The following is a 144,179-nucleotide window of genomic DNA, read 5'->3' as shown; positions in this document are numbered from 1 at the left end:
GAGTCGTATAGGGGCTTCATGAGGGCTGCAGCTCTGGGGATGAACCTGTTGTAGAAGTTCACCATCCCAAGGAACTCCTGGAGGCCCTTGATGGTTGTGGGGCGGGGGAACTGCTGGACGGCCTGCACCTTGTTGGGCAGGGGGACGGCCCCAGCAGGGGTGATGTGGTGACCGAGAAAATCGATCTCGGTTAGGCTGAATTGGCACTTCGCCGGGCTGAGGATGAGCCCGTGTTGGGCTAGGCGCCCGAACAGGATGCGAAGGTGTTCGAGGTGTTCCTGTTTGGAGGAGCTGGCCACGAGAATGTCGTCTAGATAGATGAATAGGAAGTTCAGGTCCCGCAGGACCGAGTCCATAAGGCGCTGGAAAGCCTGGGCTGCATTCTTGAGGCCGAAGGGCATCCTCAGGAACTCGAACAGGCCGAATGGGGTGATGACGGCCGTTTTGGGGATGTCCGCGGGGTGTACGGGGACTTGGTGGTAACCGCGCACCAGGTCGACTTTGGAAAAGACGGTTCGTCCGGCCAGTCGGGCCGAGAAGTCCTGGATGTGAGGCACCGGGTATCGGTCGGGGGTGGTGGTGTGCTGGGCCCCTGTGTCGCACAGAAATCGGCGGTTGGTTCTGTCGTCAGTGACGTACAGTAGAGGCCCCTTTTGCCCCACGGCCATCACGGGGGCCGGTGCGGGGGGGGAATTGAAGGTACACGGTGGCGTGCAGCGTTGGGCCTTAGTGCCAAAACGGGTGTGGTAGTAACAGTGGCCCGGAGTGGTAGGGCGGGCGGGCCTGGTGGGCCGGGGAGACCGCATGGTCGTTGCCGCGAGGTCGGGCGTGACGTCGCGCGCGGACTGTGCAGAGAGCAGCCGGTTGGCCTTTTCTGCTATGTCATTCAGGTCCGTGGAGCCGGACTCCACAATGAGCGGGCGGATGCTGGCGGGAAGCTGCCGAATGAAAAGCGTGCGAAAGAGGGCGCCGGGGGGCTTGTCGTCCACGAGGGACAGCATGTGGGAAAGCAGGTCTGATGGTGAAGCGTCACCGAGACCGGGGAGGTCAAGGAGTTGGCAGTGGCGCTGGTAAGAGGACGTTTGAAATTTTTTAAGGAGCGCAGCCTTCAGATGTTCGTACTTGCCAGTCTGTGGTGGGTCCTGCAGCGCTGCCCAAACTTTGGGGACGGTAGTGTACGTGAGCGAGGAGACGAGGTAGTCGTACTTCGTGGTGTCGCCTGTGATGCCTTTCAGCCGGAATCTGGACTCGGCTTGAACGAACCAGGCTTCGGCCAAGTTTTCCCAAAAGTCTGGTAATTTAACCGTGACTGCGTTTGTATCTGCCATGCTAGCTTAGGATTCGTCCTGAGCGTCGGGGTCACCAGTGTTGAGATACCACGGCAAACGTGGGAGTTGAGACCAGAGCTAGTAAACAGAACAGCTTTTTATTTCAGCCTCATGGCAAAACAGGAACTGGAAGAGCCCGCGCCTGACTTAAATACTCCCCAGACAGGAAGTGCTCCCGGCAGCCTGTCCCTGTGGGAAACAAGTTGCTGGAGGAAAGGGCCCCCGGTTGGGGGCGTCTGCTTAAACTGTCCGTACCGCCGTGAGCGGATTGTGTCCAGTGGTGGCGTGTCGCCACAACCCGACACTATCACGGGTCTATGATTTAACGGTGAAGGGATGGCCAGCACATGGCGAACCACTGCTGCCAGCATTCTCGCCGAGAAGAGAACAGCTGTCAGTGTGCAGAGGAACCTTGATGTGTGGATCCAGAGTAGTAATTCCACCTAAGTTGACAGATAGAGTACTCAATGAGCTTCATGAGGGTCATCTGGGTGGGGTAGAAATGAAGAACTTAGCCAGAGCGTTTGTGTGGTGGCCGGGAATCGATAGAGAAATCGAAGAGATGACCAAGAGCTGTGCAGGATGCCAGAAGGTCCAAAACGCCCCACCACAAGCTCCTCTGCATCCATGGGCGTGGCCCTCATCTCCATGGCAACGGGTGCACATTGATTTTGCTGGTCCCTTCATGGACTCGATGTTTTTAATTGTGGTGGATGCACATTCAAAGTGGCCAGAGGTAATAAAAATGTCCTCAACCACCACGGAAAAAACTATCACAGTTTTGCGAACCATATTCGCCAGGAATGGGCTGCCTGAACAGATTTGCTCTGACAATGGACCACAGTTTGTGTCTGAAGAGTTCCAGAGGTTCTTAAAGAACAATGGCGTTAAGCATTACACATCTGCCCCATATCATCCAGCCACTAATGGATTGGCCGAGAGGTTTGTCCAAACATTCAAGAAGGCTATCAAGGCAATGTGTAATGAAGATATACCCCTACAACACAAGGTGGACAACTTCTTGTTTGCCTACCGGAATGCGACACATGCGGTTACCAACCAAACCCCAGCCATGATGTTCTTCAATCGAAGACTACGATGTCGCTTGGATTTGGTTAAGCCAAACGTCCGAAGAGATGTGGAGAACAGGCAGTTTCAGAATATGAATGAAAGGCCGACCAGGAGTTTTAAGATAGGTCAACCAGTTTTGGCCCGGGACTACCGCACTGAGAAATGGCAGCCAGGAATGATTTGTACACGGCAAGGACCTCTCATGTATACTGTGGACATTGGAGAGAGCATTGTAAGATGCCATGCTGACCAGATTCTAGAGTCAATGGAAAACGTCAACTCCACACCATGATCTGATACACCTGGCAATGAAATCGACGTACCAATTGCAGCTACCACAGAATCAGTGATATTGGAAGCAGATGAACCAAACAACGACATTGATCTTGACTCGACATTGCCAGAAGAACCTGATACCCCCAAGAGGCGTTATCCAGACAGAATCAGGAAGCCTCCTCAAAGACTGAACTTATAATTGCTTAAACTTAACCAATGTATCTAGCAACCGTGATTGTGATTGTAATTAGTTATCATTTAGTTGTTAAATGAATGTTATGTACTGTTTATCTAAAAGGGGAGGAATTGTTGTGTATGTACCTTTAAGAGAATAACTGGTCTCAGACTGCAGTACCGGCAGTGGCCACCCCTGTATAAAAGGTGCTAGAGAGCCGCTGTTTGTTAGTTTCGCTATTGACTTCCACCAGTAAAGACTTGTTTGAGACACGGACCAGCAGGAGTGAAAACAATCATTCACGGACTTAACAAGATGAAGTAGGGGTGGGAGGAGGCTGGTGTGGAGCATAAACACCGGCACGGACCAGTTGGGCCAAATGGCCTGTTTCTGTGCTGTAAATTCTATGCAATTCTACGTAAAAAAAAGCTTCCGCCTCCCACATAGCCCGAGATAACTACGGCACGTAACATGTTGTAAGTGGTGCCTTCGTAATGGAATTCAATGGTAATGGCGAATGGTTGGCACCATTTGCCCGCGATCAGGTATAAGTGGCGGGGAATCATGTTGGCGGTGTAGAGGGGTTGCTGTTCTGAGAATTTATGGGTTGAGGTTGTCAGAGCAGTGTAGCAGAAGCTGTGATCTGCCGCTTAATCCACACTGTACCTGAGCTGCCACTAGCTGTAAAAAGGAAGAATATTCCATCCCTCAGTACTTTCACCCTTCACCCGCTTTACCGCAACATCTCCTTCCCCAAACCCCCGCCCAAATAAATGTTCTCAACTTCTTGATTAAGAGACAAAGGGAACTGAGAGCCACATATTAGGACAACTCCTACGGGTCCTTCTCCACTGCCCTACTGACACAGTTTGCGAAAGTGAAATGGGAGAATGCATACATCACGAAGCCGTGAACTGCCACACATGGAGCAGCCTCTTGCGTCAGTCAGACCCTCACTACCCTACCGTGGGCAAGTTAATAAGAAAAGGTGACAAATGGTGGCAACGTGAAACAAAATGAGACAATGCTGGAGGTAGACAGCAGAACCAGCAGCATTCAGAAAAAGGAGAAGTTAACACTTTTGATGCAGACTTTCATCAGCTCTGAAATAGGGGCCTAGAAATGAGTCCCGGGTGGTGGCACAAAACAGCCGGTATCGGATCGGCCGCCCGTTATACGCAACGTCTGATATTCGGTACCATTGACTGCGATGGAACCGAATATCAGGCACTGCGTAGAACGGGCGCCCGATCCAATACTGGCCATTTGGCACCACCGCCCGGGACGAATTTCTAGGCCTGGGTCTCTGTCTAAAACGTTAATCTGTCCTTTTTCTTTTTGGATGCTAATTGACCTGCTCTGTACTTCTATCACGTTCTGTTTTTCATTTCAATAAATTCAGCAACTTATTCTAAAAATTAATCACTTTTTTTGCTGCTATTTTTTGTCACATTTATTTCATTATTTTGCTTACTTCCTGCTTTAAGTGAATAGTGTAGCTCGTAAAAGGATAAATTGAGCTCAGTTCCACTCGTGGGGCAGAGCTTCGGTGGTGGTTGGGGGGTGAGGGGATAGGGCTGTAATTCTACGGCTTGATCTGCGACCTGGGCTCCAACCTAGCAAGGATCCACACCAAGAACCTCATACGAACATACGGACAATGGCCGACAGAAAAAGACCCACTGACCCATGCAGCCAACCCCACACAACTGCGATAGCTTGTGCATCACAATATATACACTCCGCACCCCACCCGGAAAAAAAGAAAGACTTGCATTTATATAGCGCCTTTCGCGACCACCGGATGTCCCAAAGCGCTTTACAACCAATGAAGTACATTTGAAGTGTAGTCACTGTTGTAATGTAGGAAACGCGGCAGCCAATTTGCGCACAGCAAGCTCCCAAAAACAGCAATGTGATAATAACCAGATAAACTGTTTTTGTGATGTTGATTGAGGGATAAATATTGGCCCAGGACACCGGGGAGAACTCCGCTGCTCTTCTTCGAAATAGTGCTATGGGATCGTTTACGTCCACCTGAGAGAGCAGACAGGGCCTCAGTTTAACATCTCATCTGAAACACAGCACCTCTGACAGTGCAGCACTCCCTCAGCACTGCACTGGAGTGTCAACCTAGATGTATATGCTCAAGTCCTTGGAGTGGGACTTGAACCCACAACCTTCTGACTCAGAGGCAAGCATGCTACCAACTGAGCCACAGCTGACACTGACCCTGACAACTGACACAGGAAGCCGCGTGATCTCCCGGGGAAGGCGAAAAACCAGGTTAAGAACCCCGGCCAATTCTGAGGGAAAAAAAAATCTGGGAATGTCCTCCCCTTAGGCGATCGAGACTAGGCCAGGAGATCGCTCTGGCCCTGATTAACGTGATACACACTGAAACATTTCTTCTGAAACATTTGCACAGTGGTAGGAGAAGAGGCCTGTTTGTGTTATATGGTATAATCCTAAAAAGTAAATTCAGAAGACATCAGGAAAACTTTTTTTAATCAACCAGTGCTAACTATTTGGAATAATTTACCAAGCAAAGCAATAGATGCAAAAAACATTGGTGTTATTCAAAGTGCAGTTGAATGCTGTGATTGGAGAGTTACTGGAGCAGGGGTGTCCAACCTTTAATCTTCGTGGACCACATATGCGCGAACCATTGAGCCTCGAGGCCCCCATATACAGTTTAAATTCATGTTCCCATTGAGATGTATATATCCCACATAGCTGCTACTAATACTTGGTGTTCCAATTTGGGCACCAGAGTTAAAAAAGGTAGCCCATTCCAAACTCCCAGAGCCACAAAGCCAAACTGGACAAAAACCAGCAAAAAAAAAAGGAAATATAAGTCCAAATATTACTGAGTTTCCCGGGTTTCAGGCCTACCTCCCACAGTTTGGACACTCTTGTACTCCTATCAGCCTTTCCTTGTGTCCTTTATCATTATTATAAGGGATTCGTTACTTTTAAATGGACAACTTTAACAGGAAAATTCGGAAACTTTGCCTTTTGCATTGAGGAGCCAGGAAAGTCAGAGGAACCGTGCTTCATTTTCACCACATCGCCTCGCGGGAAAGTGGCACAAAGGTGCACATTTATAATGAAAATAATAACACGTCACTTAGAAAACAAAGTTGACCACAGCTGCTAACCATAGGAAACATCCATCGTTAGTGCTGCGTACTTGAAATAATGGGATTAGTTCCATCGGAGCAGGGAAGGCTAAGGGGAGATTTATTGGGTGTTCTTAAAATTATGAAGGGTTATGATAGGGTGACGAGGGAGAGGCTATTGCCTCTGGTTGGTGAATCAGTAGTGAGGAGTCAGCAATTTCGGATTGTCGCTCAGAGAGTGAGGAGAGAGATTAGGAGAAGTTCCTTTACGCAGAGGATTGTTGGACTATGGAATGCTTTGCCATGGGGAAGTGGTTGAGGCGGGGACTATTTAATCTTTTAAGGGAAAAGCAGTTACAGATTCAAAGCAGATGAAGTTACGGGGCTATGGGGAGAGAGCAGGGATCTTCATGCAATCAAAGTTTCCATAGATCTATGTTTGTGGGAGTGGCTTCATCCATAATGTCTGCTGACAGCCTCATCTTTCGCCTGTTGAATGCCATTAAGTTGCCAACTGATTGCTCCCTCATTGCTCACGCTCTGACTTCAATCGGCAATATTTTCTGTAGCATGTCACATGTCAACAACATACGGGAAAAAAGGATTTGTCGGACACTTTTCTAATGAAGGCCATGCCTCTTTAATGGACCACAGAATGTAGTTAAAAAGCAGCCCCTTTCTTCCTTTCACAGTTGCCTCATTTTCAGAGCTGATACCCTATCTGTGCGCAGCTTAATTGATTTTACTCAGCTTGATCTCAGGTGTCCTTTTCCCCAAATAGATAGAATGCTATAAATACAAACAAGACCCTGGGACTGACAGAGGAACAGAACAAGCCCTAACATAATAATTACTGTGACTAATGAAGGCAGGCTGATCCGTCCAATTCCCAATCCTTTCAACCCTGCCGATATATTACATTTTATTTCTCAGGTGCATTTATTTTAATTTCGTTACATCTTTACACCTCTTCCAGTCACCTTTTCGTTTGATCAGCAGACGGGGCGTCGCCGTGGGTTAGCACGCTCACTGGAATAAAAATCTAGTATCGATAATAATGACCATGAAACTATCTGATTGTTGTAAAAACCCATCTGGTTCACTAATGTCCTTTAGGGAAGGAAATCTGCCGTCCTTACCTGGTCTGGCCTATATGTGACTCCAGACCCACAGCAATGTGGTTGACTCTTAACTGCCCTCTGAAATGACCTAGCAAGTTACTCAGTTGTAACTAACCGCTACGCAACAAAATAATAAGAATGAAACCGTACGGACCACCCGGCATCGACCTCGGCACCGGCAACGGCACACCCAGCCCAGTCAACCCTGCAATGTCCTCCTCACCAACATCTGGGGACTTGTGCCAAAATTGGGAGAGCTGTCCCACAGACTAGTCAAGCAACAGCCTGACATCGTCATACTGACAGAATCATACCTTTCAGCCAATATCCCAGACTCCTCCATCACCATCCATGGGTATGTCCTGTCCCACCGGCAGGACAGACCCACCAGGGTGGCGGCACAGTGGTATACAGTCGGGAAGGAGTGGCCCTGGGAGTCCTCAACATTGACTCCGGACCCCATGAAGTCTCATGGCTTCAGGTCAAACATGGGCAAGGAAACCTCCTGCTGATTACCACCTACCACCCTCCCTCAGCTGATGAATCAGTACTCCACATGGAAGAAGCACTGAGAGTAGCAACGGCACCAAATGTCCATCACCAAGAGTGGCTCGGTAGCACCACTACTGATAGGGCTGGCCGAGTCCTGAAGGACATAACTGACAGTCTGGGCCTGCGACAGGTGGTGAGTGAACCAACACGAGGGAAAAACCTACTTGACCTCGTCCTCACCAATCTACCTGCTGCAGATACATCTGTCCATGACAGTATTGGTAGCAGTGACCACTGCACAGTCATTGTGGAGACGAAGTCCAGTACTTCACACTGAGAACATCCTCCATCGTGTTGTGTGGCACTACCACCGTGCTAAGTGGGATAGATTCAGAACAGATCTAGCAGCTCAAAACTGGGCATCCATGAGGCGCTGTGGGCCATCAGCAGCAGCAGAATTGTATTCCACCACAATCTGTAAACTCATGGTCCGGCATATCCCTCACTCTACCATTATCACCAACCCTGGTTTAATAAGGAGTGTAGAAGAGCATGCCAGGAGCAGCACCAGGCGTACCTAAAAATGAGGTGCCAACCTGGGGAAGCTGCAACACAGGACTACATGTATGCTAAAAAGCAGAAGCAGCTTAGACAGGGCTAAGCGATCCCACAATCAACAGATCAGATCAAAACTCTGCAGTCCTGCCACATCCAGTCGTGAATGGTGGTGGACCATTAAACAACTAACGGGAGGAGGAGGCTCCATGAATACCCCCATCTTCAATGATGGTAGATCCCAGCACGTGAGTGCAAAAGACAAGGCTGAAGCGTTTGCAACCAACTTCAGCCAGAAGTGCCGAGTGGATGATCCATATCGGCCTACTCCCGAGGTCCCCACCATCACAGAAGCCAGTCTTCAGTCAATTCGATTCACTCCACGTGATATCAAGAAATGGCTGAGCGCACTGGATACAGCAAAGGCTATGGGCCCCGCCAACATCCCGACTGTCGTGCTGAAGACTTGTGCTCCAGAACTAGCTGCGCCTCTAGCCAAGCTGTTCCAGCACAGCTACAACACTGGCATCTATCCAATAATGTGGAAAAACTGCCCAGGTATGCCCTGTCCACAAAAAGCAGGACACATCCAACCCGGCCAATTACTGCCCCATCAGTCTACTCTCAATCATCAGCAAAGTGATGGAAGGTGTCATCGACAGTGCTATCAAGCGGCACCTGCTCACTGATGCCCAGTTTGGGTTCCACCAACACCACTCGGCTCCTGACGTCATTACAGCCTTGGTCCAAGCATGGACAAAGGAGCTGAATTCCAGAGGTGAGGTGAGAGTGACTGCCCTTGGCATCAAGGCAGCATTTGACCGAGTCTGGCATCAAGGAGCCCTAGTAAAACTGAAGTCAATGGGAATCAGGGGGAAAGCGCTCCACTGGCTGGAGTCATACCTAGCACAAAGGAAGATGACTGTGGTGGTTGAAGGTCAATCACCACAGCCCCAGGACATCACTGCAGTAATTCCTCAGGGCAGTGTCCTAGGCCCAACCATCTTCAGCTGCTTCATCCATGACCTTCCCTCCATCATAAGGTCAGAAATGGGGATGTTCGCTGATGACTGCACAGTGTTCAGCGCCATTCACAACTTCACAGATAATGAAGCAGTCCATGCCCACATGCAACAAGACCTGGACAACATTTAGGCTTGGGCTGATAAGTGGCAGGTAACATTCGCGCCACAGAACTGCCAGGCAATGACTATCTCCAACAAGCGAGAGTCTAACCACCTCCCCTTGACATTCAATGACATTACCATCGCCGAATCCCCCTCTATCAACATCCTGGGGGTCACCATTAACCAGAAACTTAACTGGACCAGCCACATAAATACTGTGGCAACAAGAGCAGGTCAGAGGCTAGGTATTCTGCGGCGAGTGTCTCACCTTCTGACTCCCCAAAGCCTTTCCACCAACTACAAGGCACAAGTAAGGAGTGTGATGGAATACTCTCCACTTGCCTGGATGAGTGCAGCTCCAACAACACTCAAGAAGCTCAACACCATCCAGGACAAAGCAGCCCGCTTGATTGGCATCCCATCCATCACCTTAAACATACACTCCCTCCACCACTGGCGTACTGTGGCTGCAGTGTGTACCATCTACAAGATGCACCGCAGCAACTCGCCAAGGCTTCTTCGGCAGCACCTCCCAAACCCGCGACCTCTACCACCTAGAAGGACAAGGGCAGCAGGCGCATGGGAACACCACCACCTCCAAGTTCCCCTCCAAGTCACACACCATCCTGACTTAGAAGTATATCGCCGATCCTTCATCGTCGCTGGGTCAAAATCCTGGAACTCCCTCCCTAACAGCACTGTGGGAGTACCTTCACTACACGGACTGCAGCAGTTCAAGAAGGCGGCTCACCACCACCTTCTCAAGGGCAACTAGGGATGGGCAATAAATGCTGGCATTGCCAGCGATGCCCTGATCCCATAAATGAATTTTTAAAATAATCACCGCACAATGTTTTATAGGGCACAGAATCTGGACATAACTGATTTGGCATTTATAGCTGCAGTCAGATTCACCTGGCCCTGGGGTGAAACTACTGCAATATATTTTTTTGTGCTGTTTTCTTCTGCTACGCTGTCAGTGTTCAATGTCATCTGGGCTTTATCTGAATTTGGGAAAGAGGAGATTTCAAGGAGAACTTATTGAAGTGTTCAAGATTATGAGGGGAATCGACAAAGATCTGTTAACTTCCCCTTCTTACTAACTTGTGATTGCGTTGTATTTGAAGCAACAACAACAACAACTTGCATTTATATCGCACCTTTAACGTAGTAAAACGTCCCAAGGCGCTTCACAGGAGCATTTTCAAAACAAAATTTGACACCGAGTCACATCAGGAGATATTAGGGTAGGTGACCAAAAGCTTGGTCAAAGAAGTAGGTTTTAAGGAACGTCTTGAAGAAAGAGAGAGATGTAGAGAGGAGGAGAGGTTGTGGGAGGGAATTCCAGAGCCTAGGGCCTTGGCAGCTGAGAGCACAGCCGGCACTGGTTGAACGATTATAATTAGGGATGTGCAAGAGGCCAGAATTGGAGGAGCGCAGAGATCTGAGGGTTGTAGGGCTGGAAAGCACATGGAGCCTAGCCGGCGTCATCTCACATCCTGAAAACAAATCAAAACAAACTGCCCTGCCTTCAGGAGAGGAAAGGGGAGAAGATTAACTTCTTGTGCTGCGGGCAAGGGTGGAACTGGAGAAGCTCACGTAGCCCACCTTTACTCATCTATCTGGAAAAGATGACAGTCTCCTCCCTCAGAGGCTCTAACTGTTCCTCAAACAGTTCCTGGGCTTTGTACTCCTCTACACTGGAAGTCCGTTCTATGTGTTACCAACTCTTTGAGTAAAGGTGAGCTTCCTGGTGTCAGTCCAAACGTTGTATTTTCCTAGTCTGAACCAGTTCATAACCCCTTGTTTTCAAATCCCTCCATGGCCTCGCCCCTCCTTACCGCTGTAATCTCCTCCAGCCCTATAATCCCCCTGAAATCTCAGGCCTTTTGAACATCTCCAATTCAAATGCTACACCAGTGCCGGCCGTGACTTCAGCTGCCTAGGCCCTTAGCTCTGGAATTCCCTCCCTAAACCGCTCCACCTCTCTTTCCTCCTTTAAGACGCTCCTTAAAACCTACATCTTTGACCGAGCTTTTGGTCATCTGCCCTAACATCTCCTTATATGGCTCAGTGTCAAAATGTTGTTCTTTTGATAACGCTCCTGTGAAGCGCCTTGGGACATTTTATTATGTTAAAGGCGCTATGTAAATGTAAGTAGTTGTTGTTGTTGTCCTATTGTTATGGTTGACCAATCCATCCTTCTCCAACGCCTCTCCACCGTCGTCCAGCTGGGTGGGACTGCACTCGCCTGGTTCGATTCTTATCTATCTAATCGTAACTGGAGAATCACCTGCAATGGCTTCTCTTCCTGCTCCTGCATCGTTACCTCTGGTGTCCCCCAAGGATCTATCCTTGACCCCCTCCTATTCCTCATCTACATGTTGCCCCTTGGCGACATCATCCGAAAACACAGTACAGTTTCCACATGTACGCTGACAACACCCAGCTCTACCTCACTACCTCTTCTCTCAACCCCTCCACGGTGTCTAAATTGTCAGACTGCTTGTCCGACATACAGTTCTGGATGAGCAAAAATTTTCTCCAATTAAATATTGGGAAGACAGAAGCCTTTGTTTTTGGTCCCCGCCACAAACTCCGTTCCCGAGCCACTGACTCCATTCTTCTCCCTAACATCTGTTTGAGGCTGAACCACACTGTTTGCAACCTTGGTGTCATATTTGACCCTGAAATGAGCTTACGACCACCTGTCCGCAGCATAACTAAGACCGCCTACCTCCACCTCCATAACATTGCCTGTCTCCGCCCTTGCCTCAGCTCATCAGCTGCTGAAACCCTCATCCCTGCCTTTGTTACCTCTAGACTTGACTATTCCAACGCACTCCTGGCTGGCCTCCCACATTCCACCCTACGTAAACTTGAGGTCATCCAAAACTCGGCTGCCCGTGTCCTAGCTCGCACCAAGTCCCGTTCATCCATCACCCTCTGTGCTCGCTGACCTACATTGGCTCCCGGTTAAGCAGCGCCTCGATTTCAAAATTCTCATCCTTGTTTTCAAATCCCTCCATGGCTTCGCCCCATCCTATCTCTGTAATCTCCTTCAGCCCCACAACCCCCTGAGATATCTGCGCTCCTCTAATTCTGCCCTCTTGAGCATCCCTGATTATAATCGCTCAACCTTTGGTGGCCCTGCCTGCTGTTGCCTAGGCCCTAAACGCTGGAATTCCCTGCCTAAACCTCTCCGCCTCGCTACCTCTCTTTCCTCCTTTAAGACGCTCCTTAAAACCTACCTCTTTGACCAAGCTTTTGGTCACCTGCCCTAATTTCTCCTTATGTGGCTCAGTGTCAAATTTTTTTTGTCCTAAAATACTCCTGTGCAGCGCCTTGGGACGTTTTATTACGTTAAAAGGTGCTATATAAATGCAAGTTGTTGTTGTATAGTGTTTGGCATTTTAGCTTTTCTGTACCGTTTACCTCTTTGCGGGCCCCTCGTCAGTTAACGCCTGTTGTGGCAGATTTGGAAAACTGTAAAACTACACGCACCAGAGAGAAGGAACTAGACTTAACTAGGGAGAACCTGATTGGTTGCTTGCCCTAGAATGCCATTAGGTTGTTTTCCTTTACAAACATGACGCTGGATTAGGTGGACCACTGCCTTACTAACTGAGGGGCAAGTACAGGCCCTTGTAGCTTGACCAGACCTGTCAAAAGATATAAAAATCTAATTACTACGGCTCGCAGTTAATTGGTCTTTTCTTTAATATTTGCATCTATCCAAGACGAGACTTGTCCCCTCCAGTAGCCTCACAATATTTAGACAGAATGGATCTCCCCGAGGTCTCTGGTTCTGACAGCACTGGATTAAAAGGCCTATTACAGCAGCTGAGTTGAAGAAAGCAATTACTGACATGCAGAGTGTGAAGACCCCAGGCAATGATGGTGAACCAGTCATGAATATTTAAAAATAAACTGGCTTTGCAAATACTGTAGATGGGTAGGGAAGGCAGGTGGGGACACGGATAGAGAGATCGATTAGTCTTTTAAGTCTAGGGCTTTCTTCCTTTCACGTTTCTTCATTTTTAAAACATTTTTGTCAGCGTCTTTCCCGCTGAGTGGAACGGGCATAGAGGAGTGACAGTGAGATAGGGACTGGGAAAGATAGGGGGACGATGAGCAGGAAGCACAGGGACAGAGGGGAAACGGTGTGAAGGACCAAAGACGCAGATTGATGGGGACACTGGGACAGAGGCAGGAAGGAGTGGAACAAGGAGCCAACACCTGCTACGAGAAACAGGAGGCGATGTAGAGTTCAGGAGGGGCAGGGAGCGGAACAAATAAGACGGGAAGCAGCAAGGTAGGGAATCCGGGAGAGGACGCGGACACATGTTGAGTGGGCAGGAGGGAGCAAATGAGACAAGGCTGCGACATGAGAGAGCACGAGAAGCAGGAGGAAAATAAACATGGAGGTAAATGGGGGACGGGGGAAGGGGGGAGAAAAGGATCCATATTTTCTTCATGAAACAACAGCAGTGAGTGCAGCACAGACTGAGGTTTACAGCAGAATAAATCCAAAATTGTAGATCTGTGTTTGGGCTCACAGTAATCAAGTTCAGTCGCACAAATTTAAATTGTCATTAATTATCAGTTAATGGTGATATAACAGTTATCATGCACTAGTAATTACAGTTGCTAATGTTAGCAAACACTTAATGCTTTCATACGAAATTGCTGTGATAAAAATGCTGTATTTTTATCCGTGGCCTGTACTAGTTTCTTAGCTTAATTTTTTTTTTAAGAAAGATGTTACCATTAAAATGGCTTCTGCAAACCTCATGCTAGGAACATTCAGCTACGTGGAGAGACGAGAGATGCTGAGCTTGTTCTCCTTGGAGCAGAGAAGGTTACGGGGAGATTTAACAAAATCATGAAGGGTTTTGACAGGGCAAATAAGGAGAAAATTTTTCCAATGACAGGAGGGTCGGTAACCAGAGGACACAGATTTAAAGTAATTGGCAAAAGAACCTGAGGTGAGGAGAATCTTTTTTACACAGCGAGTTGTTGTGATCTGGAACGCGCTGCCTGAAAGGGCGGTGGTGGAGATTCAATAGTAACTTTCAAAAGGGAATTGGATATAGACTTGAAGGGAAACAAGTTGCAGGGCTGTGGGGAAAGGGCAGGGTAGTGGGACTAATTGTTTCGCTCTTTCAAAGAGCTGGCACAGGCACGATGGGCCGAATGGCCTCCTTCTGTGCTGTATGATTCTATGATTCTCTAATGGCTTCTATTCTTTTAGCTGTGCAGGAAGCATATAAGAAAAGATCCAGCTAAATCAAGACAGTTGATTACTAACAGACTGGGTAAATGGTCGCCAAGTGCGTACAACTGCCAGAAACTATTAACGTCTATCAGTGATTATTAATCAATTACATAATCTGATCAGGGCAGCTCTAATATTGACAGCACTTGACAATCACCATCATGCTTTTTGTTTTTGTTTTGTTGACCATTTTTTTCAGGTAAGGTGCCTTTGTCTCAAAGACCAGAGACATGAGAAAAGGTTGGGATTCATTACGCTGGATAAGGGAAGTCTCAGGAGAGATATTATTCAAGTATTCAAGATCTTTAAAGCGACAGAAGCCAGTAGACTCGAGGCTCGTCCCAAATTGGGCCTTGGCCCTCATCACCATAACTCCAGTGAGCTGCGGAGGCCAATCGGGCGTCCAGAGGCAGCTAGCCGGAGCGCTCCAGGCCAGTTTGGGACCGTTGCAAGGCCAGCAACAGGCCTCAGGCAGGTCCTGGGAAGAGAGGGGAGGCGAATGGGAGGGGTGAACCCTGGGCCATCAGCGGCTCACAGTGTTGCCGTGGGGCAAGGAGGAGAACGCCTGCTCCATTGGCTCCACATTAAGGTAACTTACCGCTTTGTTGGCGGCCTCCAGAGGTCCCTTTAAGAACCGGCGCAAACTCCACGTGGTGCTGCCGAATTTCGGAGCAGGGCCGTGAAACAGGCGTTCGGCCCTGATTATTGGTGCTTCTTTGCACCCAGTAAACATGCTGAGGCTGACAATCAGTCACGAGTTTTATGTAATACGTAAGTTTCTGATACTCGTGTAAGATGAGCAGGTATAAATGTGCATCCAAATTGAATGTAACGGCAACATTTTTTTAACAGCAATCATAAAAATGAGATACATTACAAACAAAAGTGAGGTTAATTGTATAAAATTCTTAAGGAGCTTGACAGGGTAGATAGCAAAATACTGCGGATGCTGGAAATCCGAAATAACAACAAAAGATGCTGGAAAAACTCAGCAGACCAAGCAACATCCGTGTCTCCACGGATGTTGCCTGGCCTGCTGAGTTTTTCCAGCATTTTCTGTTGACAGGGTAGATGCTGGGAGGTTGTTTCCCCTGGCTGGAGAGTCTAGAACCAGGGGTCACAGTCTAAGAATAAGGGGTCGGCCATTTAGGACTGAGATGAGGAGAAATCTCTTCATTCAGAGGGTGGTGAATCTTTGGAATTCTCTACCCCCAGAGGGCTGTGAAGCTCAGTCGTTGAGTATATTCAAGACAGAGAGCGATAGATTTTTGGATACTAAGAGACTCAAGGGATATGGGGATCAGGCGGGAAGGTGGAGATGAGGTAGAAGATCAGCCATGATCTTATTGAATGGCGGAGCAGGCTCGAAGGGGCCGAATGGTCTACTCCTGCTCCTAATTGTTATGTTCTTAATCAAAAGTCAAGACAATGAAGTCTATAAACCTCTTCAGTTTTGCTCTCGTGGTTTACGGTGTCATTTTAAACCATTTGTGTATGTACCCTTCCTTTATTCTGTATGTGCAGTTGCAAAGTATCAGCCACCTCTACCCATTTCATCGATCATGTTTTAAGATTATGTAAGATCCCCTTGTGAAGTGAAAGGGGAGAGTGGATGGGGGAATGCGGTGATCATTCTGATTAATTAAAAATGCATGTTATCATTATCTTTCTAATGAGCTGGCCTATAATTCCCATAGGAATGACATGACACCCCGCTGGGATTTGTCAATATTATGGAAAAGCACAGTTAGCCAGTTAGAAAATGTGCTGATTCCACCAAACAGCAGCATCTCATCAACACCAGCATGTCCTTCTAGTTAAGACTTCAATCGGATGGCCATTTTATAGATGACGCACCTCAGTGGCCTCTGATGAAGGAATTGCTTCCATTTGTGCAGGTTGTGTAAGGAATCTCAAGACGCAAACCTGGCAACACCGAGTCACGACTTCTTGATATATCTCGTCTTCTCTCCTACTTCTTTCAACCTTGGTGGTGCCCTGCACTATGAGGCCTTGGCCCTTCACCTAGGCTTCTCAAGCTGAAGAGTTCTGTTGAAGGTCTCCGCCCAACACATTAACCTATCATAGATACATAGAAGATAGGAGCAGGAGTAGGCCATTCGGCCCTTCGAGCCTGCTCCGCCATTCAATGAGATCATGGCTGATCATCCAAATTCAGTACCCAGTCCCTGCCTTCTCCCCATATCCCTTGATCCCTTTAGCCTTAAGAAATATATCCAACTCTTTCTTGAATATACTTAATGAACTGGCCTCCACCGCCCTCTGTGGCAGAGAATTCCACAGGTTCACCACTCTCTGGGTGAAGAAATTCCTCCTCATTTCAGTCCTAAATGGCTTACCCCTTATCCTTAGACTATGACCCCTGGTTCTGGACTCCCCGGCCATCAGAAACATCCTTCCTGCATCTAGTCTGTCCAGGCCTGACAGAATTTTATAGGTTTCGATGAGATCCCCTCTCAATCTTCTAAACTCCAGTGAGTATAAGCCCAATCGACACAATCTCTCCTCATACGTCATTCCTGCCACCCCAGGTATCAGCCTGGTGAATCTTCGCTGCACTCCTTCCATGGCAAGAACGTCCTTCCTCAGGTAAGGCGACCAAAACTGCACACAATACTCAAGGTGTGGTCTCACCAAGGCCCTGTACAACTGCAGCAAGACATCCTTGTTCTTGTACTCGAACCCTCTTGCTACGAAGGCCAACATACCATTTGCCTTCTTAACCGCCTGCTGCACCTGCATGCTTACCTTCAGCGACTGGTGTACAAGAACACCCAGGTCTCTTTGCACTTCCCCTTCTCCCAATCTATTACCATTCCAATAATAATTTGCCTTCCTGTTTTTGCCACCAAAGTGGATAACCTCACATTTATCCACATTATAGTGCATTTGCCATGTTTCTGCCCAATCACCCAACCTGTCCAAATCATGCTGGAGTTTCACGACATCCTCCTCACAGCATACCCTCCCCCCCAGCTTTGTGTCATCTGCAAATTTGGAGATATTACATCCAATTCCCTCGTCCAGATCATTAATATATATTGTGAACAGCTGGGGTCCTAGGACCGATCCTTGCGGTACCCCACTAGTCACTGCCTGCCACTCGGAAAACGACCCATTTATTCCAACTCTTTGCTTTCTGTCCGCCAACCAGTTCTCTATCCAAGTCAATACCTTGCCCCCAATCCCATGTGCCTTAATTTTGCACGCTAATCTCTTATGCGGGACCTTATCGAAAGCCTTCTGAAAGTCCAAATACACCACATCCACTGGTTCTCCCTTATCTATTTTACCAGTTACATCCTCAAAAAATTCCAGTAGATTAGTCAAGCATGATTTACCTTTTGTAAATCCATGTTGACTTTGTCTGATCCAGTCACTGCTTTCCAAGTGCTCTGCTATTACATCTTTTATAATGGACTCTAGCATTTTCCTCACTACCGATGTCAAGCTTACCGGTCTATAATTCCCCGCCTTTTCTCTACCACCTTTTTTGAATAGTGGGGTAACATTAGCTACCCGCCAATCCATGGGTACCGTTCCAGAGTCTATCGAGTTCTGGAAGATGACCAGCAATGCATCTACTATTTCTAGGGCCACTTCCTTAAGTACCCTGGGATGTAGATTATCAGGCCCTGGGGATTTATCGGCCTTCAGTCCCATCAATTTTCCTAACACCATTTCTCTACAAATACTGATTTCTTTCAGTTCCACCCTTTCATCAGACCCTATGTTCCCCGGCATCTCTGGGAGGTTATTTGTGTCCTCCTTTGTGAAGACAGAACCAAAATATGTATTTAGTTGGTCTGCCATTTCTTTGTTCCCCATTATAAATTCCCCCAATTCTGACTGCAAGGGACCTACGCTTGACTTTACCAATCTTTTTCTCTTCACATATCTATAAAAGCTTTTACAGTCAGTTTTTATGTTCTCTGCAAGCTTACTCTCATATTCTATTTTCCCTTTCTTAATTAATCCCTTTGTCCTCCTTTGTTGAATCCTAAACTGCTCCCAATCCTCAGGATTATTGCTTTTTCTGGCCAATTTAAATGCCCTCTCCTTGGACCTTATGCTATCCCTAATTTCCCTTGTTAACCACGGTTGGGTCACCTTTTTTGTTTTATTTTTATGCCAAACTGGGATGAACAAATTCTGTAGTTCATCCATTCGGTCTTTGAATGTTTGCCATTGCTTATCCACCGTCAACCCTTTGAGTGCCATTCCCCAATCAATCCTACCCAACTCGCTCCTCAGACCATCATAGTTTCCTTTATTTAAATTGAGGACCCTAGTCTCCGAGTCAACTACTTCATTCTCCATCTTAATGAAGAATTCGATCATATTATGATCACTCCGACCCAAGGGGCCTCTTACAACAAGATTGCTAATTAATCCTTTCTTGTTACATAATACCCAGTCTAAGATGGCCTGATCTCTGGTTGGTTCCTCGACATATTGGTCCAGGAAACCATCCCGTAAACACTCCAGGAATTCCTCCTCCACAGTATTGTTACTCATTTGGTTGGCCCAATCTATATGTAGATTAAAGTCACCCATGATGACTGCTGTGCCCTTATTGCACGCTACTTTAATTTCTCTTTTAATGCCATCCCCAACCTCCGCCTTACTGTTTGGAGGTCTATAAACCACTCCCACTAACGTTTTTTCCCCCTTAGTATTTCTCAATTCTATCCATATAGATTCCACCTCATCAGAGCTAATATCCTTCATTACAATTGTGTTAATCCCTCCTTTAACCAGTAATGCTACCCCACCTCCCTTTCCTTTTTGCCTATCTTTCCTGAATATCGAATACCCCTGGATGTTGAGTTCCCAGTCCTGGCCTTCCTTGAGCCACGTTTCCGTAATCCCAACCAAATCATATTTGTTTACTTCTATTTGCGCAGCCAATTCATCCACCTTATTACAAATGCTCCTCGCATTAAGACACAAAGCCTTCAGGCTTGTTTTTTTAACGCTCTTAGACCTATTAGAATGATTATTTACTGTTGCCATGTTTGATTTAAACCGTTGATTTCTCTGACTGCCACTTTTGTTTTTCTCCTTCCTATCTTTTGCTTTTATCCTTGTTTCCCTTTCCTCTGTCTCCCTGCTCAGGTTCCCAACCCCCTGCCATTTTAGTTTAAACCCTCCCCCACAGCACTAGCAAACACTCCCCCTAGGACATTGGTTCCAGCCCTGCCCAGATGCAAACCGTCCGGTTTGAACTGGTCCCACCTCCCCCAGAACCGGTTCCAATGTCCGAGGAACTTGAATCCCTCCCCCTGGCACCATTCCTCTAGCCACGTATTCATCTGAAGTATCCTTCTATTTCTACTCTGACTAGCACGTGGCACTGGTAGCAATCCTGAGATTACTACCTTTGAGGTCCTTTTTTAAAATTTATCTCCTAACTCCCTATACTCCGCTTTTAGGACCTCATCCCACTTTTTACCTATATCGTTGGTGCCTATATGCACCACGACAACTGGCTCTTCACCCTCCCCTTCCAAGATGTTCTGGAGTCGCTCGGAGACATCCTTGACCCTTGCACCAGGGAGGCAACACACCATCCTGGAGTCTCGTTTGCGGCCGCAGAAACGCCTATCTATTCCCCTTACAATTGAATCCCCTATTACTATAGCTCTACCCCTCTTTTTCCTCCCATTCTGTGCAGCAGAGCCACCCCTGCTGCCAGGAAGTTGGCTGCTGCTGCCTTCCTCTGATAAGCCATCCCCCCCAACAGTACTCAAAGTGGTGTATCTGTTGGAGAGGGGGATGGCCACAGGGGACCCTTGCACTACCTGCCTGCACCTAGTACTCTGCCTGTTGGTCACCCATTCCCTTTCTTCCTGTCCAACCTCTCTCTACCTGCGGTGTGTCCAACTCCGTAAATGTGCTATTCACATTGTCCTGAGCATCGTGAACGCTCCAGTATGTGTCCAATCGCAGCTCCAGCGCCGCAATGCGGTCTGTCAGTAGCTGCAGCTGGATGCACTTCCTGCACATGTAGTTGTCAGGGACACAGGAAGTGTCCCTGAGTTCCCACATATCGCAGGAGGAGCAGATCACGGGGCCTGGCTGTCCTGCCATGACTTACCCTTTAATTAATTGAATTTAAATTAAATCAATCAATCCCACTAATTACACTACAGTTAACTGGTTTACCAACAGTCCCTGCTACACCAGAGAGACCTTAGAAACTATAAACCAGAGTTAAAGTTTAAAAAAAAAGAGAAATACTCACCAACCAAATATTCACCAACCAATCACTTACCTGCTTCCTGGTGACATCACACTTTGATTACTTTTTACCTCTCTCCCCTGCTGTTGAACTGGTTGGGCTGCTCCTGACTCACTGCCGCCGGTGTAACTGCCGCCGATGCTCTGTTCCCACACAGGCCCGCTCTGGTGCTCTTTCATTGTATATTTCCAACATTTTCTGCCATTAGTTCAGAATTCCCCCAGCTGTGTCTCAGTGGGTACCGCTCTTGCCTCTGAGTCAGAAGGTTGCTGTAATGATATCAGCAAATAGTGATGGTATTTGCCTGTTTGATTATGATGCCTTACCAGCATATTTGCCTGATAGATTGCTTGTGCCTGACCAGCAGAGGGCATGTGACAGAGACAAGCAGTTTAGTTTTAGTTTCGCTTTTAGATGGATCACTAGCATGGTGTCTCCTGTAATGCTGTTAAAAAGAGTTGAACAGACTTTAGATTAAAAGACATTCTCTTTCATAAATGTCTCATCATTGAACCCACATACAAATCAATACATGGTGTCAGAAGTGATTGAAAGAGATGAAGAGGAAAAATCTGAAGTTAAATCAGCTCTCCACATATTAGCAAGCCAAAAGAGAACATCGTTACTTACCATTAGAGAATAGCTAACGAAGTGAAAAATGGAAGGTTTACACCCACCGGCGAAGCTTCAGTTGACAGGTAATGTGGCTGAAAATTGGAGGAGGTTCAAACAATGTTTGGAGTTGTATTTAGCGGCAATCGGAGCTGACGAGAAAAGTGATAAAAAGAAATCGTCAGTGTTCTTACATGTCGTGGGTGATGAAGCGCTGGAGGTGTATAATAACTTCACATTTGCTGCTGATGGAGACAAAATGAAGCTAGATAAAATAATGGAACAGTTTGAGGCCTACTGCATACCTAAACATAACGTGACGTTTGAGAGGCACAGATTTTTCACATGTGTACAGAAAACGGGTGAGACTATTGATCAGTATGTGACTGAACTGAGAAACCGAAGCAAAACATGTGAATTTGGGGGACTGACAGACTCGCTGATAAAAGACAGACTGGTGTGTGGTATTCCAGATAATGGTCTAAGGGAAAGACTGCTAAGAGAGCAAGATCTAGACCTGGAAAAAGCCATAGCACTGTGTAGGGCTACAGAGATTGTGAAGTCGCAGGCAAAAGAGCTGTTCAGTGACAGTAGCTGCAACGTGGATGCAGTGAGAATGAACGGACACAAACCGTTTAACAAAAAGAGCGCCAATGTGAAAAAAGAGGCGTGGCCAGTGAACAAAAATGAAAGGGACAATCGAAAGCCATGTAGTCGATGCGGTACACAGCGTCCACCAAAAAAGTGTCCAGCATATGGTAAAAAATGCAATAGTTGCAACAAAAACAACCATTATGCCCGTTGCTGCAAGAACCAAGCGCAACAAAGCAAGGTCCATACAGTAGATGAAAGCGAGATAGAGGAGTTCAATGTCGATGTTGTGTCTGAAAACAAAAAAGAAAAAAGAGACTGGATGTTGACACTAAAAGTGAATGACATACATATTCCATTTAAATTGGATACTGGAGCACAAGTTAATGTGATATCAGAGACTGATTTTATGAAAATTAGACCCAGACCAAAGGTACATGGAATAAAAGTGAAAGTGACAGGATACTCAGGTACTGATATGCCAGCGAAAGGAAGATGCATTGTCAAAGTAACACACAAGGACAGAGAGCACACGCTAGCATTAATCGTGGTGCCAAAGGATGTGCAAGCCATACTAGGTTTAATAGCCTGTGAGAGATGAACCTGGTAAAGAGAGTCCTCGTTGTGGAAAGCGAAGGAGAGACAGTCTATGATGAACTCATGAAAGAGTACAACGACCTATTTCAGGGTCTAGGCTGCATTCCAGGAGAACACATGATCAGAGTAGATAAAAGTATGCCAACGGTCACACATCCATGCAGAAAAGTTCCGTTTGCTCTTCAAAAGCAACTGAAGGCAGAGTTGGACAGGATGGAAAGCCTGAACGTGATTCAGAAGATAGATGAGCCAACTGAGTGGGTGAGTTCCCTCGTCGTTGTGGACAAAAAGAATGGAAAGCTCAGAATTTGCCTGGATCCAAGAGATCTAAACAGAGCAATAAAGAGAGAGCACTTCAAGCTTCCTACACGTGAGGAAATCATGTCACAGTTTGCAAATGCAAAGTATTTCAGCAAGTTAGATGCATCATCAGGATTTTGGCAGATGAAGCTGGACGAGGCAAGTTCAAGACTGTGCACGTTCAACAGTCCATTTGGCAGATACAGATTCCTAAGGTTACCATTTGGCATTGCCTCAGCTCCTGAAGTGTATCACAAAACTATCCATATGATCTATGAGCACCTGGAGGGAGTTGATACATCAATGGATGACATCATAGTATGGGGAACCACGAGAACTGAGCATGACGAGAGACTGAAAAAAGTGCTGGAAGCAACAAGGAAAACAAACCTGAAGCTGAATAGAGAGAAATGCCAGCTCGGGGTGACAGAACTGACATTCGTGGGAGATATCCTTAGCAGTGAGGGCATCAGACCAGATCCCAGAAAGGTGTCCGCCATTGAGAATATGCCAAAGCCACAATGCAAAAAGGACGTGCAGAGGTTTAATGGAATGATCAACTACATGGGTAAATTCATATCCAACCTCTCAGAAAAGATGGCGCCACTGAGAAGACTAACTGAAAAGAACATAGAATGGGAATGGAATCATGAGCATGAGAAGTCATGGAGCGATCTAAAGAAACTGCTCACAGAGGAACCAGTTCTGAGGTTTTATGACCCAGCGAGACCCATCAAGATATCATCAGATGCATCATAGAGTGGGCTCGGTGCTGTTCTTCTGCAAAAATATGACTACTGGCAACCTATTGCATATGCATCACGCTCAATGACAGACGCGGAGACGCGATATGCTCAAATAGAAAAGGAGCTGCTCAGCATCACATACGCCTGTGAAAGATTTCACCAGTTTGTGGCAGGACAAGCAATCAGTGTAGAGACTGACCATAAGCCCTTGATTGCATTGTTCCAAAAGCCACAAAATAGTTGTCCACTTAGAATACAAAGAATGATGATCAGGCTGCAACGCTATACACTGAATGTTGCATACACACCGGGTAAGCTGATGTATACAGCAGACACGTTGTCCAGAGCTGTTGACCCAAGTGAGCCCGCAAACACCAAAATGGATGAAAAAGTGAACGCCTACGTGGACATGATCACAAGAGCACTGCCCATAGCAGATGCAAAAATGGAGCTCATAAAGACTGAGACAAACAAAGATGAAACAATGAGACGACTGAGGAAAAGCATCTTGGATGGATGGCCCAACATGAAGCAAGACTGCTCACCTGACATGGCAGAGTACTGGAACTGCAGGGCGGAACTATCAGTGGTCGAAGACATCATCTACAAAGGAAGTAAAATAGTTATCCCAAAGAGTCTGAGAAAAGAGATGCTAAAAAGGATCCATGGAGGACATCTGGGAATCGAAAAGTGTAAGAAAAGAGCACGAGAGGTGATGTACTGGCCACGAATCAACCAAGATGTGACAAATGAGGTGTCAAACTGCACAATATGCCTGAAATATCGAGCAAGCAATCCGGTAGAACCACTAAAGCCACACCCAGCACCAGACAGACCTTACCAGAAGGTAGGCGCTGACCTATTCGTATGTCAAGGGAAGGACTATCTTGTAGTCACAGACTATTACTCCCTGTATCCAGAGGTTTGTAGACTGTACACCACCACTGCAGATGCTGTGATAACATGTATGAAAGCCATATTCTCCAGACATGGCGTGGCAAGCGAGGTCTTCACAGACAACGGACCCCAGTTTTACAATGCAAGTTTCCGACACTTTGCCAAAGAGTGGGACTTTGTCCACACAACGTCAAGTCCTCACTTTCCACAGTCCAATGGACTAGTGGAAAAATCGGTCCAGACAGTGAAAAGACTGATGTACAAGGCAGAAGACAGTGGAACTGACTTCTACCAGAGCATGCTTGTATACCGCACAACGCCGCTCAAGTGTGGTATGTCACCAGCCCAACTCCTTATGGGACGTCGGCTAAGGTCAAACCTACCCATCCCGGAGAACCTCCTGAAAACGAAAGAGGGGGAGAAAGTGAGGAAGTTCAAAGAACAACAGAAAGAAAAGCAAAAGTACTACTATGACAGAGGAACACAAAACCTACCTGAACTCCACACTGGTGACCAAGTAAGGTTCAAAGACAAAACAAACATATGGACTCAGAAGGGAACTGCCCTGAGTGAAGTTCAACCAAGATCATACACCATTCAGACAGATGAGGATGCTGTTCTGCGAAGAAATCGTCGAGATCTTCTCATGGGACCAGCCACAGCAAGTCAAAAGACTGATACTGTTGAACAACCTGATCACACAGCTGAGAAATCATCATCGGAGGCAACAACTCAGATTCAAGGACAATCAATCAGAAAATCCTCAAGACACGTGAAGCCTCCTGAGAGACTCATTGAGCAAATTTAAGGACTATTGTTATAGAAGGAAGTAATGTTATCTTATTCTTTCTTCAAGTTCTAGTGTATTTACATATTTCATGTGAACACACAAAGCAAGGTTAAAAAACCTTGATAATGATAATGTTAGTGTAAGTTCATTAAGTGTTACAGTTAAAATGCAGATTAATACAAAGAAAACATGTTGTTAGTTAAAAGTAAAATACTTTTGTTTTAAGAAAGGGAGATGTAATGATATCAGCAAATAGTGATGGTATTTGCCTGTTTGGTTATGATGCCTTACCAGCATATTTGCCTGATAGATTGCTTGTGCCTGACCAGCAGAGGGCATGTGACAGAGACAAGCAGTTTAGTTTTAGTTTCGCTTTTAGATGGATCACTAGCATGGTGTCTCCTGTAATGCTGTTAAAAAGAGTTGAATAGACTTTAGATTAAAAGACATTCTCTTTCATAAATGTCTCGTCATTGTACCCACATACAAATCAATACAGTTGCGGGTTCAAGTCCCACTCCAAAGACTTGAGCACAAAAATCTAGGCTGATGCTCCAGTGTCGTACTGAGGGAGCGCTGCACTGTCGGAGGTGCCGTTTTTCGGAAGAGACGTCAAACTGAGGCCCCGTCTGCCCTCTCAGGTGGACGTAAAAGATCCCAGGGCACTATTTTGAAGAAGAGCAGGGAAGTTCTCCCCGGTGTCCTGGCCAATATTTATCCCTCAATCAACATCACTGAAACAGATAATCTGGTCATTATCACATTGCTGTTTGTGGGAGCTTGCTGTGTGCAAATTGGCTGCCGTGTTTCCTACATTACGACAGCGATTACACTTCAAAAGTACTTTATTTTTTCTTTCTTTTACAATTTGTCTTCACTTTCTACTGAAGCGTCTGTAGCTAGCTGTAAACTTGGCTCAGTGGGTAGCACTCTCACCTCTATGTCAGAAGGTAATGGGTTCGAAGTCCCACTCCAGGGCTTGAGCGCGTAATCTAGACTGACAATGTGTTACGATGTTGCACTGTCCGCCTATTCTGCTGGGTGACAAAGATCCTGTGGCACCATCCATGGGGAGAGATCCTGGCCCGCATTCCTCCCTCAAGCAGCGTCACCAAAAACAGACTTACTGGCCATTCATCTCTTGTGGGATCTTGCTGTGTGTCAAATAATTCACATTAATCCTTGCCAGAGTTGGTTGAAGTGATTTCTTCTTTGTATAAGGCCCTAGAATGAATCAGACAACATTTCAACTACATCTGACTTTTGGGAGTAGAATGGAAGAAAAAAATATGTTTGAAGTGACACTGGCTTCTAAAAGTAGAAGATTGGAGGTCACCCAGTATCTTGCTGATCAAAAAATTCACCCCTTTTAAGATGTAAATCAGGTATGTAGGGGCCAGACTACCATCATAGGACACGGTTGGAGTGTCCACCGTGCACACTCCAACCAGTTTTGCCGAAATTTCTACCAAAGAGGTCCCAGAGAGTTAAGTTTTAGATTATTTTTTTGAGACCAGGAGGAGGTCCTTCTGCCCCCACAAAAATAATTTAAAACCTACCTTTCAGGGGCCTCTTTGCCTGCCTCCTCCAGCTCACCCCCCAGCTCTGTGCCTCCCCCAGGCTCTACCTTGCTGTTGCAGGCCGCCCGATATTTAAATCTTAGCCCACTGCCCTATTTACCATTTTTGGAAGGGCTGGTGCTTCTTCAGTTTAGGTGAAGGCCATTCTGTCTGTGCAGCCTCCCAGGATCCAAAAGAGGGTGCCAGTGTCCCATGAATTTCAAACCCTCCCTTCTACACCATCCTTCCAGCCACGCGTTGACAACCATAATCTTTCTCTCCCTGTCTGGTCCAGCGCCTGTCACTGGGAGTAATCCAGAGACTAAGGCCGGAATTTTGCCAGCGCTCAGGGGGCGGGTTTGGAGGCGGGACATCCGGCAAAATCGCAAAGATTGACAGCGGGTCAGAAACCCGCTGTCAACCCGCCTCCAAACAATCTTCCCAGGTGTTGGGTCCCCAACTTGCGCAGGGACCCGACACCTAGCGATGGGAAGATGATTATAGGCACTTAACTGCTTGTTAACAGGTTGTTAACAGCCAGTTAAGAGGCTTTTTGCAATTTTGACAGGTCTACTGCGGGCTTCCCGACGTCCGGACACCACGCCAGGTAAGTGTGGCATGCTGTGGGTCTGCTGTAATGTGTCTGCATTGCTGACAGCTGCAGAAGTGGTGTGAAGGATCCAATGGTGCACTGGTGAGTTTCAGAGGTAAGAAAATGTTGGGAAAATCATTTTTAATGCATTTACACGTTTCTGTAGGGGACAAGTTTTGGATTGTATGTGTAGTCCCACCTCATTGGGAGAACCTCTCTCACCAGTGACAGATCGCTTCTGTAACCTCACCTGCAGCTGCCATCTGTTCTAGCCTAAGGAGGGAGTCACTGGAGAGTCTGGATGCAAGGGCTCACCTTTGTACAGTGATTGTCAGTGTTTGCAGGACCTCAATGCTGTCAAACACTGAGAAATCAGCTGTCAAAGAAAATTGTGTGTGGCCCCTTTAAGAAAACTGGCCGATGACACATCATCAAATGATGTCATCTGACCGGCTTCCTCTTAATTGGCCAGCAAGCCTGCAGGGCGAGCTTAACAAGGCCAGTTGACGCAAAATCGGGTCTGTGCGTCTGATGTCATTGGGGGCGGGACTGGAACCCGGAAGACAGCTGTCCCGCTCCCAAGCCACGTCAGTCCAAAAAATCGCAGCCTAAGGTTTTGCTCCTTAATATAGAACTTAATTCCTTGAAATCCCTTTGCAGAACCTCAAACGTACGCCTGTCTATGGAGAGGCTCAGATGGGGGACTGAAGGCATAGTCAAAGAGGGGGTTTTTGAAAGCAGGGAAGGAGGTGGGAAAGTAGAGAGTTCCAGAGGCAGGAACATCATGGCTGAATGAATGGCCATCAAAACAGGAGCAGAGGGAACAAAGGACGAGGAGAAGTCTACAGACAGAGGTGCAAAGTGTGCATGCTGTAATGTGTGGCCGGAGGAGGGTAGGGTGGACAAGGCCATGGACAGATTTGTAAACAAGCACAATAAATTTGAAATCAACATTCTTGGACACAGGGAGATAGTGGAGTTCGGAGCGGATGGAGGGATGGGTATCTGGGACTTTGTACTGGTGAGGACATGAGCTGTGGTATTTTAAATGAGGTGAACTTGTGAGGGTTAATGTGAGGAAGCCAGTTATAAGGGCATTAGAGGTGTCAAGACCTGAGATGATGAAGTCTGGATGAAGTCAATGGAGCTTAAAATCCGGCGTAGTGTAAATCGGGCATCGGACCCGATCCCACCCCATTCTCACAGGGCTCACAGAAACTTATAAAATTGTAACAGGACTAGACAGACTAGATGCAGGAAGGATGTTCCCGATGGCCGGGGAGTCCAGAACCAGCGGTCACAGTCTAAGGATAAGGGGTAAGCCATTTAGGACAGAAATGAGGAGGAATTTCTTCACCCAGAGAATGGTGAACCTGTGGAACTCTCTACCACAGAAGGCAGTGGAGGCCAATTCATTAAATATATTCAAGAAGAAGTTAGATATATTTCTTAAGGCTAAAGGGATCAAGGGATATGGGGAGAAGGCAGGGACAGGGTACTGAGTTTGGATGATCAGCCATAATCTCATTGAATGGCGGAGCAGGCTTGAGGGGCCGAATGGCCTACTCCTGCTCCTATCTTCTATGTTTCTATGTTTCACAGGTGGTTTGGGTTAAAATTGGGTCTTTGGAATAGGGCTTTAATGGCAGAAAGGAAGAAATCTGGACAGAGGCAGGCAATTTTACGGAGGTGAGAGAAAGCAGTTTTTGTTAAGCGAGCGGATGTGTGGAAACCAGCTACATGAGGGCGAACGATGATGCCAATGTTCCTGACCTAGCTTGAGAGGGCAGTTCAGGAAGGTTGCTGGACTTGAGACTACAGATTCGGAAGTGCTGACAGGAACCAAAGATAACACCCAGCTGGAGGAGGTTCTGATTTATCCTGGCCTAGATATCAGACACGCCATTTGAGAGTGTGGCAGCAACTTTGGGTCAGTGGAGGAGGTAATAGGGTTGAACTGGGTATTGTCAGTTTACATGTGAAATCTAATACCATGCTTCTATCTTGTTAATGTTGCCAAGGGTATTGTGTAGATAATGAGGGGGATTTGCTAAGGATGAACTCCTGGGCTACACCAAAGGTAACCAGGTGAGCAGAGAAGGAGTAGCCATTGGCAGAAATGTAGCGCCTGCTTTGCGTCATGTAAGAGCAGTGCCCCAGAGGTGCAGTGGTTAACATAGGAACATAGGGACAGAGGTAGGCAATTCAGCCCCTCGAGCCACTTCCGCCATTCATTGAGATCATGGCTGATCCGACAGTGTTGAACACAGCAGCGAGGTTGAGGGGGATCGGGAAAGATTGGGAACCACAGTCACAGTTGCACAGGATGTCATGTGTGGCTTTGACCAGTGCAGTCCTGGTGTAGAAAGTGGCCGGAAGCCAGATTAGAGGGACTTGGATAAGGAGTGGCAAGAAGTGAGAATGTAGTGTCAAGGCAACAGGGCATGGCAGGACTTTGGAGAAGCAGGGAAAGTTCAGACAGGGCAGTAGTTGGAGACAGTGGAGGGGTTTAAGATAGGTTCCTTAAGGAGGGGAGTAGTGATGGCGGTTTTGAAAGAAGTGGAGGCAGTGCCAGATGAGAGAGACAGGTTGATCATGTTGACAAGCATAGGAAGTGAAATGTGGTGGTCAGGAGGGGATTGAGGAAGCAGGTGGTAGCCTTCATGGAAAAAGTAAGTGAGCCGAGGGAGAGGTGGGGAGAAAACTGTAAAGGATGGGAAGGGTGAGGACATGTTTAGATGGAGGTCAGATGTGGGAGCTGGGAGTTTGGGAAAGTTGCGGTGTGGGGGTGGGGGGGGTGGGAGGTTAGAGGAGGTAGTGTCTCCAATATCCCCCCAAAAAGTGCACGGCACTGGAAAGGCAACAGGAACCCTGTTTACATGAGTAAATGGGGTTTCCGCGTACTTCTGGCAAGGTTGCAGCAGGAGTAAGAGCGGCTCCAAGGAAACTCGCCACCTCCAGAGGGTTCCACAGTGAGAATTTGGGGGTAATATTTCATACAGGGGAAGAAAATTACAATAAAGGGGTTGGGATGGGCAGGTGGATGTTTAGGAGAATGGAGATAATGAAGTGGTCAGCAAGAGATTAGACAGCAATAGAGGCCATGGGGACATGAAGACTGTGTCACATGATGAGGTAGGGTGAAGACATGCTGTAGATGGAGGTCAGATAGGGGAGCTGGGAGCTGGCACTCCTGGCTGGCCTCCCATGTTCTACCCTTCGTAAACTTGAGGTTATCCAAAACTCGGCTGCCTAACGTGTCCTAACTCGCACCGAGTCCCGTTCGCCCATCACCCCTGTGCTCGCTGACCTACATTGGCTCCCAGTTAAGCAACTCCTCGATTTCAAAATTCTCATCCTTGTTATCAAATCCCTCCATAGCCTCACCCCTCCCTATCTCTGCAATCTCCTTCAGCCCTACAACCCCCCAAGATATCTGCGCTCCTCTAATTCTGCCCTCTTGAGCATCCCTGATTATAATCGCTCAACCATTGGTGGCCGTGCCTTCTGTTGCCTCGGCCCTAAGCTCTGGAATTCCCTCCCTAAACCTCTCCACCTCGCTACCTCTCTTTCCTCCTTTAAGACGCTCCTTAAAACCTACCTCTTTGACCAAGCTTTTGGTCATCTGCCCTAATTTCTCCTTCTGTGGCTCGGTGTCAAATTTTTTGTCTCAAAATACTCCTGTGCAGCGCCTTGGGATGTTTCACCACGTTAAAGGCACTATATAAATACAAGTTGTTAAAGGCGCTATATAAATACAAGTTGTTGTTGTTAATGGTGCTATATAAATACAAGTTGTTGTTGTTAAAGGCACTATATAAATGCAAGTTGTTGTTGCTGATATCGTAGAGATGACCATGACTACGGGTGAGGGAGCTGATGTGGGTAAGAGTGAGGTTGAGAAAGGTGAGCAGGGCAAGGAAGTCAGTCGGGGAAGATGAAGACAAGTTTAAATGGAAATGTAAATTATGGAGAATGGGGAGTCGCGCGATGGAAAGGCAGAGGTAGGATTTGAAACAGAGTCTGTGCTGAAACACGGTCACTGGTAGTAAATCAATATTGTGACTGCATTAGTGCATGAATGTAGATTTTTTTTCACTTAACATTTCCACTTTATTATTTGGCTGTGTTGCAATTCGTTTTAGTAAGCTCTCCGTGTTTATGTAATGCACTTTTGGAGCATGTATACAGCATTGCTTTAAATGAATAATCCATTTTTATGCCACTGCCGTGGTACGACAGGGCAATGTGTGTGTGTCTATGCCAGAGTCTTTGTTAAGCTATTTCTGTTGGTCCTGAAGGTAGAGAAAAAAATCTAATTATTTTGCTATAACACAGAGGCGTTGAGAAAGAGAGTGTGAAATTTCTCCTATTGAACCAGATAAAGAGAGCTGTGAGGAATTCTTTATCAGCACCACAATTACAGATAGTCAAACTGAAGCCTTTGTTGATTTAGTGATTGCCTATCCAGCGCCAGCTTTAAGAACTCACAGCTGTGAATCTTGAAGAGAAACTGATGATTAGAAGCAAAGATTGTTGTTCGATAATTGCCAGAGCAGTTAATTACATTATTTATAAATCAAGAGTTGATTTGAAGCCAATGGCATTCTTCAGTGGATGGGATGAGATGCTCTGCCATCTATGCATTAACTATCAGAGATAATCAGAGCCAGTCTCCCATCTTGCGCCCTCGTAAAACCACAACTCGCACAAACTCGCTCATATTCTGTCCTGCACTGAGTCCCAGTTGCTCATCACCTCCTCCGCACTGAACTCATTGGCTGCGAATTTAATAGAGGAGGTGGGTTGGAGTCGGGTTTCCTGGTGGGCGGGTTCCACTCCCGCTTCTGGTTTCAGCCGCTCCCGATTTCCGATTTTAGTTTAATAGCCCTAATTAGTCCCGTCGTGCACGCTGGCCGGTCCAATGAGTGGGAGCGTGTCTGCTGCTCTCCACTGATGACGTCATTGCTGCAGTTGTTTTTAAGGGGCCCATGTAGCCTCAGCCTCTCATTTCTCCTTTCTGCTGCTGTTTGAGTGGTGCCTTTACATCTGCTGAAGCCACAGGGGAAGCATCATGTAGAAGCATGTGTAAGAGGAAGTTAACACACAAACAGTCACAAGGGTAGTCACTTGGGCATTTTGTTCTGTTGTAAAGTATCGATTGTCATCCTTTTGTGATGTGATTAAACAAAAGTGATGGCAAAGAGTTGAAGTTCTGGCCTATGCGTTCTGGGAAATGGAAGTTGCACATTGAAGGCTCAGGGTAACTTGCATTTGCAATGATGGTGCTGTGAGTGATAGGAAAGCACTGTTTATTGGAGAGATGATGTATGGCATGTTAAGAAGGTTGTCCACACATACAAAGCCATATGCCAGCCACCTGTGGTTGAAACGTGAGCTTACGCAAATCTGGCATGGATGACTGCATCCCTTGCGTGACGGCCAGCAATGTGGTCGAGTGCTGCTGCAATGGCCACATCCGGCCCGCAAGGCGTGCCTCCTCCACCTCGTCCTCATCCTCCTCCTCCTCCTCCTTGGCCTCCTCCTCATCCTCTTCCTCCTCCTCGTCCTCCTCCTCTTCTTCCGAGGAGGCTGTGCGCTGAGCCACTTGTTCCTCAGGCAGCGCTATGCCACGCTGCTGTGCGATGTTGTGCAGGGCACAGCAGACCACGATGATTCTGGACACCCTGGCTGGTGAGTACTGCAGGGCTCCACCAGATCTGTCCAGGCATCAGAATCGCATTTTGAGCAAGCCGATGGTTTGCTCTATGATGCTTCTGGTGGAAATGTGGCTCACATTGTACCGCTCCTCAGCCTCGTTTGATGGCCTCCTCATCGGTGTCATGAACCACTTTTTCAGGGGATAGCCCTTGTTGCAAAGTAGCCATCCGGAAAGTTGAGTTGGCAGATTGAAGAGCTGAGGCACAGTAGACTGCTGCAGGATGAAGGAGTCATGGCAACTGCCAGGGTACTTTGCGCAAACATGCATAATGATCTTCCTGTGGTTACACACCAGCTGGATCTTAAGGGAGTGGAAGCCCTTGCGGTTGACAAATACAGCTGGGTTGTGATGGGGTGCCCTAATGGCCACACGTGTGCAGTCTATGACGCCCTGCACCCTTGGGAAGCCTGCCATATTTGCAAAGCCAACCGCATGCGCGGCTACACTTGCTTCATCCGTGGAGAAGTGGATGTAATTGTGCGACTTTGCAAAGAGGGCATCGGTACCTGCGTGATGCAGGTGTGTGTGGCCGACTGGGAGATGCCTCTGATGTCTGCTGTTGATCCCTGGAAGGAGCCCGAAGCAAAGAAGTTGAGTGCGGTGGTGACTTTGACAACCACTGATAAGGAGTGTCCACCCGCTCCTCTGGGCTCCAGGTGTTGGTGCAACATTGCGCAGATGTCTGCGACTACCTCTCGCGAAAGTCTCAGCCTCCTTTGGCACTGCTGCTCACTCATGTTGAGGAAGCTCATCCTCTGCCTGTGTTGGGGGTATCTCCTGCGGCGTGGTGCAGCCCTGCGCTGAGGCCCTCCGCCCTGTGCAGCATCAGGTGGCTGAGGAGAAGGTTGGCGCTCCTGCTGTTGGTGCTGCTGCTGTGCCTGGTTGCGCTGCTGCCGCGGCTGCTCTTCCTCCGAGTCTGACGACCAGGATGAGAGGATATAAATGGTTCCCATTCCGCTGGTATATATCTCAGTCGAGGAATGGAGGTTCAAAATAACAACAGAAAATGCTGGAAAAACTCAGCAGGCCAGGCAACATCCGTGGAGAGAAATTAGAGTCGACGTTTCGGGTCTAACCCTTTTTGAAAAAGGGTTAGACCCGAAACGCCGACTCTAATTTCTCTCCACGGATGTTGCCTGGCCTGCTGAGTTTTTCCAACATTTTCTGCTGTTATTTCGGATTTCCAGCATCTGCAGTATTTTGCTATCGAGGAATGGAGGTTGTTTGCGCTCAGACAAAGTGGCCAGAGGTTATTCCAAGGAGGTTACACTGCAGATGGATTTCAGCATGAACACACACAAGATTAGTAGAGCTGCAGAAAGTGCCCCAAACCTCAAAGCACTAAGTTGTGGCATCTGAAACTATGAGAGATTGCAGGGCCGCTTTTAATCTGATCGAGCAGCTGCCAACAATTCAGGTCCTCGCTAAACCCAGCTCAATGCAGCGGGCGTGTTTTTATGAAGGCGGGCAGCACGCAGAAAAAGCTGCAAAATCCGATCAGGCAGTTAAAATAAGATTATCCAGTTGGATAAAGTTGGAGTTACTTCTGTCAAAGCACAGAAGGGCATGTGCAACACAGAGCCACATAACTGAGGCCGCTTTCTCTTTCAACAGTTTCATAACAGTTCCAGTCAGTAAAATGGTCGAGAAGCCATACCTTTCGGGATCTGCTCTTGCAGAGAGCACAAGACCCTGGTTAGCAATTACCTTAATTGCAGTAATCTATCTATTGGGTCTTATGTAAGATAAAGAATGACTTGCATTTATATGGTGCCTTTTACGACCAGCGGACGTCCCAAAGTGAATGAGGTACTTTGAAATGTAGTCAGTGTTGAGCGTAGATTTGTACTATGTTTTAAATTACCTTGAATGTCAAAATAGAGAAAAGCTTCGACAAATAAGCAAAGTATTTACAGTAGGATCATTTTAATCCACGCCTGGCTATCCCTGTTTTTCAAGGTTAATCGCTACACTTCTGTTTCCAAATCTAAATTGAATGAAATGAATACCAAACATAATAGAATCATAGAAGTTTATGGCATAGATGGAGGCCATTCGGCCCACTGTGTCTGTGCCGGGACCAGTAATGTTCTTGACTTTAACGTGGAAGCCAATTAACATTTTCCATCGATACGATAGCAAAATACTGCGGATGCTGGAAATCCAAAATAACAACAGAAAAACGCTGGAAAAACTCAGCAGGCCAGGGCAGCATCCGTGGAGAGAGAAACAGAGTTAACGTTTCAGGTCGATGACCTTTCGTCAGAACTGGAAAAAAAGCAGGAAAAGGAATAGATTGTGAAGCAAGTTAGAGGCTGGGAAAAGGGGGAGGGGATGAAAGAACAAAAGGGAAGGTCAGTGATAGGATAGAAAGTAGGAGAGATTAAGAGATATTCAAGGCAAGAGGAGGTGGTAATAGGACAGATTAAGGAACAAAGGATGGCTCTAGATGAGGTGTGAATTGCGCTGGCAGAATGAAGGACAGCTGCCATTTTCCATCTGTGGCCTCACCCAGCATTGAGTGATAGTTAGCCAAACTGGTGGCTTTCTGTGTACATTGTCCACAATGTGTTGCTCAGCCAGCTCTCATGTGCTGCTCAGCTGCCAGTGTATTTTTAAATGAACACTAACAATCTGTTTAGCACGTTGTACGGTATTTGCAAATTGGAGAATATGATGAAGCGTCAGAAGTATGTATTAGAAGGGGCACAACGATCAATCACAAATGTCCTTCGCAAAGCGCACACGTGATTGATTACTGGTGAATCTTCCGATGAAGAAATGAAGATGAACTCAGTTTTGCTGCACGAAGTGTCTTCGAGGAATAATGTCACCAAAGGCTCCTTATTCTCTAGCACACTTTCAGAGATGAACTCTCTCTTCACTAGCCAAAAAAAATAGCCTTCTTGTCCATTATTCTCCTTTTGATGTTAAAATTTCAGCCAGGCTCCAATGAGATCAACATCCATAATCACAATTAGCAATAAGGTTAGGTGATCAGGTGATGCGGTTACATCCTGACAACAATTAACAATGTTTGATCATATCCTTCAAACAAGCCAAGTTCCCCACTGTATTCCCACATTTAATTTAAGGACATTAGTGAACCAGTTGGGTTGTTACAACAATCTAGCAGCTCCCTGTGGTCATTTGTCTGGTGACAGTCTAGATGTATTGAATTTGATTTTACAATTTGCCATGGTGGGATTTGAAGCCACAATCTTTGGATCATTAGTACCATAGCCGCCAGGCTACTGAGAGAAAGCAATATCGATTGTATTTCGTTATTTCTTAATGTTTAACCTTGTATCACAATCAAAACTCTGCAGTCCTGCCACATCCAGTCGTGAATGGCGGTGGACCATTAAACAACTAATGGGAGGGGGAGGCTCCATGAATATCCCCATCCTCAATGATGGTGGAGCCCAGCACGTGGGTGCAATAGACAAGGCTGAAGTGTTTGCAACCATCTTTAGCCAGAAGTGCCGAGTGGATGATCCATGTCGGCCTTCTCCTGAGGTCTCCACCATCACAGAAGCCAGTCTTCAGCCACTTCGATTCACTCCTCGTGATATCAAGAAATGGCTGAGCGCACTGGATGCAGCAAAGGCTATGGGCCATGACAACATCCCAGCTATTGTGCTGAAGACTTGTGCTCCAGAACTAGCCGCGCCTCTAGCCAAGCTGTTCCAGTACAGCTACAACACTGGCATCAATCCGACAATGTGGAAAACTGCCCAGGTATGTCCTGTCCACAAAAAGCAGGACAAATTCAATCTAGCCAATTACCGCCCCATCAGTCTACTCTCAATCACCAGTAAAGTGATGGAAGGTGTCATCGACAGTGCTATCAAGCGACACTTACTCACCAATAACCTGCTTACTGATGCCCAGTTTGGGTTCCGCCAAGACCACTCGGTTCCCAGCCTCATTACAGCCTTGGTCCAAACATGGACAAAGGATCTGAATTCCAGAGGTGAGGTGAGAGTGACTGCTATTGACATCAAGGCAGCATTTGACCGAGTGTGGCATCAAGGAGCCCTAGTAAAACTGAAGTCGATGGTAATCGGGGGCGGGGGGGGGGAACTCTTCACTGGCTGGAGTAATACCTAGCGCAAAGGAAGATGGTTGTGGTGGTTGAATGTCAATCATCACAGCCCCAGGACATCGCTGCAGGAGTTCCTCAGGGTAGTGTCCTAGGCCCAACCATCTTCAGCTGCTTCATCAATGACCTTCCCTCCAACATAAGGTCAGAAATGGGGATGTTCGTGATGACTGCACAGTGTTCAGTGCCATTCACAACTCCTCAGATAATGAAGCAGTCCATGCCCGCATGCAACAAGACCTGGACTACATTCAGGCCTGGGCTGATAAGTGGCAGGTAACATTCGCACCACAGAAGTGCCAGGCAATGACTATCTCCAACAAGTGAGAGGTTAACCACCGCTCCTTGACATTCAATGGGATTACCATCGCTGAATCCCCCACTATCAACATCCTTGGGGTCACCATTGACCAGAAACTTAACTGGACCAGCCACATAAATACTGTGGCAACAAGAGCAGGTCAGAGGCTAGGTATTCTGCGGCGAGTGTCTCACCTCCTGACTCACAAAGCCTTTCCATCATCTACAAGGCACAAGTAAGGAGTGTGATGGAATACTCACCACTTGCCTGGATGAGTGCAGCTCCAACAACACTCAAGAAGCTCGACACCATCCAGGACAAAGCAGCCCGCTTGATTGGCACCCCATCCAACACCTTAAACATTCAGTCCCTCCACCACCGGCGCACCGTGGCTGCAGTGTGTACCATCTACAAGATGCACTGCAGCAACTCACCAAGGCTTCTTCGGCAGCACCTCCCAAACCCGCGACCTCTTCCACCTAGAAGGACAAGGGCAGCAGGCGCATGGGAACACCACCACCTCCAAGTTCCCCTCCAAGTCACACACCATCCTGACTTGGAAATATATCGCCGTTCCTTCATCGTCGCTGGGTCAAAATCCTGGAACTCCCTCCCTAACAGCACTGCAGGAGTACCTTCACCACACGGACTGCAGTGGTTCAAGAAGGTGGCTCACCACCACCTTCTCAAGGGCAATTAGGGATGGGCAATAAACGGGGTCAATATCCTTGCGGGTGACGCCCACATCCCATAAACAAATTTTAAAAAATTACTTCCCAATTTATGTTCCATCAATTATCTGTGGTGTTGTTGAGACCAACCCCTGGGATTTCTGGAGGAGAGGGATATGATTTTGCGAGGGACGTCCCGCCATAACTTCGACGGGAAACTCTAGAGAAACAGCCATTGACACTGCTTCTCTGGGTTTACCGCCAATTTTCGGCCAAAAGCTAAGGAAATTGTGTCCACAAGTGTAATCTTCCGCGACTCCATTCGGGGAAGAGTGCAATTACAGTCTGATAGCCAGTTTCGATTATCAATGTGGACATAGGATTTCTGATAGGAAAGTTGACAGGATGTGCAAACAGATGTGAGATTGTTACATAGAACTACAGAGAATTCACAGAAACAAGCCACAGAAACACACTATGCAGGTGTTTATTCTCCACACGATCCTGCTCCCACCCATCTCCCCCTATCAACATATCCTTCTATTCCTTTCTCCTTCGTGTACTTATTTAACTTCCCCTTAACTGCATCTATCCTCTCCGTGTGGCAGCGAGTTCCACCTTCTCACCACTCTCTGAGTAGAGAAGTTTCTCCTGAATTCCCTATTGGATCTATTGATGACTATTTATATTTATGCCCCCTAGTTTTGAACTGTCCCACAAGTGTAAAATTCTGACAGGGCTAGACAGACTGGATGCAGGGAGGATGTTTCCCCTGGCTGGGGGGTCTAGAACGAGGGGTCACAGTCTCAGAATACGGGGTAGGATATTTAAGACTGAGATGAGGAGAAATTTCTTCACTCAGAGGGTGGTGAACATGTGGAATTCTCTGCCACAGAAGGCTGTGGAGGCCAAGTCACTGAATATATTTAAGAAGGAGATAGATAGATTTCTAGACACAAAAGGCATCAAGGGGTATGGGGAGAGAGCGGGAATATGGTATTGAGATAGAGGATCAGCCATGATCATATTGAATGGCGGAGCAGGCTCGAAGGACCGAATGGCTGACTCCTGTTCCTATTTTTCTATGTTTCTATGTCTAAGTGGAAACATCTTTTCTACGCCTACTCTATCAAACCCCTTCATAATTTTAAAGACCTCTATCAGGTCACCCATCAGTCTTCTCTTTTCTAGAGAAAAGAGCCCCAGCCTCTTCAGTCTTAGATATATTATAGATAGTTACTTACTAGCCTTTTGTATCTGATATGATTTTGAGTGCCGATGTTCTTTGTCCTCAATTAGTGCTGTTTTGTGAAATAAAAAAATGCTTATATGCATTTTCTAAAAAGAACCCTCAAGTTCTCCAATTCTGCTGCCTCTTAAAAAAAAGTTATACTTAGTTATTTCAATTTCTGGTTGTTTCAATTAGATTAGGACGATAGGTAATGCAAGATTTGTGTTTAGGGTTTCCTTCCCCTCCTGGGACCCTACTACAACAACAACAAGAACAACAGCTTGCCCCCTCTGGGGGAAAATTCTGGTTTGGTCCCTGGGTCCATTTGTTAAGAATTATTCTTTCCCCTCGGTCAGAAACTGAACATTTTTTTTCCCCAGTGAATTTAGTTATCATGGTTACAATACTCCTTTGCTGGGTTTATCTGTGTCCCTCAGTTTGTTTTGGAGAAAGATGTCATAATTACGTCATGAGTATCCCCGCGGCTGCTCCATTCATAGAAACATAGAAACATAGAGGATAGGAGCAGGAGTAGGCCATTCGGCCCCTCGAGCCTGCTCCACCATTCAATGAGATCATGGCTGATCATCCAAATTCAGTACCCGGTCCCTGCTTTCTCCCCATATCCCTTGATCCCTTTAGCCTTAAGAAATATATCCAACTCCTTCTTGAATATATTTAATGAATTGGCCTCTACTGCCTTCTGTGGTAGAGAATTCCACAGGTTCACCACTGTCTGGGTGAAGAAATTCCTCCTGATCTCATTCCTAAATGGCTTACCCCTTATCCTTAGACTGTGACCCCTGGTTCTCGACTCCCCGACCATCGGGAACATCCTTCCTGCATCTAGTCTGTCCAGTCCTGTCAGAATTTTATAAGTTTCAATGAGATCCCTTCTCATTCTTCTAAACTCCAGCGAGTACAAGCCCAATCGTCCCAATCTCTCCTCATACGTCATTCCTGCCATCCCAGGTATCAGCCTGGTGAATCTTCGCTGGACTCCTTCCATGGCAAGAACATCCTTCCTCAGATAAGGTGACCAAAACTGCACACAATACTCAAGATGTAGCCTCACCAAGGCCCTGTACAACTGCAGCAAGACATCCTTGTTCCTGTACTCAAACCCTCTTGCTACGAAGGCCAACATACCATTTGCCTTCTTAACCGCCTGCTGCACCTGCATGCTTACCTTCAGCGACTGGTGCACAAGGACACCCAGGTCTCGTTGCACTTCCCCTTCTCCCAATCTATTGCCATTCAGATAATAATCTGCCTTCCTGTTTTTGCTACCAAAGTGGATAACCTCACATTTATCCACGTTATATTGCATCTGCCATGCTTCTGCCCAATCACCCAACCTGTCCAAATCATCCTGGAGTTTCTTGGCATCCTCCTCACAGCACACACGGCCACCCAGCTTTGTGTCATCTGCAAATTTGGAGATATTACATCTAGTTCCCTTGTCTAGATCATTAATATATATTGTGAATAGCTGGGGTCCAAGGACCGATCCCTGCGGTACCCCACTAGTCATTGCCTGCCACTCGGAAAAAGACCCTTTTATTCCAGAACCGGGGTCACAGTCTAAGGATAAGGGGTAAGCCATTTAGGACTGAGATGAGGAGGAATTTCTTCACCCAGAGAGTGGTGAACCTGTGGAATTCTCTGCCAAAGAAGGCAGTAGAGGTCAATTCATTAAATATATTCAAGAAGGATGTGGATATATTTCTTAAGGCTAAAGGGATCAAGGGATATGGAGAGAAGGCAGGAACAGGGTACTGAATTTGGATGATCAGCCATGATCTCATTGAATGGCAGAGCAGGCTCGAGGGGCCGAATGGCCTACTCCTACTCCTATCTTCTGTTTCTATGTTTATATTCCAACTCTTTGCTTTCTGTCTGCCAACCAGTTCTCTATCCAAGTCAATACCTGAAATAAAGAATAGATTTGCCTTCCAAAGCTAGGCTTTATTAACTTTAAAATCAGCAGCATATCTTTCCACATCCAGTCCCAACTAAGCTAGAAAAGGACTGAATTTAAGGTAGCCACAACACATCATGTGATCATCAACTACCAATGAGATTACAACACATATCCCAAGGCAGTTAACAAACAACGAATCACAATACTTTTACTAATCAAGGAATAATCACCACAATACCTTGCCCCCAATCCCATGTGCCTTAACTTTACATGCTAATCTCTTATGCAGGACCTTATCGAAAGCCTTTTGAAAGTCCAAATACACCACATCCACTGGTTCTCCCTTATCTATTTTACCAGTTACATCCTCAAAAAATTCCAGTAGATTAGTCAAGCACGATTTACCTTTTGTAAATCCATGTTGACTTTGTCCGATCCTGTCACTGTTTTCCAAGTGCTCTGCTATTACATCTTTTATAATAATGGACTCTAGCATTTCCCCCACTACCGATGTCAGGCTTACCGGTCTGTAATTCCCTGTTTTCTCTCTACCACCTTTTTTGAACAGTGGGGTAACATTAGCTACCCTCCAATCCATGGGTACTGTTCCAGATTCCATCAAATGTTGGAAGATGATCAGCAATGCATCTACTATTTCTAGGGCCACTTCCTTAAGTACCCTCGGATGTAGATTATCAGGCCCTGGGGATTTATCGGCCTTCAATCCCATCAATTTCCCTAACACCATTTCCCTACAAATACTGATTTGTTTCAGTCCCTCCCTTTCATCATGTTGACTGAATGGCGTTGTACAGTTTACTTCTGTTTTTTTGGCAATAAAAAGGCGTTACGCTGATGCCAATGATTTCTGTCCCATACAGTTGCAGTAAATTAGTATCAGATAAAGAATGGCTTAATATAAATGTGGTTTGGGTATTGATTTATCACAGCTGTATAAACATCACACATCGCATGTTGTACGTATACTTATTTCCCGTTTAGATATTGTTCGTTATTAGAATATAGTGGTGTCGTTATTATGTAGTGACCAAGATGTAATAAGTTCAAGTTACAAAGTATTTTGTGGGCCAATACTAGATAAATGACCATGAACGTCACTGGGTTGTTGTAAAAACCCAACGAGTTCACTAATATCCTTCAGGAAAGGGAACCTACTACTCCTATCAACAACAACAACAACTTGGATTGTTATAGTGCCTTTAATGTAGTAAAACGTCCCGAGGCGCTTCACAGGAGATTATCAAATTAAATTTGACACCGAGCCACATAAGGAGATATTAGGATAGGTGAAGTGGGTTTTAAGGAGCGCCTTAAAAGGAGGAGCGAGAGAGACAGAGGCCGGAATTTTCACATCGGAGAGCGTGCGAGTTTGGGAGTGGGTCGGTGGTTAAAAGCACTGAAATTGACAGTGTGTCGGGAACCCGCCGTCATCCCATTGACTTCTGCCTTTCACTGGGGCGCATTTCGAGACGTGCCACGGACCCGCTCCGAGGAGGTCGGTAACTGCTCGTTTACAACAACAACAACTTGTATTTATATAGCACCTTTAATGTAGTAACGATGTGAGTTCAGGGCTAGGGCAGGGGGAAACCTTAGAGGAAGTTTGGCCCGATGGGCTAGGGGAAGGAAGGGAAGTGGCAGAGGCAGCTGAACAGATGGTCTCAATCTTAGAGACAAAGAAGTCCATGAGCTCCTCACACTTGTTGGAGGTGAGGGTGGAGGAGACAGGGGAGAGGGGTTTAAGAAGATGGTTAGCAGTAGCGAATAGGAGCCGGGGTTTATCTTTGCATTCCAGAATGATTCTGGAATAGTGAGCAATTTTGGCAGACGAGAACAGGACCCGATAATGCTTTATGTGGTCCAGTCAGATCTGGCGGTGAATGGCTAAACCAGTTGTCCGCCATATCCGTTCAAGTCTGCGTCCCTTCGACTTAAGGGAGCGGAGATGAGGGCTGTACCAGGGGGAGTGGCCAGGGTGAGAGTGAATAATTCTTTTAATAGGGACCAGAGGATCAAAGGTGGTGGTGAGGGTGTGGTTGAGCAGATCGGTAGCTGCAGAAATGTCATGGTGAATGGAGGGCCAGAGGCTGGACAGTTGGGATTTCATAAGTGCAGTTGTAAGAGAGATGGGAGAGAGTTTTTTCTGAGGGCGGACACAGAAGGAAGTAGGGTTGGGGGGATTGGAAGGGGGATGTGGGTGGAGAGCGATACGAGGAAGTGGTCATTGATGGCCTTATCTGCGATTGACACGATGGGAGTAGTGAGGCCATGAGAGATGGCAAGATCGAGGGGGTGGCCGTGAATATGGGTTGGGGACTTTACATGGAGGGAGAGATTAAGGTAGGATAGGAGGCTAGTGAACTCAGAGGAGAGAGAACATGATGAATTGAGATGGAGGTTGAAATCACCGAGGATGAGAGTCGTTCGGTGCAGAGGCTGAGGGAGGAAAGTAGTGAAGATATCTCGGTAATAAAAGTTTGACGGTACTTGGGTGGTCGGTAGAGAACAAGAATTTTTAATGAGACCCTTAACAGCCTTTTTAACATGAGGTTTGAACTTTAATTGGTTGCGCACGGGATTCACGCGCCTCGGGCAGCTCGCCTGTGAAGGGGAGGCGGGAGCTCAGTGGCCATTGTGCGAGTTCATTAAATGACAGCTGGAAAAAGCACATAAATACTCACACCTTACATGTGCTTCCTTGGCTAATGGAAAGGCTCTTGCTGACTCCATTTTGTGCAGAGAATTGGCTTTCAGGAGTTTGCAGGTTATTTCTGCAACCTTGGAAGCCACTTTCACCACATTGCTCGTCACTCTCACCACATTGGAGGATTGTGCCTCTGATCTCCACTTGACCTGCCATCTATTAGATCAGCATGGGTGTTGCTTATGCTGTCTCACCTTGGACCTCAGATTTGGACCAAGATAAGCCCCAGCACCAACAACACCAGCCACACTAGCAGCAGCAGCAACACCAGCCTTCTCCTCACCGACCTGATGCTCCACAGGAGAGAGGGGATCAGCACAGGGGTGCACTGCGCCGGAGGCGATACCCCCAACACAGGGTATACAGGCAGAGGATGAGCTTCCTACACATGACTGACCAGCAGTGCCAAAGGAGGCTCAGGCTATCGCGCCAGGTCGTGGCAGACATTTGTAGTTTGCTGGAACATGACCTACTGCCCAGAGGACCTGGTGGACATGCCTTACCAGTGGCTGTCAAAGTCACCACCGCCCTCAACATCTTCGCCTCAGGCTCCTTCCAGGGATCTGCAGCAGACATTGGCAAGATCTTGCAGTCAACCGCCCACAGATGCATCACCCAGGTGACCGATGCCATGTTTCACAAGTCAGCCAATTATGTAAACTTTGCCACTGATGAAGCCAGGGTTACTGAGCGGGCGCTCGGCTTTGTGGCTCTGGCTGGCTTCCCACAGGTGCAGGGCATCATCGACTGCACACATGTGGCCATCAAGGCACCCCCACATCACCCAGGAGTGTTTGTGAACCGCAAGGGCTTCCACTCCCTCAATGTCCAGTTCATCTGCAACCACAAAAAGATCATCTTGCATGTGTGTTGCCAGATTCCCTGGCAGCTGTCATGACTCTTTCATGCTGCGCCAGTCCATCCTCCCTCAGCTCTTTGCACCTCTCAAACAGATTTACTGGCTGGTTGCTTGGAGACAAGGGCTATCCACTGAAGACGTGGTTGATGACACCATTGAGGAGGCCAAGTATTGAGGCCGAGGAGCGTTATAATGACAGCCACATGTTCACCAGATGTGTCATAGAGCAAGCAATCGGTATGATGAAGATGTGCTTCAGATGCCTTGACAGATCTGGAGGAGCCCTTCAGTACGGACCAGCCAAGGTCTCCAGAATCATCGTCGTCTGCGTGCTGCACAACATAGCGCAGCAGCAAGGAGCAAGGATCAGAGCGCATAGCCTCTTCAGAGGAGGAGGAGGAGGAGGAACCTGAGGTGGAGATGCCACCAGCAGTGGTGCACATTGCTGTCCCACAATGACCAAACCAGTCCTGACACCCAAAAACCCATTGCTTTAGGTTAAGTGATGTCTCACCATTCACTCCAAGTGACAAAGCCACTTCCCAGGTAACAGGCAAAAATGGACAAGACAGGAAAGTAGTGCAAAGAAATAAATTTATGTGTGTCATAAATAGAACTGGAACTTAACACTAACATTTTGGCAAACACCCATGTGCATCTATGATTGTGTCTTTTTTCTTTTCCGCATGCTTCTAGGAGGTGCAACTCCTGTGGCTTCAGCAGAGGTAGAGGCAGGCTGCTCACTTCCCTGCTGCGACTGCTTTGACACTTTTGGCAGACGTCCTCTGGGTTTTGTAGCCTGCGAGGGCCCCGCCAAAGACTACTGCTCCTGCAACTGTGCAGGGGTAGACTCAGCCATCAGGATCTGAGGCTCTGACTGAGGGGGAGGCAACAAGGGAGAAGTGGGAGCGCTTTGAGCAGAGCCCCCACTTCCATGTCCCCTCTCAACATCATCTCTCTCATGGGCCACCCACATTTCCCTGCTAGCAAGGAGCTGGACAGCAACTTTCTGCACAATGGTGGGCCGATGAACGCTCAAGTCTATGTTGGTATCGCTCTTCGAGATGAGGTCAATGAGAGTCTGCAATCTGTTGTTCACAGCAAGCATGTTCTCGTTCGACTGGTGCATTAGCTGTTCCATGCAGATGGCCATCCTTTCCATTGAACAACACATCGTCACCATCGCCTGCGATATGCTCATGTTGGAGATGGAAAAGCTGCCAGAGCCTCGTGCATTTGTTGCTGCTCCTCCAGGATCACCCCCTTTGTCGACGGCCCCCGAGGTTCAGCGTCTGCATCCAGCTGAGCCGAGCTCAGAGCGTCCTGCGCACTCCAGCGAGGAGTCTCCACTGCTATCCCTGTCTCCACCATCTGCTCTTGCTCACCTGTGATCTGTGAGACACCAGGTGACAACACTACTCTATGTCTAGATGGACCCACCGAGGTGTGAGCATCTGCGCTGGTGCTGGGTGCGCTTGGGCCTGCTAACGGTGCGCCCTCAGCGAGTGGAGCTTCCTCTGAGGAGTCGTCTTCCTCCTCCGGCTGGACTGTGGGTGGCGGTGGGGGGGGGGCACTTGATGGACCTGTGGGAGTGTAAAGAGATGAGTTAGAAACGTAATGATAAGAATACACGACGTTACCATTATGCACATGATGACATTTCACTGGTTGCTGACATCAAGTCATCATGAGTGACTGTTGTATGCCATGTGGCTGTATGAGATTTAATTCTGTCACCAGGTTGCTGGGAGGTCCACCTCTCTCCGTCTCCCACCACCAGCAGCTCTGCAACTCCAGAGATCTCCAGGGCCTCCTCCTCTGCTGGAGTCATGTTTGTGAAGACTGGAGGACCAACTCCGGTTCTCTGTCTCTCCCTATTGTTCTGGGCTCTCTTCTCCTACAAGGAGGGAAAGAAGAGAACTTTGAGTGAGAGTGATGGAATGAGTGTAAGGAATGGATGGGCTACATCTGTAGAGGGTGACTATGAGGGATTGGAGTGACTTTGCCAAATGCCCTCCTTCTGTGGCATTACTTCCTACGATTGTATTAGGATGAGGGTGAGTGTCATTGGTGGTTAGTCAGATAGGGATGTGAGCAGGTGCATCGAGTGTGAGGGATGGGTGCACCTTGCAAGGTAGGTCGGTGTGAGGATTGACGTGCAGGCTTGGGAAGGCAGAGTGATGGGGTTGGGGTGACACGCACATCAGGATGTAGTTGAATGTGGCATTGCACTCACCTTTCCTGACCTCATGAGATCATTAAATCTTTTGTGGCACTGGATCCAGGACCACCTGACTACATCCCTGCTGCTGACCTTCTCCACGATCTCCAACAATGCCCTCTTGGTCTCATTGGAAGGTCTCTTGTGCCCATCCCCAGGGAACAGGATGTCCCTGCGTGCTCGAACTCCCTGGCGCAGGACTTCCAGGGAGGAGTCAGAGAATTTGGGCGCTGCCTTCTGCTGCTGGGACTGCATGCTTCCCTCAAGCCTCAGATGGAAACTCTTTAGTTTCTGAACAGCCACACCTCTGCCAAAGAGCTCTGACCCTCCTCCAGCAACCTTCAAGTGTGATCTGCGGAAGGCCCCTTTAACTATCTGAGCTCAAGGCAAGTCATCGATGACGTCATCAGACCCGCTCCATTTAATTGGCCAGGAAGCCCGCAGACCGGCCTCAATTGATCCGATTCAGTTAAAGACGAGGTGGACAGTGCGCTGCCGAGAGGGTCATGAGGCCGACCCGCTACACAGCCCCCCCTCCTCCCCCCCGCCACCCGCACCCGACTCGCCTCACAGGTAAAAATTCCGGCCAGAGATGCGGAGAAGTTTAGGCAGGGAATTCCAGAGCTTAGGGCACGGCCACCAATGGTGGAGCGATTAAAATCAGGGATGCTCAAGGGGCCTGAATTGGAGGAGCGCAGAGATCTCTGTGGGGGGGGGGTTGTGGGGCTGGAGGGGATTACAGAGATGGGGAGGGGTGAGGCCATGGAGGGATTTGAAAACAAGGATGAGAATTTTGAAATCGAGGTGAGCCAATGTTGGTCAGCGAGCACAGGGTTTCTGATCGACACGTAACTCCAGTCCCACACTTTATGGTGGACTCTTGTATTTGACCCGGCTATTTTGATATGTCACTTTACACAGGACATCAAGGATGGGAAATTGGATGATGCCACAGCAGTGTGAACATCATCAAACCCAATGGTACTGAAGTCCATGAGAATGCAGGAGTCTGTTGTGTAATTCTGTATTCTGTATTATTTCACAGCCAAAAACCCTCTCTTCTTCTCAGCTGAATCTATTACATCCCTGTTGTAGCATCAGGACATAATAAAACAGCTCCTCTTCCTGTGACGTAACGCTAAGCCACACAGAAATGCCTAAGGATATGACAGTGATGGTTAGTGACAGAAAGGGAAGACACAAATGGGGTAGATGTTCACCTTGCTGCCCGGGCGTAAAACTGGGGCTGCAGATCGGCCGCCCGTTATAGAAACCGCCCGATTTTCAACGGGAAACCAGGTGGCTTGTGACATCTCCTGAACTTCCCGAGGTGATTTATTCTCTACCTTCTATCTTTTGCTTGCGAGCGCGCCCTGTTGACATTCTCATTACCTTGCCAATAAGAGTCATTTGTGCGCTTGATTTCCTATAACCTTTCACCTGACCGAGCTTTTAGCTTAGAAACATGCTGAGGCCAGCTGCTTCATAGCCTTTCCATCCCATGGGACCTGTTGTTCCCAACAGGACTCCATTAAGACGTTAGGCCATCTGCTTAGCAATCTTTTTTTTTTTAATTGCCGATTGATATCTCTGCTCATGAAGAGGCCTGGGTGCCGTGTACGTCGTGCTTGTACGTGTCTATTACATTTAAGCTGACAGCGGCTATGTGAGTGAGGACAGTGTAATACCAGTCTGCTGTTAAAGAACACGGATCTGACGTAAGTTCCCAAACTAGCGTCCCTGACCTCAGAGGTCGCGCAAGGGACTGCCCGAGAGTCTGTGGGGTCAACAAATCAGCAGGAGTCTGACTATCTGGGACTAGGCCCACTGCGTGCCATAGGCACAGTTCCTCAAGTAATTCGATTCAAAGTTTTTTTTCGACAAGGTGGCATTACTATTGATATGTACTAATAAAGAACATTCATTTCTGTAGTGCCTTTCACTACCTCAGGACATCCCAGAGCACTTCACTGCCAATCAAGTAGTTTTGAAGTACTTCCTACTGCTTTAATGTAGAAAACGCGGCAGCCAATTAGCACACAGAAAGCTGCCACAAACAACAATATGATAATGACCAGATCCATCTGTTTTTAGGTGTTGTTTGAGGGATTTATATTGGCCAGGGCACCGGGGAGAAATACCCTGCTCTTCTTCGGAATAGTGCCGTGAGATCTTTTATGTCCACCTGAGAGGGCAGAACGTGGCCGCGGTTTAACCTCTCATCCGAAAGATACAGTTCCTGCAATTAAGGCACTGTTTTCCTTTGGATAGCTGGCACTGTCTTTCAGAAGTTAGGATTGGGTGTCCCCAGGAGTGTGTCAATATTTTCAGGCTGTCCCCAGGAGTGTGTCAATATTTTCAGGCTGTCCCCAGGAGTGTGTCAATATTTTCAGGCTGTCCCCAGGAGTGTGTCAATATTTTCAGGCGGTCCCCAGGAGTGTGTCAATATTTTCAGGCGGTCCCCAGGAGTGTGTCAATATTTTCAGGCGGTCCCCAGGAGTGTGTCAATATTTTCAGGCGGTCCCCAGGAGTGTGTCAATATTTTCAGGCTGTCCCCAGGAGTGTGTCAATATTTTCAGGCGGTCCCCAGGAGTGTGTCAATATTTTCAGGCGGTCCCCAGGAGTGTGTCAATATTTTCAGGCGGTCCCCAGGAGTGTGTCAATATTTTCAGGCTGTCCCCAGGAGTGTGTCAATATTTTCAGGCGGTCCCCAGGAGTGTGTCAATATTTTCAGGCGGTCCCCAGGAGTGTGTCAATATTTTCAGGCGGTCCCCAGGAGTGTGTCAATATTTTCAGGCGGTCCCCAGGAGTGTGTCAATATTTTCAGGGGGGTCCCCAGGAGTGTGTCAATATTAGCAGGGGCCCCTCACAGTTTGAAAAGTTTGAAAATCACTGTCTCAGTGTAATGACCCAAAATGGGCACTTAGAATATTAGATATTGGAGGTATTCTCAAAAATGAAATCCTAAGGCCTTTGGAGTTTGAAACATGCTTGTTCAATACCTCCTTTCAATAAAACTAGATGTAAGTTTGTCTCATTGAATTGAGTGGAAACGTGGAGCTAATAGCAAAAACAATAGCAACTTTCATATTTGAGCTTCCTGTCATTACAGCTTCAAGTTGTACTTTATATAGAATAATACATGACTGGGAGTGTACAACAAGGCGGCAATTATTCAAAGGGTCCAGGAGATGACATAATGATTACTACCTTGCACTCACTCACCATCACATTTATTTCTTTTAATAAATACTAATCACATAGCAAGCTCTTGCCATTTGGAAGTTTTCCGTGGCTGCACCATGACAGTTTACAGAACACACTCCGACATCCCATTCATTACATTGTCTGATTACCAATTCTGACAACTGACTGCAGAGTAATAGCCTCATAGGAGGCTATTGTTCTGGAAGTCCCAAACCCAAGTCTATGCATCACATGCGAAGAGTTTTGACGGGATTGTCTAAAGACAATTCTGATAAATATTTGAGTGCAGTTTTTGGAACTTATGGACACCTTTTCAATTCAAGCACCTTATCCAATGTCATTTATACGTAACTTACCTATGTATACATTTCTTCAGGACAATCTCTAAACGGTACAATTTTAAAGGAGGTGCAAGAACGGAGAGACCTGGGCTGTTCACATAGTGTGATGGTGGCAGGACAAGTTGATAAGGCTGTTAAAGAAAAAAATACAGGATCTTTGGCTTTATAAATAGAGGCATAGGGGGGAATTTTGCCGGCGCTCAGGGGGCGGGTTTGGAGGCGGGACTGCTGGCAAAATTGCAAAGATTGACAGCGGGTCCTGAACCCGCTGTCAACTCGCCTCCATACAATCTTCCCAAGTGTCGGATCCCCGGTTTGCGCAAGGACCTGACACCTAGCAGTGGGAAGAGGATTATAGGCACTTAACTGCCTGTTAACAGGTAGGTAACAGGCAGTTAAGAGGCTTTTTTCACTTTTGACAGGTCGACTGCGGGCTTCCCACCAGTGACAGATCGCTTCTGTAACCTCACCTGCAGCTGCCATCTGTTTTATCCTAAGGAGAGAGTCACTGGAGAGCCTGGGTGCAAGGGCTCACCTTTGTACAGTGATTGGCAGTGTTTGCAGCACCTCAATGCTGTCAAACACTGAAAAATCATGTCAAAAAAAATGTGCGTGTCCCCTTTAAGAAAGCCAGCAGATGACGCGTCATCAACTGACGTCATCTGACACCAGCTTTCTCTTAATTGGCTGGCAAGCCCGCAGGGCGGGGCTTAACAAGGCCAATTGACGTAAAATTACATCTGTGCATCGGGCGTCATTGGGGGCAGGATCGGAACCCGCAAGTCAGCTGACCCGCTCCCAACTCGCACCGAAAGGTAAGATCGCGTCCATAGAGTACAAAAGCAAGGAAGTTATGCTAATCCTTTATAAATATATAGGGAGTGGAACTAATTGGATAGCTCTTCCAAAGAGCCGGTACAGGGACGCTGGGCTGAATGGCCTCTTTCTGTGCTGAATCATAGAATGATTCTATCTCCTCTACTTTAATACAATGAAAATATTGAAAATAAATTGAGAAGACTTTTATTTTTAGACAAACCTAAATCCGATTAAAACTTCTATTACTTTGCATATTGCACACAGGCCTATTATAAAGGAGATCATGTGGAATAGAATGATGTGCCACATTTTGTTTGAACTTGATGCACAAAGTTATGATGCACATGTTCAAAATTAATATTAATGATTTGATGCCACCAATTGACAAAGAGATTATCGGATTAATATCACTTAATCAGACTTATATATCCTACCCAAAAACCGTACGACGTTTGATTAATTGTGTTTCTAACTCTGTAAACTCCCCCTTCGCCCCTCCTGTAAACCACACTTAAACCTGAAGCCAAAACACACATGGTTTTTACTTTTTAAATCTGCCACTCATTCTGTTATTTTCTCCTACCTTCAAATAAACAAGAAGAAAAATTTACATATTTGTTGGGAATTACCAAGGTCTGCATTGAACTCCATGGTTTCGGGGCACTCTGACTAGTATTGTGTCCTCTTGACAGAGTATGAATACATCATTTCTTTCTTAAATAGATTCAAATCTCTTTGCCTCACAATCGGGCTGTTGTCAAAAGAAAGTTAGCCCCATCTCCAACAGGGGCACTTTAAACAAAGAGTCCACAGGGTCTACGTTGCAGCAAACACAGCATGTTCATAAGCGACCAGGGCAGAGAGTGCAAATCGAGGACAGAGATTAAATCTGACCTAATTACATATTTTATTTCTAAAGTTCTCATTGTCTGCGTGCATAGGTACTGCCAAGTTGAACACTGAGCGTTAATTGTGTCTACGTGTAGCTAAATTGAGGACAAAAACATCCAAAAGTTCAGATGTGCATGGGAAAATTGGAAGTGTTCCCATGTGTATATTTGGGCTCTTTTGCCCAGAGCAGTTTCCTTTGTCATGTGATGCAACCTTGCGCCAATGCTTGGCATTTCTAAAAACTGCCCCAACATTCTGCCTCCCCGTAAAGCATTTAACTACCATTTAACAGTGATATCCATTTTTTTTCTTAAATTTTATCCTCTCCTCTTCTAGAAGTGCTGACTCTTACTGAGGTAGGCTTCCCTGGGTGCCTGCGGCCCTCCAATACATTCCGCCAGTGCTCATTCTTCACCTGTGAGCTTCGACAGTGAGTTTCAACTGGCTGTTCTACGTGGAGTGCATCACATCTGGGTTCAGTCCTGTTCCCACCTCGTGCCGTATTTTCCAGCAGGAGTTAATGGGTATCAGTGGGAGAACTTTATTATTTCCCTTCCTTGACCAGGTTTGTAAGCAGTCGACTCAGACCCCATGGATTTTTAACCTCTATTAAAAACTGGACAGGCTGCTTGGAGGGGGGAAGCAGTGAAAAACCACTCAAGCTGGAGATGACTCATTAGTATGGAAACGAACTGTCCTTGGGAACAATGGCCCGAGGGGCTCACTCCCAAGTCTTGATTAACAAAGCTGAGGACTCATTGTTCTGGTCAAGATGAACTCATTAAGTTAATTGGCTGGAAGATCGAAAAGAGATCAAAAACCATTCAAACTTGGAAAAAAGCTTGAAACCCATTCCCTAAGGCCATGTGTTCATTAAAACCACAGACAGCGGTCTGTGTATTGGAGGGGTATATTTAGAGAGCAGTTTGGATAGCTCTCTCTCTCTCTCCTGCCCTCCACATAATGGAACGTCAAGAGGAGCAGAGCCTTGCTCTTCCAACCGAGACGGACTTCGACTAAGGCTGGGACTCGCATGCCGCAAGGCCGGTACGGAACCAGGTAGCCGAGACGTACAGGAGGAAGCTGCAAGCAAGATCAAAAGGGCAATCTAGGTGAGCATTGCCAAGCCTACACACCCACAAGATCACTTAGCTGTGTGAGGGGGTGCCTGTATGTTCCTACCAAACCAGAGGGGGTTTAGCGTTGGAAGGGTCCTGTGATAGTTTAGTTCATGGGAGGGTGTTCTTAGGCCGTGGTAAGTCAGCACGGCAGGGGCTTGTTGGACAAGTCAGGGTTATACTATTTTAAACTGTACTGTTGTGTTCACACCGCTCGTACTGTATGTGAGTGGAGTGGTTTTTGTCAACCTTAATAAACACTGTATGGGTGAGCCCGAAAACACTGTCCATGTTCAAATCTGTCCTCAGTAATCCCTATCGTCCAGAACTTGTAGTAAGGGGGGGTTTGCGTGCTCGCTACAGGTGGGGCAAAACCACTTACAATAATTGGCGATTGCGGCAGGGGCCCTAGGAAATTGGCCACCGCAAAACCGGTTACAAAGTGTTGTTGTTGCCAACGGTAGTGTTGGACTGTTGCCCGAGCTGAAATCAGCTAACTCAGCATTGCCTGCAAATCAAGTCTGGGACGCTGACGGAATTAATTTTATTGGTAACCCTATATGTCAGAGGGTTTTTCATAGAAACACAAGGAAACATGGAATCGCCCAAGATGCCGAAAAGTGGCAGTATCACTGCTTTCGACAACGAGGTAGAAGACTGGACCACGTATGTAGAAAGAATCGAAGTGTACTGCAAGGCAAATGAGGTGGCCGATGGAAAGAGGGCGTCGGTATTATTAAATCTGATGGGTGTGAATACGTACGGCCTATTGCGGAATTTAATTACCCCAGCTAAACCAATGGAGAAAACTTTTGAGGAGATTGTTCATATCTTACAGGAACACCTAAGCCCTACACCACTGCTGATAGCAGAAAGATTCAAGTTCCATAAAAGAAACCAGCACAAAGATGAGAGCAATGCTGACTATCTTACGGAACTACACAAGTTATCGAAGCACTGCCAGTTCGGAGCAGGACTGGCAGACACCTTACGGGATAAGTTTGTCTGCGGGCTCCAGAGTGAAGGAACCCAGAAACGACTACTTTCAAAAAAGGACCTGACGCTAGAACAGGCTTTCAGCGTGGCAGTATCCTACGAAGCAGCAGCACGGGGAGCTGCGAAAATACAACAGAAACCACAAGAATACAGCGCTAACGAAATGGCGTATGGAGCCGAAAAGTGCTATCGCTGCGGCAGAACAACCCATGAGCAGAAGGACTGCTGGTTTAAAGACAAAATATGCAGGCAATGCGGAAAAATGGGACATATAACAAGAGTCTGCAGGTCGGGAAAGAAGACCAACACGACAAGAACTACTAAGGAACAGTACAGGAAAGTAAAGAAACTGACAGATAGTAGTTCCGAAGATCAGGAGAGTGATAAGGACTCCGGGAGCAGGCGACTAAGTTGTTTAAAATTACACAACGTGATCACAAAAGAAGATCACCGAACCATTTGGGTCACCCTCATGATAGCAGGGTCCCCAGTGAAGATGGAATTGGACATAGGATCAGCCCTAACTGTCATGAATCGACGAGACTATGAGTGGCTATTCTCACACATACCCTTAAAGGGCACGTCCATTGTATTGAAGACATACACGGGGCAAAAGGTCTACCCCAGAGAAAAAATAAGGGTGCCAGTTGAATATAACGGAAAGGAAACACAGAAACTATACATGTATATACTAGGAGATGGAGGACCACCATTATTGGGACGTGAATGGATCCGAAGACTACAATTGGATTGGCATTCCATTCTGGCACTAACTGTGACTGACAAAAAAGATGATGACGTCGCACCTGGACGTCTGTCACAAATTCTATCTGACGCGGAAGAGGTGTTCCAACAAGGACTTGGGACTCTAAAAGGAGTAAAGGCAACCATAAAGATTAAGGATAATGCAACCCCAAAATTTTTCAAGGCCAGACCGGTGCCATACGCGATACTCCCAGCTGTGGAAGCTGAACTGGAGAGTTTGGAGCGTTCGGGGGTGCTGTCTAAGGTGGACTGGAGCGAGTGGGCCACACCCATCGTTCCTGTAATGAAGAAAGCATTGAGCAGCACGCCTGGGGAGCCAAGGAAGGTTCGCATCTGTGGGGACTTCAAGGTGACTGTGAACCCAGTCTTGCACACAGTACAGTATCCGCTTCCGCAGATAGAAGATATTTTCGCCTCACTATCTGGAGGGAAACGTTTTACAAAGATTGACCTGTCTCAAGCGTATCTACAAATGGAGGTGGAAGAAGCATCTAGGAAATACCTCATGGTAAACGCTCACAAAGGCCTTTACCAGTACAATCGACTGGTATTTGGGGTAGCATCGGCCCCGGCTATGTGGCAGAGGGCAATGGAACAAGTCCTGCAAGGGATCCCGGGGACCCAGTGTTATTTGGACGACATCCTGGTTACGGGCAAAAATGACACTGAACACCTTGCCAACCTGGAACAGGTGCTCACGAGATTGCAGGAATATGGGCTACGAGCCAACCGTCCCAAATGCGAGTTCTTCAGGAGACAAATCTCGTATTGTGGCCACATGATTGATGAGGAAGGGTTGCATAAGTCGCCGGACAAGATTGAGGCTGTAGTCAAGGCTCCAGCACCAGAAAATGTGTCGCAACTGAGGTCGTTCCTCGGGTTGGTGAACTACTACCATAAGTTCTTGCCGAATTTATCTACAATTCTGCACCCACTGAACACCCTCCTTCAAACTGGTGTAACATGGAAATGGAGTGATGAGTGTAAGCGTGCCTTTCAGGAATGTAAATGCCAAATCACTTCAAAAGAAGTATTGGCCCACTACAACCCAACACTACCGATTCGGTTGGCATGTGATGCGTCACCTTACGGCATTGGAGCGGTGCTGTCACACAAATTCCGTGATGGTTCAGAGAGGCCAATAGCCTTTGCATCGCGCTCGCTAACCTCAGCCGAGCGTAACTACGCCTAGATTGACAGGGAGGCCCTCAGCCTGGTGTGGGGGGTGAAGAAGTTCAATCACTATCTGCACGGGCGGAAATTCACCCTACTGACTGAACATCAACCCCTGGTCTCAATTTTTAACCCAAAGAAGGGCGTTCCGGTGATGACGGCGCAACGGCTGCAGAGATGGTCACTTTTTCTAGGGACACATCAGTATGACATAGAGTACAAAGGTACGAAACAACATGGAAACGCTGATGGGCTGTCGCACCTACCGTTGCCTACGGTGGAAGAAGCATCTGCAGTGGACCCTGTGGAGATATTCCATGCGACCATAGTCGAATGTTTGCCTGTTACAAATGCAAGTATTGAGAAGGAAACCCGAAATGACCCGACACTCTCTCGGGTCTATGATTTGACGGTGAAGGGATGGCCAGCATGTGGCAACTCACTGTTGCCAGCATTCTCGCCAAGGAGGGAACAGCTGTCAGTGTGCCGGGGAACCTTGATGTGTGGATCCCGAGTGGTAATTCCACCCAAGTTGAGAGATAGAGTACTCAATGAGCTTCACGAGGGTCATCTGGGAGGGGTAAAAATGAAGAGCCTAGCCAGGGCGTTTGTGTGGTGGCCGGGAATCGATAAAGAAATCGAGGATATGACCAAGAGATGCACAGGATGCCAGAAGGTCCAAAACGCTCCACCACAGGCCCCGCTACATCCATGGGAGTGGCCCTCATCTCCATGGCAACGGGTACACATTGATTTCGCTGGTCCATTTATGGACTCAATGTTTCTAATCGCTGTGGACGCCCATTCGAAATGGTCAGAGGTCATTAAAATGTCCTCCACCACCACGGAGAAAACTATTGCAGTCCTAAGGACCATCTTCGCCAGGAATGGGTTACCAGAACAGATCTGTTCCGACAATGGCCCACAGTTTGTGTCTGAGGATTTCCGGAGGTTCCTGAAGAATAATGGGGTGAAACATTACACATCTGCCCCATATCATCCAGCCACAAATGGATTGGCTGAGAGGTTTGTTCAGACCTTTAAAAAGGCCATAAAGGCAATGTATAATGACGACATACCACTGCAACACAAGGTGGATAACTCCCTGTTTACTAACCGGAATGCGACACATGAAGTAACCAACCAAACTCCAGCCGTACTGTTTTTCAACCGGAGACTAAGATGTCACTTGGATTTGCTCAAACCAAACATAAGACGAGATGTTGAGGATAAGCAGTTCCAACACATAAATGAGAAGCCAACCAGGAGCTTCAAGATAGGGCAACCAGTCTTGGCCTGCGACTACCGAACAGAAAAATGGCAGCCAGGCACGATATGCACACAGCAGGGACCACTAATGTACACAGTGGACGTTGGAGAGAGCATCATGAGACGCCATGCTGACCAGATTCTAGAGTCACAGGAACAAGCCAAACCTGTACCACAAGCATGTGCACCTGGTAATGAGCCCAAAGTACAGATTGCATCTACCTCAGAAGCAGGGGTATTGGAAGCTGACGAACCAACCAATGACAATGAGCCAGAATTGACTCCACCGCCAGAACAGGATACTCGAGAAAGGCGCTATCCAGTCTGGATCAGGAAGCCTCCTCAAAGACTGAACTTATAAATGACTATTTCAGTTGATGTATATATTACTGAGAAAATTGTAATTGTAATTAGTTATTATTTAGTTGTTAAATGAATGTTATGCACTGTTTATCTAAAAGGGGAGGAATTATTGTGTATGTACCTTTAAGGGAATAACTGGTCTTAGACTGCAGTACCGGCAGTGACCACCCCTGTATAAAAGGCCCTAGCAGGCTTCTGTATTTCAGTTTCAAGCTGCCTCTTGTTCAGTAAAGTACCTGTTAAACTGTTCTCTTGAAGTCCGTGTATTATTGAGGCGCGGACTTTACACCTGCTGTACATGGTCCATGTCTCTGAGGCATACAGCAGGGCGGGTATCACTGCTGCTCTGTAGACCATGAGCTTAATGCCGGGTTTGAGGTCCTGGTCTTCAAACACTCTCTTCCTCAGGCGACCGAATGCTGCACTGGCACACTGAAGGCGGTGTTGGACTTCGTTATGGCTTCGCCATAAAAAATGAACTGGTTGGGCGTCTCAGAGACTCCCCTAGCGGTATAAACGAGCGCCTCATGACTCTTCGGCTCACCCTAGCCCGGAACCAGTGCGCTACGGTCATCAGTGCGTATGCCCCAACATTGGAAGCCACAGACAAGACCAAAGAAGGAATTCTACTCCAGCCTCGAATAATCTCTGTCCCGAGTCCCACCGGGCAACAAGCTGATCCTCCTTGGCGACTTTAACGCCAGAGTTGGAAAGGACACAGACCTCTGGGGAGGTGTGATCGGCAGAGAGGGGGTAGGGAAAGCCAACTCCAAGTAGTATTAGTAACAGTATTGCAACTGCAGTGAGGTTGAATGTCTCATGAAATTTAATCCTGGTGATTACTGAGAGCACACAAAAGACTTGGAGAAATTGTACTGAGGTACCAGTGGGCTATTTGAAGATCCCCAAAGTATATTAGATGCTGCAGTGGCCCTGGGATATTGACTTTTTTTAAAAAAGAAACTTTATTTCAGGAATTTGAAAAATGCAAAGGACAGGACCAAGCATTGGTGCCTATGGTGCCTAGCCAACAACTAAAAAACACAAATGGTGGGCACTGCAAGTTGAAAATGATTCACTGATGATGATTGCTCAGTGTTTGTTATACACAGCACAAAGGAAGGAGACAGCAGGCAATATAAATGAGCTGCTGCTACAGATAGGACATCTGGCAAGATGGAAAGGGTTCTAAATGAAGATAATCACCAAAGTAGAAGAGACTATCCCATCAGGGGGCCAGGGACTAAATTCAACAGTAAACAGCCAGTCCACCAACACTCAAAACTAGGCTGAGTCCAACTTCCAGATGACCCACATGCCCATTGGGACCTTTTTTCAATAAGCTCTTTGTGAGTATTGTAAAGTGATGTGGGGTAAATTTTACACGATGGTGCTCCAGTGGGGAGCTTTGCATGCCAGGAGGACAGATCGGACAATTGGCGGGAGGACAACTTACGGTTGTCCCAACTTTCCAGTTATTAATTTTAATTTACCCCATCATCTTCAAACAAGAGCTCCCCTTAAGAAGATCTCCATGCTTAGTGCGGCCAATGTCTTGATAAAGAGATGCTTGGAGGGCGACCTGTCACTTTCATTACTGCAATATCAGGTAAAAGTAATAGAAAGTGGTGTCTTCAGTGCATTGAGTGTTTGCAGACTGACAAAATTCGATTTGCGAAACATTTTTTTGCAATGAAGACAGTGCCCTTTCATGGTATCAACCATGGGTCAGTGGGTAGCATTCTTGCCTCTGCATCAGAAGGTTGCGGGTTCAAGTCCCACTCCAAGGACTTGAGCACAAAATCTAGGCTGACACTCCAGTGCAGTGCTGAGTGCTGTCTTTCAGATGAGACATTAAACCGAGGCCCTGTCTTCCCTCTCAGGTGGATGTAAAAGATCCTATGGTCACTATTTTGAAGAAGAGCAGGGGAGTTCTCCCCGGTGTCCTAGTCAATATTTACCCCTCAAGCAACACCTAAAAACAGATTATCTGGTCATTATCAATTGGCTGCTGCGTTTCCTACAGTACATCAGTGACCACATACGTCAAAAGTACTTCAATGACGTTAAAGTGCTTTGGGACATCCTAAAGTCGTGAAAGCCGTTATATAAATGCAAGTCTTTCTTTTTAATGCTTCACAAGTACATTTATTGAAAGATGCCTTTATTGCCACTGGCTACAGTTTGGACACTGTTCTGAGCTCTTACTGTACATGCTCACCTCCCCTGTCCGAAGACAGTGTCTAATTGTCTTTTTAGAAGATAAATCCTAAAACAATGCAGTTTTGTTTACTTTTTTCATTATTATTGTCCAAGGGCGGTTGTGTGTTTGGGATAAGTTTGCAACTTTTGTTTATATTTGTTCATGGGATGTGGGCGTCGTTAACAAGGCCAGCGTTTATTGCCCTTCCCTAATTGCCCTTGAGAAGGTGGTGGTGAGCCGCCTTCTTGAACCGCTGCAGTCCGTGTGGTGAAGGTGCTCCCACAGTGCTGTTAGGGAGGGAGTTCCAGGATTTTGACCCAGCGACGATACATTTCCAAGTCAGGATGGTGTGTGACTTGGAGGGGAACTTGGAGGTGGTGGTGTTCCCATGCGCCTGCTGCCCTTGTCCTTCTAGGTGGAAGAGGTCGCGGGTTTGGGAGGTGCTGTCGAAGAAGCCTTGGCGAGTTGCTGCAGTGCATCTTGTAGATGGTACACACTGCAGCCACGGTACGCCGGTGGTGGAGGGAGTGAATGTTTAAGGTGGTGGATGGAGTGCCGATCAAGCGACAATAAACTGATATCTTCCGGTTCTGATGAAAGTTCATCGACCTGAAGTGATAGCTCTTTCTCTCTCTCCACAGATGCAGCCTTACCCGCTGAGTGTTTCCAGCAATTCCCGTTTTATTTAGAATTTCCAGTATTTTCCTTTTAGTTTTGTTATTTAATTCACCTCTCTTCCAGGAACACCCACCTTGATTTCCTGTGTGCCACCACTGGCGGCCGTGCTTTCACGTGCCTGGGCCCTAAGCTCTTGAAATTCCTCTCCGCCGCTCTACCTCTCTCTCTCATCCTTTAAGATGCTCCTTAAAGCCGACCTCTTTGACCAAGCTTTTGGTCACCTGTCCTAATATTATGTGGCTCGGTGTCAAATTTTGTCCACTTATGCTGCTGTGAAGCACCTTGGGACGTTTTACTATGTTGAAGGTGCTGCATAAATGCAAGTTGTTGAAGGAGTTCTGCTCCTCTCTGCCCCCTTTCCCCCTGGTTCTGGACTTGCTGACAAGCTGTTCGTCTCTTAACATAGAAACATAGAAGATAGGAGCAGGAGTAGGCCATTCGGCCCCTCGAGCCTGCTCCGCCATTCGGTGAGATCATGGCTGATCCTCCAAATTCAGTACCCTGTCCCTGCCTTCTCCCCATATCCCTTGATACCTTTAGCTCTAAGAAATATATCTAACTCCTTCTTGAATATATACATCTTCCAGTTCTGATGAAAAGACGAGCTTCTGGTCGCCTGTCATTTTAATTCACCGCTCCATTCCCACTCGGACCTCACTGTCCTCAGCCTCTTGCATTGTTCCACGGAAGCTCAACGTAAACTCGAGGAACAGCATCTCATCTTCCGATTAGGCACTTTGCAGCCTTCCGGACTCAATATCGAGTTCAACAATTTCAGATCATAATCTCGGCCCCTATTACATTTTTACTTATATTTTTTTTCCACCCCTTTGTTTTGGGTCTTCCCTCCCCCCCCCCGCACTTTCCTTTTTTTTCTCTCTCCCACCTGGCAGCTCTGTCTCATCCTGCCAGTACACTTCACACCTAATCTCAGCCGTCTTTTGTCTCCACTTGTCCTATTACCATCGCGTCTGGTTTTGAATACCTCTTAATGTCTCTTTACTTCTTTTGTTCTATCACAGCCCTGCCTTCGATCTATTTCATTTCCTTTCCAGTTTTGAAAAAGGGTTTCCACCCGAAACGTTGACTCTATTTTCTTTCCACGGATGTTGCCTGGCCTGCTGAGTTTTTCCAGCATTTTCTGTTGTTATTTGAGATTTTAAACTCTTGTGTCTTTCTCTCTCACACAGATGCTGCCTGGCCTGCCGAGTGTCTCCACTGGATTTTCTGACTGATACTAAATGCTTGCACACCCCCACCCACCTCTCTCTCCTCTCACTCTGAGCCTCTCTTGGCAGTGAATGACGGCGGTGGGAGGGGCGCTCGGCTTGCTGGCTCCAATCCACTTGCCTGCACCCAACACCTTTGGAGAGAGAGAGGGGGGGTGTGTGGTGAGAGGAGGGGAGTGAGCGAATGGGGTGGCCAGCCGGCAGGGCGGAATCAGGTGCATCGCAGACGCCGCAGGTTTGAGGAATGTGGACCGAATTGAGAGATAGAGAGTGAGAGGAAAATAAACCCACACACAGACTTAAAGGAAACCAGGATCCCATCGAGGATGGAGCCGCCACACACTGGACAGAGACAAGTAACTGAACTGCCCCTTTGCAGTTTGATCGGGATTTAAGAAGAATTTCTCCTTCCAAACTGATTGTGGGGAGAAAAAAGCCAAGAATTTACCTGCATTGGGATTTTCCACATTTCTTTTTTTGGTGTGTGAATCTGGAGGTGATTCGGTGGCACTTTATTGCACCGCCTGAGCTGGATCTGTCGAGGTGGTGGTGGTGTGTTTTTTTTTCTTCTTCCTTCCTCTCCAGACACCGACTTCTGCCCGCCTGTCCTCCCGGGATCTCCTGCTCTGCCTGCGGCTGGGGGGACTTGGAGGAGGGGTGGGGGGGGGTGCTCCCGGGCCATGGCAGCAGCCGAGCGGGGCTCGCACTCGTCCGCCGGCCAGGCAGGGATCAGCCGCTGACAACCGAGGGCGGGGGGGGAAAGACCCCATGGATCTCACCTCCCGCCTCGCCAACCTGTCCGCCGGCGGGACGGGCCAGACTCCGGCCAGCCGCTGGCTGCTTCCCAGCGCCTCCACGCCCGTTGCCGGCTCCAGCTCCAGCTCCGGCTCCAGCTCGCCGTCTGTCCCGGTCAAGATTCTGTTGGAAACCATCATGGTCCTGATGTGCCTGGCGGCGATCACAGGTCTGCCATCGGTAACTTCCTCGCTCGGTCCTCCTGTGGAGTTGAGATAGAAAGGCGTGTGTGTGTGTTGTCTTGTGTTGTGTGTGTGTGTGTGTATGTGTGTGTGACCCAGGTAGATGCTCATCAATGCAAAAACCCTCTTAAACTGAGCTCTCTGCTTTGTTACTGGGGGAGGCAACTAGATAATTGGGATTACACTGCAACATTTTGCAATAGTTTGTTATGAAAGCCAACACTTAAAGATCCACAAACCACAGAGAAACATATCCAATGTGCAGACACTTTCATCTCTGCGTGTGTAGATTTATATATAAATATAATAACACTGTACAAATCAAAAATATCCAAAGCTGTGGGCTTAGCAACAAAACCCTGAAATAATCATTGCAGAGTTTAATTAGTTAAATTACTGGACCTCAAATAGCCTCGTTTCACAATTCCTCCTTTCAGACGAGCTTTAAGCAGAAATGTCTCAGGGTTGTGTTTTCTTCATGGTTATTATGGAATGCAGTCGCGATTTTTATTTGCTATTTTGTGAAAGGTTTCTCCCATTATTTCCAGCGAGTCCCTGCAGCTGATGTGCCGGGATTCTCGGTCCCATCCCCGGGGCTCGTTTTATTTTATGCTCGTTTTATTCGATGAGCTGAATAATTTTGCGAAAATATTTGCTATGTTAAATGAGATATATTTGTGTTGTACTTGTGAATGTTTTCGTTTCCCAAATGGCTGAAGTACTCACGACCCTCGCTATTTTATGTTCGAACTTGTTCTCAGACCCCCCTCCCCCACTCCCCCTATTGTACTGGTCTAGTCCAGACCCTAGACCCCCAACCCCGGTACAGGTCAAGACCCAGACCCCAGACCCCCAACCCCGGTACAGGTCAAGACCCAGACCCCAGACCCCCAACCTCGGTACAGGTCAAGACCCAGACCCCAGACCCCCAACCCCGGTACAGGTCAAGACCCAGACCCCAGACCCCCAACCCCGGTACAGGTCAAGACCCAGACCCCAGACCCCCAACCCCGGTACAGGTCAAGACCCAGACCCCAGACCCCCAACCCCGGTACAGGTCCAGACCCCAGACCCCCAACCCGGTACAGGTCCAGAACCCAGACCACAGACCCCCAACCCCGGTACAGGTCTAGACCCCAGACCCCCAACCACGGTACAGGTCCAGACCCCAGACCCCCAACCCGGTACAGGTCTAGACCCCAGACCCCCAACCCCGGTACAGGTCTAGACACCAGACCCCAGACCCCCAACCCCGGTACAGGTCCAGACCCCAGACCCCCAACCCCGGTACAGGTCCAGACCCCAGACCCCCAACCCCGGTACAGGTCTAGACACCAGACCCCAGACCCCCAACCCCGGTACAGGTCTAGACACCAGACCCCCCAACCCCGGTACAGGTCTAGACACCAGACCCCCAACCCCGGTACAGGTCTAGACCCCAGACCCCCAACACCCCCCTTGTAGCTGTCTAGACCCCAGACCCCCAACACCCCCCTTGTAGCTGTCTAGACCCCCAACCCCCACCCCTTCTAGCAGTCTAGACCCCCAAACCCCACCCCCTTGTAGCTGTCTAGACCCCCAACCCCCCCCCCCCTTGTAGCAGTCTAGACCCCACCACCCCGCCCCTTGTACAGGCCTAGACCCCCCCCCTATTGTACAGGTCTAGACCCCCCCCCCCTATTGTACAGGTCTAGACCCCCCTATTGTACAGGTCTAGACCCCCCTATTGTACAGGTCTAGACCCCCCCTATTGTACAGGTCTAGACCCCCCCTATTGTACAGGTCTAGATCCCCCCTATTGTACAGGTCTAGACCCCCCTATTGTACAGGTCTAGACCCCCCCTATTGTACAGGTCTAGACCCCCCTATTGTACAGGTCTAGACCCCCCCTATTGTACAGGTCTAGACCCCCCCCCTATTGTACAGGTCTAGACCCCCCCCCCTATTGTACAGGTCTAGACCGCCCCCCTATTGTACAGGTCTAGACCCCCCCCCCTATTGTACAGGTCTAGACACCCCCTATTGTACAGGTCTAGACCCCCCTATCGTACAGGTCTAGACCCCCCTATTGTACAGGTCTAGACCCCCCTATTGTACAGGTCTAGACCCCCCCCTATTGTACAGGTCTAGACCCCCCCTATTGTACAGGTCTAGATCCCCCCTATTGTACAGGTCTAGATCCCCCCTATTGTACAGGTCTAGATCCCCCCTATTGTACAGGTCTAGACCCCCCCTATTGTACAGGTCTAGACCCCCCCCTATTGTACAGGTCTAGACCCCCCCCTATTGTACAGGTCTAGATCCCCCCCATTTGTACAGGTCTAGACCCCCCCCTATTGTACAGGTCTAGACCCCCCCTATTGTACAGGTCTAGACCCCCGCTATTGTACAGGTCTAGACCCCCCCTATTGTACAGGTCTAGACCCCCCTATTGTACAGGTCTAGACCCCCCTATTGTACAGGTCTAGACCCCCCCTATTGTACAGGTCTAGCCCCCTGCCCACCTTTGTTCAAAGTTACACATTAGATAAAGGGCCCTCTGTTGTTCTCTCTGAAGTCAGTCTGGCCTGGTTTGAGTGTAATGATTCATCCTTGGTCCTGGGTCCCAGAGGGATTGATAGCCACACGACTTGCTGCCTTGAAATTGTTGAATTATTTTCTTGTCAGGATTTGGAATTTTTTTGTCGTTTTAGGTAATGTCCTGGTGATCGCGATTATTGCTGTGACTAAACACTTCCACTCGGTGACTTCGGTCTTTCTGGTCAATCTGGCGGTCAGTGACTGTTTGGTGGGACTGGGAGTCATGCCCTTCGTTGCCATGTCTGTGTTTTACCAGGATTGGAACAGATACAATGTGAGTGTTGTTTTGAAATTCCAGCTGCACTGTACGAGCATTCTGCTTCCAATTATTATTTTAATCCACGGGTTTGCACGTAGATGGCACAATCTAAAATTGAAATAATCTCCAGGCTTGAAAAGATTCATTTGTACTCCATTCAAAGAAAAATTGAGCGTTATCAGATACAATTTGACACGAGCCACATAAGGAGATATGGTGAGGTCACAGAGGTAGGTTTTAAGGAGTGTCTTAAAGGAGGAAAGAGAGGTAGAGAGGTTTCGGGAGGGAATTCTGAAGCTTAGGGCCCAGGCAGCTGAAGTCACGGCATACCAATGTTGGAGCGATTAAAATCAGGGATGCGCAAGAGGCCAGAATTGGAGGGGTGCAGAGATTTCGGAGGGCTGGAGGAAGTTACAGGGATAATAGGGAGGGACTAAGTTGATGAACCTAGACTCAGCCCTGGATTCTAAACACAAGGCATGTGCAGAACTCTTGGAAGTGAGAATTACACCTCAAACTGCATAACACTCTGAATCCTTTTGAAAACGACCCTGAATTGTGAATTATTTCAGTTTATTTTGAGAATGTTTCGGAACAGATGCTAAAATTCCCGACTCGTGCTCCTTGGAAATTTGCATTCAAGGTGCTGGGTCATCCAACAACAACAACAACAACTTGTATTTATATAGCACCTTCAATGTAGTAAAATGTCCCATGGCGCTGCACAGGAGTATTTTAAGATAAAAAAAATTTGACACCGATCCACATAAGAATAAATTAGGGCAGGTGACCGAAAGCTTGGTCAAAGAGGTAGGTTTTAAGGAGCGTCTTAAAGGAGGAAAAAGAGGTAGCGAGGCGGACAGGTTTAGGCAGGGAATTCTAGAGATTAGGGCTTAGGCCACAGAAGGCATGGCCACCAAAGGTTGAGCGATTATCACAGAAATCACAGAAATCACAGAAACCCCACAGTGCAGATAGAGGCCATTTCGGCCCATCGAGCCTGCACCGACACATATCCCACCCGATCCCTGTAACCCCTACACCAACACCAACACATATCCCACCCTATCCCCGTAACCCCACGTATTTAATCCCCCTAACACTAAGGGTCAATTTATCATAGCCAATCAACCTAACCCGCACATCTTTGGACTGTGGGAGGAAACCGGAGCACCCGGAGGAAACCCACGCAAACACGGGGAGAATGTGCAAACTCCACACAGACAGTCGCCCGAGGCCGGATTTGAACCCGGGTCCTTGGCACTGTGAGGCAACAGTGCTAACCACTATGCCACCGTGCTGCCCTGATATATAATCAGGGATCCTCAAGAGGGCAGAATTAGAGGAGCGTGGATATCTTGGGGGTTTGTGGGGCTGAAGGAGATTACAGAGATAGGAAGGGGCGAGGCCATGGAGGGATTTGAAAACAAGGATGAGAGTTTTGAAATCGAGGCGCTGCTTAACCAGGAGCCAGTGTAGGTCAGCGAGCACAGGGGAGATGGGTGAACGGGACTTGGTGCGAGTTAGGACATGGGCAGCCGAATTTTGGATGGCCTCAAGTTTACGTAGGGTGGAATGTGGGAGGCCAGCCAGGAGTGCATTGGAATAGTCATGTCTAGAGGTAACAAAGGCAGGGGTGAGAGTTTCAGCAGCGGATGAGCTGAGGCAGGGGCGATGTTACGGAGGTGGAAATAGGCGGTCTTTGTTATGCTGCGGATATGTGGTTGGACTCACTTCAAGGTCAAATATGACACCAAGGTTTCGAACAGTGTGGTTCAGCCTCAGACAGATGTTAGGGAGAGGGATGGAGTCAGTGGCTAGAGAACGGAGTTTTCCAGAGAGTTCTTGAACAGTTTGAACATGAGCAATACTATGACGTCGGATACTTTCCTTCACATATACCCAAAAATTAACATTTACTTTTAAAGAAGGCTTTAAAAAAAAAAAATCTATGCTGTTACTCTTTCCTTTTCAGTTTTTATTTTGTAGGACTCTTCAATTAGTTCCCCAAAATATAAGGTTGTGTGTATTTGCAACACCAAAGTTCTGATTGGTCCCCTTGGATGACAAGACACACCCAGGAGTTTGTCTGGAATGTATAATTAGATCCTGCCTGCCTGAGTAATCAAGTACTTTGCAATGTGTAATTTGATCCATTCATTCTGACTGTCAAACTCCAGACACAGCTCACAGTACTGCTTTCAGAGAACAGACAGGGCTCGCTCACCTTCGTGGGTTAGGACCTTCTCCTCCCCTCCCCAAACAATTTCCTGACCCCCCCAACAAGTTCCTGACCTTTACCCTCCCAAACAAGTTTTTGACCCTCTTTCCCCCTCCAACCCCGCCAGGTTCCTGGTCTTCTCCCCCTGCCCAAGTTCCTGACCTTCCCCCCCCCCCCCCCATCCCCACCGAGTTCTGGACCTCCCCCTGCCCATTCCTGACCTCCCACCCAAAATGTTCCTGACCTTCCCCCCTCCCCCCACAAGTTCCTGACCTCCTCTTCCCCTCCTCCCCCGGGTTTCTGACCTTCTCCTGCCCCACCGAGTTCCTGACCTTCTCTTTCCCCCCACCCCCAATTGATGGGGCATTGTGTGTGGGTCGTGGATTGTTAATAGGTTTATTGGGTATGAAGTGAATAGTGACAGTGTCATGACTTACGGATTTCGTCCAGTCCAATGATGTCACTTTGCTGCACAATTTTCCAATAAATCAACCAGGTCTAGGGGAGGAGAGAGAGAACATGGTGCGGGTGTAAAGGGGGTGGGGTTGGAAGAACGTGATTCACATCTAACAGAGGGGGGGAATGTGATCCGTCTTCCCATCTGGATCATATTCGCACTCTCATTTCACCCTCCTTTAGCAATGTTGCCTCACAGCGCCAGGGACCCGGGTTCAAATCTGGCCTCGGGTGACTGTCTGTGTGGAGTTTGCACATTCTCCCCGTGTTTGCGTGGGTTTTCTCCGGGTGCTCCAGTTTCCTCCCACAGTCCAAAGATGTGCGGGGTAGGTTGATTGGCTATGATAAAAAAAAAAAAAATTGGCCCTTAGTGTTAGGGGGGATTAAATACGTGGGGTTACGGGGATAGGGCTTGGGTGGGATGGCTGTCGGTGTAGGGACCGGGTGCTAGGGTTTGGATGATCAGCCATGATCTCGTTGAATGGCGGAGCAGGCTCGAAGGGCCGAATGGCCTACTCCTGCTCCTAGTTTCTATGTTTCTATGAATCACGTTCTTCCCCCCGAATCCCCACTGTTCACTCCGTTGTCTTCCCCCCACCCCCTCACCCGAGTTCCTGACCTTCTCTCCCTCTGGGCTCCTGACCTCCTCTTCCCCGCTGTGAGCTCTTCTCCTCCCCACCCCCCCCATTCCATCCCCTCTCTCTCCCCCTTCGATCCTCTCTCCCCCTTCGATCCTCTCTCTCTCCCCCTTCAATCCTCTCTCTCTCCCCCTTCAATCCTCTCTCTCTCCCCATTCGATCCTCTCTCTCTCCCCCTTCGATCCTCTCTCTCTCCCCCTTCGATCCTCTCTCTCTCCCCCTTCGATCCTCTCTCTCTCCCCCTTCGATCCTCTCTCTCTCTCCCCCTTCGATCCTCTCTCTCTCTCCCCCCCTTCGATCCTCTCTCTCTCTCTCCCCCCCTTCGATCCTCTCTCTCTCCCCCTTCGATCCTCTCTCTCTCCCCCTTCGATCCTCTCCCTCTCTCCCCCTTCGATCCTCTCTCTCTCTCCCCCTTCGATCCTCTCTCTCTCTCCCCCTTCGATCCTCTCTCACTCCCCCTTCGATCCTCACGCTCTCTCTCCCCTTCGATCCTCTCTCTCTCCCCCTTCGATCCTCTCTCTCGCCCCCTTCGATCCTCTCTCTCTCCCCCTTCGATCCTCTCTCTCTCCCCCTTCGATCCTCTCTCTCTCCCCCTTCGATCCTCTCTCTCTCCCCCTTCGATCCTCTCTCTCTCCCCCTTCGATCCTCTCTCTCTCCCCCTTCGATCCTCTCTCTCTCCCCCTTCGATCCTCTCTCTCTCCCCCTTCGATCCTCTCTCTCTCCCCCTTCGATCCTCTCTCTCTCCCCCTTCGATCCTCTCTCTCTCCCCCTTCGATCCTCTCTCTCTCCCCCTTCGATCCTCTCTCTCTCCCCCTTCGATCCTCTCTCTCTCCCCCTTCGATCCCCTCTCTCTCCCCCTTCGATCCTCTCTCTCTCCCCCTTCGATCCTCTCTCTCGCTCCCCCTTCGATCCTCTCTCTCGCTCCCCCTTCGATCCTCTCTCTCGCTCCCCCTTCGATCCTCTCTCTCGCTCCCCCTTCGATCCTCTCTCTCGCTCCTCCTTCGATCCTCTCTCTCTCTCCCCCCTTCGATCCTCTCTCTCCCCCCTTCGATCCTCTCTCTCTCCCCCCTTCGATCCTCTCTCTCTCCCCCTTCGATCCTCTCTCTCTCCCCCTTCGATCCTCTCTCTCTCCCCCCTTCGATCCTCTCTCTCTCCCCCTTCGATCCTCTCTCTCTCTCCCCCTTCGATCCTCTCTCTCCCCCTTCGATCCTCTCTCTTTCCCCCTTCGATCCTCTCTCTCTCCCCCTTCGATCCTCTCTCTCTCCCCCTTCGATCCTCTCTCTCTCTCCCCCTTCGATCCTCTCTCTCTCTCCCCCCTTCGATCCTCTCTCTCTCTCCCCCCCTTCGATCCTCTCTCTCTCCCCCTTCGATCCTCTCTCTCTCCCCCTTCGATCCTCTCTCTCTCTCCCCCTTCGATCCTCTCTCTCTCTCCCCCTTCGATCCTCTCTCTCTCTCCCCCTTCGATCCTCTCTCTCTCTCCCCCTTCGATCCTCTCTCTCTCCCCCTTCGATCCTCTCGCTCTCTCTCCCCTTCGATCCTCTCTCTCTCCCCCTTCGATCCTCTCTCTCTCCCCCTTCGATCCTCTCTCTCTCCCCCTTCGATCCTCTCTCTCTCCCCCTTCGATCCTCTCTCTCTCCCCCTTCGATCCTCTCTCTCTTCCCCCTTCGACCCTCTCTCTCTCCCCCCCTTCGACCCTCTCTCTCTCCCCCCCTTCGATCCTCTCTCTCTCCTCCCCCTTCGATCCTCTCTCTCTCCCCCTTCGATCCTCTCTCTCTCCCCCTTCGATCCTCTCTCTCTCTCCCCCTTCGATCCTCTCTCTCTCCCCCTTCGATCCTCTCTCTCTCTCTCCCCCTTCGATCCTCTCTCTCTCCCCCTTCGATCCTCTCTCTCTCCCCCTTCGATCCTCTCTCTCTCCCCCTTCGATCCTCTCTCTCTCCCCCTTCGATCCTCTCTCTCTCCCCCCTTCGATCCTCTCTCTCTCCCCCCTTCGATCCTCTCTCTCTCCCCCCTTCGATCCTCTCTCTCTCCCCCTTCGATCCTCTCTCTCTCCCCCTTCGATCCTCTCTCTCCCCCACTTCGATCCTCTCTCTCCCTCCCCCGATCCTCTCTCTCCCCCCCCCCCCCTTCGATCCCCTCTGCACACTCCGCCCACTCCCCCGCTCTGGCCACCTACCGATGCCCTGACCTTCTCCGCACAGAGCCAAGAAAAGCGTGGCGGTGTATGGCCGTAGCCACCGCACCATTGGGTGCTGCGTATGCGCGACCGGATCGAGTGCACGCGCACAGCACCCAACGGCCGCGCATGCGCAGCGAGAGCCAAAAATGCAGTGCGAGTAATCACTCTGAAAATATAATGCTGGGGTTGGGCATTGGTATTATACGGTAATAATCAAGGCCATTGCTTTGTGGTTTTACTGAAAGACAGATGGAATTGCAGAATTAAAGCTGCAAAGTGCTGTAAAGTATCCAGGATTCCATGTAATAAAAACATAATTTGACTCATTTAGTCACTGTAAACTAATACTCCAGATTATAAATAGGCCGAATCACGGAGAACAATACCTGTCGAATTCTGGAGACCCAGGCAATAAAAATGAAACTTAACTCATTGGATCACCATAAACCAGTCACGACTCTTTGAATTATTGTCTTTGAGGAGGCTTCCTCTTCATGAAAGAGCTGAGATTTGAAATATTAAATCATTGGCGTTTAACTGCCAGTTTTCGTAACCTTGCATTTAAAGTAATCAGGATATGTTTGCAAGAAATTGCTGTCTGATTTGCCAATCCAAAAGCACTTATTTTAAACTCCCCAATGTGTTTGCTAAATAAAGAACGTGGCAGAATCACATTGGCGTTTTTTTTTACAGCTGTTCTGCAGTGGCGATTGCAGTGCAGTAACTGGATGCTGACAGACAGCGCTCACAGGGCCTATAGCTGATCACTGCATCCATTCACTGAGGATTTCAAAAACATGACTCGTGAAAGAAAGGAAGACTTGCGTTCATATAACGCCTTTCACCACCTCAGGAGTTTAAAAAAAAATTGTTCCTGGGATATTGGCGTCGCTGGCAAAGCCAGCATTTATTGCCCATCCCCTTATTGCCCTGGAGAAGGTGGTGGTGAGCCGCCATCTTGAACCGCTGCAGTCCGTGTGGTGAGGGTACTCCCACAGTGCTGTTAGGGAGGGAGTTCCAGGATTTTGACCCAGCGACGATGAAGGATCGGCCGATATATGTCCAAGTCAGGATGGTGTGTGACTTGGAGGGGAACTTGGAGGTGGTGGTGTTCCCATGTGCCTGCTGCCCTTGTCTTTCTAGGTGGAAGAGGTCGCGGGTTTGGGAGGTGCTGCCGAAGAAGCCTTGGCGAGTTGCTGCAGTGCATCTTGTAGATGGTACACACTGCAGCCACGGTACGCCGGTGATGGAGGGAGTGAATGTTTAAGGTGGTGGATGGGGTGACAATCAAGCGGGCTGCTTTGTCCTGGATGGTGTCGAGCTTCTTGAGTGTTGTTGGAGCTGCACTCATCCAGGATGTTGCGCTTTACAGCTTTCAAAGTCCTTTAGAAGTGTAGTCACTGTTGTAATGTTGTAGGAACCATCGATGTACACTTTATAAAAAAAAAAAAAATTCTGTCTCATTCAAAGAAAGAGCACTACATAAATACCAGGCTATCAGGTCTTTCAGAAACATCTCAAATGAACTCACTGTATATGAAATGTAGTGACTTGTTACATTTGGAAATCTGGCAGCCATTTATCGTGTGTCCAGATCTCAGAACAGCAATGAGATGAACAACCACTTAATCCATTTTTAAGTGTGGTGTAGAATGGTGACCCATTTATTCCCATTGCAATTGGGATATGTTAAATTCTAATCGAAAAGAGTGAGGGGAATATCTTTGAAAGTATGATTGTAAACTTGATTCTCCCATAAGTTTAAGATGTTGCTAGGCATACTTGTCCACTTCAACCTTGGTCTTCACATGGTTACAGAATGGAGGAATGTGGCTGTAGGTATTTCTGGGATAATTTAAAATTTTATTGCCGCTATTGTGTTTGTAGTTGGGTTAAATTATGAAGATAGGTTCCATAGACTAGCCTTGCACTTCATTAAGTGTTGAAGATTATGGAGTGATCTAATTGAGGTCTTTAAGATGATTAAAGGAGTTGATGGGGTAGATAGAGAGAAACTATTTCCTCTTGTGGGGGGAGTCCAGGTCAAGGGGGCATAACCTTAAAATTAGAGCCAGGCCGTTCAGGAGTGATGTCAGGAAGCACTTCTTCACACAAAGGGTAGTGGAAATCTGGCACTCACTCCCCCAAAAAGTTGTTGTTGCTTGGGGTTCAATTGAAAATTCCAAACAGAGATTGCTAGATTCTTGTTAGGTAAGGTGAAGATCATGTCCATTGTGCCCCTTGGTGGGCGGAATCCGCATTGCGACTCTGGGGGGAGCTCTTCGGCTACTGGGAGAAGGTGATTGAGGAGGATTCTTGCGATGACTTTCCCTGTGGCAGATAGCAGAGAAACTCCTCTGTAATTACCGCAATCGGACTTGTCACCTTTCTTGAAGATGGTCACAATTAAGACGTCTCTGAGATCCCCTGGCATGCTCTCCTCCTTCCAGATAAGAGAAATGAGTTCATGAATTCACGCCAGTAATGCTTCTCCGCCATGCTTTAGTGCCTCGGTGGGGATTCCATCTGCTCCTGACGCCTTGTTGTTCTTCAGTTGTCAGATGGCCTTTTCAACCTCATGCCAGGCTGGGGTTGTGCTGAGATGGTGGCGGGTAGCATGCTGTGGGATGGAGTTGAGGACACTCGTGTCGAAGACAGAGTCGTGGTTAAGGAGATCTTCGAAGTGCTCCTTCCAGCGGGCACTGACTGCTTCCCTGTCCTTGATGAGTACCTCTCCGTTCTTGGCCCACAGTGGGGAAGGGCCTTGGGTGCTTGGGCCATAGATGGTCTTGACTGCGGTAAAGACAGGATCATCACCGCACGTCAATTACAAGAGAAATGCAGGGAACAGCACCAACCACTGTACATGGCCTTCTTTGATCTCACAAAGGCCTTCGACACTGTCAACCGTGAGGGATTATGGAGTGTCCTCCTCAAATTCGGCTGCCCTCAAAAGTTTGTCACTATCCTCCGCCTGCTTCACGACGACATGCAAGCCGTGATCCTGACCAACGGTTCTACCACAGACCCAATTCACATACGAACCGGGGTCAAGCAAGGCTGTGTCATCGCACCAACGCGCTTCTCAATCTTCCTTGCTGCAATGCTCCATCTCACCCTCAGTAAGCTCCCCACTGGAGTGGAGCTAATTTACAGAACAAACGGGAAACTGTTCAACCTCCGTCGCCTCCAGTCCAGATCCAAGGTCATCCCGTCCTCTGTTGTCGAATTACAGTATGCAGACGATGCTTACGTCTGTGCTCACTCGGAGGTCGAACTCCAAACCATCGTAAACACCTTCACCAAAGCATACGAGAGCATAGGCCTTACACTAAACATCCGTAAGACAAAGGTCCTCTACCAACCTGCCCCCGCCACACAGTGCTGCCCCCCGATTATCAAAATCCACGACAAGGCCTTGGACAACGTGGACCACTTTCCATACCTCGGGAGCCTACTGTCAACAAGGGCAGATGTCGACGACGAAGTCCAACACCGCCTTCAGTGTGCCAGTGCAGCCTTCGGTCGCCTGAGGAAGAGAGTGTTTGAAGACCAGGACCTCAAACCCGGCACTAAACTCATGGTCTACAGAGCAGCAGTGATACCCGCCCTGCTGTATGCCTCAGAGACATGGACCATGTACAGCAGGCATCTCAAAGCACTGGAGAGGTACCACCAACGCTGCCTCCGCAAGATCCTGCAAATCCATTGGCAGGATAGGCGCACCAACATTAGTGTTCTTGCTCAGGCCAACATCCCCAGCATCGAAGCTTTGACCACGCTCGTTAACATCCGATGGACGGGTCACATTGTCCGCATGCCTGATACGAGACTCCCAAAACAAGTGCTCTACTCGGAGCTCTGACACGGCAAGAGAGCCCCAGGTGGGCAGAGGAAACGCTTCAAGGACACCCTCAAAACCTCCTTGAAAAAGTGTAACATCCCCATCGACACCTGGGGATCCCTGGCCCAAGACTGCACAAAGTGGAGGAGAAGCATCCAGGAAGGCGCCGAACACCTCGAGTCTCTTCGCCGGGAGCAAGCGGAAACCAAGCGCAAGCAGTGAGGGAGCGCACGTCAACCCAAGCACCCCACCCACCCGCCCCTTCAACCGCCGTCTGCCCCACCTGTGACAGAGACTGTAGGTCCCGCATTGGACTCATCAGTCACCTGAGAACTCATTTTTAACGTGGAAGCAAGTCATCCTCGGTTCAAAGGGACTGCCTAAGAAGAAGATATTAAAGGTTATGGAACCACGGCGGGTAGATGGAGTTAAGATACAGTCGGCCATGATCTAACTGAATGGCGGAACAGGCTCGAGGGTCTGAATGGCCTACATGTTCCTATATGTATGCCATTATAGAATAGTCAATCAATAACATAACATGTGATGTGTCCATTATTTACAAAATCTATAAGATAATTATGGATGAAGAAGGTCATCCAGCCCATCTAGATTTAGGCATCCAAAAAGACCCTACAGTCCTCCCATTAGGAACACAGGAACAGGAAGAGGCCATTGAGCCCCTCGAGCCTGTTTTTTTTTCTTCAAATCAATTCAATTCAATTTTATTTGTCATATATGCAGCAGACGTGTGTACTGCACAATGAAATGTTGATTTTTTATGAGTCCTCCCAACATTGGAATAAATATGGCATAACAATGATAAAAATACTAATAGAAATACAGTAATAATAAATAAAAAAAACAGTAATAAATTATACGTTCATGAGTCTTATGGCCTGGGGGTAGAAGCTGTTTTGAAACCTGCTGGTACGAGACCGTATGCTTCGGTATCTCTTACCGGACGGGAACAGGGCGAAGAGGTTGTGGCTGGGGTGGCTCGCGTCTTTAATGATTCTCTGGGCCTTCCTGGACAGCAGGTAGTTTAATTCGTATGGTATGTTGTGCAGCTTTCACCACCATCTGTAGAGCCTTGCGGTCTGTGGCGGTGCAGTTGCCATACCAGGTAGTGATGCAGCCGGACAGGATACTCTCGATGGTGCACCGGTAGAAGTTGGTGAGAATCTGGGGGGCCATTCCAAATTTCTTCAGTCTCCTGAGGAAGAACAGGCGTTGGCATGCCTTCTTCGTTACGACGTCGATGTGATGGGACCACGTTAAGTCCTCCGTAATGAATACACCCAGGAATTTGAAGCTGCTGACCCTCTCCACCTCAGCCCCTTCGATGTAGATTGGGGTGTGTCCCTCCCCCTGCCGCTTCCATTCCACTGTTCCACCATTCAGTGAGATCATGGCTGACCTGTATCCTTACTCCATCCACCTGCCTTGGCTCCATATCCTTTTATACCCTTGTCTAACAAAAAACTATCGATCTCAGATTTAAAATTATTGATTGAGCTAGCATCTTCTGCTTTTCTGAGGTGTGGTGCCCAGAACTGTACACAGTACTCCAGATATGTGGTCCAACCAGGGCTTTGTATAGCTGTAGCAAAAACCTCCCCTTTGTATTCCAGCCCTCGAGTTATAAACGCTAACATTCCATTAGCCTTTTTGATTATGATTTGTACCTGACTACTACATTTTAGTGATCTGTGTACATGGACCCCTAAATCTCTTTGGACCTCCACTGTTCCTCTCTTTTCACCATTTAAATAATACTCGGATCGATCCAGTTTAGAAGATTGAGAGGGGATCTCATCGAAACCTATAAAATTCTGTCAGGCCTGGACAGACTAGATGCAGGAAGGATGTTTTTGATGGCCGGGGAGTCCAGAACCAGGGGTCATAGTCTAAGGATAAGGGGTAAGCCATTTAGGACTGAAATGAGGAATTTCTTCACCCAGAGAGTGGTGAACCTCTGGAATTCTCTGCCACAGAGGGCGGTGGAGGCCAGTTCATTAAATATATTCAAGAAAGAGTTGGATATATTTCTTAAGGCTAAAGGGATCAAGGGATATGGGGAGAAGGCAGGGACAGGGTACTGAATTTGCATGATCAGCCACGATCTCATTGAATGGCGGAGCAGGCTCGAAGGGCCGAATGGCCTACTCCTGCTCCTATCTTCTATGTTTCTATGTATCTCACCTTTACCTGTGTTGAAATCCATCTGCCACAGTTCCCACTCACTTAATCTATCAATGTCTCTTGTAATTTTATGCTCCCGTCTATTATGCTACTTACTATACCCCAATCTTTGTGTCATTGGCAAACTTGGATATGTGGCTCTCTATTATGTTATCTAAGTCATTAATAAATACAGTGAATAGTTGAGGCCCCAGCACAGATCACAGACACCATTATCTCTACTCTCTGTCTTCTCCCGCCTAACCTACCTCCTAACCAGGTCAATAATTTGCCTTCAATTCCATGAGCTTTAATTTTAGCTAACAGTCTCTTATGTGGAATCTTATTGAATGTCTTCATTCAGCATCCAACTGTTTCTTAAATAACTCCAGGACTTTTTACCTCCACTGCTCCATCTGGAAGTCTATTCCACATTTTGATCTCTCTTTGTGTAAAGAAGAAATTCCCGATTATCAGTCCTAAAATGACTCTTTACAAATGTGTCTCCTTGACCTACTCTCGCAGTTTAATTAAAAAAAACTGAAGTTGACAGATTTTTGTTCAGTAAGGGTATTGAGGGATCTGGAAATTGTGTAACCTTAGCGGCACACTATGTTACAGCTTGCCATAAACAGAGGGACAACCATTAAATCTAAGAATAGAGTATATACAAATTATATGAATGTATATTTATACACTCAGGGATATATCTGTTTATACACTGTATGGATAGATCTGCGTTTATGTGTTCAACCATAAATGTTTTTTTGATGCTTTGGCAACATAAGATGTACCTTGTCATGCCAATAAAGTGATTTGAATTGAATTGAACATGGAGTTGAGCTACAGATCAGCCATAATCTAATTGAATGTCAGAACAGGCTAGAGGGGCTGAATGCCGACTCCTATTCCTGTGTTCCTAATTTGGTGGAGTACTTCATTTGAATTTTTCTCAGGTCTAGCAGCTGTCCAATACATTATTTTTTCAAAAGTTTTTGAGCGCTCAGTATCTCATCCTTTATTATGTCTGGTGATTCTCCCCACACTCCTCCCCCTCTACAGGAAATATTTTCTGCTATCCTGCCTGTTCTCAGTCTTTCACTTCACATGAATGGGAAACTAGCTTGCTCCTTGCCCTCTGCCTGTACTGCTGTGTAACCAGCTGTTAGGAGATGCCCAAGAATGGCCGAGATTGAATTATCTTTTCACTCTCCCTCCAACATCCTGGGGTAATGTTGACATTAGGCGATCGTGTAAAATGAGCGGTATTGATTCAGCCTCCCCGTTACACATCTCTCACGATTCTCGTTTCCATTGACTTCAATGCTTCGATATCGGATGTTTTACACTAGTGCCCAAAGTCACAATTACCCCCCCTTATCATTCCACGAGGTGCTGAGTTTTTATGTAACTTTTCAAACTCAAAAACATAAAACTGCTTTTTGTTATTTTAAAGGTACAGCGTAAAGAAAAAAGAAAGAAAGACTTGCACTTATATAGCGCCTTTCACGACCACCGGACGTCTCAGCCAATGAAGTACTTTTTGAAGTGTAGCCACTGTTGTAATGTAGGAAACGCGGCAGCCAATTTGCGCACAGCAAGCTCCCACAAACAGATAATCTTGTTTTTGTTATGTTGGTTGAGGGATAAATATTGGCCAGGATGTCAGGGATAACTCCCCTACTCTTTTTCGAAATAGTGCCGTGGGATCTTTTACGTGACTGGAAGGCTGTTTCCAGTGGGGTTCCCCAGGGCTCAGTACTAGGTCCCTTGCTTTTTGTGGTATATATCAATGATCTAGACTTGAATATAGGGGGTATGATTAAGAAGTTTGCAGATGGTACTAAAATCGGCTGTGTGGTTGATACTGAAGAAGGAAGCTGTAGACTGCAGGAAGATATCAATAAATTGATCAGCTGGGCAGAACAGTGGCAAATGGAATTCAATCCGGAGAAGTGTGAGGTAATGCATTTGGGGAGGGCTAACAATGAAAGGGAATACATAGAAAACATAGAAGATAGGAGCAGGAGTAGGCCATTCGGCCCCTCGAGCCTGCTCCGCCATTCAATGCGATTATGGCTGATCATCCAAATTCAGCACCCGGTCCCTGCTTTCTCCCCATATCCCTTGATCCCTTTAGTCTTGAGCAATATATCCAACTCCTTCTTCAATATATTTAATGAATTGGCCTCCACTGCCTTCTGTGGTAGAGAATTCCACAGGTTCACCACTCTCTGGGTGAAGAAATTCCTCCTCATTTCTGTCCTAAATGGCCTACCCCTTATCCTTAGACTGTGACCCCTGGTTCTGGACTCCCCGACCAGCGGGAACATTCTTCCTGCATCTAGTCTGTCCAGTCCTGTCAGAATTTTATAAGTTTCAATGAGATCCCCTCTCATTCTTCTAAACTCCAGCGAGTACAAGCCCAATCGATCCAATCTCTCCTCATACGCCATTCCTGCCATCCCAGGTATCAGCCTGGTAAATCTTCGCTGAACTCCCTCCATGGCAAGAACATCCTTCCTCAGATAAGGTGACCAAAACTGCACACAATACTCAAGATGTGGTCTCACCAAGGCCCTGTACAACTGCAGCAAGACATCCATGTTCCTGTACTCAAACCCTCTCGCTACGAAGGCCAACATACCATTTACCTTCTTAACCGCCTGCTGCACCTGCATGCTTACCTTCAGCGACTGGTGCACAAGGACACCCAGGTCTCGTTGCACTTCCCCTTCTCCCAATCTATTGCCATTCAGATAATCCTGTTTTTGCTGCCATTTATCCACGTTATATTGCATCTGCCATGCTTCTGCCCAATCACCCAACCTGTCCAAATCATACTGGAGTTTCTCGGCATCCTCCTCACAGCACACACGCCCACCCAGCTTTGTGTCATCTGCAAATTTGGAGATATTACATCAATTCCCTTGTCTAGATCATTAATATATATTGTGAATAGCTGGGGTCCTAGGACCGATCCCTGCGGTACCCCACCAGTCACTGTCTGCCACTCGGAAAAAGACCCGTTTATTCCAACTCTTTGCTTTCTGTCTGCCAACCAGTTCTCGATCCAAGTCAGTACCTTGCCCCCAATCCCATGTGCCTTAACTTTACATGCTAATCTCTTATGCGGGACCTTATCGAAAGCCTTCTGAAAGTCCAAATACACCACATCCACTGGTTCTCCCTTATCTATTTCACCAGTTACATCCTCAAAAAATTCCAGTAAATTAAATGGTAGGACACTGAGTAGTGTAGAGGAACAAAGGGACCTTGGAGTGCATGTCCACAGATCCCTGAAGGTAGCAGGCCAAGTAGATAAGGTGGTTAAGAAGGCATACGGAATGCTTGCCTTTATTAGCCGTGGCATAGAATACAAGAGCAGGGGAGTTATGCTTCAACTGTATAAAACACTAGTTAGGCCTCAGCTAGAGTATTGCGTGCAGTTCTGGTCACCACATTACAGGAAAGATGTGATTGCACTAGAGAGGGTACAGAGGAGATTTACAAGGATGTTGCTGGGATTAGAGAATCTTAGCTATGAGGAAAGATTGGATAGGCTGGGTCTGTTTTCCTTGGAACAGAGGAGGCTGAGGGGAGACCTTATTGAGGTGTATAAAATTATGAGGGGCATAGATAAAGTGGATAGAAAGGACCTATTTCCCTTAGCAGAGGGGTCAAAAACCAGGGGGCACAGATTTAAAGTAATTGGGGGAAGGTTTAGAGGGGATTTGAGGGGAAATTTCTTCACCCAGAGGGTTGTGGGGGTCTGGAACTCACTGCCTGAAAGGGTGGTAGAGGCAGGAACCCAAACCACATTTAAAAAGTACTTGGATGTGCACTTGGGATGCTCTAACCTGCAGGGCTACGGACCAAGAGCTGGGAAGTGGGATTCGGCTGGATAGCTCTTTGTTGGCCGGTGCGGACACGATGGGCCAAAATGGCCTCCTTCTGTGCTGTAACTTTCTATGATTCTACGTCCACCTAAGAGAGCAGACGGGGCCTCGGTTTAACGTCTCATCCGAAAGACGGCACCTCCGACAGTGCAGCACTCCCTCAGCACTGCACTGGCGTGTCAGCCTAGCTTTATGTGCTCAAGTCCCTGGAGTGGGACTATGAACCCACAATCTTCTGACTCCGAGGCGAATGTGCTACCCACTGAGCCACAGCTGACACCTATATGAAGATGGTTGTGTTGAGCCTTAATTTATTGTAACAAGGTCTTGGGATCAGTTCTCTTTTTTTGAGAAATAAATTTGTATTGATTCTCAATACAGTGTTAGAAATGCCAACACTGTGAGGGAATTATAACTGCTCTCTTTAGGTCCATCCTACAGTATTAGCATCGGGAACTGTAACATTCAGTAACCTCAATCTGCCTCCCAGGCAATCAAGTAAATACAAATAAAACAAACTGGGAAAAGGAAAATAAATAGTTATTGCTCAGCTCTGACTAGGAGAGGTTTACCTGCTCCCAAAGCCCTTTAACTAAATCTGGCTCCTTTTACCCCATTGAGTGGAGTTCTAAGATCTGATAAGTGGCTAAGTTGTTCCGATCTGTCTGATTGTTGAACGTGGAAGGATGAGAGGACTTTGATCTGGTATCATTCAAATCGCACCCAACGCTCTTAAAAGAGATCACCATAGATAGGGGCACTAGAGAATGCAAATTCCCAGCGTGAGCAAGTTGTTAATGTTTGTGTCACTGAGCTGGTGAAGCAGATGAATGGATTAAAAATTTGGGCTGGAGAGGAGAAGAACGTCAAGCACCATTTCTCAGACAAAGCCCCAGTTGTTTCTTTTAAAAGCACAAGTTGCATCTTAATAGGTGGACCTGAGATGCCAGTATAATATGTAGAAGATGTTGTAATGTAGTAAAAGGGAGTGCATTATTCTTTCATTGAAACGCTGCCTTTCCCTCCGCTAACTTTTAACAACCCTAGACTATTATTATATAATAACCTTGTTCAGAACTGTTTTATTTGTGTTGCTGCTCATTTATTTACATAACGCACATCCACTTCAGGAAGTAATTTGTATTGAGATATTAATACTGGTGAATCATACACAGCTAAATAACCTTGTGGAGAGGATGTAACTAATCTGGGAGTAATGTTGAGAAGAAAGTAAAAAGAGGGAAGGAAGAAGACAGATGACAAAGAAGGGGAGGAATGAGAGTTCTGCGACGTAACCGTTAGCCATCTTAACACTACTGACCACTCTACTGATTTCATTGTGTAGCTCTTTACTAAGGAGCACCTTGCATGGTGCCATGAGAGGTTCCCTTATACCCAAGGGCTTGTTTCTCTACCTTCACCTCCAAAAGAGGCACCATAACGTTAGTTATGGATTGATCTCATTCGATATTTTATGGCTAATTTTCCCTAATGCAGTAGTATTCGCTCTGAGATTCCTGACTCTCTGAGGAAAGCTGGTATCTATCTGATCTTTTCATCTGTTAAAAACGAGGTTCCTTTGCAGACAAGGTGGCAGATTGGAGAGTTGTTTTGTAGTGGTACTCATTGAGTTCCTAGAGCCACTTTTAGCCCACCCTCACTTCTGGCCCTCAGTAGCATTGTGCTGCCTCTGGCTCTTTAACCAATGCCCACTTGCTCTGGAATTGGTACTAGAGCCACTTGATGGAGAGATTCGGATTACGACTCTCATCAAAATGTTAACGAGTAACCCTGTTTTATGGCCTCCCCACAGAACTATGCCATGGGGGTGAATGGGATGTGCATCTTCACATGGTGCTAGGGTTTGGATGATCAGCCATGATCTCGTTGAATGGCGGAGCAGGCTCGAAGGGCCGAATGGCCTACTCCTGCTCCTATCTTCTATGTTTCTATGTTTTCTATTACTTATGCAGTGTCCATTAAGATTTGCTAGCAACCACCATCAACTTGACTATTCTAATGCTCTCCTGGCCAGCCTTCCATCTTCTACCCTCCATAAACTCCCACTGTCACAAACTACAACTCATCCAGAATGTCCTGGTTCATGTCCTCACCTGTACAAAGTCCTGCACTCCCATCACCTCCATCCTTGCTAAGCTCCACTGACTCCCTGTGCTCCAGCTAATTCACTTGAAGATCCTTGTTCTCACTTCCAAATCCCTCCACAGCCTGAGTGGTCGTCTCCAGGTACATAAATCTCTGATCCTCTCGCATCGAGTTACTTCTTCTGCAGCACCATTGCTGTCTGCTCTTTCAATCACTATGTGGCTGTCCTCACCTTGTTACCTTCTTACCAAGTTTGCAGACGACACAAAGCTGGGTGGGCGTGTGTGCTGTGAGGAGGATGCTGAGAAACTCCAGTATGATTTGGACAGGTTGGGTGATTGGGCAGATGCATGGCAGATGCAGTATAATGTGGATAAATGCGAGGTTATCCACTTTGGTGGCAAAAACAGGAAGGCAGATTATTATCTGAATGGTAATAGATTGGGAGAAGGGGAAGTGCAATGAGACCTGGGTGTCCTTGTGCACCAGTCGCTGAAGGTAAGCATGCAGGTGCAGTAGGCGGTTAAGAAGACAAATGGTATGTTGACCTTCATAGCGAGAGGGTTTGAGTACAGGAACAAGGATGTCTTGCTGCAGTTGTACAGGGCCTTGGTGAGACCACATCTTGAGTATTGTGTGCAGTTTTGGTCGCCTTATCTGAGGAAGGATGTTCTTGCCATGGAGGGAGTGCAGCGAAGATTTACCAGGCTGATACCTGGGATGGCAGGAATGACTTATGAGGAGAGATTGGGTCGATTGGGCTTATACTCGCTAGAGTTTAGAAGAATGAGAGGGGATCTCATTGAAACTTATAAAATTCTAACAGGACTAGACAGACTAGATGCAGGAAGGATGTTCCCGATGACGGGGGTGTCCAGAACCAGGGGTCACAGTCTAAAGATAAGGGGTAAGCCATTTAGGACAGAGATGAGGAGGAATTTCTTCACCCAGAGAGTGTTGAACCTGTGGAATTCTCTACCACAGAAGGCAGTAGAGGCCAGTTCATTAAATATATTCAAGAAGGAGTTGGATATATTTCTTGAGGCTAAAGGGATCAAGGGATATGGGTAGAAGGCAGGGACAGGGTACTGAATTTGGATGATCAGCCATGATCTCATTGAATGGCGGAGCAGTCTCGAGGGGCCGAATGGCCTACTCCTGCTCCTATCTTCCATGTTTCTATACCTTCATTCAAAGGTGTCCTATAAATCCTTCCCTTTGACCATTCCCTCAGGCCCCTAACCTTTCTGATGGCCATTTTTCTTCCTACTCCGTGTCCACAGTTTCATCTGAATCCTTTAAAGCATTCTGTAATGTCTCTATCTATATGAGGAGCACTATAGAAATGAAAGTGATTATTATATCACACCCTGTACTAGTATTTCCCCAGGAATAACCATTCCCAAGCATTATTTCAGTTTTACTATTGTTGAGCAAAATTCCCAACCCTACTGCTCTAACAACATTCAACATTGACCAGACTGAATCTTGACCATTTTTCCATATGAAGGATCAGAGGGGAGATGAGGAGCATATTCTTTACGCAGCGAGTTATTATGATCTGGAATGCACTGCCTGAAAGGATGGTGGAAGCAGATTCAGTAGTATCTTTCAAAAGGGCATTGGATATATTTCTTGAATAAGAAACATTTGCAGTGCTATGGGGAAAGAGCAGGGGAGTGGGACTAATTGATGGGCCGAATGACAACCTCCTGTGCTGTATGATTCTAACCTGAGCTTGTCCTAAACTCAGGTGCCCGTATCCTAACTCGCACCAAGTTCGGTTCACCCATCACCCCTGTGCTCGCTGACCTGCATTGATTCCCAATCTGGCAACGCCTCGATTTTAAAATTCTCCTCCTTGTTTTCAAATCCCTCCATGGCCTCGCCCCTCCCTATCTCTGTAACCTGCTCCAGCCCTACAACCCTCAGAGATCTCTGTGCTCCTCCAATTCTGGCCTCTTGCCCATCCCTGACTTTAATCGCTCCACCATTGGCTGACGTGCCTTCAGCTGCCTAGGCACTAAGCTCTGGAATTCCCTCCCTAAACCTCTCCGCCTCTCTACTTCTCTCTCCTCCTTTAAGACGCTCCTTAAAACTGACCTCTGATCTCATTTCCTTATGTGACTCAGCATCAAATTTTGTTTGATAACGCTCCTGTGAAGCGCTTTGGGATGTTTTACTATGTTAAAGGCGCTATATAAATGCAAGATGTTGTTGTTGTTGTTGTTTAGAACATTCCTAATGATAGACATATCTGTGGAGCACAGCCAGCAGAAGTCAAAGAAGCTAATGACCAAATGATGCAAGTGAACCAGGGTACACTAAGTCCTATAGTTCTGTTCAGTACCTTAACCAAGACCAGGTGCTTACCATTATTCTCAGAATGTTAAGACAATTGTATCACCATCTGTCTAACCCAATGTAGAAATCTAAGTCTCTTGTTAATATCTAAACTATGGATCATAGAGTCATACAGCACAGAAGGAGGCCATTCGGCCCATCGTGCCTGTGCCGGCTCTTTGAAAGAGCTATCCAATTAGTTCTACTCCCCCTGCCCTTTCCCCATAGCCCTCACTAAAACCAACATCACTAAAACAGATTATCTGGTCATTATCGCATTGCTGTCTGTGGGAGCTTGCTGTGCGTAAATTGTCTGCCACGTTTCCTACATTACAACAGCGATCACACTTCAAAAAATACTTTATTGACTGTAAAGCACTTTGGGATGCCCTGAGGTTGTGAAAAGCCTTTCTTCTAATGTAGCCAGGAATATTAAGTTGCCATTCCTGCCCTTGTAAGAAGTCACACAACACCAGGTTATAGTCCAACAGTTTTATGTGAAATCACAAGCTTTCAGAGCGCTGCTCCTTCGTCAGCAGCGCTCCGAAAGCTTGTGATTTCAAATAAAACTGTTGGACTATAACCTGGTGTTGTGTGACTTCTTACATTTGTCCACCCCAGTCCCACACCGGCATCTCCACACCATTCCTGCCCTTGTTTGAGCCAGGTCTGTTATTATCAGTACCTGAAATGTAACAGACAGGAAGCGCCCATAGAGGTAGCATGTTTATAACATTTCTTACAGATCTATGCAGACAAGATATATGTTATTAATGAGATAATTCAGGGGTTGATTCCCTTGCTCCACTGGAGTTAGCTGCAGCGAGCGACAAGGTACTATCAATCCCTCTACCACATGCTGCTAGAGAAACCGGGTCAGACTGTACGCAGACGAGTGGGGACATGAAGCTTGAAGTCTGCTCGGATCTCTGGCCTTTTTATTCACCAGACAGTTGGTGACAGAGTCACGAGATGAACAATTTCGCCACCAACAACTTTGAATTGCCGCACATATAGCTCCATTAATACATTCTCACGCAGCAAAAAATCATTTTGAGCTAGTGGACAGGTACAAAAAACAATCCGAAAGGCTAATGGAATATTGGCCTACCTTTTGGGGTTGGATTACAAACGGGAGGAAGTTATGCCAGAGTTTTACAGAGAACTTTGTCAAACCCCCACCTGGAGTACTGGGTTCAGTTCTGGGCACCGCACCTCAGGACGGGCGTATGAACCTTGGAGTGGGTGCAGCACAGATTGACCAGAATTATACCGGGGCTGAGAGGGTTAAATTATGTGGACAGGGTGATTAAACCTGAATTGGAAGAGAGTGATTGAAGACCAGGACCTCAAACCCGGCACTAAGCTCATAGTCTACAGAGCAGCAGTAATACCCGCCCTGCTGTATGCCTCAGCGACATGGACCATGTACAGCAGGCACCTCAAAGCACTGGAGAGATACCACCAACGGTGCCTCCGCAATATCCTGCAAATCCATTGGCAGGATAGGTGCACCAACGTCAGTGCTCTTGCTCAGGCCAACATCCCCAGCATCGAAGCTCTGACCACGCTCAATCAGCTCCGATGGACGGGTCACATTGTCCGCATGCCCGATACGAGACTCCCAAAACAAGCGCTCTACTCGGAGCTCCGGCACGGCAAGAGAGTCCCAGGTGGGCAGAGGAAACGCTTCAAGGACACCCTCAAAGCCTCCTTGAAAAAGCGTAACATCCCCACCGACACCTAGGAATCCCTGGCCCAAGACCGCACAAAGTGGAGGAGAAGCATCCAGGAAGGCGCCGAACACCTCGAGTCTCTTCGCCGGGAGCAAGCGGAAGCCAAGCGCAGGCAGCACAAGGAGCGCACGTCAACCCAAGCACCCCACCCACCCGCCCCTTCAACCACCGTCTGCCCCATCTGTGACAGAGACTGTAGGTCCCGCATTGGACTCATCAGTCACCTGAGAACTCATTTTTAATGAGGAAGCAAATCATCCTCGGTTCCGAGGGACTGCCTAAGAAGAAGAAGATTCCCTCAAGTATTAAAGATTGAGGGGTGATCTGATCGAGGTGTTTAAAATGTTAAAAGGATTCGATAGGATAGATATGGAGAAACTATTTTCTCTGATGAGGGAATCGAGAACGAGCGGACATAATACTAAAATCAGAGCTACGCTGTTCAGAAGGGCAATCGGGAAGCACTTTTTCACACAAAGGGTAGTGGAAATCTAGAATAATCTGCCCCAAAAGGCTGTGGATGCTGGGACAATTGGAGCTTTCAAGACTGAGAGATAGATTTTTGTTAGGTAAGGGTATCGAGGGATATGGAGCAAAGGTAGTTCAATGCAGTTGCGATACAGGTTAGCCACGATCTGATTCAATGGCGGAGCAGGCTCGAGGAGCTGAATGACCTATTCCTGTTCATTGAAAATATATCTTACACGGGTTTTTTTTTAAGAGTTCCTTTGGAATTTAAACCTGTGGCCTTTGTGTGGACAACTTATCAGGGTGGTGAAACCACCAAATTGTGTTCCAGCAATGCCTTGATTTTAAAATTCTCATCCTTGTTTTCAAATCCCTCCATGGCCTCGCCCCTCCCTCCTCCAGTCCTACAGCCGAGATCTCTGCGCTCCTCCAATTCTGGCCTCTTGCGCATCCCCGATTTTTCATCACTCCATCATTGGCGGCCATGCCTTCAGCTGCCAAGGACCTAAGCCTTGAGAGTAGGAGTAAAGGGTAGCTATTCACAGTGGCAGAAGGTGGGTGTTCCACAAGGATCAGTGCTGGGACCACTGCTGTTCACAATTTACATTAACGATTTAGACTTTGGAATCAAAAACACAATTTCTAAATTTGTGGATGACACCAAATTTGGGGTGGGGGGGTGGTGGTTAGTCAATACTGAGGAGGACTGCAACAATTTACAGGAGGACATTAATAAACTTGCAGAATGGGCATATAATTGGCAAATGAAGTTCACCACAGATAAATGTGAGGTATTACATTTTGGTAGGAAGAATAGGGAGGTCACTTATTACTTGGAGGGTGCGAGTCTAGGTGGGGTAGAGGAACAAAGGGATCTCGGAGTACAAATACACAAATCACTAAAAGTTGCGATGCAGGTTAGCAAGGCCATAAAAAAAGCAAACCAAGCACTAGGGTTTATTTCTGGAGGGCTAAAATTGAAATGTGGGGAGGTTATGCTAAACCTGTATCGAACTTTGGTTAGACCACACTTAGAGTACTGCAGACAGTTCTGGTCGCCATATTATAAAAAGGATATAGAGGCACTGGAGAGGGTGCAGAGAAGATTTACAAGGATGATACCAGAAATGCGAGGATATACATATCAGGAAAGGATGAACAGGCTGGGTCTCTTTTCTCTTGAAAAAAGAAGGGTGACCTAATAGAGGTCTTTAAAATCATGAAAGGTTTTGATAGAGTGGATACAGAGAGAATGTTTCCACTTGTGGGGAAGAGCATAACTAGAGGCCATCAATATAAGATAGTCACCAAGTATTCCAATAGGGAATTCAGAAGAAACTTCTTTACCCAGAGAGTGGTGAGAATGTGGAACTCGCTACCACAGGGAGTGGTTGAAGCGAATAGTATAAATGCATTTAAGGGGAGGCTAGACAAGCATATGAGGGAGAAGGGAATAGAGGGTTACGCTGATAGATTTAGATGAGGAAAGACGGGAGGAGGTTCGGGTGGAGCATAAATGCCGGCATGGACTGATTTGGGCCGAATGGCCTGTTTCTGTGCCATATATCCTGTGTAATCCTATGTAAGCTCTTGGATTCTCTCCCTAAACCTCTCCCCCTTTTCTACCTCTCTCTCATCATTTAAGACGCTCCTTAAAACCTGCCTCTTCATCTGTCCTAATATCTTCTTATGTGGCTCGGTGTCAAATTTTGTTTGTGAAGCGCCTTGGCACGTTCTACTATGTTTTAAAGGCGCTGTATAAATGCAAGTTGTTGTTGTTTCAATTGTGACAAAACAAATGCGAAAATGCAGGAAGCTTTCCCCAGATGGAATAAAATCATAAACCCGTTTACAAAGAATGTGATTTACAGTTTTTGTTGCACACCGCACACTGAGGAAATCTCCTCCCCCGCCCCCCCCATATGATTTCTCTGTTTCTTGGTATTGAAAAAATAAAATTCTAACTCCTACATGTCTTATTGTCAGTGAGAGCCTGATCCTTCTTCAGAGGTGATCAATAAATGCTCAAGAACACAAGGGAGAGTCAGGTTTTTACAGAGGGTTCATGTTATTTTCTTTGTCCTTGCTTCTTTTTCCAGAAAGGCACACAAACAGCTGCTTATGTCCCACTGAACCTGTCAGTGTATTCGTGAAACTGGGAGAACATACAAAGCTGTTTGTGATTTTTAAGGAATCTCCTATTTTTAACAATAGAATCCTCTTTGAATTTATAAGATTATATATATAAATTTTATCATGTGTGTAATGTGTCAGCCAGTGGCTCAGTGGGTAGCACACTCGCCTCTGGGTCAGCAGGTTGTGGGTTCAAGTCCCACTCTAGAGACTTGAACACAAAGATCTAGGCTGATGCTCCAGTGCAGTGCTGAGGGAATGCTGCACTGTCGCAGGTGCCGTCTTTTGGATGAGACGTTAAACTGAGGCCCCTGTCTGCTCTCTCAGGTGGATGTAAAAGATCCCATGGCATTATTTCAAAGAAGAGCAGGGGCGTTCTCCCCGGTGTCCTGGCCAATATTTATCCCTCAATTAACATCGCTAAAAAAACAGATTATCTGGTTGTTATCACATTGCTGTTTGTGGGAGCTTGCTGTGCGCAAATTGGCTGCTGCGTTTCCCACATTACAACAGTGACTACACTTCCAAAAAGTACTTCATTGGCTGTAAAGCGCTTTGGAACATCCAGTGGTCATGAAAGGCGCTATATAAATGCAAGTCTTTCTTTTCTTTAATGATTAATATAATATATATATATCATATATGTGTGTGATGATTAATATATATATTATATAGGTAATGATTAATATATATTATGTGTGTGATTGCTATATATTATATGTGTGCATGATGATCACCCCTGTGCTCGCTGACCTACATTGGCTCCCAGTTAAGCAACGCCTTGATTTTAAAACTCTCATCCTTGTTTTCAAATCCCTCCATGGCCTCGCCCCTCCCTATCTCTGTAATCTCCTCCGGCCCCACAACCCCCCGAGATATCTGCGCTCCTCTAATTCTGGCCTGTTGAGCATCCCTGTTTTTAATCACTCAATTATTGGCGGCCGTGCCTTCTGTTGCCTAGGCCCTAAGCTCTGGAATTCCCTCCCTAAACTTCTCCGCCTCCCTACCACTCTCTCCTCCTTTAAGACGCTCCTTAAAACCTACCTCTTTGACCAAGCTTTTGGTCACCTGCCCTAATTTCTTCTTATGTGGCTCGGTGTCGAGTTTTGTTTTATAAACTCTCCTGTGAAGCCCCTTGGGGCGTTTTACTACTTTAAAGGTGCTATATAAATACAAGTTGTTGTTGTTGATTAATATATAATGGTTTTAATGATTAATATATATTATATATGTAATAATTAATATAGATATACAGTAGCATAGTGGTAATGTTACTGGACTTGTAATCCAGAGGCCTGGACTAATGATCCAGAGACGTGAATCAAATCCCACCACGGCAGCTGGGGAATTTAAATTCAGTTAATTAAATAAATATGGAATAAAAAGCTAGCATCAGTAATGGTGACCATGAAACTATCAGGTTGTTGTAAACCCATCTGGTTCACTAATGTCCTTTAGGGAGGGTCTGGCCTATATGTGACTCCAGACCCACAGCAATGTGGTTGACTTTTAACTGGCTCACAACCACCACCACCTCAAGGGAAATTAGGGATGGACAATAAATGCTGGCTTTGCCAGTGACGCCCACATCCCGAGCGAATATAATACATGTATATTTACTGTAATCTTACGTTAGTGGGTTTATAGCTTACACAGGAGCCTTTTTATGTCAGGGTAATCATCAGCGATTAAACTGTTCCTTAGAAAGGGAGGTGTAGGATTTCTCTAGTTATTCATTTATAATGTAAGAAATGAGCAGGATGGGGAGTGTAGATGGAGAGGGAGTCAGTGTCGACCACGGGGACTGGTTATCAGACGCCTGCCAGGAAAGTGTGAGAAAAGATCCTCACATTAAAGTCGTGCTGTTAGGATTGTGTCTCTCAGTAGAATCCTAATAACAGGTGACCCCTGTGGAAAATGCACACATGAGGACAGCACCGGGGGAGGACAGCACCGGGCGAGGGCAGCCCCGGGCGAGGTCTGCCCCGGGCGAGGTCTGCCCCGGGCGAGGACTGCCCCGGGCGAGGACAGCACTGGGCTCAGCTGTGATGCCCCCCGATGAGTAGCCAGTCAACATTGCATTGTTTTATTTTCAGAGGGCTCTTTGCGGGTGATTCATTGATCTTGCATCATTCTTTTAACGTAGAGTTGTTAGAGCATGGAATGTTCTGAGGTGGAGACCATTTTATACGAAGACGACCCTCTGAAGCAGAGGAAGGTATAGGGCTATGGGGAGAGTGTAGGTCAAGTGGGGTTGTCTAAGGTACAGGGCTATGGGGAGAGAGTGGGGCAAGTGGGGTTTTCTAAGGTACAGGGCTATGGGGGGAGAGTGGGGCAGGTGGGGCTTGTCTAAGGTACAGGGCTATGGGGGGAGAGTGGGACAGGTGGGGCTTGTCTAAGGTACAGGGCTATGGGGGGAGAGTGGGGCAGGTGGGGCTTGTCTAAGGTACAGGGCTATGGGGAGAGAGTGGGGCAGGTGGGGCTTGTCTAAGGTACAGGGCTATGGGGAGAGTGGGGCAGGTGGGGCTTGTCTAAGGTACAGGGCTATGGGGGGAGAGTGGGGCAGGTGGGGCTTGTCTAAGGTACAGGGCTATGGGGGGAGAGTGGGACAGGTGGGGCTTGTCTAAGGTACAGGGCTATGGGGAGAGAGTGGGGCAGGTGGGGCTTGTCTAAGGTACAGGGCTATGGGGAGAGTGGGGCAGGTGGGGCTTGTCTAAGGTACAGGGCTATGGGGGGAGAGTGGGGCAGGTGGGGCTTGTCTTTTTTGGATTGCTCTAGTAACAACCTGGCACAGACACCATGGGCCAAATGGCCTTCTGTGCTGTAACCATCTATGGTGCAAGTCAATCAGCAGGATAGCATGGATAGAAAGAAATTCCCTCTCTGTTTATATTCCTATTAATTGTGTGCATTAAGCCATTTACAAAATTTTACATAGCGTCTACAACACAGAAAGAAAGACTTGGCATTTATATCGCGCCTTTCACAACCTCAGGGCGTTCCAAAGTGCTTTACAGCCAATGAAGTATTTTTGAAGTGTAGTCACTGTTGTAATGTAGGGAACGCGGCAGCCAATTTGCGCACAGCAAGATCTCGCAAACAGCAGTGAGGTAATCTGATTGAGGGATAAATATTGGGCAGCGCACCGAGGAGAACTCTCCTGCTCTTCTTCGTAAATGGTACCATGGGATCTTTTACATCCATCCACCTGAGAGAGCAGGCCGGCCTCAGTTTAATGTCTCATCTGAAAGACGGCACCTCTGACAGTGCAGCACTCCCTCAGCACTGCACTGCAGTGTCAGCCTGGAGTTTTGTGGTCAAGTCTCTGGAAGTGGGATTTGAACCACACGACTTGCTGACTCAGAGGTGAGAGTGCAACCCACTGAGCCACGGCTGACACTTGACCTGAAGTAGACAATTCGGCCCAACTGGTTTATACCGGCGTTGACGCTCCACACGAGCTTCCTCCTGTTAAGTATGTGTATTGTATTGAACAATTAACACAAAGACTTAAACGTATAACTCAAACAGGTCTTTACTGGTTGGAGGTAGGGACTATACATAGGTCTTTACTTCATGCCCACAGGCGGGAACTGAGGGGAGATCAGTACCCACAGTACTATTTATACCCCTATGGCCAGGAGTGGTACTGCGTATCACTACGCCCAACAAGTAGTGCAGTCCTGTCCATAGGTTCAAAGTAGCACACATATTACATACACAACATTCCTCCCTTCCTAGCTTTACAGTCATCTCCCCATTTAACATAACGTAATAACATATATACATATATAACTTCAGGTTTACATAACAGAATAACATAGATACATAGATAACTTCATGTCAAAACAGATCACAGATTCAGTCTCTGCGGAAAACAGTTCACAGATTCAATCTCTGTGGTGGAGTCGGTTCACGTTGCTGGAGTGACTCATTCAATAGTCCTTCCATGGATTTAACAGTTTGAACTTCCGAACTGAATTGGCTCCGTTCGGAGGGACCACGTGTGTGATCTGGTAGAGGTAATAATGGTTCAGATGGGTCATCTTCTGTTTCGACTTTTCCTTTTCTGCTTCTTGGAGACTCTCTGGGCTCCACTGTCAGCTGCCAGCTGCATGCGCAGTTCCTCCTTCTCTTCCTCCTTTTTCCGTAGTAGAGCCACCTTCTCCCGATGTTCCGTAGACTTTCGGTGCTCCTCCATGATTTCTGTATGGTGGGAGTCGAAGTTACAAGTTGGGCAGGACAGGACATAGTAATATTCGGTGTCGTCCTGATCTAGGCCAGCGAGAGGGTCTTCTATTTCCTCCATACCCAGCTGGGCGTTAGCCAGCTTTTGTTCCAAGTCCAGACATCTTTCCTGAAGAGACTTCTTCATGCGTGCCTCTTCATCCAGCTTTTTCTGGGCTTTCAGCAAGTCGTTTACTAATGACCTCATTTGAGATTTTACTACTTCAACTTCTTTTGGAGATTGATTGATCGGACTATTCAATCCCTCTACCGGAGCAGCTGTTTCAGCGATCTGTTGTTCTACGTTGACGTGAGTCAGCATACTTTTGGCATCCAAGGGCTGCTCTGTTGCAGTCATCTCAGTCTGTGTTGCCACCTCAGCTCTTCCAATAACCTTTGAGAGCTCCGAACCCCTTTCGTTTGAATATTGAAGTTCGTGTTCAAGTTTTTCCCATTTCAGAGTCCTGTCCTTCAGCATATGCAGGAGTTGGCTGACCGTTAACTCCTCTGACATCAGACGTTTTGTGTGCTCCTGCTCCATTTTCTCCATCAGCTGCTTCTGTTGTCTTTCCAGATTCTCCAACTCTATATCAAAGAACTCTTTCGTTGCATTCAACTCTTGCTCAAAACGGCGAAGCATTTGTTCTAATTGCTGTTGTAGTTTGAAATGGAGTTGAGTTCGAGCCCGGTGTCCCTCAGAAATGGGCACATCAGTAGACTTGCCAGACTCAGAATCCACAGTTAAACTATGTTGTTGTTGCTCAGTGGAATTCTGTGCTGAAACTTTGTCTTTTGCACCTGAGTTGGGCTTACCATCATCCGTTCCAGAGTCTGGGCCGACTATCTTCACCGAGTTCTCACTCGTTATTGTTTGTAGGAAATGCCAGTCCATATTCATTTTCCTAATCCACTCCCGTCCTAGTAGTGGAGAACCTCCTTCAGATATCACATATAAGTCCATTATTTGACTGTCTTTGCCCTTGTGGACCACTGCAACCTCTATTTTCCCGATGGGGTACACTCTTTGCCCCGTGTATGTTTTCAATATAATCCCCGTATCCTGTAGGGGAATATGTTGGAATAACTTTCCGTAATCTTTCTTATTTATGACCGTCAATGCCGATCCAGTGTCCAATTCCAGTTTTACTTGGACTCCTTCTATCTGAAGAGTGACCCAAATTGTCTGGAGGTCTGCACCCTTACCAGCGTTGAGTACTCTTAAGCTAGCCAGTTCATTACAGCTTAAGCTAGCCAGTTCATTACTGCTAGCGTCTGAATCGGACTCCTGTTCGGTCACCTTGTGTACCTTTGCGTATTTTCCTTGCGGTGACTTCTTGTTGCTGGTCTTCTTCCCTGACCTGCATACTCTAGCTATATGTCCAAGCCTACCACAAGTTCTACATTCTTGGTTTTTAAACCAACACTGGTTCTGATCATGCGTTGTCTTTCCACAACGATAACATTTGCCAGAACTCACACCCAATTTGTGTGCACTGAGCTCCGGTGACCGTAGCTGCATTACTGCCGTGCCTCTCGCTGTGGCTTCGTGTGCTGCTGCCATAGTGACCGCCTTCTCAAGCGTCAGCTCATTCTCCTCGAGCAGTCGCTTTTGTGTATCCTGTTTAAATAAACCACACACAAATTTGTCTCGTAGTGCATCTGTCAGTCCCGTTCCAAACTGGCAATATTTCGCTAATTTACGCAATTCCAGCAAATATTCAGCATTGCTTTCATGCTGTAGCTGCCTTCTGTCGTAAAATTTAAATCGTTCTGCTAGCATCGGCGGCGTGGGGTTTAGATGATCTTTCAGGACAGTAACAATCTCATCGAACGTCTTATCCGCCGGTTCATCTGGTGATAACAGGTGTTTCAATTGCCCGTATGTCTTCGCACCCATTAAATTTAATAATGTTAGAGCTTTATCTTGGTCACGAATTTTATTGGCCTTACAATAATTTTTTACTCTTTCAACATATATGGCCCAATCTTCGAGGTCACTATCAAAGGTGCTAATATTCCCGTGTTTAGGCATTGTAGATTTGCAATTTCTCAGATTTTATTTTGTTTACTTGTTATCAAAGATGGCGGCTTCCCGCTCTTGCCGTCGTCCTCCGCCCACAAAATGGCGGTTTTCCCGCGCTTGGCGGTCTTCACCCGTCCCCCGACGCCGTCTCCCTTCAGCCCCCGAGTGCGGCCCTTATCTTCGCCGCGATCGATAGCCCGCGCTGTGCACCGCGGCTCTCGCACCTTGAGCTTCTGCAGCCGCCGCGCCTTTCAGTCCGAGTGCGGTCCTTATCTTTGGTCCCGATCGCTGGCCCGCGCTGCGCCTCGCACTTGAAGCGGCTCCCGGCCTCTGGCTCACCCGCTCGCGCGGCTCTTGCTCGCTCCCTCCCGGGCTCTGGCTTACCCGCTCGCGCGTTTCACCGTGGCTCTTATCAGGGATTGCGATCGCCCTTATCTTCTCCAACTTCCCCAGCCCTGTCTTTGCAGCCAACGCTGCACGGCTTACCCCACCACCTAGGTTGAACAAGGAAACTGCAGAAAGACTTCTGTCAGTCGCTGGAAGCTGTCAGGATGTTTGCTGCACTCCAGTGCTCAGTCGCTGATGGAGGCTTCAGAGTCCTAAAGCCTGTCGCTTCTAGTGGGGTGGTGATGTTTGAAACCTCTCTTCAACTGCCGCAGGGTAAGAACCTGACTCGTCGCCAGTGTTAAGTATGTGTATTGTATTGAACAATTAACACAAAGACTTAAACGTATAACTCAAACAGGTCTTTACTGGTTGGAGGTAGGGACTATACATAGGTCTTTACTTCATGCCCACAGGCGGGAACTGAGGGGAGATCAGTACCCACAGTACTATTTATACCCCTATGGCCAGGAGTGGTACTGCGTATCACTACGCCCAACAAGTAGTGCAGTCCTGTCCATAGGTTCAAAGTAGCACACATATTACATACACAACACCTCCCAGCTTACTTCATCTAACCAGCATATCAATGACGAGTATTGACAACACTGATGTAAAGGACAGATTCTGTCGCTCAGGAGGTCTGGTTCTTACCATAAGTAGAATCATTGCTCAAGTTATTTCGCCCAACTGTAGGGGGTGGGGTGGGGAGCGGTGAGACCATTATTTCAAATCCTACATCGATGGTGGAAGAAGTAGTAGAATGGTGGCCATAAACCTATTAGAGAAACTCGGCTCTTGTTTGTCTCCGTGGAAGGAGCAGAGGCTAAAGAAACATCTGCTGGGGTTGAAGCACAGAGAGAATATCCCTGCCAACAGAGTTTAGAAGTATGAGAGGGGATCGCATTGAAACTTATAAAATTCTAACAGGACTAACAGCTCCCCATTTCTTATATTGTTATGGTGTGGAGATGCCGGTGTTGGACTGGGGTGGACAAATGTGAGAAGTCACACAACGCCAGGTTATAGTCCAACAGCTTTATTTGAAATCACAAGCTTTCGGAGCGCTGCTCCTTCGTCAGGTGAAGTGAGGCACTTCACTTCGTCAGGCACTTCACCTGACGAAGGAGCAGCGCTCCGAAAGCTTGTGATTTCAAATAAAGCTGTTGGACTATAACCTGGTGTTGTGTGACTTCTCACATTTATATTCTTATGTTCAGGTCAGAACTTAGCCTTGTTATATGAAGCTCTGGTTAGACCCTATTTAGAGCATTGTGTTCAGTGCTGGGCCCAGCTACTCAGCCTTGGCCTTGAAAGGGATGCCAGGCAGATTCACCAGAATGATCCTCCTGGGGCTAAGAAGTTTAAATTATGAGGACAGCTTGCACAGACTAGGCTTGTATTTCCTTGAGTATAGAAGATTAAGGGATGATCTAATCGAGGTGTTTAAGATGATTAAAGGATTTGTTGGGTTGATAGAGAGAAACTATTTCCTCTTGTGGGGGAGTCCAGAACAAGGGGCACATAACCTTCAAATTAGAGCCAGGCCGTTCAGGGATGAAGTCAGGAAGCACTTCTTCACACAAAGGGTAGTGGAAATCTGGAACTCTCTCCCAAAAAGCTGTTGAGGCTGGGGGGGTCAGTTGAAAATTTCAAGGCTGATATCGATAGATATTGTTAGGCAAGGGTATTAAGGGATACGGAACCAATGCAGGATGGCAGGAATGACGTATGAGGAGAGATTGGGTCGATTGGGCTTATATTCGCTGGAGTTTAGAAGAATGAGAGGGGATCTCATTGAAACTTATAAAATTCTAACAGGACTGGACAGACTAGATGCAGGAGGATGTTCCCGATGGCCGGGGAGTCCAGAATCAGGGGTCACAGTCTAAAGATAAGGGGTAAGCCATTTAGGACAGTGATGAGGAGGAATTTCTTCACCCAGAGAGTGGTGAACCTGTGGAATTCTCTACCACAGAAGGCAGTTGAGGCCAATTCATTAAATATATTCAAGAAGGAGTTGGATATATTTCTTGAGGCTAAAGGGATCAAGGGATATGGGGAGAAAGCAGGGACAGGGTACTGAATTTGGATGATCAGCCATGATCTCATTAAATGGCGGAGCAGGCTCGAAGGGCCGAATGGCCTACTCCTGCTCCTATCTTCTATGTTTCTATGTAACAACATGGGGAGATGGCAAAGCTGCCCTTCTTCTTGATGGATGAAGCAACAGGCCAAAAGGTCAGAGTGCAGGGAAGCGAGGGGACCTGTGGGAGAGGGAGGTGTCTGAGAGACGTACGGACCACAACTGTCCAGGGTTCAGTTGGTGCTGTGGGTCGCACTGAACCTGGGCAGCAGTAGTGGGGTAAAGGGAATGGTAGCATAGTAGTAATGTTGCTGGACTAGTAATCCCAAAAAGCTTGGCCTAATAATCTAGCGACAAGAATTCAAATCCCACCACGGCAGCTGGGGAATTTAAATTCAGTTAATTAAATAAATCTGGAATTAAAAAAAAAAGCTAGTATTAGTAATGGTGACCATGAAACTACTGGATTGTTGTAAAAACCCATCTGGTTCACTAATGCCTTTTAGGGAAGGAAATCTATCGGCCTTACCCGGTCTGGCCTACATGTGACTCCAGACCTAGCGCACTGTGGTTGACTCTCCTGCCTTCTGAAATGACAGCTCACCACCACCTTCTCGAGGGCAACTAGGGATGGGCAATAAATGCTGGTCCCGCCAGCGACGCCCAGATCCCAGGAACAAATAAATAAACTAGAACTGGCCTCTGTATTCTGGAACTAGGAAGAGAAAGAAAAAACAAAAAAGCAGCCAGGGTTCCTGCTCCTGATTCATGTGTGGATATCGGGATGGAACAGGATAGGTCTCGGCGGGGGCGCTTCCAGTAACATGCCAACACCCACAAATCTGGAAAACTCCTTTCCGATCCCGAGAGGCGAATGAAGCTAGTCCAGGAGACCACATTGACCAGGACTTATATTATTTGGCACCTCCCTCTTGTATGATGTGATCTGTGCCTCAGCCAGGAACCAGCCTGGCTCTCTCGGATACGATTCTGGTGGCATGTAGTGAGGAACTGCTAGAACGGAGAGGCCTCGACGGTCAAAGCCTACAGCCGTCCCAACGCAACCTCCCCTGTAGGGGCTTTAAGGATTTTAGTCCCCTTCCCCCCCCCACCCGCTGAGGCCCGGAGGTGAAGTCCAAGGGTATGGGGATAGGATTGAGGTGGGATTGCCGGTAGCGACCTGCAGATGTTTTGTGGAGCCAGGGGGGAAGCCCTCTTGCTTCTACCGACTCTGCTAAAAAAAAAAACTAAATTGGGCCTTTCATTGCGCGGCCGTATGGTTAGGCTGTCACTGGGGACATAGAGGGAATGCTCTATCAGTGGGGTCCCCGAAAGAGAGAAAACTCAGTCAGTGAGGACCCAGAGAGAGAGAACACTGTAACTGGGGACCCAGAGAGAGAGTGTGTGTGTACACGGGTTCACAGTACGGGTCTGTGTGTGTACGCGTGCTTACAGTACGGGTCTGTGTGTGTGTGTACATGGGTTTACAGTACGGGTCTGTGTGTGTACACGGGTTTACAGTACGGGTCTGTGTGTGTACACGGGTTCACAGTACGGGTCTGTGTGTGTGTGTGTGTGTGTGTGTACACGTGTTTACAGTACGGGTCTGTGTGTGTACACGGGTTTACAGTACGGGTCTGTGTGTGTGTGTGTGTGTGTGTACACGTGTTTACAGTACGGGTCTGTGTGTGTACACGGGTTTACAGTACGGGTCTGTGTGTGTGTGTGTGTGTACACGTGTTTACAGTACGGGTCTGTGTGTGTACACGGGTTTACAGTACGGGTCTGTGTGTGTGTGTGTGTGTGTGTGTGTGTACACGTGTTTACAGTACGGGTCTGTGTGTGTACACGGGTTTACAGTACGGGTCTGTGTGTGTACACGGGTTTACAGTACGGGTCTGTGTGTGTACACGGGTTTACAGTACGGGTCTGTGTGTGTACACGGGTTTACAGTACGGGTCTGTGTGTGTACACTGGTTTACAGTACGGGTCTGTGTGTGTACACGGGTTTACAGTATGGGTCTGCCTGTGTACACGGGTTTACAGTACGGGTCAGTGTGTGTGTGTACACGTGTTTACAGTACGGGTCTGTGTGTGTGTGTGTGTGTGTACACGTTTACAGTATGGGTCTGTGTGTGTACACGTGTTTACAGTACGGGTCTGTGTACACGGGTTTACAGTATGGGTCTGTGTGTACACGTGTTTACAGTACGGGTCTGTGTGTACACGGGTTTACAGTATGGGTCTGCCTGTGTACACGGGTTTACAGTACGGGTCTGTGTGTGTGTGTACACGTGTTTACAGTTCGGGTCTGTGTGTGGGTACACGGGTTTACAGTATGGGTCTGCAAGACAGTCATTTCATGCTGGTTTCCTATGACCGGGAGATGACAATTGGCAAGCATGTGTCAAACTGCAAACTTCTCTAACTAAACACCAATTAAACTCGGATGAGTTTGTGTCTTTAAAGGGGTTTTCCACTTTAAACTGAGCTCCACATTAGCAGCGTTACACGGTATAAATCTCCCACCATAAAACAGTGTATCCTGCAACTTTCTGTGAGGAACACCAAAGGGTGATCATCTCCATTCTAAAACTAACATACCACAAAGCATGATAGCAAAATACTGCAGATGTTGGAAATCCGAAATAACAACAGAAAATGCTGGAAAAACTCAGCAGGTCAGGCAACATCCGTGGAGAGAAATTTGAGTTGACGTTTCGGGTCGAACCCTTCTTCAAAACTGGAAAGAAAAGAAACTGGATCGAAGGCAGGGCTGTGATCGGACAAAAGAATAAAAGAAACAAAAGAAGTAAAAGAGATTAGAAGCTAGACGAGATGGTAATAGGCTGAGATTAGGTGTAAAGTGTACTGGCAGGGCAAAAGATACCACAAAGCATGGTGGTGGATCATCAGCCCATTGTTCCACAGCAGCCCCAGGTTTGAGCCCTGTACATCGCTGAGCAGGGGGCGGATGGGGGAGGGGGGGGGGATTGGGGGCAGAGGGGGAGGGGGTCAGGTTCCTTCCAACAGGGGTGGGGGGGGGGGAAATTGCAAAGACGAACCTTAGGGAGAGCTGCCCACCAGTCACACTCGTGTCACTCCTGGCGGCTGACTGGCAGAGGCCTAGGATCAGAGCGCCTGCTGTTATGACCCCTGGCAGTGCGTGCCCCTGAGGGGCGACCGAGAGAGACTGAGCCGAAACATAAAAGGGTTTCGTAATAATGTGAACAGCTTCAGAAAGTGGGATAATTTCCTAGTATATTTGGTTTGTTACAGAATCCGAACCTTAGCTCCCTCCAATGGCTCGGATGGTTAACACCGTGAGTAGCTGGTCTATGCATTAATATCCTAGGATATTATTTTCTGGTCTTAAAGCTAATTCACCTTAAATTAGTTACATCTAATGCTGAACTGAACCTACTTTAATGATTAGGGACTCGCTACTCGGAACATTTTGAGTCATGCAAGCACTAAGGACTAATGGCGCTGTCTTGCGCATCCCCGATTTCCTTCGCTCCACCATTGGTGGCCGTGCTTTCAGCTGCCTAGGCCCCAAGCTCGGGAATTTCCTTCCTAAACCTCTCCGCCTCTCAAACTCTCTCTCGTCTTTTAAATCGCTCTTTAAAACCTACCACTTTGACCAAGCTTTTGGTCACCTGTCCCAATACCTCCTTATGTGGTTCGGTGTCAATTTCTGTCTGATAACGCTACTCTGAGGCACCTTGGGGGGCGTTATACTACGTTAAAGGCGCTATATAAATGCAAGTTGTTGTTGCTGATGATGGAAGAGCTTTGAGCTATTGACTTCAGGCTATCACACAAGACGTGCATCACACAATATTAAAGCGTATTGTTGTACTGCGATCTTTCCCATGGTGTATTAGTTAATAAATAATCCCAAAGCACTGATTAGAATATTTGCTCTTCTGTCGCTGTGTCTGAATAATCGTTGTGTAGCAGATTATTCAATAAAATTTGTATTTTCTTGCTGTGAATGAGAAGAGTGCATGTTGGGACCCGTCATGGTTTAACTTTATTTCCCATTCAGACGGCATGCCGTGCCATCTATCATCTTCACCAACAGAAGTTAGTGAAGCAATTTCTTTTCACTTAGACGGATATTACAACATGGAACGCTGTATCACAAGTGGTCGTTGAGGCAGAGACTGTATAACCTCACTTAAAATTAAATTGGGTAATTATTTGAAAAGCTGGGATATAAATGGTTAAGAGGAAAGGGCAAGGAAATGGAATTAGAGGAGGCAGCCTTCAGTTGAAGATCTGGGAGAGGCACAATGGCAGCCTCCTGTGCTGTGATTCCATCTTCTTGTACGAGGCCCCTTGGGTCAGAGCGATCATAATATGATCGAGCTCTCAGTCGAGATGGAGAGTGAGGAAATTGAATCAGAGACTAAGGTCCAGAACTTAAATAAAGGGAATTACGAGGGTATGAGACGGGAATTGGGTAAGATTGATTGGGTGGTGTTTCTGGGGGGATTGACAGTGGATAGACAATGGCAAGCATTCAAAGATAGAATGGAAGAATTCCAGAACATGTTTATACCAGTTTGGCACAAAAATAAACCTAAAAAGGTGACTCAACCGTGGATAACGAGGGAAATTAGGGACAGCATAAAATCAAAAAAAAGGGCATATCAACTGGCAAAAAAAAGCACCAGACCGGAAGATTGGGGGCAGTACAAGATACAGCAAAAGAGGACAAAGGGATTAATCAGGAAGGGGAAAATAGAATACGAAAGTAAACTTGCAGCAAACATAAAGACAGACTGCAAAAGCTTTTATCGGTATATCAGGAGGAAAAGACTAGTAAAATCCCAAGTCGGTCCCTTGCAGTCCGATTCGGGAGAATATATAATGGAGAATAAGGAAATGGCAGACCAATTAAACTCATACTTTGGTTCTGTATTCACAAAGGAGGACACAAATAACCTCCCAGGAATATCGGCAAACATAGGGACTAATGAGAGGGAGGAGCTGACAGAAATTAGTATCTCTAGGGATATGGTGCTGGGTAAGTTGAGGGGACTGAAGGCCGACAAATCCCCGGGGCCTGATAAACTACATCCTAGGGTACTTAAGGAGGTGGCCCTGGAGATAGCAGATGCTCTAAGGATCATCTTCCGGAACTCCATTGACTCGGGAACAGTACCCGTGGATTGGAGGGTAGCTAATGTTACCCCAATATTTAAAAAGGGGGGTAGAGAGAAAGCAGGGAATTATAGACCAGTAAGCCTTACATCGGTTGTGGGCAGAATGCTAGAGTCCATTATTAAGGATAAAATAGCGGAGCACTTGACAAATGGGGAAAGGATCGGACAGAGTCAACATGGATTTACAAAGGGTAAATCGTGTTTGACTAATCTGCTGGAATTTTTTGAGGAAGTCACTGGTAAAATAGATGGGGGAGAGCCAGTGGATGTGGTGTACCTTGACTTCCAGAAAGCCTTCGATAAGGTTCCACACAAAAGATTATCATGCAAAATTAAGGCTCATGGGATTGGGGGCAAAGTATTAACGTGGATAGAGAACTGGCTGGCGGATAGAAAACAGAGAGTTGGAATAAACGGCTCGTTTTCGGAGTGGCAGGCAGTGACCAGCGGGGTGCCGCAAGGATCTGTCCTGGGACCCCAGCTGTTCACAATATATATAAATGATCTGGATCAGGGAATTGGATGCAATATTTCCAAATTCGCTGACGACACTAAACTAGGAGGAGGGGTGGGCTCTGATGAGGATGTCAGGAGGCTACAGTGCGATTTGGACAGGTTGGGGGAATGGGCGGATACGTGGCAGATGCACTATAATGTGGATAAATGCGAGGTTATCCACTTTGGGGGTAAAAACAGGAGGGTAGATTATTATCTAAACGGCAATAGATTGGGAGATGGGGAAGTGCAGAGGGACCTGGGTGTTCTTGTGCACCAGTCACTGAAGGAGAGCATGCAGGTGCAACAGGCGATTAAGAAGGCAAATGGTATGTTGGCCTTCATATCAAGGGGGTTCGAGTATAGGAATAGGGATACCTTACTACAGCTGTACAAGGTGCTGGTGAGACCGCATCTGGAGTATTGTGTACAGTTTTGGTCGCCCCATCTGCGGAAGGATGTTCTTGCCATGGAAAGAGTGCAACGGCGATTCACCAGGCTGATACCTGGAATGGCGGGAATGACCTACGAAGAGAGATTAAATAGTTTGGGCTTGTACTCACTGGAGTTTAGAAGATTGAGAGGGGATCTCATCGAAACATATAAAATTATGGCAGGCCTGGACAGGCTGAATTCAGAGAGAATGTTTCCAATGGCCGGGGAGCACAGAACCAGGGGCCACAGTCTAAAAATAGCGGGCAAATCATTTAAAACAGAGATGAGGAAGAATTTCTTCACTCAAAGAGTGGTGAGCCTGTGGAATTCCCTGCCACAGAGGGCTGCGAAGGCTAATTCAATAAATATTTTCAAGAGAGAATTGGATATATTTCTGAAGGCTAAGGGGATTAAGGGTTACGGAGAAAAGGCGGGGACGGGGTACTGAACTGGTAAGATCAGCTATGATCTCAGACGAAGATCAGCCATGATCTCATTGAATGGCGGAGCAGGCTCGAAGGGCCGAATGGCCTACTCCTGTTCCTATCTCTATGTTTCTATGTTTCTATGTCATTCTGAAGTGAATTCCATCTTACCTTTATTTCACCTGTCCTTTTTTTAGTTGGATATTGGGCTTTCACTTTTTTCATCATTCCCCTTTCCCAACCCTCCTTAGGCGCCGACTCAAGCAGAGTATTGACTGTACTCCGATACCTTGCTCTAGAGGCCATTATTCTTGTGTGAGCTTATGGAGGTGAGCGTGAGCAGGTTATTTCTCTATAGCGGCCATGTTAGCCAAACCTGGTAACGAGATAGTGATCAGGAATTCTGGATAATTCCCCCCCTCCCCCCCGGTCAGGGTGTAGAGGATGTTTGGAATAGCCGCTGTTGCAACAGAGAAAGAGTTTCCTGATCGATGTTGTTCTAGTTCTCCTTTTAAGACGCTTCTTAAAACCTACCTCTTTGACCAAGCTGTTTAGTCAACTGCCCTAATATCTCCTTGTGTGGCTCGGTGTCAAATGTTGTCCTGTGAGGCACCTTGGGACATTTCACTATGTTACAGACGCTATATAAATGCAAGTTGTTGTTGTTGGATGTCACACCAGGTGTTGCACTTACTAAGCCTTCAGGGAAGCCCAACAGGGAGTTTTTATTTTCCCTGAGGCTGCGGATATTAACGGTTTAGAATTTGGTTTAAAAGAAACCATAGGTAGATTTTTGGACTCTCGGGGAATCGAGAGATATGGGGATGGGGCGGGAAAGTGGAGTTGAGGTCGATGATCAGCCATGTTCTTATTGAATGGCGGAGCAGGCTCGAGGGGCCGTATGGCCGACTCCTGCTCCTAATTCTTATATTCTTATGTTCAGGTCAGAACTTAGCCTTGTTATATGAAGCTCTGGTTAGACCCTATTTAGAGCATTGTGTTCAGTGCTGGGCCCAGCTACTCAGCCTTGGCCTTGAAAGGGATGCCAGGCAGATTCACCAGAATGATCCTCCTGGGGCGAAGAAGTTTAAATTATGAGGACAGCTTGCACAGACTAGGCTTGTATTTCCTTGAGTATAGAAGATTAAGGGATGATCTAATCGAGGTGTTTAAGATGATTAAAGGATTTGTTGGGTTGATAGAGAGAAACTATTTCCTCTGGTGGGGGGGGGGGGGGAGTTCAGAACAAGGGGGCATAACCTTCAAATTAGAGCCAAGCCGTTCAGGGGTGATGTCAGGAAGCACCTCCTCACACAAAGGGTAGTGGAAATATGGAACTCTCTCCCCCAAAAGCTGTTGAGGCTGGGGGGGTCAATTGAAAATTTCAAGGCTGATATCGATAGATATTGTTAGGCAAGGGTATTAAGGGATACGGAACCAATGCAGGATGGCAGGAATGACGTATGAGGAGAGATTGGGTCAATTGGGCTTATATTTGCTGGAGTTTAGAAGAATGAGAGGGGATCTCATTGAAACTTATAAAATTCTAACAGGACTAGACAGACTAGATGCAGGAAGGATGTTCCCAATGGCCGGGGTGTCCAGAACCAGGGGTCACAGTCTAAGGATAAGGAGTAAGCCATTTAGGACTGAGATGAGGAGGAATTTCTTCACCCAGAGAATGGTGGACCTGTGGAATTCTCTACCACAGAAGGCAGTTGAGGCCAATTCAAGAAGGAGTTAGATATATTTCTTAAGGCTAAAGGGATCAAGGGATATGGGGAGAAGGCAGGGACAGGGTACTGAATTTGGATGATCAGCCATGATCACATTGAATGGCGGAGCAGGCTGGAGGGGCCGAATGGCCTACTCCTGCTCCTATCTTCTATGTTTCTATGTTTCAGATGGAGTTGAGGTACAGGTCAGCCATGATCTAATTTGGGGTCCATTTCTAGAGGAATAGAATTGAAAAGCAGAGAAGTGATGTTAAACTTTTACAGAAACTTGGTTAGACCACACGTGGAGTTACTGTGAACTGACACTGGGGAAGGTGCAGGAAAGATTTACAAGGATAATACCAGAACTGAGAGGTTATAACCATCAAGAATAGGCTAGAAAAGAGAAGGCTGAGGGGTGACCTGACAGAGGACTTTAAAATGACAAAGGGGTTTGATGGGGTGGACGTAGAGAAGGTGGCCCGGATTCTGTGGTGGGTAATGACGGTGAACTGTCAGCATTCGCTGTCATTGCTCCTCTGAAACTGACCGTAACTTCAGGATTTAGCACGTGCGCAGATAAACGCGGAAATCCTGAAGTTGCGGTCAGTCATTCCCTGCTCTGACACAGGCCACGCTGTGGATCTCCCCATAGCCGGCAATCAGTGAAATCAGTGGATCTGACGAAAATTTAAGCTTTTCCGATCTAATTGCGCTGTTAAACACCCCATTAAAAGTTAAGCCTTGTTGGAATAGGTGTAACTGGGGTTTTAACAGAGTATTGACTGCTAAACAACCGTTCTGACCCTGAAAAACGATTTTTTTTTATTGTAGTGTCAAATTTCTCCATTATGATAGAAAATTACTAGATTTTTAAAAATAATGAAAAATATATATTTTTTAAGCTTGTTTATGATGTTTCAGCTTCTATCTTAACTCATGTGTATGTCCCAATCTTTATTTTGCTCTCTGTAAAAATTTTTAAAAGTGAATTGAATCAGTGCTTTTTATTTCCTGCTTTGCTATCTGTGAGAATTCTTCAATGTGATTGGCGGTTTTTGACAGCGCTACAATCAATTTAACATCGAGAAACATCACGTTTTTGCCACAGAGATCGCGAGATCTTAGTGGCCAGCTTTCTTCGAGGTCAGCGGCGATCGCCGTCACTTCGCCACTGACCCGCAGTCTTTGTTTCCACTCGTGTGGGAGCCCAAAACTAGGGGCTGTAAATATAAGATATTGACCAATAAATCCAAGAAGGAATTCAGGAAAATCTTCTTTACCCAGAGAGTGGATAGAATGTGGAACTTGCTACCACAGGGAGTAGTTGAGGCGAATAGCACAGAGGCATTTAAGGGGAAGCGAGATAAACACATGGAGGGAGAAAGGAATAGAAGGATAGGTTGATAGGGTGAGATGAAGTAAGGTGGGAGGAGGCTGGTGTGGAGCATAAACACCAGCACAGACCCGTTGGGCCAAATGGCTTGTTTCTGTGCTATATAACTCTAATACAGGAAACTTTGTGCTATCCGGCACCGACCGGGACCGAGCTGTTGCTGTTCCCTCAAAACTGCCGGACAAACTAGCGTTAATGTTGAAGCAGCTCCGTATCTGGCAACAAACACTGTTGCTTAGCAACAGCTTCTAAACAGTCGGCCGTACCTTGGAAGCGTCTCTGTCGCTTAGCAACAGCTTCAGAGAGACTTTGCAGAGCCTGACTGTTGGGGGAAAAAAAAGCCATGAGAAGAAAAAAAACCTAACAAAACGGCTCCTGATTTTTACCGGTGGCTCGAGCTTGCCAGACATTTAGCCTCCGGATAACACAAAGTTTCCTGTAGAATGATAGAACAGGCTCATTGGGGCTGAATAGCTTACTCCTGTTCCTCTGTTGTTTGGAATGATATGGTCCTTTTTCAAATCATTTCCCTTTGCATTGATCCTTACTCTTCCTGTTTCTCTCTGGCTGCAGGACCTGTGTCTCTACGTGGGCTACACCTCCTCGGTTTACTGCACAGCCTCAGTGCTGACCCTGGCCGCCATAGCCCTGGACCGTTACCACGCCATCATCGACTGCCTGCAGTACAACTCGCAGAGCACCGTGCGCCGGACCGTCGCCACCGTGGTCTGGATCTGGCTGCAGTCGGCCATCAGCAGCTGCCCTCCTCTGTTGGGCTGGGGCCGCTTCGGCTACTCGCCGGCCATCTACAGCTGCTCGGTGGAGTGGACCGACAGCCTAAGCTATACGGGCTTCGTCACCGTCTTCTCCTTCCTGCTGCCCGCCTCCGTCATGATCTTTTGCTACGTCAGGATAGTGAAGGTGGCCCGCGGCCACGCCAAGAGGATCCACGACATTGAGAACCAGCTGCAGCGCAACGTGGCGGCCGCGGGCCGGGGCGCTCCCGACCGGCCGACTTTCTCCGAGCTGATCGCCAGCGTCAACTCGCGGATCATCTCGGAGCACCAGTGCGAGGATGCTCGGGCCAGCTGCGACCTGAGCCACCACCACATGGCCCACAGCAAGAGGCCGGACATCTTCTCCAAGTACAGCTCCCCCGGCCGCGAGCATCACGGGGCTTTCCGCCTCTTCATGGTGATCTTCGCTTTCTTCTGCTGCTGGGTGCCCTACGAGATCGTGGGCCTGGTCCAGGCCATCGAGACGGCCCTGGGCGGCCAGCGGCCCTCCAGCATCCCACCCGGCGTGGTGACGGCGGTGCACTGGCTGGCCCTGCTCAACTCCGACATCAACCCTCTGCTGTACGCCCTGCTGAGCAAGAGGTTCCGCAAGGCCCTGCGGCACTGGCAGCAGCGGCTGGAGGCCAAGGTCAGCCTGGGCCCCCGGCGGGAGGCGGGCAGCGCCTCCGTCTTCCACACCCAGCCGCCGTTCAAGCAGCGGCGGACCAGCTCCAACGCCACGGGGATAACCCAGGTCAGCCCCCGGGAGCCGCGGCTGCATGCCCGCTCGTGCTCCGTCTTCTCCATCAGCTCCTTCCCCCACAGCGGGCCAGACGAGCACTTGGACGACTTTCTGTCGGCGCAGATCTCCGGCCCAGCCTCCGCTAATTCCCTGGTCTTTGTACCACGCGACAGGGTATCGGACAACCCAAGGGACCTGAAGACCGAGGCGCTTCCCAAACAGTACTTGAAAGTTCCACAGCTTCCGCCAGAGGCTGACACCATGGTCTTGCCATCACAAACATTCGGTGAAAGACAATCCTCTACATATGTATTTGGAAATATAATAGTTAAGGTTGAAAATGATGCAATTGACTTGTAGATACACTTTTAATATTGCTGCGTATATTTGAACCTTGTATGTCACTTATGGCGGTGGGGGGGCGGTCTTCTCTCCCGTAGACCATGAACGTGCCAAAGCAATGAGTCTTTCACATTGAGGGAGGCCAGGTATTGACTCACTGGTGGGATAGATCTCACGTTCCAGTACAAGGTGCAGCGTAACAGCCCCTACTCATGGCACAGGTGCTATGCACACACAGCCATAAACTGATTTCACACAGAACCTTGATGGCCAATAGAGAGAGAGTGAGAGAGTAGAAGAAAGAGTCACAACAACATATAACACTGATGGGCAGGAAAAGGCAAGCTGGTCCATCAAGCCTGCCCCACATTCATGATGGCCAGAGCATCATGACTAGACACTTCCTACCCCCTTCACACCCACCTCCTCCCTCAGCACCCACCCCGCCACCCCCCCCCCCCCCTCCGCCCCGTAATCTCCCAGGAGAGGCAAAAAAAAAAGAGAAAAAACCCAGGGCCAATAAGGAAAATTAACCTCCCATCCCACCAGTCTCTATATTGAATTTGGTCAAGATCGCAGAGGTGAAAGGGCAAGTGTGCTAACCATCTCTGTCACACAGCCCCCTTTACAGCGAAATTCACGTGACATTTGGTCTGTGCTGATTACAGCGCAGTTGACATGAGCATGCAACACTTCAAAACCGCTCACAGTCCCACACATAGAGGCAGTGAGCATTGACATGGTGCTATTTTACACACCTTTTGCACATTCACTGGATGGTTCCTGCACATCTCGTGGAGGGATTGAGATGATGTGACTCCAACCCTAGTTTATTGTACATGGCTTTAAAAAAATCCTTCCCTTCAGTCAAGCTGATCTGTGCATTTTAATGTTTTGTTTGATAAATATGAAAGCAAACTTCTTTTTTGTATGGTTGGAGGTACGAGGTTGAAGACAAGCTCCACATTTCCGTTCAATAGGCTAGAGGTGGGCTAAGACAAAAGAGTTGTGTACCCGAAATCACTTAGAGTTGTTGTTTCTAAGATTCCTTCATTAGATTAGTGTTAAGGGTAAGATAAGTTATTCAAGGCTAGAGATGACTGTTCAAAACCTGCTAATGTTCATGGGTACAGACTCAAGGGGCTAAATGGCCTACTCCTGGTCCTATGCACAAGCGTTAATGGCCTAACTCTAATGAGCTAATTAATTAGCCCATTGTATGACATTCCTCTGCTATTGTAATAGAAGTGTTAACCCGATTACTTTAAATGGGATACTGTCTCTGCTAAAAGAGCAATGTCATCTAATTAACACCCAGCTCTACCTCTGCACCACCTCTCTCAACACCTCCACTGTCTCTGTGCTGTCAGACTGTCCGACATGCAGTCTTGGATAAACTGGAACTTCCTCCAGCTAAATATTGGCAAGACTGAAACCATCATCTTCGGCCCCCACCCCATCCCCTTCACTCTGCCCTCTCCCCCCCCGCCCTCAGCCACTGCTTCAGACTGAATCAGGCCGTTCACAAATTCATTCTCCTCGAGTGGGGCTTCCAACACCATATCCTCTCCATCACTTCCACCTCTGTAACATTGCCTGCCTCTTACCTGAGTCCAGCTGCTGTTGAAACCCTCATTCATGCCGTTGCTATCTCCAGGCTCCATTACTCCCATGATCTCCTGGCTGACCTCCCATCCTCCACTGTCCTTAAACTTTAGCTCATTCAAAACTCTGCTGTTGGTGTCCAATCTCACACCAAGTCACACTTACCCATCACAACCATCCTCGCCTACCGGTGTTCTAACTGGTCTCCCAACACCACAAATGTAAAACTCTTATGTTTAATTGCCTCCACTGCCTTTGCCCTTTCCTATATCGCCAACCTCCTCCAGTGCTGCAACCCCCAAACTCTCCGCTCCTCTGATTCTGGCCTCTTGTACACCTACCGTCCCCCCCCGCACCCCCCCTTCCTTTTCTCTGCCATTAGTGGCCATACCTTCAGCTACCCTGGGTTACACTCTGGAATTCCCTCCCTAAACCCCGCCACCTCCCTCTCCAGCAAGTCCCTCCCTAAAACCCATGTCATTGACCAAGGTTTTGGTCGCCCTTCCCAATTATTCCTCTTCGGCTCGGCCGTCCATTTTGTTCCTTTTGCCCCTCGGGACATTTTTTTCCACATTGAAGGCGCTATTATTAATGCAAGCAGTTGTCGTTGTTGTTGTCAAATATTTTACAAACGATAGTTTTACTTAAAATGACTCGGTTCCTCTGCCTAAATGTGAATTTCAGTCCAGTTTCAAGTTTTCTACGCCTGCCCTGAAACCAATTCCTGAAACACTGAAGGTTAAAAGCTGCAACACGTAGAGGTAACAATGAACCCCCCCCTTCAAAGTTCTTTCTCCACAAATAACCTGTGCGTCATTGCTGGTTGGGTCGCTAGGTGACGGGCTCACGAAATGAAACAAAGTGGGTACAGACAAACCTTGTCGATAAGTACTCCCGACAGCACAAACAGTCTGCTCAGAGGAACTCACTGTGCCTTTCTTGTTAAGAGAGACCGTATGAATTTTAGCTGATTGTGGTTCAATTGATAATAAAATTGCTTCAAAAACTGGTCAGATGGTCCCAGTGAGTCTTCACTAATGTGGCAGGCCGGCCGCTGATTTATTATGCGTCAAATGTTCTAAAGGTCAGCTACGCTTTCGTTATGATTTTGAACGAGGAGAACGATTCCTTGCGTTTAATAACATAAGAAATAGGAGCAGGAGCAGGCCAGACGGCCTCTCAATCCTGCTCCGCCATTCAATAAGACCATGGCTGAACCTCGACCTTAACTCCACTTTCCCGCCCTGTCCCCGTATCTTAGTGCCCAAGAATCTATCGATCTCCGTCTTGATGATTTAATATTTGCGGCTGAAAAGCATGGTGCTTGCTGCTGAGGGGAAACTACAGGCTGCCCGTCCGGGTTTTTAAATAAGCCGACTCCTTCCGCTTGACTTTCTTTGTGATGATGGAGCCGAAGACAAGACATTCCTGTAGAAGTTAGTGCTACACCGCAGTTGCACGTGAAAAATAATCGCAGGTTCCAGCTGCCATTTTAAGGGTCATCCTTTCAAGTTCCCAAATCGTGCATTATTCCCAAATAAGAGAATGGGCAGGGAGCTGCTCCCAGCTCGTGGCTATTCAGTTGTGTGCCCTTGTAGTGGCCAAAGGGTGGCCTTAACCTCTGATTTTCAATCTCTTGATGGTACAGTCGTGATCAGAAATGTATCGTGTCGGAGGTTTTGAGAGAGTAAATAGGGAAAAAGTATTTTTTTCTGGAGCGTGGGTCAATAACTAGAGGTCACAGATTTAAAACCATTGGAAAAAGATCGAGAGGGGAGATGGGAACATTTTTCACTCAGTTGTCAGGATCTGGAACGCTCGACCTGAAAAGGTGGCGGAAGCTGATTCCATAAATAATTTTACTTGAGGATGAGCAACTTACAGGGTTAGGGACAAAAAGCGGGGGCGGGGGGGACTGAGCACGACTGCTCAAAGAGCCAGCACAGGCCCAACGGGCCGAATGGCCTCCTGTGCTGTAAGTTTCTGTGATTCTAATTACAAGCATAAACTCATGTCTATTTACTTGGATTTTCAGAAGGCATTTGACAAAGTTTCACGAGATTTAAAAAAAAAGTTAATTGAATTCCATAAAACGAATGGAAAATGAATGCCAGGAATGCAAAGCCGTCCTTGTTAGTGTTGTTAAGGTATAAGTGGTGGAAAATATATATCCCAGTCACTTGCCACTCACTGCAATACATCCGCCCATATTTGGTGGTATATCGTAGAAGTGTTGTCCGGAGGAACTGCTTCCCATCCCAATTTTCCTTCCCAACCCCCCCCAATCCTCCCAGGATACGCTGGCTTACTGGCGTAACTGACAAGGAAATTCAACCTTAATGACTCTTACTGATGGCAAAGAAGTGACCAGAGTTGAACGGTGTGGGTTGTAGGGTTAAATTAGTACCTTGGAGAGCTGTTTGAGGACTTCTCACGGAGGTTTATCTATGTGGAGGTTTTAACTTTGACTGATTATCTCTCTCAGGAAATTGAGTGGGTTGAGATAGGGTAAATTGTACATAGTCTATGAAGAGAATGGGCTTGATGGGTGAAAAGGGCTTTTCTCATTTTCTTAAGGAGTACAATTGGCTCTGCATTGGCTGACAGGAAATGCATTTAATGGGGCTTTTTCAAAATATGCGATGGGTTAATTAAAAAAAATATAATCACAAATATCCAGCACACAAAGTGGTTGGGCAAAGAAGCTCATGGTCCTCAGTCGCCTGGTCACCCCTCAAGATACAGGCACGGGTGAGCACAATGGGTGATTGTGCTCGTTGGTGATACTTGCACCTGCAAAGTGACCATAAACCAACCATAATTTCAGCTCATCCCAGTTACAGTTCACATCTATTCATGCGAGACGCTCTTTCAGTCATACAGCGTCTGTTACAGCTACAGTGGCCTTTTCTTGAGATCAGGAAGTGCACTGGAGCCTGACTCCAGCTGATAGTTGGCAAGTTAACTCAAATGCATATTACTTTCACTTGTGGTGACGATTTGCCTTATTTTAAGGTAAGGACATGGAGATAGAAATTGCCCGTTACTGACACAGTCAGATAAATGCACACAACACGTTGATGTGACATTCTTCTGTCTGGTGTTTCACTGGCTGTGAAGCGCTTTGGGACAACATCCTGAGGTGGTGAAATGCGCACGATCTTTCTATTTTGAAGCAGGTGTTAGATGGCTTACCGCTTTAGTTAAAATAGTGGATGGAGGAATGTCATACGAATGCATTAATTGATCGTCCTCGGTTCGTGATGGCGGTAATTTCAACTGTACTTGCACTATGTTGGTGCATTTCAATGAGCCAGTGATCATACTGGTTTTCAGTAGTGGTGCTGCTGACTATCTCACGCAGGGCAATGCAGAGTGCAAATGACCAAGAAACAACCCAATTGCTAGCATGCAGAAGTTCGAAACAAGCTCCAGAGTAGGATGTAACTGGTAGAATAGATAAGGGAGAACAAGTGGATGTGGTGTATTTGGACTTTCAGAAGGCTTTCGATACGATCCCGCATAAGAGATTAGCGTGCAAAGTTAAAGCACATGGGATTGGGGGTAAGGTACTGACTTGGATAGAGAACTGATTGGCAGACAGGAAACAAAAGAGTTGGAATAAACGGGTCTTTTTCCGAGTGGCAGGCAGTGACTAGTGGGGTACCGCAGAGATCGGTCCTTGGACCCCAGCTATTCACAATATATATTAATGATCTAGATGAGAGGATTAGATGTAATATCTCCAAGTTTGCAGACGACACAAAGCTGGGTGGGCATGTGTGCTGTGAGGAGGATGCCGAGAAACTCCAGTATGATTTGGACAGGTTGGGTGATTGGGCAGATGCATGGCAGATGCAGTATAATGTGGATAAATGCGAGGCTATCCACTTTGGTGGCAAAAACAGGAAGGCAGCTTATTATCTGAACGGCAATAGATTGGGAGAAGGGGAAGTACAACGAGACCTGGGTGTCCTTGTGCACCAGTCGCTGAAGGTAAGCACGCAGGTGCAGCAGGCAGTTAAGAAGGCAAATGGTATGTTGGCCTTCATAGCGAGAGGATTTGAGTACAGGAGCAAGGATGTCTTGCTGCCGTTGTATGGGGCCTTGGTGAGACCACACCTTGAGTATTGTGTGCAGTTTTGGTCATCTTATCTGAGGAAGGATGTTTTTGCCATGGAGGGAGTGCAGCGAAGATTCACCAGACTGATACCTGGGATGGCAGGAATGACGTATGAGGAGAGATTGGGTCGATTGGGCTTGTATTTGCTGGAGTTTAGAAGAATGAGAGGGGATCTCATTGAAACTTATAAAATTCTAACAGGACTAGACAGACTAGATGCAGGAAGGATGTTCCCGATGGTGGGGGGTGGCCAGAACCAGGGGTCACAGTCTAAGGATAAGGGGTAAGCCATTTAGGACAGAGATAAGGAGGAATTTCTTCACCCAGAGAGTGGTGAACCTGTGGAATTCTCTACCACAGAAGGCAGTTGAGGCCAATTCATTAAATATATTCAAGAAGGAGTTAGATATATTTCTTAAGGCTAAAGGGATCAAGGGATATGGGGAGAAGGCAGGGACAGGGTACTGAGTTTGGATGATCAGCCATGATCTCATTAAATGGCGGAGCAGGCTCAAGGGGCCGAATGGCCTACTCCTGCTCAAACAACGGAATGGGCAATAAATGCTGGCCTAGCCAGCGACGCCCACATCCCAGGAACGAAAACAAAAGAAAGCCGATTACATAGAATTATAGCACAGGAACAGTCCATTTAGCCCAACCAGCCTGTGCTGGTGTTTATATGCCACACAAGTCTCCTCCCCTTCCATCTACCTCATCTCAGTCTTTCAGCATATCTTTCTATTCCCTTTTCGCTCACGCCAATGATATTTCTGTGTCGACATTAGTAACAGTGCAGGAAAAAAATCCCAGAATTTCTCCCTTTTTAAAGGGGAAAAAAGGGGGGGAGGCTTTTCACTAAAGTGAATTTCAAAATGGCAGCATTTTGCCTAACTTGAAAGGAAAAATAGCCAGTTTCTTAGCAAGGTTGTTTCCAACCATGACCGGTAATAGATTAGCAATGGCCGACCAGGAATTATGTCGTTGACATTTTCAGTACAGGTTTAACTTGCTGCTCGTCATCACCATGTCTGTGTTTCACGCTTTCTCCCCTTTTACTGAGTTTTATGTAAGTGTCACATTTTGACTGGGTGAGTCACTAGTTACTGCTAATTATAACACTTATTTAAATAGTCAGTGTGAGAAACAAGACTCACAGAACTACTGTTGAACGGTACTACCGTACCACTGATTGGGCCATTTCAATCCACTGGGCTGAATAAAGCACATTTAAAAATCAAAGTATCCCGTCTTACATTCTAGGGCACATTGAACTCTTTATGGAAGGGGTGAGGTGGCGGGGGTTGGAAGGGGTGAGGTGGGGGGGTTGGAAGGAGTGAGGTGGGGGGGTTGGAAGGGGTGAGGTGGGGGGGTTGGAAGGGGTGAGGTGGGGGGGTTGGAAGGGGTGAGGTGGGGGAGATGGAAGGGGTGAGGTGGGGGGGTTGGAAGGAGTGAGGTGGGGGGGTTGGAAGGAGTGAGGTGGGGGGGTTGGAAGGGGTGAGGTGGGGGAGATGGAAGGGGTGAGGTGGGGGAGATGGAAGGGGTGAGGTGGGGGAGATGGAAGGGGTGAGGTGGGGGAGATGGAAGGGGTGAGGTGGGGGAGATGGAATGGAAGGGGTGAGGTGGGGGAGATGGAATGGAAGGGGTGAGGTGGGGGAGATGGAATGGAAGGGGTGAGGTGGGGGAGATGGAAGGGGTGAGGTGGGGGGGTTGGAAGGGGTGAGGTGGGGGGGTTGGAAGGGGTGAGGTGGGGGAGATGGAAGGGGTGAGGTGGGGGAGATGGAAGGGGTGAGGTGGGGGAGATGGAAGGGGTGAGGTGGGGGAGATGGAATGGAAGGGGTGAGGTGGGGGAGATGGAATGGAAGGGGTGAGGTGGGGGAGATGGAATGGAAGGGGTGAGGTGGGGAGATGGAAGGGGTGAGGTGGGGGGGTTGGAAGGGGTGAGGTGGGGGGGTTGGAAGGGGTGAGGTGGGGGGGTTGGAAGGGGTGAGGTGGGGGAGATGGAAGGGGTGAGGTGGGGGAGATGGAAGGGGTGAGGTGGGGGGGTTGGAAGGGGTGAGGTGGGGGAGATGGAAGGGGTGAGGTGGGGGGGTTGGAAGGAGTGAGGTGGGGGGGTTGGAAGGAGTGAGGTGGGGGGGTTGGAAGGGGTGAGGTGGGGGAGATGGAAGGGGTGAGGTGGGGGAGATGGAAGGGGTGAGGTGGGGGAGATGGAATGGAAGGGGTGAGGTGGGGGAGATGGAATGGAAGGGGTGAGGTGGGGGAGATGGAATGGAAGGGGTGAGGTGGGGGAGATGGAAGGGGTGAGGTGGGGGGGTTGGAAGGGGTGAGGTGGGGGGGTTGGAAGGGGTGAGGTGGGGGAGATGGAAGGGGTGAGGTGGGGGAGATGGAAGGGGTGAGGTGGGGGGGTTGGAAGGGGTGAGGTGGGGGAGATGGGAGGGGTGAGGTGGGGGAGATGGGAGGGGTGAGGTGGGGGAGATGGGAGGGGTGAGGTGGGGGAGATGGGAGGGGTGAGGTGGGGGGGTTGGGAGGGGTGAGGTGGGGGGGTTGGGAGGGGTGAGGTGGGGGAGATGGGAGGGGTGAGGTGGGGGAGGTGAGGTGGGGGAGGTGGGAGGGGTGAGGTGGGGGAGTTGGGAGGAGTGAGGTGGGGGAGGTGAGGTGGGGGAGTTGTGAGGGGTGAGGTGGGGGAGTTGGGAGGGGTGAGGTGGGGGGGTTGGGAGGGGTGAGGTGGGGGGGTTGGGAGGGGTGAGGTGGGGGGGTTGGGAGGGGTGGGGTGGGGGGGTTGGGAGGGGTGGGGTGGAGGGGTGGGGTGGGGGGGTGGGTGGAGGGGTGGGGTGGGGGGGAGGGGTGGGGTGGAGGGGTGGGGGGTGGGGTGGGGGGGAGGGGGGGGGTTGGGAGGGGTGGGGTGGGGGAGTTGGGAGGGGTGAGGTGGGGGAGTTGGGAGGGGTGAGGTGGGGGAGTTGGGAGGGGTGGGGTGGGGGGGTTGGGAGGGGTGAGGTGGGGGAGTTGGGTGGGGTGGGGGGGTTGGGAGGGGTGGGGGGGTTGGGAGGGGTGGGGTGGGGGGGTTGGGAGGGGTGGGGGTGGGGGGGTTGGGAGGGGTGGGGTGGGGGGGTTGGGTGGGGTGGGGGGGGTTGGGAGGGGTGGGGGGGTTGGGAGGGGTGAGGTGGTTGGGAGGGGTGAGGTGGGGGGGTTGGGAGGGGTGAGGTGGGGGAGTTGGAAGGGGTGGGGTGGGGGGGTTGGAAGGGGTGGGGGTGGGGTGGTTGGAAGGGGTGGGGTGGGGTGGGGGGGTTGGAGGGGTGGGGTGGGGTGGGGGGGGTTGGAAGGTTGGAAGGGGTGGGGTGGGGGGGTTGGAAGGGGTGAGGTGGGTGGGTTGGAAGGGCTGAGGTGGGGAGTTGGAAGGGGTGAGGTGGGGGGGTTGGAAGGGGTGAGGTGGGGGGGGTTGGAAGGGGTGAGGTGGGGGGGTTGGAAGGGGTGAGGTGGGGGGGATGGAAGGGGTGAGGTGGCGGGGTTGGAAGGAGTGGGGTGGGGGGGTTGGGAGGCGTGTGGTGGGGGGGTTGGTGTGGGGGGGTTGGGAGGGGTGGGGTGGGAGGGTTGGGAGGGGTGGGGTGGGGGGTTGGGGAGGGGTGGGGTGGGAGGGGCGGGGTGGGGGTGTTGGGAGGGGCGGGGTGGGGGAGATGGGAGGGGCGAGGTGGGGGGGTTGGGGTGGGGGAGGAGGTGGGGGGGTTGGGGTGGGGGAGGAGGGAGGGGCGAGGTGGGGGGGATGGGAGGGGCGAGGTGGGGGTGTTGGGAGGGGTGAGGTGGGGGAGTTGGGAGGGGTGAGTTGGGGGGGTTTGGGAGGGGTGAGGTGGGGGGGTTGGGAGGGGTGAGGTGGGGGGGGTTGGGAGGGGTGAGGTGGGGGGGGTTGGGAGGGGTGAGGTGAGGGGGGTTGGGAGGGGTGAGGTGGGGGATGTGGTGTATGTAACCTGTTCCACCTTAAGAGAACTTAAGCCTGGTCCACCTTAAGAAAGGTACTACTTTCTTTGGCTGCTGTATACGTAATACCGGTGGTGACCACACCGGTATATAAGCACAGTGTAATAATATTGTATTCAGTATAGTCCGACCTCCAACCAGTAAAGACCTGTTGAATTTACTCTTGTGGTCTGTGTAGTAATTCTCACTATAACAGACAGACTTAACAGTGGCGACGAGTCCGATTCTTACCCTGCTGCAGTAATTTCCACGGCGACTTCGTCCACAGACAGGACGTCGAAGAGAGGTTTCCACCCTCATCACCTACGGGAAGACACGTCGAGCGGCAGGCATCGAGCAACCGGAGTGCAGAAGACATCCTGACCTCGAAGCCTCCATCAGCGACTGTCAGCTTCTTCTACTGCCTCGTGGTGGGTAAGCCGGGCAGCGACGCGACAGAAAGTCAACCGCGTTGGCTGTACAGACGGGGCTGGGAAGATGGAGGAATAAGGGCGGTGAGGTCGATCGCGACCAGAGATAAGGGCCGGGCCGCTTTTGAGCGAGAGGCGCAGCGCGGGACATCGATCGCGACCGGAGATAAGGGCCGCATTCGGGCTAAAGGCGCAGCGTCTGGGGAAACTGAAGGCGCGAGAGCCGCGGTGAAGCGTAGACAGCGTCGGGGGACGGGTGAAGACCGCCAAGCGCGGGAAAACTGCCATTTTGTGGGCGGAGGACGACGGCACCAGCGGGAAGCCGCCATCTTAGATAACATTAAAAATACGATAAATTGCTACGATGCCTAAACATGGCAACATTAATGCCTTCGACAGTGATATAGAGGACTGGGCTATGTATGTAGAACACATACAAAATTATTGTAAGGCAAATAAAATTCCTGAGACAGATAAAGCACTAACATTACTAAACTTAATGGGTGCGAAGACATACGGGCAATTGAAACACCTGTTATCACCAGATGAACCGGCGGATAAGACGTTCGAACAGATTGTTACTGTCCTAAAAAATCATCTTAGCCCCACGCCGCTGATGCTAGCGGAACGATTTAAATTTTACGATAGAAGACAGCGGCAAAATGAAAGCAATGCTGAATATTTGATGGAATTACGTAAGCTAGCAAAATATTGTCAGTTTGGAACGGGACTGACAGAGGCACTTCGAGATAGATTTGTGTGTGGTTTATTTAAACAGGATACACAAAGGCGACTGCTCGAGGAGAATAAGCTGTCTCTCGAGAAGGCGGTCACGATGGCAACAGCACACGAGGCCGCAGCGAGAGGCATGGCAGTAATGCAACTACGGCCACCGGAACTCGGTACAAACAAATTGGGTTTGAGTTCTGTCAAATGTTATCATTGTGGAAAGACAACGCACGATCAGAACCAGTGTTGGTTTAAAAACCAAGAATGCAGAACGTGTGGCAGGTTTGGCCACATAGCTAAAGTATGCCGGTCAGGAAAGAAGACCAGCAATAAAAAGTCACCGCAAGGAAAATATGCAAAGGTACACAAGGTGACAAAGAACAGTTTGACTGAACAGAAGTCAGATTCAGACGCTAGCAGTAATGAGCTGGATAGCTTAAGAATACACAACGTTGGTAAGGATACAGACCTCCAGACAATTTGGGTCACTCTTAAGATAGCAGGAGTCCAAGTAAAAATGGAATTGGACAGTGGATCGGCATTGACGGTCATGAATAAGAAAGATTACAGAAGGTTATTCCAACATATTCCCTTACAGGATACGGAGATTATATTGAAAACGTACACGGGGCAAAGAGTGTACCCCATCGGAAAAATAGAGGTAGAAGTGGTCCACAAGGGCGAAGGAAGCCAAGTAATGGACTTATATGTGCTACCTGAAGGAGGTCCACCACTACTAGGACGGGAGTGGATTAGGAAAATGAATATGGACTGGCACTCCTTGAAAGCACTAACGGTAGATTCCGGGGAAACAGCTGTCAAACCTAAACGATTGTCCAGAATATTGGATGAGGCTAAAGAGGTGTTCCAGCCGGGACTGGGAACACACAGAGGAATTACGGCAAACATCAAGATTGATGAACATGCACAACCAAAATTTTTTAAAGCCAGATCGGTACCCTATGCAATACGACCTGCGGTTGAAGCAGAGCTGGAAGCACTAGAACGTTCAGGGGTACTGTCTAAAGTAGATTGGAGTGAGTGGGCTACGCCCATTGTTTCCGTTATGAAACGTCCTGCAAACAATAAGCCAGGAGATCCAGGGTAGGTTCGCATCTGTGGAGATTTCAAGATCACCGTTAATCCGGTGCTTCACACGGTGCAGTATCCGCTTCCACGGATTGAGGATATTTTCGCTTCACTGTCTGGCGGGGAACACTTCACCAAGATAGACCTGGCGCAGGCGTACTTGCAGATGGAGGTTGAAGAAGAGTCACGCCAATACCTCACGATCAACACGCATCAAGGGTTGTACCGGTACAATAGGCTGGTTTTTGGTGTGGCATCGGCTCCAGCAATTTGGCAGAGGGCCATGGAGCAGGTATTACAGGGAATTCCAGGTACACAATGTTACCTGGACGACATTCTGATCACAGGTGATGGTGATGAACAGCATCTCGCTAACTTGGAACTGATGCTCAACAGACTGAAAGAGAAATCAGGAACGACCCGACACTGTCCAGAGTCTACGAGGTGACAGTGAAAGGATGGCCAACACGGGGTGATCCTCTGTTACCGGCATTCTCGGCAAGGCGAGACCAGCTGTCCGTCTACCATGGTACTTTGATGTACGGGACAAGAGTGATTATTCCTCCCAAGTTAAGGGAAAGAGTTTTAAAAGAACTACATGAAGGTCATCTGGGGGGAGTTAAAATGAAAAGTCTTGCTAGGGCTTACGTATGGTGGCCGGGTATTGACCAACAGATTGAGGAGTTAACGAAAAGCTGCGCTGGGTGTCAAAAAGTGCAAAATGCACCTCCGATAGCATCGCTACACCCATGGGAATGGCCTTCAGCCCCATGGCAACGCGTACACATTGACTTTTCTGGTCCATTCATGGACTCCATGTTCCTAATCGCGGTGGACGCACATTCCAAATGGCCAGAAGTCATCAAAATGAATACCACTACTTCAGAAAAGACAATTGCGGTGTTAAGAACAATATTCGCAAGGAACGGATTGCCAGAACAGATCTGTTCGGACAACGGACCACAGTTTGTATCGGAAGAATTCCAACAATTCTTAAAGAAGAATGGAGTTAAACATTATACCTCTGCCCCATATCATCCGGCGACAAACGGGTTGGCTGAAAGATTTGTCCAGACATTCAAAAAGGCTATTAAGGCCATGAATGATGATCAGATTCCGCTGCAACACAAGGTCGATAAGTTCCTGATGTCATATAGAAACGCCGATCATGCCGTGACTAACCAAAGTCCCGCTATGATGTTTTATAACAGGAGGTTGCGGTCCAAGTTGGACTTGTTAAAACCAAATGTGCGGAGGGAAGTGGAAAACAAACAGTTTCGGCATATTAACAGCAAGACCACTCGAACTTTCGACGTAGGACAACCAGTGATGGCAAGGGGCTATGGAAACGACAAATGGCAGTCCGGAACAATCCGGGCCAGACAAGGACCTCTGATGTACACCGTAGATATTGGTCATAATGTGATAAGGCGTCATGCGGATCAACTGGTAGAGTCGAGAGCAAGGGTCGAACCCATGGTTGTGACAGAGACAGCTGTGGAAGACGTTCATGAACCTGAAGCATCTACCTCGGCCGAGAATGTATTTGATGATGATGACACCCAATACATTGGCAACCAACTAGAGGAGGCACCTCAACAACAAGAATCAGAGACCACTGAAAGGCGTTATCCAAGCCGAATCAGAAAGCCTCCTGAGAGACTGAACCTTTGAACTGTTATACCTGAAGTTATATATGTATATATGTTATGTTATTTGGGGATATGACTGTTAAGCTAAAAAGGGAGGATTGTGGTGTATGTAACCTGTTCCACCTTAAGAAAACTTAAGCCAGGTCCACCTTAAGAAAGGTACTACTTTCTTTGGCTGCTGTATACGTAATACCGGTGGTGACCACACCGGTATATAAGCAGTGTAATAATATTGTATTCAGTATAGTCCGACCTCCAACCAGTAAAGACCTGTTGAAGTTACTCTTGTGGTCTGTGTAGTAATTCTCACTATAACACACAGACTTAACAGTGGAGTTGGGAGGGGTGAGGTGGGGGAGATGGAAGGGGTGAGGTGGGGGGGTTGGAAGGGGTGAGGTGGGGGGTTGGAAGGGGTGAGGTGGGGGGGTTGGAAGGGGTGAGGTGGGGGGGTTGGAAGGGGTGAGGTGGGGGGGTTGGAAGGGGTGAGGTGGGGGGGATGGAAGGGGTGAGGTGGGGGGGTTGGAAGGGGTGAGGTGGGGGGGTTGGAAGGGGTGAGGTGGGGGGGTTGGAAGGGGTGAGGTGGGGGGGTTGGAAGGGGTGAGGTGGGGGGGTTGGAAGGGGTGAGGTGGGGGGGTTGGAAGGGGTGAGGTGGGGGAGATGGAAGGGGCGAGGTGGGGGAGATGGAAGGGGCGAGGTGGGGGGGTTGGAAGGGGTGAGGTGGGGGGGTTGGAAGGGGTGAGGTTGGGGGGGTTGGAAGGGGTGAGGTTGGGGGAGTTGGACGGGGTGAGGTGGGGAGGTTGGACGGGGTGAGGTTGGGGAGGTTGGATGGGGTGAGGTGGGGGGGATGGAAGGGGTGAGGTGGGGGAGTTGGAAGGGGTGGGGTGGGGGGGTTGGAAGGGGTGGGGTGGGGGGGTTGGAAGGGGTGGGGTGGGGGGGTTGGAAGGGGTGGGGTGGGGGAGTTGGACGGGGTGAGGTGGGGGGGTTGGACGGGGTGAGGTGGGGGGGTTGGACGGGGTGAGGTGGGGGGGTTGGAAGGGGTGGGGTTGTGGGGGGAGTTGGAAGGGGTGAGGTGGGGGAGTTGGACGGGGTGAGGTGGGGGGGTTGGAAGGGGTGAGGTGGGGGGGTTGGAAGGGGTGGGGTGGGGGAGTTGGACGGGGTGAGGTAGGGGGGTTGGACGGGGTGAGGTGGGGGGGTTGGAAGGGGTGGGGTTGTGGGGGGAGTTGGAAGGGGTGAGGTGGGGGAGTTGGACGGGGTGAGGTGGGGGGGTTGGACGGGGTGAGGTGGGGGGGTTGGAAGGGGTGAGGTGGGGGAGGTGGAAGGGGTGAGGTGGGGGAGTTGGAAGGGGTGGGGTTGTGGGGGGAGTTGGAAGGGGTGAGGTGGGGAGTTGGAAGGGGTGAGGTGGGGGTAGTTGGAAGGGGTGAGGTTGGGGGGGTCGGAAGGGGTGAGGTTGGGGGTAGTTGGAAGGGGTGAGGTTGGGGGGGTCGGAAGGGGTGAGGTTGGGGGGGGTCGGAAAGGGTGGGGTGGATAGAGATGTTTTTCCTTTAAAGAAATTGTTTAAGGGGTTTTTTAATTTACAGGAATAATAGAACTTGTTAAAAAGCAACTGAAAAACATGGTGACGTTTCTGCAGAATTCACAGCAAGACGGATAAATTGAAATGGGCTCTGCATAAAATAAAACAGTAAATTCTCTCTTCCTGCCTCACTGAAGGAGACAGAAATGTGCTCTAATGTGGTTCTTACTGTTGAGAGTTTCACATGTGCAGAAGGACACAATGGCGATCATTTTAGTGTTTACAGATACATTTCTGTGAGTTTTGTACATAGTCTGGACAATTCCTTCTGTAAATATTTGCACATTATGCTTATAATCGATGTATTTTTATATCATTCATTAAATTATGAAGTGATCTCATTTGATAACAGGAGAGCAATAACAGCCAAAACGGGTGGGTTGGGGGTCAGGTGAGATACAAATTAAAAACTGCATAATTCTCTAAAAATGTGTGCAGTTTTAATGCTTACTTTGAGGATAACAATGTACGGTACGTGCAACAGCCACAGATTACTGGAATAAAAACAGAAAATGCTGGGAAGGTCATCGACCTGAAACGTTAACTCTGTTTCTCTCTCTTTCCACAGGTGCTGCCTGACCTGCTGAGTATTTCCAGCACTTTCTGTTTTTATTTTCAGATTTCCAGCATCCGCAGTATTTTGCTTTAGTTTTCCGGATTACTGGAGTTTGTAATCACCAGGCATAACTCTGCTTGGATTGCAATTTGCCCATCCTACATACGACCCTGTGGTTACACTGCACGGTTATTAATGCACAAATACTCGAATGTGCTCGTAGGGAGCACATTGCAGGAATGTGCGGGTCTGTAGCTCGTGATTTTCCGTCCATTATTTTTAACAGGAGGAAAACCACGGGTTCATAGAGCTGAATTTTAACAGCCAAAACGGGTGGGTTGGGGGTCGGGTGAGATACTACATTTTAAAAATCTCAAACCCGACCCCAACCCGCCCACTTCTGGGTTTAACGGAGGTGGGACAAGGGGCGGGCAGCGAACCCACTCCCAGGAGGCGGTTGTCAATTTAAATATTTTAATGAAGCTGGCAGCCTCAGATTCAACCTGCCCTGCAGGTTTTACAGTGGCCGGCTGGGGTTCCCAGGCCTCCGGAAACCCCGCAGCTGAAGGGAGGTGAGGACAGCACTACTTGTGGGCCAGGAGAAGCATCAGAACCCGCCCCCATACAAAGACACCCAAACTCCCCCGCCATCAGAACCCGCCCCCATACAAAGACCCCCCGCGATCCAGGAGGATCTAACCTACCTGCGTTCTCCCCGCCTGACTGGAAGCCAAGCCTGTCAATCAGGCTGACTTACAGGCACGATCCTGTCACTGACGTAGGACACAAGCTGTGGAGTTAAATCTCCACAGCATGCGAGGAAACCCGGACTTCCAGGTTTCCCATCCAAAACTACTCCTCCGCCCCCGCCTACATAACCCACCCCTTTTAAAATCCAGGCCAAAGAATCCCTGTAAAACCTGTCTTCCTGCTGGCTACTCTGAAATGTTGCTGTGCTATTATTTGAGCAGTTGTAATTTCAATGCTATTTCCAGATCGCAGGCTTTGATTTTGACTTATGAACCCTTAACTCATTCCAATGAAGTTGCTATTTTATCAGCGGTATTAACCTATTTAAAATAAGTGGGTTGATGCTTCCATTAAAGCAGTGAACAAGGCAATGTCATGCCAATGATTAAAGATCCGGTACAATTACACACCATTAGATCATAGGAACATAGACAGAAAAAGACCAAGGTCCATCTATTTCACCTTCTACCACCCTGGTCATCGTGTGATACAACGATAATGGATTTTTCCCTAATCACAGCGATCAATCTCTATCAATGAGTCTACAACAGACCCAGTCAGGAGACAAGGAAACTCCCAGAGCTGAAGAGCTTTGGGAACCACAGGTCCAAAGTCACCTGTTCCTCCCGAGCTCGCTACACTCACTATGCGTCATGTCTCAAACTACTCACATACCGTATCCCAAAATATTACTTTCTGAAATAAATCTATCTAATTTGCATTTGAATGCTTCCACTGTCTCCCTAGGGAGCCTGTTCCATTGATTGACCACTCGCTGAAATAATATTTTTGCAGATTACATAGATTTCAAAGCCTAAGTATTTTGCTCTCTGTATTTCGATAATTCCAGCCCAGGCTGGGATCCTTCAGACAATGAGTCATAGAATATTTAGTCAAGCCATATTTTGACCAGTTGAAAACGAGACAGGGCAAGATTTCCGAAATAACAGAAAATGCTGGAAAAACTCAGCAGGCCAGGCAACATTCGTGGAGAGAAAATAGAGTCAACGTTTCGGGGCAAACCCTTTCTCAAGACTAAAGAAGCACAGGAAATGAAATAGATTAAAAGGCCAGGCTGGGAGAGAACAAAAGAGAAGTGAAGAGACATTAAGAGGTATTCAAAACGAGACGGTGATAGGACTAGTGGAGACAAAAGACGGCTCTAGATTAGGTGTGAAATGCGCTGGCAGAATGGGAGACAGCTGCCATGTGGGAGAGAAAAAAAAAGCGGGGGGAGGGGGAAAGGCCAAAACAAAGGTGTGGATAAAAAATATAAGAGAAAATGTAATAGGGGCCGAGGTTATGATCTGAAATTGTTGAACTCGATATTGAGTCCGGAAGGCTGTAAAGTGCCTAATCGGAAGACGAGGTGCTGTTCCTCGAGTTTTCCTTTGGTTCCTAAACATGGTAAAATCAGCAACTTGAAACCACAAAGTTGGTGCAGGAAGTAGAAATACGGCAGGGATGGAGGTGGGTGGTGAAGCGGGTTCTCCTTCTGAACACTACTGGGAACGGTAGAGGCAGCTTTACTACTCCATGTCTGGCCCAAATTCTTTAACCTTGGACTGCTTAATCCTGGAACAAAGGCAGGGGGTCATAAAGACTGGTACTATTCACTTAGATCAGCAAAAGAAAATACTAAAATATACAGCAAGGCAGCTCACCATTCAGACAATGTATAGAATTTATTTTGCAAAATACCACCATGATCACAGCAAGATACAAGTTGTGATTTCATTATTTCATCGTTTTGTATTACACAGTCCCGAGTATCAAATGGGCAACAGAATCCAGCCAGCAGCCTTGATCTTTTTAAAAGAGGTTCAGTGAATTGATTATTTGAAGTTTCATTATCCAACAACTTTTAATTGGCGGGGGCAGGGGGGAGTGGAATGTCGTCAATACACTGATTGAAGACGCAGAAATAGAAATACACCTTAAACTTGAAGTACCGTAACCTACAAGGTTATGGGCCAAGAGCTGGATAGTGGGATTAGGCTGGATAGCTCTTTGTCAGCCGGCACAGACACAATGAGCCAACTTCTATGATTGATTCTATACAAATAGTACAGCTACCGAGACCTTGGCGGAGTATTGCAGTGAAAAGGTCTACAGCAACCATCCCCAGAGGAGAGCGAGGTGGAGGGGGGTTGGGAGAATACCTCTGGTCACTTTGCATCCGTGACATTGTAAACATACGGGGAAGATTGCCTCTGGTTGCTATTTCCGATGAGATGGTAAAGATGTTCTTTTAGAATGGTGTAATGAGAAATGGGAACCAAAGGAATGTGTGTCATCGCCGCTAACATATAGCAGTCTTCTCCATGATCTTTATTTAAAGGCCCCCCTACCCCCAAACACTAGTTTCAATTTGACTAAGCAGTGTCGGTTTTGGGTCATTTTAAACAGGAATCTGCGTCGCCACTAGGATTTCGGTAAAGTGTGACGGTGTGTGTGGGAATTTCCTGCACTACACCCACTTGAACTTGGAAAAAAACATCCAGCAGTTCAAATGTAGATTCCATCCTTCCAAAGTTAGTCTGTACTTGAAGAGGTCTCGTCTGTCACCGGTGACGGTAGTGAGAGGAGCTATTTAAAGATATCACACAACACTGAAGCGTGTTGGCTTACATGCATCTTTTGCCTCTATAGTACATTAGCACCAATATGCAAACTAAACAAGTGATGGCACCGAATCTGTTACGACCCTTGTTTCCGTCAACGACCTTTAGCTCCATCTACAACCAGCTGTCAGACCCTAGGCAGCTTCAGAAATCACTTTTACTGTAGACTCAACATATACTTGTTTAGTTCACTTTCTTCATATGTTAAACTTTATTAATTAAATATATTATCTCCAAACCTGTATGCCAGCTGAATATTTCGTGCTATATATAAAAATTAAATGAAGGCTATTTGAAGTGACAAATTGTGAAATCAAGATTTCTCAAAAGCATTTTTTTTTAGATTCCGATACGTTTTTAAAGTAATGTGTGCGGCTAAAGGGGAAATTGTACCTATTTAAAATAAAAGAAATACAATTATGAATAGGGCCAGTTCTCTACCAACTCCTGCAGTGGTTGAGGAATCCAGCTGACGTTACACTGGTTCGCCAGCAAGGGAAGCATCATCTCTGTGCTGCAATCGGACGAGGAGACGTGACCGCCCGAGCAGTTAGCCTTCTGATGTTGCTGATCCCATTCTGATTTTTCTAGAAAATTCTCTCACAAAATATATTCATTTTCAAAGTGTGGAGTATGATTTTTTAAATAATTTATACAGTGATGTCGCTAGGATTTTCAGTCAAGTGCATTAAGAATAGCCAAGTAACAACAAAAGGACATTCAGCCCATCCCTCTCAATGTGGTGGGGGCATTTGTAGTACTTTGTACCATGGCTGCCTATCAGTGTAATTATAGATTCAGCCCTTCCAAACCTGGGTCGTATCTGGAGAGTGCATTGTGAAGCAGGTTAACACCCAGGTGGTCACAGCGCAGTCACTGGCGGTGGAAGAAATGTGAGGTAATAAATTAAGTGGGTCAGGCAGCATCAAAGTGTATTGGTTTTAAGTGCAACTTTTCCTACACCACACTGCGACCAGCGTGCTAAATAAACTGGCAACACCGATAACGGCACAATGGGACAGCAAAAAAAAGTCACGGTATCATTCTACCCAGAATCCAGTGCAACAGTGTTCTCCTAGGGGCACGATATCTTCTGCTTGCCATCTGTAATGAAATTGTAAATTTGTTCGTTATAAAACACATTTACGGCTTCACTACAAATTGCGAACAGAGGAAATCTTAAGCCCCGAGTGGTGACTGCGTACGCTGTCGTAACTGTCCTTCTCCAAAGCATGGCGGTGCACGACTGGCGAATCTACTGACAGCTGATCATTGCTGAAACAAGGTGCAATTGCTAATTACAGGGATCACAGTCACCACCACCACCAACTGCAGCCGATCTCTCAACCACCGTTCAAGAACTGCCAATAATTTCTGGGTCAATGATTTCAGCTGCAGTGTGCAGTCCGTCGTGGCTGGATATTGACAGCCACCTGTCTCCGAGAGCTGACTGCCCAAGTGTCGTCTCCGCTGACAGGCGGTTATAATTTGGTGATGTCCTCCTGCGGTTGAAATCCCCCACTTTCTATTTTCGCCTTGTATTTCAAATAGTCTCTTCTTTTGTCAAAATACTTTATCTGGTGAGTAAAGAGCAGAGTCAGTTATAACATATCCAATGGCAATAAAAAGGCCGTTCGTATGTTAAATAATAATAGTATTTTATTATTATATTTGATATTATAAGTGCCGACGTTACTCAGATCTTCTGCCGCAGGAACAGGCCTGCCCGTCGTTACTGCCGTGACCCATTGCCGCAACTCATAACCCAGCAATGAATAGCACACTCACGATTCAGTCAACGCGAATGATGTGGCGAGCCCACTTGTGTAACTATCACACTCCTGCCACAACAGATCCTCTTTACTGTCCGGGAAGATTCCTTTCATTACAGGGAGCACAGGGTGGCATTTCAATCTTAGCTGGTTGAGTTTTTTTTCCTTTATACTTTTATTACGAAATGTTACGCTTGGCAAATGATTTGCCTCATCTTTGGTCCAGCTGGCTTCAGCATCTCCACTATTACAACAGTGACTCCACTTCAAAAATACTTCACTGGCTGTAAAGCGCTTTGAGATGTCCGGTGGTCATGAAAGGCGCTATATAAATGCAAGTCTTTCTTTTTATTGCGAGTGGGTGGGTGGTGGTCTGTCGCTCCTGAAAAGCAGTAGAGATTCCCCCTTTCTAATTTTCTTGCTTTTCTCCCTCCCAACCCACCCTAGCCCCCGGACAGAGAGGATGAAACACAGTCTCTTCGATTGTGATGGCCCAGGCCATCAATTGATTGAACAGGCCCCAACTTTTGCCTCTTGTGTGTTAAAGCTCTGGCATCACAGCGCCACCTGCTGGCTGACAACTTTTAACAAGTGAACAAGTGGACGGAATCGTGGGACGCACGCAACATAAAGAACCAACACCTCATCACTGACCCAGCAGCAGAGGTCCCTGGCTTCGACCTCCCTCGAAGACAGTGGGCGGCGCTCAACCAAATCCGCACAGGACACGGACGATGCGGCCTCCTGCTCCACAAGTGGAAGATGAGGAACGACCTGAAGTGCGACTGTGGCCATGACCATGGAACACATCACATCAACCAGCCCACTGAGATCTGCTGCGGGAGGCACCTCATTTCTCCACTCGGCATCTCTGGAGGCCATCGAATGGATAGCCAAACTAGACATCCCGTCATACGAAACAACAACGTGAATTAAATTTTTCCCGACGTGCTAAAGCAAATGGGGTTGTACTCTCAATAACTACAGTACCGTGAGCCGTATGTACTAGAATAATTCTGTTAAAATACTGAATTCACCTCCAAATATTTGACCGAAAAAATGGTAAATCTGAAGCAAAAACAGAAAATGTTGCAGACATTTCTGACACAGTGTCTCCACCCAAAACATTAACCTGCATTTTCTCTTGCTGCTGTACACTTCCACCATTTTTTACACTATTTAATTATATCTAATAAAATGGGTCTATTAGGGCAGACCTGTCCAAGCTTTTGTCAGAATTGGTGTGCATCATGGAACCTCAGGCTAATGGATAAAGTTTAAATCTGTGCTCCTGTCCATTTGTATATATCTCAAGTTGCTAACAGATCTTGGTGTTGGTGAGATACCAGTGCTAAGTATAGCCCTTGAGGCCGAGTGGTGAAGTCAAAAATACTGCAATTGTTTCAGAACAAACTAGATGTAGAAATACTGGGGTGGAGATAGTGTAGGACTGTTCTGGACGGATGTATTAAGTTGGCCTTCCTTATCCTTAAGTATCTTGTAAGAACATAAGAAATAGGAGCAGGAGTCGGCCACACGGCCCCTCGAGCCTGCTCCGCCATTCAATAAGATCATGGCTGATCATCGGCCTCAGCTCCACTTTCCCGTAAGATAGGATTGTGATGTTGCTTAAAAGGGCAACACTACCTTGATTTGAATACTCACCCATTGCTGGGGGCAGCTGCCTTCAAATACTGTTCTGAACTTCTGACACTCCGAAGAATCCTTATCGTTCTCATCCAGGCACTGCCAGAACCGATCCCTGGCTCCCCAACAGGTTTTCCTCTCCTCCGCTGTTGGAGCAGTCATTCTGCCTGGGAAATTATCATTTATAGAGAGATTAATGTGGATATACAGTAAAGGCTGTCTCAGTGTCTCCGTGCGCCTTTATAGATGCGCGGTCAGAGACCAGGTACATCTCCACTCACACACATCAGCTACAGGACCAATCCAGGAGGACGAGCTAGCTCGGGACCATACGTGATACTATTAAAATACGTCCTGGACTCCAATGGCAGAAACCACATTTTTATAATGCAATGATTTTATTTTCCGCCTCATCTATTTTCTACTTCCCACCGCCTTTCCTGAAGCACCTTCCCGCTCCGTGATTCCCAAACTTGGCTGTTCTCCCTAACTGTGCTAAGTTAGGGAGAACTTCAGCAAAGGGAGGGAGGAAGGAACAAGGATGATTGGGCAAGTCCCATCCAAGCATGTGACAGGGAGTTGTGGAGCTGCTTTGCGGGACTCTGGGAGCAGGTCGGGTGACTTTTTTTGACTGTTGGGACTCACGGAAGAGGAGAAATAGGTTTTTTAATTCAGCAGAGGAAAGGAAAAAAATTGTCAAGAGAAAATGAAAAGTTCAATAGGCAAACTGCACACCAACAGGTTCAACTGGATGATACCCACATTTTACCTGCTAATCCACGATTCACAAACTGTTTACCGTAGCAACTTAAGACCCGAGAGTCAAACATTGCTTTAGTTTATATTATAAGCCTTGAATCCTGTTTCATTGTAAAGTATGGGCTGTGTGTCGTCACCTGTAAAGTCATTACCTGCAAAGTATAGAAACATAGAAGATAGGAGCAGGAGTCAGCCATTCGGCCCCTCGAGCCTGCTCCGCCATTCAATGAGATCATGGCTGATCATCCAAATTCAGTACCCTGTTCCTGCCTTCTCCCCATATCCCTTGATCCCTTTAGCCTTAAGAAATATATCCAACTCCTTCTTGAATATATTTAATGAATTGACTTCAACTGCCTTCTGTGGTAGAGAATTCCACAGGTTCACCACTCTCTGGGTGAAGAAATTCCTCATCTCTGTCCTAAATGGCTTACCCCTTATCCTCAGACTGTGACCCCTGGTTCTGGACTCCCCAGCCATCGGGAATATCCTTCCTGCATCTAGTCTGTCTAGTCCTGTTAGAATTTTATAAGTTTCAATGAGATCCCCTCTCATTCTTCTAAACTCCAGTGAGTATAAGCCCAATCGACTCAATCTCTCCTCATACGTCATTCCTGCCATCCCAGGTATCAGCCTGGTGAATCTTCGCTGCACTCCCTCCATGGCAAGAACATCCTTCCTCAGATAAGGCGACCAAAACTGCACACAATACTCAAGGTGTGGTCTCACCAAGGCCCTGTACAACTGCAGCAAGACATCCTTGCTCCTGTACTCAAACCCTCTCGCTACGAAGGCCAACATACCATTTGCCTTCTTAACCGCCTGCTGCACCTGCATGCTTACCTTCAGCGACTGGTGCACAAGGACACCCAGGTCTCGTTGCACTTCCCCTTCTCCCAATCTATTGCCGTTCAGATAATAATCTGCCTTCCTGTTTTTGCCACCAAAGTGGATAACCTCGCATTTATCCACATTATACTGCATCTGCCATGCTTCTGCCCAATCACCCAACCTGTCCAAATCATACTGGAGTTTCATGGGCTGTGTTTTTTTAAATTCATTCACGGGATGCGAGTGTCGCTGGCACACCATTTCAAAGGGCAGTGAAGAATCAACCACATTGCTGTGAGTCTGGAGTCACATATAGGACAGACTGGAAGGCAGATTTGTACGAGAACTAGATAGGTTTTTACAACAGTAGTTTCATGGCCACCATGAAATAATAAATAATAATTTATTCCAGATTTATTTAATTAAATTCCCCACCTGCTGTGGAGGGATTTGAACTCATGTCTCCGGATCATTAGTCCAGGCCTCTGGATTATTAGCCCAGTAACATAACCACTATGCTACCGTACGTATAGGTTATTACCTATAAAGTATGGGCTGTGTGTCATTACCTGAAAAGTACAGTCTTTCTCCAGTGTGAAAAAAGAGCGGGAGCAGTGAGCGGAGCGACTGAGCAACAAACCGAGAGAAAATAAAATCACAAAGGTGTGGCTGGCACAAGGGAGCTGAGTATTGGGTGAGTGTGGGGTGAGTATTGTGTTAAGTTTTTTTTGTTCTGTTTTGAATATATTTCTGCCAAGTAGTTCATAGCCTATCTAATAGAGGGAAGTGCTGATTGGTGGGTAGCTGTTGAGTGTTTCTTGTTAAGTTTAAGTTTATTTCTGCTAAATTACCTCCATAGTCTGGTAAATAGAGGCATGGCAGGGCAGCTCAGTCCAGTGTTTTGCACATCCTGTGCCATGTGGGAAATCCTGGACGCTTCCTGCGGCCTGGACGACCACGTGTGCAGGAAGTGTCGCCAACTGCAGCAACTCGAGCTCCGGTTATCGGAGCTTGAGCGGCAGCTGGAGTCACTACAGTGCATCCGCGAGGCTGAGAAATACTTGGAAAGCACGTTTCTAGAAGTGGTCACCCCGCAGCCTCAGAATGTGCAGGCAAAGAGGGAATGGGTGACCACCAGACAGAGGAGGAGGACCAGGCAGGTAGTGCAAGAATCCCCAGAGTGCATCTCGCTTGCTAAACGGTTCACAGTTCTGGAAACTGGTGGGGGTGAGTGACGGTTCCTCTGGGGAGAGCAGCCAGAGCCAAGGCCACAGCACCACGGGTGGCTCAGCTGCACAGGGCGGGGGCAGGAAGAAGAATGGAAGAGCAATAGTGATAGGGGATTCATTAGTTGGGGGAACAGATATGCGTTTCTGTGGACGCAGGCGTGACTCCAGGATGGAATGTTGCCTCCCTGGTGCCAGGGTCAAGGATGTCACTGAGTGGCTGCAGGACACTCTGAGGGGGGAGGGTGAATAGCCAGAGGTCGTTGTCCATATCGGTACCAACGACATAGGCAGAAAGAGGGATGAGGTCCTGCAGGCAGACTATAGGGAGCTAGGAAAGAGATTAAAAAGCAGGACCTCAAAAGGTAGTAATCTCCGGATTACTCCCCGTGCTAGTGAGTACAGGAATAGGAGGATAGAACAGATGAATGCGTGGCTGGAGAGATGGTGCAGGAGGGAGGGTTTTAGATTCCTGAGGCATTGGGACCATTTCTGGGGAAGGTGGGACCTGTACAAGCCGGACGGGTTACACCTCAACAGAGCCGGGACCAATATTCTCGCGGGGAGGTTTGCTAGTGCACTTGGGGAGGGTTTAAACTAGCTTGGCAGGGGGTTGGGCACCAGCATATAGGAGTAGAAAAGAGGATGGTGGTGTATAAAAGAGTGAGTGTGTTGGATAGTACTAGAGAAGAAAGTAGTACTAGGGGCGGAATTAGTACCACATTAGATAGGAGCAGAGTAAGAAAGACTACGAAAAATTCAAAGATGAGTTTAGAATGTATGTACGTAAACACACAAAGCGTGGTGAATAAGGTTGGTGAGCTACAAGCACAATTAGCCGTATAGCAATATGATGTGGCAATAACGGAAATGTGGCTTAAAAGCGGTGAGGACTGGGCACTTAATATTCAAGGGTACAAGGTGTTCAGAAAAGATAGGGAAGGAAAAAAGGGAGGTGGGGTGGCTGTGCTGATTAAGGAAGATATTGTAGTGTTGGAAAGGGAGGATGTTCTTGAGGGGACAGAATCCATTTGGTTAGAGTTGAGGAGCAAAAAGGGTATGATCACGCTATTGGGGGTATTCTATAGGCCTCCAAATAGTGAGCGGGAGGTAGAGGAGTAAATCTGCAGGGAAATCGCAGCGATATGCAAGAGCTATAGAGTGGTGATACTGGGGGACTTTAATTACCCAAATATCGATTGGGATAATGCCAGGGTAAAGGGAAAGGAGGGGGAGGAATTTCTGAAATGTGTTCAGGAAAATTTCCGTGACCCAACTAGGAAGGAGGCATTGCTGGATCTGGTGCTGGGGAATGAGGTGGGCCAGGTCGAACAAGTGTCTGTGGGAGAACACTTGGGTACGAGTGATTATCGTATCATAAGATTTAGATTAGCAATGGAGAGGAGCAAGGAACAGTCTAGAGTGGAGCTTCTAAACTGGAATAGGGCTAACTTCAATGGGATACGAAAGGATCTAGCCAGGGTAAAATGGAACCAAAGACTGACAGGAAAAACTGTAACGGAACAATGGGTGATCTTTAAGGAGGAGATGTTCCAAGTACAGGCTAGGTACATTCCAACAAGAGGGAAGGGTAAGGGAACCAAAGCAAGGGCTCCTTGGATGACGAGGGAGATAGAAAAGATGATGAAACAAAAAAAGAGGGTGTATGATGAATGTCAGGTAAATTCTTCAAGGGAGAACCAGACCAAATACAATGAGTTGAGTTGGGAAGTGAAGATGAAAATAAGATTGGCAAAGAGAGAATATGAGAGTAGAATGGCGGTTAACATAAAAGGGAACCCAAAAATCTTCTACCGGCATGTAAACAGTAAGCGGGTAGTAAGAGGCAGGGTGGGGCCTATTAAAGACAAAGAAGGTGATATATGCTTAGAGGCACAGGGCAAGGTTAGAATACTCAATGAGTACTTTGTACAGGAAACTTTCAATTAACCGGCCCCTAAATAACTGGAAATGTCGGTTAACCGGCAAAATTCAGGAGTCGGTTCAGGTAACTTTTATTACTTGCACAGCAACAAATGGAGGAAGGCAAGGGTTTGGCTGCAGCTGTTGCTAAGCTACAGAGACGCTTGCAACTTGTGGACGTTGTTCTGAAGCTGTTGCTAAGCAACAGGGTTTGTTGCTTTATACGGAGCTCTAAGGTCTGTGTCTTTTACTATAGCGTTCGGTTATCCGGAATTGTTGATGAACCGGCACCATCCGTGCCGGATACCAGAAAGTTTCCTCTACCAGTGTTTACTAAGGAGGTGGATGCTGCCAAAATATCGGTAGAAGTGGAAAAGGTAGAAGCAATGGAAGGGGTGAAAATTGAGAGACAGGATATACTAGAAAGACCGGGTATGCTTAGAGTGGATAAGTCGCCTGGTCCAGATGGCTTGCATCCCAGGTTGCTAAGGGAATTGGGGGAGGAGATAGTGGAAGGGCTTGCCATAATTTTCCAATCTTCCCTAGATGCGGGGGAAGTACCTGAGGATTGGAAAGTGGCAAATGTGACATCATTGTTCAAGGGTGTAAGGACAATCCTAGTAACTACAGGCCGGTCAGTTTAACATCAGTGGTGGGTAAAGTTTTAGAAACAATAATCAAGGAAAAAATTAACAGGCACTTGGAGAGGTTTAAGCTAATTAAGGAGAGCCAACACAGATTTGTAAAAGGAAGATCGTGTTTGACTAATCTAATTGAATTTTTTGATGAACAGGGAGGATCGATGAAGGGAATGCAATGGATGTTGTCTACATGGATTTTAGGAAGGCGTTTGACAAAGTACCACATAGAAGGCTGGTTATCAAAATTGAGGCTCATGGAATAGGTGGGTCAGTGGCAGCTTGGATAAGGAATTGGCTTAAGGACAGAAAACAGCGAGTTGTGGTAAATGGGTGTTTTTCAGACTGGAGGATGGTAGACAGTGGTGTTCCCCAAGGGTCAGTGCAGGGGCCACTGCTTTTTTTGATATATATAAATGACCTGGATATTGGAATACAAAGTAGAATTTCTAAATTTGCCGATGACACCAAACTTAAGGTGTGGCAAACAGTGAGGATGATACCAATCGACTGCAGCAGGACATAGAAGGGCTAGCAGAATGGGCAGATAGAATTTAATACAGAGAAGTGTGAGGGGATGTATTTTGGCAGAAGGAACAGGGAGAGGCGATATACACTTAATGGCACAGTTTTAAAGAGTGTGCAGGGACAGAGGGACCTGGGAGTTAATGTGCATAGGTCCCTGAAGGTGGCGGGACATATTGAGAGAGTGGTTAGCAAAGCATATGGGATCTTGGGCTTCATAAATAGAGGTATTGAGTACAAAAGTAGAGAAGTTATGCTGAACCTTTATAAAGCACTGGTTAGGCCACAACTGGAGTATTGCGTCCAGTTCTGGTCACCACACTTTAGGAAGGATGTGAAGGCACTTGAGAGGGTGCAGAGGAGATTTACCAGAATGGTTCCGGGGTTGGGGGATCTTAGCTACAAGAACAGGTTGGAGAAGCTGGATTTGTTTTATTAGGACAAAGGAGGTTGAGGGGTGATTTGATAGAGGTCTACAAGATTATGACGGGTTTGGATAGGCTAGACGGGGAAAGGCTGTTCCCACTAGTTGTTGGTACAAGGACTAGGGGACACAGATTTAAGGTTTTGGGCAAGAGATACAGGGGGGACGTGAGGAAAAACTTTTTTACGCAGCGAGTGGTGAGGACCTGGAACTCGCTGCTGACGGAAGTGGTGGAAACGGAGACACTCAATGTTTTCAAGGGGAGACTGGATAGGCACTTGAGGGAAATAAACTAACAGGGCTATGGGGATAGAGTGAGTGAATGGGACTGACTGGATTGCTCTAGAGAGAGCCGGCACTGACCTGATGGGCCGAATGGCCTCCTTCTGTGCCGTTATGACTCTATGACTTGTAAAGTACGGGCTGGGTGTCATTACCTGTAAAGTAAGGGCTGGGTGTCATTACCTGTAAAGTAAGGGCTGTGTGTCATTACCTGTAAAGTAAGGGCTGTGTGTCATTACCTGTAAAGTATGGGCTGTGTGTCATTACCTGTAAAGGGCTGTGTGTCACTACCTGTAAAGTATGGGTTGTGTGTCATTACCTGTAAAGTATGGGCTGTGTGTCATTACCTGTAAAGTATGGGCTGTGTGTCATTACCTGTAAAGTATGGGCTGGGTGTCATTACCTGTAAAGTATGGGCTGCAAAGCGAGACCAAGGGACGTCCCGGGGAAGAATGGACTGAAACTTTTTAAAGAGAAGTTTCAATTCCCCAGAGTAATTGTGTTGAGTTGTTTTATTCGCCGACCCTTTGATTCCCAGATATCGGGGGCAGTTTATGGGGGACACAGCAGCGGCCTTGTTTTGGGGACCCGGGCGTTGATTCAAATTTACGGTCAGAGAAGCTCCGCACACCATCACTATCTTGATGCGGGGGACATTTAATTATACAAAAGCCCGTAAACCAAGCACAACATTGAACAGAATGCTATATATTTATGTTTTACCTCCAGGCTCCTCCCGCTTCCGCAACCTTGAATCCCAGCTGCGCTAAAATGGCGGCGGAACCTCAGCAGTCGGAGTTAAAAAAATTTCCGGAACTCAGGGTGAGGAAAACGCATGTTGGTGGGAAGGCATTTACGTAACGCATGAAACAGTTCCGGTCACAGTGGAGCAAGCATCACGTGAGGCGGCGCCATCTTTCTTCAAGGCATTCTGATAACAAAGCCTTGTTCTTTTCTGTTGTTAATTCTGATAACAAAGTCCATCAGTCCAGTTGAACATGAACTGGGCACATCAAAATTCAATGGCCAGGATATTCCGCTCAGAGGCTTCCCGCGGGCAGAAGCCCCCGACCTGCAAAAAAAAGAACCGCGCCAACCTTAATGCTCTGGGGTAACAACAGAAAACGCTGGAAAAACTCAGCAGGCCCAGGCAACATCCATGGAGAGAGAAACAGTCAACGTTTCGGGTCAAAACCCTTCGTCAGGACTTAATGCTCTGGGCCCACGTAAAGTTCCGTTGTAATCCTGAGGACTCCTGGGCAGCGGCTGACGTCACGCCGCCCAGGAGCGCAGCTTGTGTGGAGCCTAGGGTGTCGAGCGTAGGGGAGACCCACCCTCAAAAGTAGTATTTGCATAGGCCAGGCCCCCGATTTTTTTTCAACTGTTCCGAAGCATTGGAAACCGGAAGTAGCCGTATAACAGCATGGTAAACATAGAAACATTGAAGATAGGAGCAGGAATAGGCCATTCGGCCCCTCGAGCCCGCTCCGCCATTTAATGAGATCATGGCTGATCATCCCAACTCAGTACCCTGTCCCTGCCTTCTCTCCATATCCCTTGATCCTGTTAGCCTCAAGAAATATATCTTAACTCCTTCTTGAATATATTTAATGAATTGGCCTCAACTGCCTTCTGTGGTAGAGAATTCCACAGGTTCACCACTCTCTGGGTGAAGAAATTCCTCCTCATCTCTGTCCTAAATGGCTTACCCCTTATTCTTAGACTGTGACCCCTGGTTCTGGACTCCCCGACCATCAGGAACATCCTTCCTGCATCTAGTCTGTCTAGTCTTGTTAGAATTTTATAAGTTTCAATGAGATCCCCACTCATTCTTCTAAACGCTAGCGAATATAAATAAGTAGCTTATTTATAGTTTTTTGAATCTTTTGCAAACTTTTAGAAACTTTTAAAGACTTTTACATGGATTGGAAGAATCTTAAATAGTTTGAAAGAGATTTGAAGCAATTTAAAGAGTTTTAAAAGCCCTGAAAACATTTTTTCATTCATTTTAATGAATCAGCAAAGTGAAATGGAAGGACTGAGCACAATTCACCTCATTAAGAGAGCTCAGAATTTCAGTGACGATGACATCAGCACACTCCTCAATGAGGTTGAGGCGAAGCGCCCGCGGATCCTTGGGAATGAGAAGTCCAGGGCGCTGCGTAAAGGACAGATGATAGCTTGGTCAGAAGTTGCCCAGGCTGTCGGCGCAAACTCCACCATTCCACGGACAGCGGAACAATGCCGCAAGAAATTTAATGATTTATTGCGATCTGTCAAGGTCTGTACAGTTATTAGAAAAGTCAACTAATATTTCTTTAAATTTAACTGAACTAGTTTTAAAAAGCTGTTCAATGCATGTGTGTTGTCAAGTGACTTCATTATCCAGGCACCTGAGCTTTCCATAAAATTGTATGGCTTTGGGGCCAGTTCAGGGTCATCCATTGTGCTCTTATCTTGATTCCACAGGTTTGAGTTGTAAATTAGTGAATGAAAAAAAACCCTGTCTGCAAAGCAGGTTGTGGTCCGAAATGCAGGTGGGTGGACTCTGCAGAAAAAGCTGCAGTTTCATGACGTTTCATATTTTCTGTTTTCATTTTAGAGTAAAATTGTTCACAACGCCAGAGATCGTGCACTGACAGGCGGTGGTGTTGTCACGCTAAGGGATTTATCTGAGCATGAGGAAAGGGTCGAGCAGCTGTTTGGATTTAGTAGCGGTTGTACCATGGCTGCTGCACAATCAGACATTGGGATAAGGAAAGGTGAGTTGGTCTGGCCAGCTATATGTTTAAAAATGTTAGGTGTGTGTTGGATATCAGCTTCTGTGATGTGGCAGATCATGCTTTACCTTTGCAAATGTTGACTGTTTCCTTTCCACAGGTGGACAGCATACTTCTCACACATGGGATGAACAGTGCGTTGAGTCTGCGGCCGCAGAGGGCGTTGGGAAAGGGGTTCCAGATGTAGTGGGAGCAGTAAGTGAGGTGGTGGAAGAGGAGGAGGAATTTGCGCTTTGTCAGCTAGTGGAAGAGGAGGGTATGGACCCTGGGTGGCTGCACAGTACCTCTCCATCTCCTGGCCCCTCTGGCTCTGAGCGAGGCACAGATGACTGTCGTTCCACAGCCAGACGCCAGCCTGATACTGCAGAGCAGGTGGGAGAAGCAGAAAGACGTTCAACAGTACAGAATGACATAGAAGCTCAGGTGCAACAGATTGAAGGGTTGAGGTAACCGATGTGTACTCTTAATGAGAAGAAAGTTGACTCTCTTGCCTCCACCGGGCAGGGAATTGATGTTCTTGGTAAAGATGTTACCATGTCACTTAATCAGATAGTATTGCAGTTTCAAAAACCAGATGTTAATATGGCGCTTAATCAGATACTATTGCAGTTGCAAAAACCAGATCATGTTACTATGGCGCTTAATCAGATAAATGAGTCTCTCGTTCAACTCTTGCAGTTGCTTGAACCACTTTCTGCTGCCATTACTTTGCCTCCCACAGAACCGCCCTTACCTGCTCCCAGCGCAGAAACAGTGCAGGCCCACGAGACAGCAGCTCCGCCGGTCCTGATGCAAGCAAACATTGCCTTTCAGCAGCAGCAACCCTGTCACGAGGCAATTGCTGAAGGGCAAGAGATGGCACACAGGGGCCTTTCAATTGGCAGCAGAGGGCTCCGGTCACGGGGAGGGGGAAAGCACAGGAGACAGTAGGGGGTCACCTTTTGCACAATACACCTCCTTTGACCCTCAGGCACAGATGCGAGGGGGCAAATCGTTCAATTCTTTAATGTTTCGTTTTATTTAAATGTTAAATGTTGTCGTTGCTTTTTTTATTGAAGTATATATTTGTGACTGAAAGTGTATGTAACCTTTTTGTTTAAAAAGTACAGCCTCTAGTCACTGAAAAAAAATTCAATTTTTTTATTTGCAAAAATATTTAAAATTACAACTGTTTGAAAATTAGAAAATAGCTAGTTTCCATCTTGAATGTCTTTATTGCACTAAGAAACCAAAAAAGTCACTTTAAACTGTTTACAAATTGTATTCAAAACAATTATGTTTGCGAATGTTTGAAAAGTAGAAAATAGCTAGTTAACATTTAAAAGTTATAAACTATGTACATCAAAACTGAACCTCAAAAGCCTTTGCTGCAATAAAAGTTCACTGTTTCACTTTAAATTGTGTCTGTTCCTTTCTTTGCCTTGCTGGGGGAAGGGGAGGTACAAGGCGACACTATCATCACCTCGTGAAGGTGTTGGCTACTAGCAGTTCCCGAGCAGCCTTGGCTCCTCCCCGTCAGGCCTGGCCACAGGCACATTGGCATCGTCCATGTCCTCCATTTCAGCAGGGAGCTCCTCTGCAGGGTTAAGGGTCAGTCCTTCCTGCAGGGCAAAGTTGTGCAAACAGGCCACCACAATCCTTGCCACTTTCAGAGGAGTACACTGCAAGGTCCCCCCTGACCTGTCCAGGCACCGGAAGCGTGATTTCAGAACTCCGATTGTCCTCTCCACCACTTGCCGTGTGCACACGT

At 47.6% G+C, this 144,179-nt stretch overlaps 3 protein-coding genes across 3 annotated transcripts; 2 read left to right on the top strand and 1 right to left on the bottom strand.

The window, feature by feature from the left end:
- Nucleotides 1–62,962: 62,962 nt before the first annotated feature.
- On the top strand, nt 62,963–113,159 carry LOC147120931 (5-hydroxytryptamine receptor 1D). Its single transcript, XM_085979759.1, has 3 exons — nt 62,963–63,269; nt 65,976–66,136; nt 109,259–113,159. Exons 1-3 carry the CDS (start codon nt 63,074–63,076, stop codon nt 110,561–110,563), a joined length of 1,662 nt encoding a protein of 553 aa, XP_085835885.1. The 5' UTR covers nt 62,963–63,073; the 3' UTR covers nt 110,564–113,159.
- Nucleotides 113,160–128,664: 15,505 nt separating this feature from the next.
- Nucleotides 128,665–140,482, bottom strand: coa6 (cytochrome c oxidase assembly factor 6). Its single transcript, XM_085979751.1, has 3 exons — nt 140,373–140,482; nt 133,060–133,208; nt 128,665–131,199 (listed from the first exon to the last, which is right to left on the bottom strand). The coding sequence occupies exons 2-3, from the start codon at nt 133,201–133,203 to the stop codon at nt 131,104–131,106; spliced, it is 240 nt and encodes a 79-aa protein (XP_085835877.1). The 5' UTR covers nt 133,204–133,208; nt 140,373–140,482; the 3' UTR covers nt 128,665–131,103.
- Nucleotides 140,483–141,019: 537 nt separating this feature from the next.
- Nucleotides 141,020–143,827, top strand: LOC147120929 (uncharacterized). The gene is made up of 3 exons (XM_085979744.1): nt 141,020–141,930; nt 142,252–142,411; nt 142,530–143,827. Exons 1-3 carry the CDS (start codon nt 141,661–141,663, stop codon nt 142,877–142,879), a joined length of 780 nt encoding a protein of 259 aa, XP_085835870.1. The 5' UTR covers nt 141,020–141,660; the 3' UTR covers nt 142,880–143,827.
- The last annotated feature ends 352 nt before the right edge of the window (nt 143,828–144,179 follow it).

This window comes from Somniosus microcephalus, chromosome 3 (genome assembly GCF_052327205.1).
Source record: "Somniosus microcephalus isolate GS21.2 chromosome 3, FLI_Smic_1.0, whole genome shotgun sequence".
In the NCBI taxonomy this organism is placed as follows: Eukaryota; Metazoa; Chordata; class Chondrichthyes; order Squaliformes; family Somniosidae; genus Somniosus; species Somniosus microcephalus.
Note: the sequence above shows the minus strand (reverse complement) of the source record. Positions and strands in the feature narration are given on the sequence as shown.

What these genes read in the sequence shown, in the direction of transcription:
- LOC147120931 (XM_085979759.1), top strand. Translation starts at nt 63,074, where the DNA reads ATGGATCTCACCTCCCGCCTCGCCAACCTGTCCGCCGGCGGGACGGGC. An exon ending in GTGCCTGGCGGCGATCACAG is followed by an intron (nt 63,270 to 65,975) that starts GTCTGCCATCGG and finishes TTGTCGTTTTAG; the next exon opens with GTAATGTCCTGGTGATCGCG. An exon ending in AGGATTGGAACAGATACAAT is followed by an intron (nt 66,137 to 109,258) that starts GTGAGTGTTGTT and finishes CTCTGGCTGCAG; the next exon opens with GACCTGTGTCTCTACGTGGG.
- coa6 (XM_085979751.1), bottom strand. Translation starts at nt 133,203, where the DNA reads ATGACTGCTCCAACAGCGGAGGAGAGGAAAACCTGTTGGGGAGCCAGG. An exon ending in GCAGCTGCCCCCAGCAATGG is followed by an intron (nt 131,200 to 133,059) that starts GTGAGTATTCAA and finishes TTTACTCACCAG; the next exon opens with ATAAAGTATTTTGACAAAAG.
- LOC147120929 (XM_085979744.1), top strand. Translation starts at nt 141,661, where the DNA reads ATGAATCAGCAAAGTGAAATGGAAGGACTGAGCACAATTCACCTCATT. An exon ending in ATTTATTGCGATCTGTCAAG is followed by an intron (nt 141,931 to 142,251) that starts GTCTGTACAGTT and finishes TTTTCATTTTAG; the next exon opens with AGTAAAATTGTTCACAACGC. An exon ending in AGACATTGGGATAAGGAAAG is followed by an intron (nt 142,412 to 142,529) that starts GTGAGTTGGTCT and finishes TCCTTTCCACAG; the next exon opens with GTGGACAGCATACTTCTCAC.